At 45.0% G+C, this 122,107-nt stretch overlaps 3 protein-coding genes and 2 pseudogenes across 4 annotated transcripts; 2 read left to right on the top strand and 3 right to left on the bottom strand.

Annotated features, from left to right (window-relative positions):
• Positions 1–985: 985 nt before the first annotated feature.
• LOC125988941 (mitochondrial glutamate carrier 1) lies at positions 986–4,811 on the top strand. The gene is made up of 9 exons (XM_049754812.2): positions 986–1,131; positions 1,433–1,558; positions 2,044–2,099; positions 3,310–3,400; positions 3,468–3,586; positions 3,694–3,889; positions 3,957–4,114; positions 4,181–4,256; positions 4,325–4,811. Exons 1-9 carry the CDS (start codon positions 1,109–1,111, stop codon positions 4,485–4,487), a joined length of 1,008 nt encoding a protein of 335 aa, XP_049610769.1. The 5' UTR covers positions 986–1,108; the 3' UTR covers positions 4,488–4,811.
• A 653-nt stretch (positions 4,812–5,464) lies between these two features.
• Positions 5,465–14,927, bottom strand: tspan2b (tetraspanin 2b). The gene is made up of 8 exons (XM_049754864.2): positions 14,685–14,927; positions 10,035–10,137; positions 7,982–8,079; positions 7,819–7,893; positions 7,659–7,742; positions 7,145–7,201; positions 6,976–7,068; positions 5,465–6,903 (listed from the first exon to the last, which is right to left on the bottom strand). Exons 1-8 carry the CDS (start codon positions 14,751–14,753, stop codon positions 6,838–6,840), a joined length of 645 nt encoding a protein of 214 aa, XP_049610821.1. The 5' UTR covers positions 14,754–14,927; the 3' UTR covers positions 5,465–6,837.
• Positions 14,928–16,904: 1,977 nt separating this feature from the next.
• ngfa (nerve growth factor a (beta polypeptide)) lies at positions 16,905–59,119 on the bottom strand. 2 transcript variants are annotated; one of them, XM_049754856.2, is made up of 3 exons: positions 58,785–59,119; positions 18,283–18,409; positions 16,905–18,208 (listed from the first exon to the last, which is right to left on the bottom strand). In XM_049754856.2, exon 3 carries the CDS (start codon positions 18,195–18,197, stop codon positions 17,406–17,408), a length of 792 nt encoding a protein of 263 aa, XP_049610813.1. In that variant the 5' UTR covers positions 18,198–18,208; positions 18,283–18,409; positions 58,785–59,119; the 3' UTR covers positions 16,905–17,405. The 2 variants fall into 2 exon arrangements, with proteins under 2 accessions (XP_049610813.1, XP_049610814.1); XM_049754857.2 differs by lacking the exon at positions 58,785–59,119 and adding an exon at positions 35,613–35,964.
• Positions 59,120–83,133: 24,014 nt separating this feature from the next.
• Positions 83,134–83,251, top strand: LOC125989519 (5S ribosomal RNA; annotated as a pseudogene).
• A 30,637-nt stretch (positions 83,252–113,888) lies between these two features.
• Positions 113,889–114,007, bottom strand: LOC125989534 (5S ribosomal RNA; annotated as a pseudogene).
• Between the last annotated feature and the right edge of the window lie 8,100 nt (positions 114,008–122,107).

The raw sequence follows: 122,107 nt of genomic DNA, 5'->3' as shown, positions 1-122,107 counted from the left end.
GGGGTGCACAACAACAACCTAACTTTCTGTCACAAGTTTCACACACATTAGGGTTAAGACGGTTTCTTAAGCACTCAACCGATAGCCATACACTCAAATACAACATCATAAACAGAGGTATTTGCACTTTGTATACCATTTACTGACCTGTATGAACAGGTGGAAAGGAGAAAGAGATGGGAAGATGGGCACTGAATTTTGCCCAGATTGCACCTAAGGAACTAATGTGATCTCTACCTCAGGGGTGTCACAAACGTATAGGCAAATATATATTTATATGACTGGTAAACAGTAAGCTGATAAAATCTCTGTTATGGGGTCGTTTGGAAAAGAGCTTGTGTGCCGTAAAGATTTAATGTGCTCACAGTAATCTTTTATTGTAGAATCAATTTATAACTATTGAAAAACCTAGATGGTAGGTAATGAGCTAAGCTACATATGAAATGAAGGTAATCTAGCAAGATAAGTTAATTGCTCAACTACATCAAAGTATTAATAAGGAACCAACTTTTGAAATAGAACTTTTTGAGTATAAATGAACAACCAGAATCATAACTGAATTGGATGCAGAAACTCTTTGTATCCTTTCCCAGGGATGAAATGTCTTTTCAATATTGCATCATGTTGGCCTTTCTTTCTTTCTTTCTTTCTTTCTTTCTTTCTTTCTTTCTTTCTTTCTTTCTTTCTTTCTTTCTTTCTTTCTTTCTTTCTTTCTTTCTTTCTTTCTTTCTTTCTGCACCTACGGGTCATCTAACACTTATGGGCCTGCTATTCACTAATGACTGCTTTCACTTCTTAGAATAGAACTGTTGACAAGTCATTTTATTATTGCTGTAAAATAGAAGACTCTGATTTAGAAAGTATTTCCGCCTGACAACCTTTCTGATTGTGGTTTGCTTTTGGCAGGCCAGTGAGGACCCAGGCTCCATTTCTTGGCTCGCATAGCAGGGGGTGTGAGTGGAATTCATCCCTGGAAGCGCCGTGTTAAACTTGTCTATATATACAAGACAGAGCCACTCTTTGCTCTTGCCTTGCGCGGAGCCTTACTGAGACGCTTAGCTGCTCATCTTATGCCGTTGTGCTTTTGCACACACAACAACCCAAAATCATGACCCACCAGCAACAGATGAGGTAGGAGGAAGATGCCGTCCATGTGTAATTTCTTTTTATTTTTAGTTAGTAAATTAGGTGACCCAATGTTGCAATTCTGCAGTTACTAATAATGCATTTGCACTCAAACCACAAATGATCACAGTTGTTTCCCAAGTGGTTGTACTCACTTGTGGTGCCAACACTGCTACTCATCACCACATCCTACTTGTTAGAGTGTGCACACAAAACCAGGGTGTGTAGAGTTTTGCTGTTTACAAATAATAAGAGCAGCAATGATTGGTATATGTACATATTTGTGTTTGACTTTTCCTGATTTCAGCTTGCCAGCAAAACTGATTAACGGAGGAATTGCAGGCATGGTTGGTGTCACCTGTGTATTCCCAGTCGACCTGGCCAAGACGCGCCTGCAAAACCAACGAAGCGGGCAGCAACTCTACAAGAATATGTAAGAACACCACCCCCATTTACATGCATGAATACCAAACCCCTTCCAAACACATTTATTAACAAATTTTTCATATATAAGCAGAGATTCTCACAATTATGGGTAAAAAGTAAAGGTATTTCACTCTGTGCGTAATTAAATCATACCATTTATGAGTTTCTCTTTTTGAGTTGAATTACTGGAGTAAATTTGGGTTTTTTCTTGCAGCATTTTAATTAGTATTTTATTTATTATTATTATTATTTTTTTTACATATGCCTGGAATGTAGTATATTGGCATCATATCCCTCAGTGGTCTGGATAATCTTTTCATTTCTGCTATAATTTTCCATTCAAGTCAAGTCAAGGAAGCATGAAATGAAAATAATTAAATCAAATGTAATTAAAAGCAATCACTTTAAGAGCATTACCCAAATATATATATATATATATATATATATATATATATATATATATGTTTTTTTTTGTTGGTTTTTTTTTGTCAGGATGGACTGTCTTATGAAGACGGTAAAATCCGAAGGTTACTTTGGAATGTATAGAGGTAAGTAAGCTTCATTTGATTGTTGTTGGTGAAAATAATAATGCAACATCACTAGCATAATGTGTCACATGCTGGCGCCACCTGCCACACGACCACGCCCCCCTGTCAGCGGAATCGCCCCCACCTGCCACGGGCTCATTGACAGCGCTATATCAGCGCCGCCAGCGCAGACCCGAGTGTCAGTCTGTCCCGTGATGCTGCTTCGCTCATCAGTCCCTGTGAAATTGACTTGCTTAACAATTCGGAAATCCCACAGAATTGCCTGTCCACCCCAGCCAGATCGCCGCTCCAGCGCCAGCTATTCCCATCTTCCCCCCACAATAAAGTCTCTGTCGCTGCGCATTTGGCTGTACTGTCTGATCCCTTACATCAGGGGTAGGCAATTCCGGTCCTCGAGGGCCGGTGTCCTGCATGTTTTCTATGTCACCCTGTTGCAACACACCTGATTCGAATGATCAGGATTGTTATCCAGCTTCTGCAGACCTTGCCAATTATCTGACCATTTGAATCAGCTGTGTTGCAACAGGGTGACATAGAAAACATGCAGGACACCGGCCCTCGAGGACCGGAATTGCCTACCCCTGCCTTACATAATGAAGACAAGGAGAAATGTTTTCCTCACAAATCATCTACAGCAGTGGTTCTTAACCTGGGTTTGATCGAACCCTAGGGGTTTGGTGAGTCGGTCTTAAGGGTTCGACAGAGCCTCCACTGTGGAGGTCTGAACAAACCTAATTTATTGTGTAAATTCTGATATGCCAGTATGTAATTTGTTGTGAGGTCATGTATAGTGTTGGTTTTGTTCTTTGAGCAAGGTGATGTTCATGCACGGCTCATTTTGTGCACTAGTAAAAATCATCTATGTCTTGAATTCCCCAAAAAATTGTTTTCACTAACAAGGGGTTCGGTGAATGCGCATATGAAACTGGTGGGGTTCGGTACATCCAACAAGGTTAAGAACCACTGATCTACAGTCTGCTGTACACTTTAAACATTTTAAGTTTACAGCGCAACTGTCAAAAAATTCAATGTAAGGGTTTAAATAATGGTTCATAATAATGGTATTAGGTATTGCCAATGCATCACAGAGCGTTTTTAATTTTCCATTACTTTGCAACTATATTCATTCAGTGCCAGCCCAGTTAAAATAGATGCTTGATGTCTATAGTCGTCAATGGCAGTGAATGAGTTAATAAAATCCGCCTTGTAGGCGCTGCCGTCAATCTCACCCTAGTGACTCCTGAAAAGGCCATTAAACTTGCCGCCAATGACTTCTTTCGCCACCAGCTCAGCAAAGATGGGTGAGTTGTCCAACAAACAAAAAGTGGATCTTGCTTTCTTTGTTTGAACTCACGCATGTGTCGTCAGTGGTAAGCTGACGGTGTTTAAGGAGATGTTGGCAGGATGCTGTGCGGGAATGTGCCAAGTGGTTGTTACCACGCCTATGGAGATGCTCAAGATACAGCTCCAAGATGCCGGCAGGCTAGGTGAGCTTGGCAATTATTTATACAAACATGCGCATATACGCATACAGATTTTTAAAAAGCATTTGAGCAGTAAGAAGAAACTACATTTATCTCCCTCCACCGTGCAGCGGCACAGCAGCGGGTGATGCCCAGTGTGGCGTCATCTCTAAAGATGGGCGGGACCAGCACAGTCCTTAGTCGTTCTTACAACGCGAGCCCTGCGCCTCAGGTCAGGACGGTGTCAGCCACGCAGATCACACGAGACCTGTTGAAGACCAAAGGTGTCACGGGCTTGTACAGAGGCCTCGGGGCCACATTAATGCGGTGAGACCATTTTGCAACCTGGCTCGCCTTCTCCGGTGCCTAACATGTTTGTTTGTTTTCTCTTTAGGGACATTCCCTTCTCGGTCGTTTACTTCCCTCTTTTCGCACACTTGCACCAACTCGGTCAGCACTCATCAGAAAACCCATCGGTGCCTTTCTATTGGTCCTTTGTTTCTGGATGCTTGGCTGGATCCGTTGCAGCTGTGGCTGTCAGCCCTTGCGATGGTTAGCGTTTGTTTAAGAAATCTGGCCACACAGCAAGGCCAACTCTGATTGCGTTTGTCTTCATAGTGGTCAAAACAAGACTACAATCTCTGAAAAAGGGGACAAATGAGGAAACGTATAATGGAGTGGTCGACTGCGTCAGGTAAATTTACTTTCAGGAGGAGCTGAATCCTAACTCGAGATGATATGAAATATTTGCTTTCATTGCAGAAAAATCATGAGGAAAGAGGGTCCCTCTGCTTTTCTTAAGGGGGCCAGTTGCCGGGCCCTTGTCATCGCACCTCTCTTTGGCATCGCCCAGGTCGTGTACTTTGTAGGAGTCGGGGAGTTACTGCTTGGTTACACACCATATAGTATCTACTATTCGGCATAGACAGGTTTCGGGGATCCTGTTAAGAATGGGGAACGAGGTTACGAGACGTTTTTGCCCAAATGGCGCGTGACTCTGCCTTCATTTTCATGAGCCAACCCTAGTGCATTCACATAGTAATGAAAATTAGGATTTATACAACTGTAAATATATCTTGTAGATTTGATATTTTCTCAAAATTGAAGGAGAAAATGTAACAAATTTTGAAAAAAAAACTCAAATTGAGGGACTGAAAAATTTTGCAACCACCATGTCGTCGTTATGTTCAAATTCATTTTAGAATTACACATGTAAATACAGGAAAAATAAATTCTGATTCACTCTGGACTCACGCACTGCGTGTGTTTTGTTTCGCACGAGTCAAACATTCAGATGCAAAGTGTCGCCTTACCTCAAAGTGCACGCAGCACTCGCGTGGGCACATTTGTGGCTGTAGAAAGCGCTCATGCTGCAATGTTGGAGTAACTCTAGCCTGAGTGAGGCCTCTGCAAGATCACTCACATAAGTCAAGTGTTCAGCTGTCTTTACTACTCTGCTTAGTACAGTACCTTTTTCAACTGAGGGGGGATATCCAATACCGTCATATAGGAAATTAGTCCGACTGTGGAAATCACAAACTTCCCCGTCTCAAAGCAAGAATCAAAATGCACAAGACAAACAACAATAATAATAAAATAAATTCACTGATTTTCAAATTATGTATTACTTGTGCCCTCTCTGCATCCCTTACAACCTGGTGATCCTGAAAGGGGGATCCTTCCATCTGTGGTCCCTTCTCAAGTTTTCTCATTTTCCCCTGGCAGGGTTTTTTAAAGTTTTTCCTTGCCCTTTTGGGAGCTTAAGATCAGGGGATGCTTTGAGAATAATTGTCAATTTTTGGCTATGTGAAGCCCTTTAAGACTGTTTGTGATTTAGGGCTATACAAATAAACTTGACTTGACTTGAAAAATACATTACAGTTTAAAATAAAATGAAGGAAACAGGTTCAAAACGCTTTATTTAACTTCAAACTACTGTGTTGACCTGAGAAGCCCAAAATGGTACCAAAATAAATAAACACAAACTACAAGACGGCTTGACGTGTGCAATTATTATTTTTTGTTTAACCTTCATTCATCACAGCTCATGGTTGTGTTGCTATTAACTAAAAATTAATGTTCAGGTATGTCCAAAATTGCTCAATTACTTCTATAATAAAAAAAATACATTTAGGGCTAGGAAACACAGTTGAATGACACAAGTAAAACAACAACAATAATAAAAAAAAAGTTGAATGACTATGTGCTACTTGTTGAAAACATGTGCTAATTAAATGCAGTCCAACGTCACAATCGTGCGTGCTGTACATCTAGCCGCTACATCCGGACAGCACATTGTCGCTAAAACAGCTTGTCACTGAGAAAAGGCACATTGAAAGGCTGGTTTTCGGCCATGTGGATTAGTTCTTGACAGAAATGCTGACTGTACAACAACTATTACAAAACGTTATCTACACACAGTGCGATTGAATTAGCCACAAAAATGTACAGCTACAACCCCCCTCCCCTGGTGGATATTTACATAATGGAGCGCAAAGTGGCAGAAGAAGAAGAACCAACAATGACAAAGTTTGAAAAGCACAAAGGGAAAGCAAATGAATGGGCAAATTTGCTGATAGTCTTCAAAGAGTGGATTTCTCACCCGTGATGCTAAGAAAAAAGAAGCAGGTCTGTATTTTTGTTTAGCCTGGTCACAGGTTTTTTGGACTTGCATGAGGGTCCAGATTTACAGATTATAAAATAAAAGGGTGGCAATAATTAGATATTTATGGCACTGGGTTATATCCAACTAAATGACTTCACTGTGAAAGTGTTGATTATTATTATTTTTTTTTTAGTTCCCACAAATTCTAAAATTGCACTGCAGGCATTGTTTGGTCTCTATTTCAAAATAACAAAAATAAAATACGATGTTAAAATAAAAAATAGAAATAGAAAATAAAAAGGAATTAATGATAAAACAAAATCATACCGTAACCTAAACAAAAATACCTAAAATTAACATCAAACATTGAGCTGGATATGAAATAACCTACCATGTATCCCTCATAGCAAATTGTCTTCAGTTTTGCATTACCGTGACTCAAACAGGTATTTTACGTCAATGTCTGTGAAAGTATGTCGGTTTGAATTTGTTTGCGGTTGACCATCTGAAAGCTAAGAAGGGGCATCCCATGCTATGACGTTGTGAAATAAAAGACTACAAAAATAAAAGGGAGATCCATTGAGAGCAGCTGGGAACTTGTACTGATCCCCGGATCGCTTGGCAGATGACGGATGCATAATGAGGTTTGAATGAGGACTGCTGGGCTCGTTCATATGACCTCCCGACTGTTACGTACTGCGCAGCAGAGTACCATGCTGAAGATCATCCCGATGATCTGATTGAGAAAAAGGCAGCTTTCTAAAAAGAACATCAAATGGAACACATCACATGACTTTTGTCAACTCACCATGACGCCAGCGATGCCGATGCCAACGTACCCAATGATGTAGAGTTTACTGTTGAAGAAATCCTTGATAGCTGTCTCGCAGTCCTGCATAATCTACATGATGTCATGTGCATAGCAAGTAAGAAAATATCGCTCAGTTCAGTATAAAAGAAAAAGAACAGAATCTTACCTTTGTTTGCAGTTCTTGAGCAGGGCAGTTGTCAGCTAGCGTGCCACAACAATTCAGCTAAAAACGCAATGCAAAATGTTTACAATCATGCAGTACTGTTATCATTATTATTATTATTATTAAAACAAAATACTCTTTGCTAATTCAAGCACATTTATCACTATTAGCAAGTGGTTAAAAAAAATTAAATAAATTTAACTACCTATATATTGATTGATTGATATATCTTTATTTTGAACATATTTAAAACATGAAAATAGGGGAAAAAATTAATAAAACAAATAACACTTTTAAAACGTGAAAATAGGGAAAAAAAATAATAAAACAAATAACACTTTGATGTGCCATATCGTAGTCCATGAAACAAACCAACAAACAATAAACCAACAAACTGAAATAACAACAACATAAAATGCTTGAAAAGGAGTAGGAGGAAGCATAACTTTTTATATGAAAATCTTTTTGTGTGGATATTGACAGACAAGAAAGATTATTTTAGTCTCCCCCAACTTACTACTTTCTGGTACGAGATCATCAATGTGCTGTTGTTATTTTCATTGAAGGTTGTGGCATAGAAATTTTGAACGTCTTTGATTATCTAAAAGTGAGAAAAATATGTTAACAGGCACACATACTACAAAAAGAGTAACCAAGCTATTATGCTTTTTATGTACCTTGTCTTTGTTCAAGAATCCAAACACGCCTGCTGCCACCTCAGCGCCAAAGATGATCAATAAACAGGCAAAGAACTGGAAGAGATCCACACAGAAGAGCGATAATTAAAAAACTATACTGTATATCTGTTGATACAAGATCAGAGGTTCTGTATGGACTCACTGAACCCAGTAGACATTGAGATTCCCGAACAGCTCCACAGCAGCCAAAGAAACCCACTAACATCACCAGACTGCCAGCTCCTATCAGGATATATACACCTGCAAGAAGAAGGAATTTTTTCTTTAACTCTATATCACTCAAGTCACTATGAAATTGTGTGAGGAATTACTAATGATCAGTCCCAGAAAAAAAAAAAAAAAAAAAAAAGCGAAGCTTCATGACCCAAATAGGGAAAACTGTGGGGGACGGGTGATCATGTTTTAGCCATACATTGCTTTTCGTCTTCGTTTTACTGGATTTTTTTGTTTTTGCATTAAGTGTGGGGGACAGATCGCGTTTCTAATGAAACTGCGGGGATAATTCTACCCCATGCCCAGTGCTATCTGCGCCTATGAGGAAAACATTTGAATGCTTTTATTTCCTGTTGTTTCGGCTATATCTGTTTTTCACCAACATGGGGCAGCATAAATAAGACTAATGGATGAAATCGTCAAGATCTTCCTTGTGCCATCACATTTTGAGAATGTAACGAACAAAAGGCAAGATTGACGATTATCCAAAATTTCAGATTTGATTTGCAAGTAAACAGAGTGAAATCCAATAAATGCCTCACAGAAAAATTCATTTGGGGAATCGTCAAGTGAGATGACGACACCCATATATCCCATTAAAGGTACTCGTTTGGAAAAGTACAATGCGGGTCTGCAGGGACGAAGCAAGCGGACAATGGTTTGGTTCTCTTGTGTTGCTAGGCTACACCCCAGGTGATGTGGGCTCAGGTGTCAACGAAAGAACTTTACACAAGCACAATAACCCAGTTGAATGCAGTGTTGTTCTTCGTTGCAACTGGGAGACTTAAGTTATTTTTTGTGTCCATTTGAAACTGTTTGGAACACTTACAAGACTGTCTGACATAAACTATGTGGAAAACAAGAACAATTATTAAATATTAAATTGTATTATCATATTATATAGCATATTTATTGATTTATTTGTTCATTTATACCTCTGGTTATGAGGTGTCTGTGATCATATGTGGGCCTCCAATAGCAAAACAAAAAAAAAATCCGTTGGTCACATGATTTACAAGTGGCTTTGGACTCTCTGTGCGCTGTTGTGTCGTCCTTGTTTATACAGTCAGCGATCTGTTTAAATAAATGCTATTCTCACTTCTGTGGGCGTTACTGGCTTGTCCAAGTTGAACATCTCTCTTCCATAGCCCTGACCACACTTGTCACATCTGCTTTAACAGCTCACTCTGCGGTTTGCTGTTTTGAAACGATCTGCTCTGAAGGCCAGACAAGTCGTGCTCGGCGAAAGCAAAATCACCCGAATGTGGGGATGATTCAGACTGCGATTGTTGAGACTACTTCGCCTCAGACGCTACAATCACAAATTTATAAGCTAAAAACTGATGATGAATGTCTGAGAGATCAAATATAATACACACACACACACGTTTCCTGAAATACATTATTGGCTACAAAAAGGTTATTTCTAAATGCTCCTTTTTGCCAGTGAGTTATGTTATTTGACATTATCGTTTAGCACACTTCCCTTACAGGAGACTACAGGGGAAAAATCAGGAGGTCTCATGTGAATGTTTTTCCGTTGTACCCAAGATTAGAGCACATGTGGCTTTTGTGTGTGTGGTCACTGAGCGTTTGACCACAAGACGGTGGTAGGAATATCCCGAGTGATCTTGGCCTTTAGCCGAGAATAGCACAGAAACATGTCAATGGCAACAATTTAAGCCCCTTTCCAGACGGAAAATAAGGAAAAAGCCATGTGGCTTCTTTTTGTCACCAGTATTAAGACTGAACAGGAATGTGACAGCAAAGTAGCAACTCTTGCTCCATTCTCAGGACTGATTAATTGAATAAAATGGATTAATGACATTTTCATTTATCATTTTGAGTTACACTCCTGGTTATGGATTGAATTCAACTCGTATTGCAAGGCACCACTGCAATCATAACAATTAATTAGTTTGGCTTTTGGGTCACCCAGCCAGACATTAGATGTGAGAGACATGGAAAGTAAAGCTACTTACCAATGAAGTATGTGTCTGGAGCCTTATCGCCGTTGAGCAGGGACACAGTTTCCGGGTCAAAACGTAACCACAGCCCCACTGCTAGAACAAAGGAGCCCATCAGCTGTGGGTGGATGTAGCAGAAAGATTAGGATACACATTAAATGCAATTCCAACTATAAAGTACAAATGCACTCAGTAGAGGCAAACAAACATGCTGTATGGCCAAACCATATTTATTCTTTTATCAGGAATGATTCTTAAATACCTGTAAATACACTGACAAAGTGAGGAGAACAACAACTGCAAATGTGACATTAAAGAGGAAGTCAAGCACTGTTAAGATGAAGCCTAGTTTGTGTTTGTGTACTCAGATGCAGTGATCTGTATGACACTGCATACAAGTGTGTAAGTGTGCCTAATGTGAGTTGAAAGAAACCCTCAGCGAGTGTACATAGTTCCAAATAAAGCGGCTATGAAGAGCCTAAAAAGGGAAGTTTTCTTGTCTCCAACGCACTCTTTCATCGAGTCACACAGTACAACGGCAGCTCAACAAGCCCTAAAATGTCTTTGTATGTGCATCCACTAGTCTAAATACGGCATTCTGATTAATATTGAATTTGTGGAATATGAGTTAAGCAGCAAAAATCACTCATTTCTATCCATCTCAAGTGGCGGCCATTCTGCCACTTGCTGTCACATGCAAATGACCACAGTTGGCAGCTTGCGAGTCACAACCAATCACGGCTCAGCTTCAGACAACTGGTGAGCAGTGATTGGTTGTGATCTGAGATCTGGCAACTGATATCATTTTTAGTCAATAGCAAGTGGCAAAATGGCCGCCCCCGAGATAGATAAAAACAGCTGGAATTTGCCTGTTTAATTCATATTCCACAAACAAAACAATCAGAACACTGTTTTAACTAGTTTGGCTGCACAGAATATATTATTACAAAAAATTGTGGTCGACTTCCCTTAAATGAAATCTGTAGACAAATGAAACTTAATGGTTAGAATAACATAGTGAAAAAACATATAACTCATCTTGTGAACATGATTTCTTGTATACTATTGAGGAAGGATACTGTTGCTTTGTTTCAGCAACAGTATTAAAAAAGAAAGAAACACAGTAAATGTTTTCTGCTTAACAGACAACATATTCTCTTGCTCTGCCTAATTGTGGTTTTCCACCAAAATAAAACGAATGATGACAGGAAGTTTCCAGACGGGCCCTCCACCCTTTGCACTTAAGCAGTTGTATATACAGTACAAGTGTAATTTTGGTGCAGTCAAAATAAAATCATGACCTAAGACGGAGTATTTGTCAGATATACGACCTGCCGTGTTGACCACCGGATTGCATTAAGAAGAGCGTTTACGACACTCCTAACCATCTCTGGCTGTGCAACTGCAGCAGTGTGCCACCTTGAGCTAAACCAGGTCCTCCTGTTCGTTTGGAAAATTGGTTTCATGCTGCTCACATTTTCCTTCATTCATTGAATAAAAGTCTTCTCTGCACAAACATTATTGGACGCGCCTGACGTCAAAGTACTCCTGTGAGATTTTTGAAGGCATAAATTTGGTGGTTGCTACTCTGACACATCAATACAAGCAGCCAACGAAGACCCTTGCTCTTTGAGGATTTTCAACTCTTTGAAATTTTGAAATTATTGCTAGCACTGAAGCCCTAATGAACTCCAATGCCACCCACTACGATATGCTTACGTAAGCTGCCTAGGGATCCAAAGTTCTTGGTTACCCCTCGACTGCTTGCAACAGTCAACATGATATTTAAAATATGTGCTCTGGGGAAGAAGCTCTGTGGTAATAAATACCAGCTCAAGGCACCAAAACGTCATCAACCCCCCTCCCAATACTTTTTGTCTTGAATCATTACCCTTCCGAACAGTAGACACACCCAATCCCCGCCTCCGTCTCTCATCCCAAAGGGCCCCACCCAGGGCCCCACCCACCCCCTGACTTTCCCCCATGTTACCACCCAACTCCACCCCACCTTGTTCCACGCCCTCCCACGCAATACACCCGAGAGGACAAAGACCCAGTGTCTTCCTTTGGCACACAAAAGGAGGGAACGTGACAACCACAATGAATGAGATAAAAGGGTGGGTGTTTGTTATCACCTTTACTTCGCTGTGCGTAATCAAACTACATACTACTTGACATACGAGCTAGTTGTCCGCCGGGCCAGTTCTGGAAGTTGAAATAAACCTATATTTAAGTTGAAATACTTGTTTGATGGTGTTAAGGCAACTTTTAAAAGAGCAGTTGAATTGTGTCTTTATAAGCGGAATTTCCATGAGAGCAGAATGGACACACTCAGGGACAGTCTGTGGAATTATTTTATTTATTTATTTATAATTGAGTGTAAAATAAAGTAGGCGGCTCGGTGGCGCACTGGGTAGCACGTCCGCCTCACAGTTAGGAGGGTGCGGGTTCGATTCCACCTCCGGCCCTCCCTGTGTGGAGTTTGCATGTTCTCCCCGGGCCCGCGTGGGTTTTCTCCGGGCACTCCGGTTTCCTCCCACATTCCAAAAACATGCTTGGTAGGCCGATTGAAGACTCCAAATTGTCCCTAGGTGTGAGTGTGAGTGCGATTGGTTGTCTGTCTCTGTGTGCCCTGCGATTGGCTGGCAACCAGTTCAGGGTGTCCCCCGCCTACTGCCCGATGACGGCTGGGATAGGCTCCAGCACGCCCGCGACCCCCGTGGGGACTAAGCGGTTTGGAAATTGATGGATGGATGGATGTAAAATAAAGTGACAGTGCTATTTTGAAATGAAATAGATGGGTGAATGAAAACAGATCAAGATAGTGTTCCTTTATTAGTGAATGCTTGGGATAAAGACACGTCTCTGTATTATTAATACGATTTTTTTTTTTTTTACAGTAAAAACGTTTTCTGCTTTAGAGCACCTCGTTGTCAGCCATGAGTGTGTAGATTCTGTACGAAACAACTAGATGGGATATATTCCCGCCATCGGAGGCTTTCAATGGATCTATTTTAATTACTAAGACTTGTATAGGCATAAGAAAGATGCTAGACAAAGACGCGCTCATTTATATTTGCGATTGAAAGTTGAGTGGGGGTGTGGTTTAAGTCCATTCTTGGTGGACACGCCCACTGCGTTTAAAATTGGAGAGAAAGGCGTGGTTTTTTTCATGCTTTTGTTGTCTCATTTTTTATTCTACACAAACTTGGCAGGGTTTATAACAACACTTTAAAATTTGTTTAAAATTTAAAGAACCATCATTACATAGAATTAAAAGATGAAGATCTAATTATTGGGAAAGCTATATACGTATATAGTATATATATATTTTATTGTTTTACTTGGAAAACAGACATGTTAAAAATAATATTTTTCACCGTTGAGGCATGTTTCTATTGAGCAATGTTTATCTTGCACTGTTTATCTCTGGATATACTGTTGCTAAAAACAGCAGCTGTTGAACTACGCAACCAGACATACCAGCAAGATTTTCTGCTGTTAGTCTTTACATGGAACACACACAAAATAAACATCTTAATAGCAAGAGAATCTCTGCAGGAACTGAAAATCAAGATCAAGCGAGCTTTAGCCCTTCTGCTCCGACGGATTACTGTTCTGAGGCGAGCAAAATAATAGCTTGCGGTGCTGTGACATCAACACAGCAGCCACATGACATTCTGTTATCCCCACACTGATTTTTTGACGTTATCTAGGTCAAGTTCATGCCAGCTGACCCTCTTTTGCCATGTGAGCCGGTGCAACACGCCAACATCCCTCACAATCCCCCGATGACCTCTGTCACCCTCATCTTCTGTCACATTTGTCTACTAGCCTCCATTATTTGTGTGCCTTTTTTTATTTTTATTTACATCAGCCGCACTCCATCAAGATACAAGATTAATTATTCTATGTGGGGTATTCTCAACTGGAGGGGGCTGTTGCTGCTTTTTGGAGCCGAGCCGCTTATCCGGGCTGAAGCAGCAGGCTGAAGTGATGCTATTGTCCCGTTGTCACAATGGATCTATTCACACTGAGCCTCCGCCAAAGACACTCGCTGGAAAAGCTCTCTCTCACGTATACAAAGAAAAGTTCCATTGGAGAACATTGCTCGGGTTTGAAAAGTGTGTGTGTCACACACGCATGCACGCACGCACGCGCGCACGCGCACACACACACACACACACACACACACACACTTCATGTCCACCTGACTGCCGAGCGTCATTTAGAAGTGTTTTGTGCTAAAAATGTCCCAGTAGCTTAGAGGTGATTCATGTACGCTGACTTTATCAAATAACTCCACATTTTGTGTTAACGAGGTCATGTGGCGCCAACTAATGACTTGGCTTCCCTAGCTGGCCCATAATTTCCCATTCTTCATTCATTCTTTCCTTAAGAAAAAAAAAACTTGCGTGAATGAATGCTACTTTTTTTTCCTTCTATGGAAAATTTGATTTGCGCAGTTAAATAACAACAAAAAGCTCTTTCTGTCTCTCAAACCGCACTGACCGACTGCAAAATCACACTTTAGGCCCCACCGCACACCAAGCAACGGACGGAGTCAACTTGTATGTAAACAATCTCATGCACGAGTCACGGTTGCACTTGCTGCACCTGCGTGCACGCGCAGCTCGCGCCAGTGCTATCTTCACGGCCACTTACCCAAAAGATGAAGTTGAACACGAACAGAAGATATTTCACACATTTCATCCCTCCTTCCACTTTCCCCATGTTAACTGGCTGTGCTCTTATCCGCACAATACGGCCTAAAGGGAAGGCTGATGGGAGTCGGTTCCGTTACAAGGATCGTCCCAGCGAGTCACAACACTTGTGCATCAAGTAGCGATGTCATGGGAGCTCTCTCTCGCTCTCTCCCTCTGGTACACGCGCACGCGCACACACACTTAACACACACTTCTTTCCAGACCGCCCCCTTCTATAATGCAGAGGGAGGGAGGGAGTGCCGGGCTGCAGGGGGGCCTACAATGAGGATTTGGCAAATGTTTACAAACGAGGAGAGAGAGAGAGAAAAACGCTCCCACTCATTTCTCCAATACGCCATTAAAGATTGTAGCTACAGCTGCAAACATTTTCAGATATCTAAAAACAAAAGTCTGACTGGGGCAAGTAAAAAAACAAAAATGTCACAGTTTATTTTTTCCAAATAAAATTATTTTGGGGACATTGTTGTGTGGCACAACTTGTGTCCTGTGCTCATGAATATATTAATATAAATATGCAAAACAGTCTTCTTAATGGTAAAGCTGCTTCAATTTATTTCTAAAGCGCATGAATAAAACATTAAGTACATGATAACACTCCCAAAAGAATGGAGCGTAAATAGCAGCTGTTTCAACCGCACTAATAAAGCTTTTATTTGACTGTACAAAAAAGACAAAAAGCTGCGCTAGTTCTAGCTAACACAAAAGCTAAATTAAAACCCTGACAGCAACTCAAAGCTTATGATGAAATTGATTTGCTCCCTTTGTGTTGCTGCAAATAATCAGCACCACCAGGTCCAACATAAAAGTCACCCCGAGGGAATAAATAGTAGTTTATCTTATCTCTTCGAGAAATGTGGCCATGCTCTGAAAATGTCCTCGCCGAGGAACAAAGCCAAGCTGAACCCTGTAGGAGAGGAGCAGTCAGACAAAAATAGGTGATGGGTGTACACCAATTAATAACATGTCAATATCTAAATGGCTGTATTTTACTGTTGTACAGTAGGGAAAAAAAAAAAAAAAAAAGGTTGAGATCCCATTTGTGGTAGTACAGTGTCATCTTGTGGTAGGACTGCTGCATGTCCGTGGCCTTGTTTCCGGTAACAGTATTTACAGTCGAGTCAATCTAGTCCTTCCTCCATTAATGATTTTTGGGCTGCGTATTCTCAAAAAGGTCACAAGTGAGCTGAAGCTGACTTAAGGCAAGAAAATTGATGGAGGATTAGAACCATACAAACATACAGGACTAGTGTATTGGTCAACTGTACTGTCATCCTGGTCACAGATTAGAATCTTGGGACGGGTTTGTGCAACTTCTCTGCTGATGAAAAATTCTACAAATGCAGATGATCTTTTTAGCTAGATTAAAATATTTACCAGAGTAGTGATTCTCAACTAGTGTACTGTGTGAGTGCATGTTTCATATTTCGCTGATGTTTTCGCTGCATTTTCCTCCAAGCGGGAGCATGGAAAAAACAATTTGCGTTTTCACCTACCTTTTCACTTCTATTGTCTGTATAATTTTTGGGCGCAAATAGAAAGGGGTGTTTGCGACGTTGTGGAAGGGAACTGAGCCGACCTGTTTGCCCGTTTGGAACTGATGCACACTTTTGACATATTTATAATTGAAATAGGATGATATCCACCAAAGACATTCGCAGAGCTTTGAGCAGAGTCTGCCAGCACCACAATCAAATCTGCCAAAACTGCGTTACACCACAATTTGGTCCTGCTTTTTGATAGTCCAAATTCTAGTCTACTTTCCGTCAACAAATTTTAAAGTGCGCCGGAGGCAGCTAACAAGGAAATCCTCTTGGTGATCCTGAGGCTCCCAGCATCGCACAATGCAACCTGCCGAATTCCCAATTTTGGTAATCGAGACTTGGCCTGGCATGAAGATGTGCCTGTTTTGATGCTGAGCACATGTGCGCCTGTCTATGAGCCACTTTCTAACACCTGACTAGAAGTAAAAAATGGCCTATTAACGAACGTTATATGATAACTGTTGGTGGCCCTATTTCTAGAATTGAGCAATGTGTAATAAACATGTGTAATAAATATTCAGCATGTATTTTAGATGAGCTGAGTTTGGATACGTTGCATCTAGAAACCTGAATCCAAGAACAACCTGGTTAGTAGAATAGAAAATCAGCACAGGAAGTCAATATACCAACTGTAGAGTTGGTCATTTCCTTTTATCCATCATGTAGAAATTCTGAATGTGCATATTTAAAATTGACAAAACAAACCAGGCAAGTACAGATGTGTTGAATAAATAACAATAAGAACAACAACAAAACAACGACAACAATAAAAGCTCATTTTGTGTGTATACAAACACAGACACACACACACACAAACACACATTTACACGCGTACTATATAATTTCATATTTCACTGTAGAAGTCATAAATATAACATGCAGTCCAGACCAGGACTTCTCGGGCTGAGGTAGGGTGAGGGGCAGGGGTGCCATGGGGCTGGAACGATGAAGCCATGTATGTGAATGTGTGTGTGTGTGTGCGTGTGTGTGTGTGTGCGTGTGTGTGTGTGTGTGAGACGGGGACAAGGTTTACAGTATTGGCAATAAAGCTGTAGGTCGTCTGGGGGAAATGTGTGTGCTAGTTTCATAGCTGGCCGGGCGGGGGCCGTCCTTCCTAGTCAGTGTCCGAGTCGCCCCGCCCAAGACTTTCTGCTGAGCACGCACACACACGCGGCGTTGATGCGGATGAAGCGCCAGGCTGTCCGTTCCTTGAAGATAGTGAGGGCGCTTACAAAGATGTGCGTGTTTGTGCAATAGGAGTTCCAGTGGCGACTGTCGATGCCGAGACAGCCCGAGTTGCCCGATTTGGAGCCCTGCTTGCCGCCTCGGCCCCCCGCCCTTGCTCTGTGCGTTGGGGTTCGGCAGGTGGTCTCATAGAAGAACTGCTTCTTCACCACGTTGTTGATGGTGACATTGGGCAGCACCGTCACCTCGTTGCCAGCAATGTCCGTGGCCCGGGTCATGTTGCCCACCCAGGTGTTAATGCTGTCGCATACCGAGTACTCTCCTCTGTGCATGGTGTGTGAGCCGGCCTTGCGCCTCACCCGTAGGCCCCTACCCCCCTCAGTGTCATAGCCCTCGGCCTCCAGGGCGTCATGCAAGGGTGGCACCTCGCTGAAGACGACGCGGGGTGAGGAACGGTATCGTCGCTTGGCGAAGAGCTTGGGGTCCACCGCCGGGATGGAAGGGTCGGGCGTGTGGGAGGCTACCCGATGACGCCTCTTGGTCCTGTGGTTGCTGGTCCTGTGAAGTTCCCCGTGCTGGTCCTCTGCCACCGCCAGAGTCTGGCGTCGATTGGCTTTGGTCTGCTCTTCCACTTTGTGGTTGGCACTCTGGGCCAGTCCACCTCCCATGTTCAGTACAGCCTGGACGCCGATCAGGAGGACCAGGACCAGTGGTGTCGACCTCATGGGCACACGTCCTGAGGATCAACACAGAGTTCAAATGACGGCGCGATACAGCGGCCAACATTAATTTCCACCCCAAAAGACACACCTGTGGAATGTGTCCAGTTAAAGAGGGGAGCCCTCGGTGGACTCTAGAGCCAGACTCCAGTGCAGGCCGCCCCCCTTATGCCTGCCATCTGGACCCCCCTGAACCACAGCTCTGCAACACGCACGTACTGTACAGAAGGAACACAATATACACATTTAGCATTCCTTCTTTAAATCTACATATTAAAACACTTGAAATATATCTACTGCACACTTATGAGAATTTGAGTCTGAAAAGCACAATTGCATGTCATTGAGAAAAAGAAATGAACAGGTGATATACTGACTTAAGTTATAAATGAATGAGTATATCATCCAAAAGAATGACAAATGAGAAAAAAATATTTCTATAATTGCACAGTGACATCACAGAATAAATATGGTTGCGTTCAGTGTTCCCTCTAAGGCTTAGAGCACATATGTCAGAGTCAAGGCCCGCGGGCCACTCCGGCCCGCGAGAAGGTTTTTTACGGCCCCTGGGATGATCTTGATTTATTATTTGAACCGGCCGGCAGACCGCAGCAAGCCGGAAGCCCGCAGATCTTTTACACGCACCAATACTACATTTCCCACAATGCAACGGTGACGCACCGAGCAGTACGCTGCTTCATTTCAGTGTTTATTATTAGCACAGCAGTCGTCAGCATAACTGTAAAATTAACTTTCAGATACCCATTAAAAATGGCAAAAAGGAAGGTGGACACTGAGAACCGGGGGGTTTCAAACAAGGTGGGAGTTGGAGTATATGTTCACGGAGGTAGCTGGAAAACCTGTGTGTCTTCTGTGTGGAGAAAGTGTGGCGGTACTGAAAGAGTATAATCTGAGATGACATTATGAAACGAAAGACGCAGATTTTTTTTTCTTTGAAGTAAATTTAGCCCACTTTTGCTAAAATAGAAAGTTTAAAAGTTAAAGTTTAATATTTGTTTTCACTGCATGTTACTTCTCCTTGAGGAAAGTGTTGTTTTTGATTAATAGATTTTTGCACTTTATTTTATTGTATTTCAATCCAATTATATTTTAAAAATATTTCAGTTGAGTGGATGATAGAAAATTGCTATTATTTTTTTCTTTGAAGTAAATTTAGCCCACTTTTGCTAAAATATAAAATATAGGTTACTGATGGTGCCTTAAACAATACAGGTTTCTTTCATTTAATGTTCATGTTATGGGGATTTTTTATATAAAGGAAATTTGTCTTTTGTGTCTGTTGAAAATGAAAGATTACTGACAGAGCCATAAGAAAATATTGCTTTATTTATCTGATCATATTGGAATATATTTGTTAGGTTTTCAGTAGGTTCAATTAGGTTCACTAGACTATATGCGTCATTTAAAAACATTTCAATGAACATTCGATCAATCCGGCCCTCGGCTTGTAGCTAAATTTTTTATTTGGCCCTCCGTCCATTTGACTTTGACACTCCTGGTGTACAGGGAGCTAGTGTGTTTGCACAGACACTTGAAAAATTAGAGGTAACATTGGTTGCAATCGTTTCCTGATGTAAATACCGTAATTTCCGGACTATAAGTCGCGTTTTTTTTCATAGTTTGGGTGGGGGGGCGACTTATACGACTTATATTTGTGTTTTTTTTTCACAAATTTTTACTTGATCATTAAGACATCACTTACAAGTATAGTTGACCACTTCCCATGTTATTTTTAGTATAGTTGATCACTTCACATGCTTTTATTTCTTTATCTTGAACATATTCAAAACATAAAAAATAGAGAAAACATCAAATAAAGCAAATAACACTTTAAAGCACCATATCCAAGTCCACTGTCTGCTGTATGTACACTTGCTCCATTTTTGCTCCTCTTATATTTATTATTATTATTTATTATTATTTGTTTATTTATCATTTATTCAATACTCTTTTTTATTCATTGTTAGTGTCTTCTTGTTTTTTTTTGCGTTGCTTGTATGCATATGTGTACTATCTCACCGAGGGATAGTGGAAATGTAATTTCAATCTCTTTGTGTTTCTTAGTATATAAAAAAAATATCGACGATAAAGCAGACTTTGACTTTGATAAAACAACCAAAAAAAATTATATTTTCAGACGAAACTGGATGAGGGCGCTCTAAATTTTACCGTTGGCCGTGACTCATCAACTGGGTGGGCTTAAGAAAAATGGCACCAAAAAGAAACTCATATTTTGCAGGTTACAAACTTCCAAGTTGTAAAATATGCAGCTGAAAACAGTAATCGAGCAGCAGAAAGAAAGTTTGGAGAACCGTGATGTACCAATGGATTACTATTTCAAGTGACGTCAGTAGCGCGGCGCGCCGGTTGTTTACATACAAACGTGCCCACACAAGGACTACCGGCATCATTAGCGGTGATCATTTCTAAGTGACACGGAGGACAAAGAGTTTGAAGGAATTAAGGATTTGGAGTGACATAGAAGGTTTGAAAAACTATTATGGCTTTTACGCACGCCCGGTCTCTACTGAGTCGGGGGCCGACGCTCGGCCGAGTGGCTGTCCGCGAACGGTGCGCGGGGCTCGGACATGGCCATTACGCACGCCCGGTCTGTCTGGAAGTCCACGCCGCCACACGCTTGGAAGTTTGTTTTGTTTAATAAAGAGCCGTTTACCAAACCTACGTCTATCCTTGTACTTTGTTAACGCTACAATATAGTTATATAGTAGATCTGTGGAATAAAGACGAGGCTGACGTCAGGGCGCACGCGCGGCGATGTTGACAAAGGACGAGGAATTTGATCGATGGATTTAATGGAATTAAAGTGCACGGATGGTTTGATAATATTATTGGCTTGTATTATAGTTATTTAAAATATAGTTTATCTATCGTTATATGAGCCTGTGGAATATTTTGAAGCGCAAGCGCCCTCAGCCGTGCGCACCCATTGTTGACAAAGAACGATCGATGGATTTAATGAATTGGAGTGACACCGATGGTTTTATAAACATGTTATTCATGTAATAGTTGTCCTTAATCACTCTATATGTTACGTCAGGCCCGTTCTCAGCTCTTTGTTTGTGTTTGTCACGTTAGCATACCTATCGTTTAGCCTGTTGTTGCTATTTAATGAATTGGAGTGACACCGATGGTTTTATAAACATGTTATTCATGTAATAGTTGTCCTTAATCACTCTATATGTTACGTCAGGCCCGTTCTCAGCTCTTTGTTTGAGTTTGTCACGTTAGCATACCTATCGTTTAGCCTGTTGTTGCTATTTAATGAATTGGAGTGACACTGATGGTTTTAGAAACATGTTATTCATGTAATAGTTGTCCTTAATCACTCTATATGTTACGTCAGGCCCGTTCTCAGCTCTTTGTTCGTGTTTGTCACGTTAGCATACCTATCGTTTAGCCTGTTGTTGCTATCGTTTAGCCTGTTGTTGCTCGTTCATGACTGTTTTTGGTGTGGGATTTTGTCGAATAAATTGCCCCCAAAATGCGACTTATACTCCGGAGCGACTTATATATCTTTTTTTTTCACTTTTTGGGGCATTTTATGGCTGGTGCGACTTATACTCCGGAGCGACTTATAGTCCGGAAAATACGGTAATTTCTCAAAAAAACAGCACTGATTACTTTTACACGCTCTGTTAGCATCCTCTATTGGTGAAATTTTCACACTGCAGTCAGTGGGATTTTTTTTTTTTTCCCTTGTGGCAATACAATAAAAATAGCAGGCCAGCGTGACGTCAGCTCATTCATGGCGCCGAGATCAGTCAACATACTCGATTACATTTACTTGTTTGTGAGAGAATGCCGTGACAGAGAAAATCCAAATCGTTTTGCATTTTTTCTAAGTTGCTGCCATAGACAATAATACTTCGATATTTTCAACACTGAATAATCTTATTAAGGGATGAATTGTGTGAGGAACCACTGTTTTGGCTTGAACAAGCCTGCGCGCGCACACACGCACGCGCACGCACGCAGATGGAGCAGGTCCAATCAGGCATTGATTTGATTGATCCAGGCTGACGTGTAAAAGGTCTCTCTGTAAAAAGTCCGGCGTGAGCCAGGAGACTCCTAATGTTAAAAATATGTGACTAGTGTTTAATGCCGGTGGAGCCAGCACAAATGCTGCTGTGGGAGCAAACAGCTCGATGCGGTTTACTGACTACTCCCCATCCTTGTGGACTGTCTGTGATCCTGTTATGTTTGTGTTATTGTTAACGTGTTCTCGAAAGTGTTGGGTTTCAGTGCCATATGAGTGAACCTGAGTTGAATTGAAGCTACAAAAATAATATTTCTGCTAGAACACATCTGTTAGACAACCTTGTGAGATACTCCTGAGAACTTTGAATATTTCTGGAATTAGAGTCTGAATGTGCCCCAGGTGCCAATTACTTGTTTTATTGTTTGATGAAAATAGAAACAATTTCACTCCAGAGAGAGTCTGCTTCTTACAATATGAAAAGTGTAACGTTTCAACCACAATTTCAGAATCTTGCATTCATCTGAAGAAAAAAAAACAACAACAACCCAAAACCCCCAAAAAGGGTCCAGGGAGTTTCTCTTATATTCAATATCACAATATAATCATATGGAAGTGATAAAGCTGCGACAGGGTGGTGTGCAAGCATCCAGACCCTCAAGAAAAACAAAAGGTTTTGCTCTCATGTGCAATTCTAATTATACCAAAAGGGTCTCCAGGTTCATATGTGAAAACATTTCACAAGTGACAAACACACGATGCTTCACATTACATTAATACAGTCCGGCATAAACAACGCAGTTATTCAATCTGGTTTTTGTGGTATGAGTCATACCTTGTAAGGTTCCTAAATTAGCACCATACCTTGTAAGGTTCCTAAATTAGCACCATAGGGGGATGACTTGCATTCACTGTAAATCAAGACCATTCCCTGTGAGTCACGTATTACTTTCTACCATCAATGGATAGTTTTGTCTATCGTGATTCTATGACGTTGAAGAGAAGACCATCTAAGTCAGGGGGGTCAAACTAATTTTTGTCGACGGCCGCATCGTAGTCTTAGTTTCCTTCGGCAAGCCATTATGACTGTCAACCCAAATAAATGTATGAACGTCTCATATTATATCATCATCATCATCATCATCATCATCATCATCATCATCATCATCATCATCATCATCGGCGGTCACTCGGGACGAGTATGACTGTCTTTTTCTCAGGGTCGTCTACTTGTGGGTCCGCAGGTGGGCGTAGAGGCCGATCCGAGATCCACATATTTTTGTGCAGTGTGGGCAGGGGAAAGTGGTGGTGGGTTGTGGTCGTGCCGGAGCCTGTTTTTGTCTTTCCTTACGGAGTTGTCGTTTGGTTTCTGCGACACGGCGGAGTTCCTTTTCGTGACGTGCTGCACCTTCTTGCACCGCTGCCCTCCAGCAGTTCCTGTTCAAGGCGATGCGCTCCCAGTCCTGAGATGTTATTTGGAATTTCTTGAGATTGGTCTTGAGGTTGTCCTTAAAACGTTTCTTTTGCCTGCCCGGGGCTCGGGGACTTCTCTCCAGCTGGGAGTATAACATCTGTTTGGGGAGATTTTTCAAGATGGCGGCGCGTGCACACTCTCTGTCCCGTCAGTACGGTGATTTGTTCGTCTAATGAGTGTTCGTCCGACAGTCTTATGTGTTCGTCTCGTCGTGCTTTATCGTGCTACAAGTACAGCAGGCGGGTTCTGCTCGACGTCGGCAGAAGTGGGTTTTGTGGCGTTCTGGACTTTGAAGCGGCGACATTAAAGGCGCTCGGACTGCTACGTCCTGAAACGTCGCCGACCTCGCCCGCTATTCCTCCCCCGGTTGGGAGCCGTCGGAAACGGTGTGCGAGGAGGCAGAAGAGGGGCAAGCGCGGAGGCGTCCGGGCCAGGCTGGCGGCCAACCCAGCGCGCCCGGCGGTGCCCTCCATTCTTCTGGCGAATGTTCGATCGCTGGACAACAAAATGGATTACGTTCGCCTGCTGAGGTCTACGAACCGGACGGTGCGGAACTGCTGTGTGCTCGTGTTCACCGAGACCTGGTTGACTGACAACATTCCGGTCTCTGCCGTGCATCTGGAGCAGCTAGCGTGCTATCGGGCGGACCGTGCCATTGTACGAGGGGGAAAGTCGCGAGGAGGTGGAATATGCGTCTACGTCTGAGAAGAATGGTGCCGGGACTCTGTGGTGGTATGTAAGCACTGCTCGCCACTTGCGGAGTTTGTGATCATCAAGTGCCGTCCTTTTTACCTGCCGAGGGAATTTACCGCGATTCTGCTAGTCGCGGTATACATCCCGCCTTCCAACATCGAAGGCGACAGGATCGCGGCGCTTGGTGAACTGTACCAGGCTGTCAGTGAACAGCAGACAGCGCACCCTGACGGTTTCACCATCTTCGCTGGAGACTTCAATCATGCCAACCTGAAGTCTGTTTTCCCGAGGCTTCACCAGCATGTTACTTTTCCAACACGTGGAGACAGCTTCCTGGACCTAGTCTACTCTGCGCAAAAGGGAGCTTTCAAAGCCACCCCCCTCCCCCATCTTGGGCTTTCTGACCATCTCACCGTTTTGCTTTTGCCCACATACAGACAATTGGTGAAGGCATCCAGGCCGGTTCAGAGGCGGGTTCGGGTGTGGCCTGAGGGTGCCTCCGATGCACTTCGTGACTGCTTCGACACCACTGACTGGGACTTGTTTAAGCAGGCAGCCACCTACAACGATCGGACGGACATAGAGGAGTATACTGACTCTGTAACCTCTTACATCACGAAGTGCATCGATGATGTGACTTGCTCGAAATCCGTCGTCACTCGCGCGAACTGGAAGCCGTGGCTGACAGGGGCTGTCCTCAGACTGCTGAGGGCCAGGGACAAGGCTTTCAGAGGACCTGTCCCGAGGCATCAAAGAAGCGAAGAAGGCGTTCTCGTGCAAGGTCTCCACCCACTTCAAGGACAGCAAGGACGCACGTAGCCTTTGGCGGGGCATTCAGACCATCACGGACTACAAGCCCGCGCCGAGGAGCTGTGAGGGCGACGTCCGTCTGCTGAACGATCTGAACCACTTCTTTGCTCGCTTCGACGCCCAGAACAGCAATTGCCCGCTGAAGACCACTCCCCCCCCCACACGAGCAGCCCCTGCGCCTCTCTGCCGACGGTGTGAGGAGGGCGCTTGCCGCTATTGACACCCGTAAGGCGGCGGGCCCTGACAACATCCCGGGTCGAGCGCTGAAGGACTGCGCTGGGGAGCTGTCGGGTGTCTTCACGGACATCTTTAACGTTTCGCCGCAGCAGGCCATCGTCCCCTTGTGTTTCAAGGCTGCCACCATCGTTCCTGTGCCAAAGAAACCTGCACCGTCCTGCTTCAATGACTACCGCCCCGTGGCACTGATGCCCATCATCATGAAGTGCTTTGAGCGGCTTGTCATGGAGCACATCAAATCCGTTCTCCCCCCCACCATTGACCCTTTCCAGTTCGCGTACCGTGCCAAGCGGTCCTCTGAGGATGCCATCTGCTCTGCCCTCCACTCGGCCCTCACCCATCTGGAGAGAAATGAATCATATGTGAGGTTGCTGTTTGTGGACTTAAGCTCTGCCTTCAACACCATTGTGCCGCAGCGACTCATCTGCAAACTCGACGAGCTGGGCCTCAGTACCTCCCTCTGCAACTGGATACTGGACTTCCTCTGTCAGAGGCCTCAGGTGGTGCGTGTTGGCGATAAAATCTCGGCCAGCATCACGCTAAGCACGGGGGCCCCCCAGGGCTGCGTGCTCAGTCCATTGCTCTTCACCCTGCTAATGCATGATTGCACTGCGACCTACAGCGACAACCGCATAGTGAAGTTTGCTGACGACACGACTCTGGTGGGTCTCATCACGAAGGGCGACGAGACTCGGTACAGGTCGGAAGTTGATCTTCTGACCACGTGGTGCAGGGACAACAACCTCCTGCTGAACGTCAACAAGACCAAGGAAATCGTTGTTGACTTCCGGAAGGCTCACACAAAACACCTGCCGCTGATCATCGACGGTGCTGTGGTGGAGAGGGTGAGCTGCACCAAGTTCCTCGGGGTGCACATCACTGAGGACCTCTCCTGGTCCGCAAACACCTCGTCACTGGCAAAGAAAGCTCAGCGCCGCCTGTACTTCCTGCGGAAGCTCAGGCGTGCATGTGCTCCTCAGGCAGTCCTGTCTACATTCTACCGTGGCACCGTTGAGAGCGTCCTCACCAGTTGCATTGCTGTCTGGGGTGGTAACTGCACTGAACAGAACTTGAAGGCCCTGCAGCGCATAGTGAATACGGCTAGTAAGATTATTGGTGCTTCGCTCCCCTCCCTGAAGGACATTTACACCTCCCATCTCGCCCGCAAGGCAACCTCGATTGCGAGAGATGTGAGTCACCCGGCTCACTCTTTGTTTGACCTTCTGCCCTCTGGGAAGAGGTACAGGAGCCTGCGCTCCCGCACCACCAGACTCGCCAACAGCTTCTTTCTCCAGGCTGTTAGGACCCTGAACTCGCTACCCCCTTCTGCGTAGCGTGCGGCACTGTTTCGCTTTTTCTGGAATGTCTGCTGTACGCACACTTGCTCCTTTTTTTGCTCCTCTTATATATTTATTTATTTATTGTGTTATTTATTCATTATTTATTCAGCAAGCTGTTGTTATACTTGTTTAATTGTTTGTCTGTTGTGGGCCATGTCTTGTCACCGTGGGATAGGAGGGAACGAATTTTCGGTTTCTTTGTGTGTCTTTGGCATGTAGAGAAATTGACAATAAAGCTGACTTTGACTTTGACTTTTTGAGATGTCCTGTCCATCGGAGTTGGTGCTGCATTATTAAAGCGGTGATGCTCTGTACCCTGGCTTCCTCCAGAACGCTGATGTTTGTGTGTCTGTACACCCATTTGATCCTGAGTATTTTCCTCAAGGTTCTCTGGTGGTGTTGTTCAAGAGCTCTTAGGTGCCTGCTGTAGGTTGTCCATGATTCTGCCCCATAAAGTAAGGTGGGGAGAACCACAGCTTTGTAAACCAGGAGCTTGGTGTCAGCCCGGAGGTCTCAGTCTTCAAAGACTCTTTTCCGGAGTCTGGCATACGCTGATGTAGCACCTGGGTCTTCTTGATGTTCACGGTCAGACCCAGGGCTCTGTATGCCTTAGCGAAGGAGTTCAGGATGCCCTGGAGGTCTTCTGCAGAGTGTGCTGCAATGGCATTATCGTCTGGAGCTCCACAACCGTGGTGGTTCTGATCTTGGTTTTGGCTTTGAACCTGTTAAGGTTGAAGAGCCTGCCTTTAGTTCTGTACCAAATTGGGATTCCGTGTGGTAGTTTTTCGTTGATGAGGTGGAGTATGGCGGCACTGAAGACAGAGAACAGGGTGGGTGCAATGATGCATCCCTGTTTGACCCCTGTCTCTACAGTGAAAGGCTCAGTCAAGGAGCTGTTGTTGAGCACTGTGGCTGTCATTCCGTCATGTAATAAACGCAGTATTCTGACGTATTTATCCGGGCAACCATACCTCAGAAGGATGCTCCATAGGGCCTGGCGATCCACCGAGTCAAAGGCCTTTGTCAGGTCTATGAAAGCCATGAACAAAGGCTGTTTATGCTCACGGCATTTCTTCTGGAGTTGGCGTGCTGTAAAAATCATGTCTGCAGTGCCTCTAGCTGGGCGAAAACCGCACTGCAATTCTGGGAGAACTTCCTCAGACAGTGGCAGTAGGCGGTTGGCAAGAACACGAGCAAGTACTTTGCCAACTGTTGAAAGGAGCGAGATGCCCCTATAGTTTCCACATTCCGCTTTGTCCCCTTTCTTGAAAATGGTCACTATCAGAGCATCCCTGTGCTCCGAGGGGACTACTTCTTTTTCCCAGACCTTCAGAAAGAGGGAATGGAGGTGGCGCTGGAGCTCTAGTCCACCTTCCTTTAGGACCTCAGCTGGGATCCCATCTGGCCCAGAGGCCTTGTTTTTCTTCAGGCTCCTGATGGCATCTTGAACCTCTGCTAAAGTGGGAGGTTCACCCATGTCTTCCCTGATGGGACTCTGAGGGATGTGACTGGGGAAATCTGACTGAGTTGTGCTGTCACGGTTGAGGAGTTCCTGAAAGTGCTCTCTCCACCGGTTGTTTATGGACTCATTGTCCTTCAACAGTTCCTGCCCGTCTTTAGAACGCAGGGGGTTTTGGCCGTGATGGCTTGGGCCGTAGACAGCCTTGGTAGCACTGAAAAAGCCTCTGGTGTCACCAGAGTCTGCCAAACTCTGGATTTCCAGTGCCCTTTCTGTCCACCAGGAGTTTTTAATCTGTCTCACCCGGCTCTGGACGTCAGCCTTAGCTCTGGAGTGAGCCTGTCTTTGAAGTCTCCTCTTCCTCTTGAGTCTGATGGACATCGTGGATCGTATCAGGCGCTGATCTGTCTAGCAGGCCTCTGAATCCTTCATGGCTTTTGTGATGCTTACGTCGCGCTGATCCCTGGCTCTGACTATGACATAGTCAATAAGATGCCATTGTTTAGAGCGAGGGTGTCTCCATGAGCCCTTGAGTTTGTTCTTCTGGCGAAAGATGGTATTGGTGATGATAAGGTCATATTGAGCACATTTGCTAAGAAGCAAAACCCCGTTTGAGTTGATGTTTCCAATGCCTTCCTTTCCAATGGTACCCTTCCAGAGGTGGTGGTCACGGCCCACTCTGGCATTGAAATCTCCCAATATAATAATCTTGTCCTCCTTGGGGATTTTTGACAATACCTCATCCAGACAGGCATAGAAGGCCTCTTTTTTGTCCTCATCGGAAATGAGGGTAGGTGTATAAGCACTAAGAACTGTTGCCGTCTGGTTGTTGGCCAGCACCAGACGGAGTGTCATCAGGTGCTCACTGATTCCCACAGGGAGTTCAGAGAGCTGACTGATCAGTTGGTTCTTGATGGCAAAACCAACCCCATGGATCCTAGGCTCATCTGTGGCCTTTCCTTTCCAGAAGAAAGTGTATCACCCTTTTCGTCCTTCAGATGACCTTCCTCTGCCCGTCGGGTTTCTGAAAGAGCAGCTATGTCAATCCGGCATCTTCTCAGTTCCCTGGCAATGATGGCGGTTCTCCTCTCCGGCCTATCACTGGTTACACTGTCCATTAGTGTGCGCACATTCCATGCTCCAAAATTCATGTTTCTGTGTTTTCGACCGCATATTGGTGATCCCTCTGAACGCGGTAATCCAGTCGGGAGGTTTGAGGCAGGCTATGTTTAGGGCACCTTTTCTAGCCCCTTCCCCCACAGGGGTGAGCAGAGTGGATCCTAAAAAGGGCTGCTCAGTCGTGGATGCAGCTACCGAAGAGCTCTTCTGGCTCGGTCCAAGAGCCCAACGATCATCTAACATCCACCGCCTGATGTGCCAACTTGTGACTAGGGGCTTCCAGACTTCACAATCCTGCCCCCGTTGCCACTTACCGGTCGCCACAGGACTTTAATCCGGGATGTAAGGTGGATTCCCTGAAAAAGACGCCTGTGTGTGACTTTGTTTAGAGTGGGGAGACTGGTGCACAGACAGTCACCACACTGTTCTTGACAGATCAGGGTCAGAGTCCAGTGGCAAGGAGACCAAGACAACTGGTGACCCTTTTCTGCTGCAGCCTTCATCCACCTTCCCAGCCATTGTGACGCCACCCCTTAGGTCAGCCATCATCCTCCGCCTGGTCCACCGTTGAGGTCTTTACTATTTACCCATAGCTGGAGCTGTTTACCCACAGCCGGAACAGTGGTTGATGGGCAGTAGGGCATGTCCACACACCGGTGGGCCTACATGCCACACCCCCGGAAACAGACGGCTAGCCGGTGGCGGTAGCTGAAAGCAGAAAAGTGGCAAGCAGAGGCAGCATGCAGCATGCACAAACTACAGGCCAACTACTCCAACACTACTGCACTGACGCATCACACGCCCTGTGTCATAAACACACACACACTCATATTATATACAGTGTAGGTTACACAATAAACTGATGAATAACTAGTTTGTAAACTAGAGTCTAGTAAGAACTGTTCCAAATTTTAAAAAGATGAAGGGTAATAAAAATTGCTAGAAACATCTCTATTTTTGAAAAGTGAGGAATTTGTCATTTTAGTATTGACACAAAGTCGATGCACAATTTGTCTTCACAGTGTGTCTGACTTCATAGTGTGTCTGACTTCATAAGGCCAAGTCGGGTCGTTGTGATGCGTCTAGTGTGTTGGTGGAGTGCCCAGTGCATGTCACTTCTCACTGTCAACCCTCACCGCTGGCTAGAAGTATGCGAATGGGAGAGCCGAGTGCGTAAGTCTCTCCCTGCCAGTACATAGCCTCTCTAACAGCAAGCCCTATGTAGTGCCTCCACGCGGCGACACATGGTAACTGGGTACAACACGGACCCAGGCAAAACTACAAGGGACTCGGAGGAGGTCTGGGCCCTAGACGTGCGGCACACAGGCCCACCAGTGTGTGGACATGCCCTGGTGCCCACGAACCAGCCCCCAACTATGGGTTAAATAGTACCACTGCCCAGTGGGCTCCTCTGGAGAGGAATGGGCTAAGGGAGTCAACCCCTACAGAAAATCAATTTCCCCTTGGGTTGGTATCAGGAAGGGCATCCGACTGTAAAAACCTTTGCTCCAAAAATATTCTCAGTATGGCTAGACAAACACAAAAGAGGCGGGGTACAGCCTTAAGTACCCCGTGGGCATTTTCATCAGCCTACGACAAAAAGAATGATGGAAAAGGAGGCCAAACCGCAGGTTGATATGACGGCTCTCAGCCCGATGGACTGCGGGGAGGCCTGAACCGGAATAGAGAGGGGCAGGAGGCACGTGTTAGGGTGGCTACATGGAACATCGGCAGCATGTCGCACCGATCCGGGGAGGTGGTTGAGGCTCTACACAGGAAAAGGGTGGATGTCTGCTGTGTCCAGGAGTCGAGATGGAAGGGTGGAAGTGCAAGGATACTGGGTGCAATCGGCAGAAGGTACAAGTTCTTCTGGCAAGGCTGCAATGAAGGGACTGGTGGTGTTGGAGTACTTATCGCTGAAAAGTGGATAGATCAAGTGCTAAGCATTAGCAGGGTAACTGAGCGGATCATCTTTGTGAAGTTGATCGTTGGGAAGTGCCTGACAAACGTAATTTCAATCTATGCCCCTCAAATTGGCAGAAGTCAGGACGAGAAGGATGCGTTCTGGGACAAGGCCATCATGGTGCTGTCAGGGATCCCCCAGAATGAGGTCATAATTCTGGGAGGTGATCTGAATGGACACGTAGGGAGGGAGTCAGATGGCTTTGAGGGGGTACATGGGGGACAGGGGTACGGCATGCGGAACGCAGAAGGAGAGAGGATCCTAGAGTTCGGCGACGCACTGGAGCTGGTGCTGTGCAACACGCTTTTCAAGAAGGAAGAAGCCAAATTAGTAACATACAGTTCGGGTGGCTACAAGAGCACATTAGATTACATCATGGTCAGAAAGGAGGACCGCGTCCTGGTCAGGGATGCCAAGGCAATCGCCGGAGAAGAGTGTGTGTCTCAGCATCGCTTAGTCATCGGAGACCTAACTCTGCGAATCAAGAAGGTGGGGGCTAAGAAGCATCCTCCCAAGTTGAAGGTGTGGAAGCTACATAGCGCAGGGAGTAAAAACGAGTTTAGGGAGAAGATTGAGCATATAGCAGAAGAAATGGAGGAGATGATGGAGTCGGGTGGTGTGGATGGCAAGTGGCAGGCAATGAAGAAGGCTACAGAGGAGGTGTGCGGATGGTCAAAGGGTAAAGCAAGACAAAGAGAGACATGGTGGTGGAATGACAGCGTTGAAAGAGCGGTGAATGAGAAGAGGAGGTGCCATAAAGTATGGAAGAAATCTAAAAGAGAGGCAGACCGATCGCGGTATGTAGAGGCAAGGAGGGCGTCACGGACAGCAGTGTGGGAGGCCCAAGAGACCAAGAGGAAATAATTTGCAAGTGAATTGGAGAGTGAGAGAGGACGAAAGAGCTTCTTCAAGATAGCAAAGCAAATGGTTAAGGAGAGGCGTGATGTGACCGCTGCAAACAGTGTAAAGGATGAGGATGGCAACATCATGACAGACAACAGAGGACTGAAGGAAGTATGGCGAAGGTGCATGGAGAAGCTGCTAAATGTGAAGAATGACTGGGATGGAGAGGTGGGATGCGACGAAGTGGAGGGTGAATGTGGCCTGATCACGCGAACAGAAGTGGGGAAAGCCATGAGGGCCATGAAGGATGGAAAGGCAGATGGACCATCTGGAGTGGTGGCAGAGATGCTAAAGGCAGCGGGAGACGTCGGTGTGCAGTGGATGACTGACCTGTGTAACAGTGTCATCGCTCAGGGACACATTCCGGAGGACTGGACAAGAAGCGTCCTGGTGCCGCTATTCAAAGGGAAAGGGACCCACTTGCATGCGGGTCATACAGGGCCATAAAGCTGCTGGAGCATGGAATGAAGCTGTTAGAGAGGGTGTTGGAAAGGAGGGTGAGGTCACGGGTAGAGGTGGACAAGATGCAGTATGGCTTCATGCCTGGTAAAGGTACAACAGACGCAATTTTTGTCATCCGACAGATGCAGGAGAAACACCAGGAGAAGAAGAAGAGGTTGTACTTCGCTTTTGTTGACCTGGAAAAAGCATTCGACAGGGTGCCAAGGGAGGTGGTGAGATGGGCCCTAAGGAAGTCGGGCGTGGAAGAGGGACTGGTTAAGGCTGTGATGACTCTCTACTGCAGAGCATGCACAGCTGTTAGTACAGTAGTTGGCGACAGTAATGGGTTTGAAGTAAGGGTAGGGGTGCACCAGGGATCGGTGCTCACCCCATTATTGTTTGCTATCGTGATGGATGTGGTATCGAGGGAAGTGAGGGGTGGACTACAATGGGAGCTGCTCTACGCGGATGACCTGGTATTGATGGCTCACAGTCGAGAAGACCTAGCTAGGAAGCTAGCAGGCTGGAAGACCTGCCTGGAAGTGAAAGGAATGAAGGTGAATGCGGCAAAATCAAAGGTCATGGTCGGTGGTGCTGGCCTGGGAGTGGTACCACAGTCAGGAGCATGGCCATGTGGAGTTTGCGGGAAGGGGGTGCAAGCCAACTCTATCCTGTGCAAGGGTTGTCAGAGATGGGTACACCGGAGATGCAGCGGAGTAAAAGGCAGCCTACTAGCTGCAAGTGAGACCTTCAAATGCAAGCGGTGCAGGGGAGAAGTCGCCCAAGCAGACCCAGCTGAGCAAGAGGGGCTCATAGTAGATGGGGAGGTGTACGAGGTGGTGGACAGCTTCTGTTACCTTGGAGACATAATCCTGATGGGGGGGGTGGGGTGGGGGGGGGGGTGTGGACCTAGCAGTGACCACAAGGGTGAGAAGCGGGTGGAAGAAATTCAGGGAACTCATGCTCTTCTTAACATCTAAGGCCCCATCCCTGAAGATGAGAGGCCAAGTGTACTCAGCCTGCTTCAGAAGTAGTATGACGTACGGAAGTGAGGCATGGGCCCTGAAAACAGACTACAAAGAAAAACTAAACAGAGCAGAAATGAGGATGATCAGATGTATGTGTGGTGTGTCAATGAGGGAGAAAAAAACCAGTGCAGAGCTGAGAAAGAAGATGGGAGTGGAGGCCATAGTGGATGTGGTGAGGAGAGGCAGACTGCGATGGTACGGACATGTAGTGAGGAAGGACGAGAACGACTAGGTGAAGAAAGTTATGACGTATAACGTAGAGGGAACAAGACCCAGTGGCCGACCTAAAAAGACCTGGCAGACGACCGTGTCAGCCGACATGAAGGCGCTCGGCATCAACCACGAGATGGCCATGGACCGTTCCCGGTGAAAGAAAGCCATATCAAGAACCCAGTCCAACCCAGCGGTGCCTGGAAAACGGACTTTAAACCGATGATGATGATGATGATGATGGGACAAATATAATTACACTGCGGGCAAAATTTGGCCCCTGACACCTCCGATCTAAGTCTGCTAAGTGCTTGTTTATGACCTGAAAAAGGAATTGTTAGGGAGACAAGAGAGGAAGGTAATTACTTGGCCCCAAGGCAGGGGAAGGCAGCCTCAATTTGACAAATACTAGCTAGCCGATGACACAATTTCATGTTTGGTGCTTGTTTGGCTTTTGCTACCATGAAATGTTGTGTCAAAAGCGTGATGAAACCCGTTGTCCATTGAGTATCCCTTAACATGTGATACTGCAATTATAAAAAAAAAAAGGCTTCCTCCAGCAAACATAGCTCACGTTGGCAGGTGATGACAGCAGCTTCAGATAATCGGAAGGTGTGAAAGTCAGCATGACAGCTGTGGCGAAAGAACGAGCAAATAGAGTGGAAGCTAAACGTTTTCACTCAATGTATCGCTCATCCAATGAGGCCAACGCATTTCCTTTTTCTGTCCTCAAGTGGAAATTATTATTGTGAGGGATGAAAGGTCAGCACACCCGCTTTGAAATCTGTGACAATAAATCCGTTTGTACTGCACCAGAATTTCAAAGCCAACAAGTAAAAAGTTCATTTTAGGGGTAAATGACATAGTAATTGAAAATTAAAGGAATTCACCTCATAGGGGTAAGGAATTCACCTCATAGGGGTAAACCGAACTAATGAATGGTATTAAAACAAGTTTCGTTCTACTCCTACTGACAAAATCGTCAGGCCGGATTTTACAATAATAAACCAGACAAACAAGTCTGTCAAATGTAATATAAAAAACACCACCCTCCTGATCCAACAAAGCTGTTGTTAACATTTTAATAAAATGACATGTCATACAAACATTTATTTTACTGCCAACTGGTGCCTTCATAAAAAAAAAAAAAAAAAAAAAAGCCCGGGGATCAATTGCACATTACATTATTGTATTATGGTATTATCTAAGAATTTCACAAAATTAAATAGGCCAGCGGCATGGTGAACGAGTGGTTAGACTCTCTGCCTCAAAATTCTGAGCTTGGGGTTTCAAATCTGGCCATGTCTTGCCTCTCTCCGGGTACTCTGGCTTCTTCCTATCTTCCAAAATCAAAATTGGAAAAAAAAAAACAGTATTAATTTTTTCCTGAAGCTTAAGATATAATGCTATAATTCTCGACAGCTTCAAATATTCTAAGTCAACAAAGTTGTGGCAAGCCATTTACATTTTACAGTCCCCAGTAAAAGGAATCTGTCTTGAATCAGAAATCCTTGAAGTAGTTAGACCTTTGTCTTTCTGCATCTGGCTTGACTTTCATGTCAATAACTTTAAGAAACCATGGACATGAGAATCTGAAAATCAGTCAGTCAGTAGTACACAGCGAGTAAACTCAGTTGTGCGGTCTGAGAACCTCTCAAATTTTATAAAAACTCAAGCTGACTGTTGACACCCCCCTCCCCCATCTGGGGCTTTCTGACCATCTCACCGTTTTGCTTTTGCCCGCATACAGACAATTGGTAAAGGCATCCAGGCCGGTTCGGAGGCAGGTTCGAGTGTGGCCTGAGGGTGCCTCCGATGCACTTTGTGACTGCTTCGACACCACTGACTGGGACTTGTCAAGTCAAGTCAAGTTTATTTGTATAGCCCTGAATCACAAACAGTCTCAAAGGGGTTCACATAGCCAAAATTGACAATTATTCTCAAAGCATCCCCTGATCATAAGCTCCCAAAAGGGCAAGGAAAAACTCAAAAAACCCCTGCCAGGGGAAAATGAGAAACCTTGAGAAGGGACCACAGATGGAAGGATCCCCCTTTCAGGATCACCAGGTTGTAATGGAATCAGAATCAGAATCAGAAAACCTTTATTGTCATTCTACATAGTACAATGAAATTGGAGACCTCCATCCAGTGCATGAGGTAGACACAAGTAACAGTCAAGTAATCGACTAGTAGAAAAGTAGATGAAATAATCAGAAACAGTAGTGCGGACAAAGTGCAGTAATAGTGCAGGAGGAAAGTGTCATCAGTGTCGGCTGGAGTTGAGGGCGGCTATGGCTTGGGGAAAGAAACTGTTTCTGAGTCTGTTTGTCCTGGTCTTCATTTGCCTGTAGCGTCTTCCAGAGGGCAACAGGTCAAACAGGGCGGAGCCAGGGTGGGAGCTGTCCGCTGAGATGGCCTTAGCCCTGCTGAGGCAGCGGGTAGTGTAGATGTCCGTAAGGGAGGGGAGAGGGCGGCCGATGAAGGATGCAGAGAGTGCACAAGTAATACATAATATGAAAATCAATGAAAAAAAATGGATGTCGGAGGTGCCCTCGATTGTCCTGGCAGTGTCCTCAAGGGGGCCGAGCCGCAGCTCCCCCATCCCGAACTGGTCCCCGAGAATCCAGCCAGCCGTTATCAGCTTTTGAGCCACCTAACCCCCTCCCCGGCCGGGGAGGAGGTGGGCAGAGAGAACAGAACAAACTCCGGCCAAATCGGCCATCACAAGTTAGTTAAAGGCCATCTCATAGAAATGTGTCTTTAAACGTGTCTTAAATGTTTCTACTGAGGTAGTAGTTCTAATATCCATTGGTAGGGCATTCCAAAGCTCTGGAGCCCGAATAGAGAATGCTCTAGACCCTGCAGACATTTTCTTGGCCCTCGGTATAACTAAAAGACTAGCGTTTTGCGAACGAAGGTTACGAGACGGAACGTAAGGAACGACTAGGTCGATGAGATATGAAGGCGCTAAGCCATGCAGTGCTTTATAGGTTAGTAGAAGAACCTTGAAGTCACATCTTAAATGGACCGGGAGCCAATGTAATTCGGCTAATATTGGGGTAATGTGATCAAATTTTCTTGACCGTGAGAGCAGCCTCGCAGCGGCATTTTGCACTAACTGTAGACTTTTAATACTGGATTTAGGAAGACCAGAGAATAATACATTACAGTAGTCCAAGCGCGACGTGACGAACGCATGTATAATAGTTTCCGCATCCCCGGTCGAGAGGATAGGACGAATCTTAGCAATATTACGAAGGTGAAAAAATGCAATCCTGGTTATATTCTTAATGTGTTTTTGAAAGGAGAGCGTTTGGTCAAATATTACCCCGAGATTAGTTACCGTATCACTCTGAGTGATAGTACGGTTATCTATAGTTATAGTGGTTTCCTTAAATAAATGTTGATAACGAGTAGGACCAATTATCAACATCTCAGTTTTATCCGGGTTAAGACGAAGGAAGTTGAGAGACATCCATTGCTTAATCTCCGCAAGGCACGCCTCGAGATTACAGCAGTCCTGTGGATCTGTCATCGATAACGGCATATATAATTGGGTGTCATCCGCGTAGCATTGAAAACTAATATTATATTTACGTATTATGTCCCCAAGCGGAATCATATAAATATTAAATAAAATCGGTCCGAGTACCGATCCCTGTGGGACACCACACGTAACATTATAAAGCTCAGAGGACGTATTACCATGGACCACTCGGTGCTTGTTTAAGCAGGCAGCCACCTACAACGATCGGAGGGACATAGAGGAGTATACTGACTCTGTTACCTCTTACATCACGAAGTGCATCGATGATGTGACTTGCTCGAAATCCGTCGTCACTCGCGCGAACTGGAAGCCGTGGCTGACAGGGGCTGTCCTCAGACTGCTGAGGGCCAGGGACAAGGCTTTCAGAGGACCTGTCCCGAGGCATCAAAGAAGCGAAGAAGGCGTTCTCGTGCAAGGTCTCCACCCACTTCAAGGACAGCAAGGACGCACGTAGCCTTTGGCGGGGCATTCAGACCATCACGGACTACAAGCCCGCGCCGAGGAGCTGTGAGGGCGACGTCCGTCTGCTGAACGATCTGAACCGCTTCTTTGCTCGCTTCGACGCCCAGAACAGCACTTGCCCGCTGAAGACCACTCCCCCCCCACACGAGCAGCCCCTGCGCCTCTCTGCCGACGGTGTGAGGAGGGCGCTTGCCGCTATTGACACCCGTAAGGCGGCGGGCCCTGACATCATCCCGGGTCGAGCGCTGAAGGACTGCGCTGGGAAGCTGTCGGGTGTCTTCACGGACATCTTTAACGTTTCCCTGCAGCAGGCCATCGTCCCCTCGTGTTTCAAGGCTGCCACCATCGTTCCTGTGCCAAAGAAACCTGCACCGTCCTGCTTCAATGACTACCGCCCCGTGGCACTGATGCCCATCATCATGAAGTGCTTTGAGCGGCTTGTCATGGAGCACATCAAATCCGTTCTCCCCCCCACCATTGACCCTTTCCAGTTCGCGTACCGTGCCAAGCGGTCCTCTGAGGATGCCATCTGCTCTGCCCTCCACTCGGCCCTCACCCATCTGGAGAGAAATGACTCATATGTGAGGTTGCTGTTTGTGGACTTAAGCTCTGCCTTCAACACCATTGTGCCGCAGCGACTCATCTGCAAACTCGACGAGCTGGGCCTCAGTACCTCCCTCTGCAACTGGATACTGGACTTCCTCTGTCAGAGGCCTCAGGTAGTGCGTGTTGGTGACAAAATCTCCGCCAGCATCACGCTGAGCACGGGGGCCCCCCAGGGCTGCGTGCTCAGTCCATTGCTCTTCACCCTGCTGACGCATGACTGCACTGCGACCTACAGCGACAACCGCATAGTGAAGTTTGCTGACGACACGACTCTGGTGGGTCTCATCACGAAGGGCGACGAGACTCGGTACAGGTCGGAAGTTGACCTTCTGACCACGTGGTGCAGGGACAACAACCTCCTGCTGAACGTCAATAAGACCAAGGAAATCATTGTTGACTTCCGGAAGGGTCACACAACACACTTGCCGCTGATCATCGACGGTGCTGTGGTGGAGAGGGTGAGCTGCACCAAGTTCCTGGGGGTGCACATCAGTGAGGACCTCTCCTGGTCCGCAAACACCTCGTCACTGGCAAAGAAAGCTCAGCGCCGCCTGTACTTCCTGCGGAAGCTCAGGCGTGCATGTGCTCCTCAGGCAGTCCTGTCTACATTCTACCGTGGCAATATTGAGAGCGTCCTCACCAGTTGCATCGCTGTCTGGGGTGGTAACTGCACTGAACAGAACTTGAAGGCCCTGCAGCGCATAGTGAATACGGCTGTTAAGATTATTGGTGCTTCGCTCCCCTCCCTGAAGGACATTTACACCTCCCATCTCGCCCGCAAGGCAACCTCGATTGCCAGAGATGTGAGTCACCCGGCTCACTCTTTGTTTGACCTTCTGCCCTCTGGGAAGAGGTACAGGAGCCTGTGCTCCCGCACCACCAGACTCGCCAACAGCTTCTTTCTCCAGGCTGTTAGGGCCCTGAACTCGCTACCCCCTTCTGCGTAGCGTGCGGCACTGTTGCGCTATTTTCGTGAATGTCTGCTGTACGCGCACTTGCTCCTTTTTTTTCTGCTCCTCTTATTTATTTATTTATTTATTTATTTATTGTTGTGTTATTTATTCATTATTTATTCAGCACACTTTTGTTATACTTGTTTACTTGTTTGTCTGTTGTGAGCCATGTCTTGTCACCGTGGGATAGGGGGGAACGAAATTTCGGTTTCTTTGTGTGTCTTTGGCATGTGGAGAAATTGACAATAAAGCTGACTTTGACTTTGACTTTGACATACCCTTTAAGTGCCGTGGTAATATTCAAACTGCGCATAATGATACAGTATCAAACAATCATACTTGGTGGGAATTAAATCCACAGGCGGAAGTAGAGGAAGGGGGCCACAGGGGCACTGCCCCCCTCTGAAATATGCATGGACCCTATAGGTATCAGGCCAGATAATTGACTTTGAGGTGTTTTCCGATTTTTTTACAGGATGTTAAAATTTGTTTTCAACATTTCTACACACCCCTTTCAGGAAACACCTAATGAATCCTCATCAGCAGTGTCTGAAGAATTATCTGGGTTTGAAAAAAAAAATTCAATGATGGTACTTTGAGAGCAAAGGTTGTACAAAATTTTTAAGAAGCACCGCTGAACAAAGTCCCACCAGTGCTTCATTTGACACTGTCTTGTTTTTCAATTTGTAATTTCATGTACACAACTCACATTTACCTTCAGCTGCTTTTCCTAATGCTCAATCTTCCCCAGGTGTGTGTCGGAGAAATAAAACCCCAAAGCACATATTTTTAGTTGCTAAATTAATGACCATACCATAATGTCTCATGGACTATTCCTTACTCTGGAAAAGAAATGATCATCTTTTAAAATCAAGTGGAATAGCAGTCATTCTTCCATAACCCACAAAATTCTCACTTTGGATTTATCACACTTTGAGAGCAATGAGACATTAATGAAAGTGATCCCTGACATGTTGGCTTACGATGTTGTTACAGGCAACTCAATTTATATCCCCCATAATAAACTTGACTTCTGTTTTGGAACACTCCGGCCATGAGAGGTTCTTCTGGCAAGAGAAGCAAAACCACATTAAAAGCACCGTGACCACACTAATAAGGCCTTCTATGATCCATCTTCACTAGCCAGAGCCAAGCCCACTCCACTTCCTGATGACCCTCCCAGTACTTACCCGGCAGATGTGGGAGGCCTCGTAGCTGGGACGAATACTATGACTCAACATGTTTTCCAGACTTTCTTATGACCTTGACGCTGAACAATCCGCACAAGACAAGTGTTAAATCTTTTGGCAAGGCTCTACTTATGACTCCCCTTTGCTGTTGAGAATCCAAAATCTCCGGCATGTCTGTGGGACCCAGAAAAGGATGAAGGAGGGAGAGGAAGAAGTCGGGAATATCAAGGGATGGGGAGAGGCAACGAGCTATAGAGGGTGGCCGATTAACAAATGAAGGAACTTTTGAGAACAAAGACAGGGGGAAGTTGGAGCACTAAGGGAGTTGTGTAGTTTCATCTAGTTGAACAAAAAAATCTTTGTTCCACCTGTCAGCAAAGCCCACTGCAGCAAAGCTGTTGCAGCACATGTTGCGTATTTACTGTAAGGCACATATGTCAGAGTCAAGGCCCGCGGGCCACATCCGGCCCGCGAGAAGGTTTTTTACGGCCCCTGGGATGATCTTGATTTATTATTAGAACCGGCCGGCAGACCGCAGCAAGCCGGAAGCCCGCAGATCTTTTACACGCACCAATACTACATTTCCCACAATGCAACGGTGACGCACCGAGCAGTACGCTGCTTCATTTCAGTGTTTATTATTAGCACAGCAGTCGTCAGCATAACTGTAAAATTAACTTTCAGATACCCATCAAAAATGGCAAAAAGGAAGGTGGACACTGAGAACCGGGGGGTTTCAAACAAGGTGGGAGTTGGAGTATATGTTCACGGAGGTAGCTGGAAAACCTGTGTGTCTTCTGTGTGGAGAAAGTGTGGCGGTACTGAAAGAGTATAATCTGAGATGACATTATGAAACGAAAGACGCAGATTTTTTTTTCTTTGAAGTAAATTTAGCCCACTTTTGCTAAAATAGAAAGTTTAAAAGTTAAAGTTTAATATTTGTTTTCACTGCATGTTACTTCTCCTTGAGGAAAGTGTTGTTTTTGATTAATAGATTTTTGCACTTTATTTTATTGTATTTCAATCCAATTATATTTTAAAAATATTTCAGTTGAGTGGATGATAGAAAATTGCTATTATTTTTTTCTTTGAAGTAAATTTAGCCCACTTTTGCTAAAATATAAAATATAGGTTACTGATGGTGCCTTAAACAATACAGGTTTCTTTCATTTAATGTTCATGTTATGGGGATTTTTTATATAAAGGAAATTTGTCTTTTGTGTCTGTTGAAAATGAAAGATTACTGACAGAGCCATAAGAAAATATTGCTTTATTTATCTGATCATATTGGAATATATTTGTTAGGTTTTCAGTAGGTTCAATTAGGTTCACTAGACTATATGCGTCATTTAAAAACATTTCAATGAACATTCGATCAATCCGGCCCTCGGCTTGTAGCTAAATTTTTTATTTGGCCCTCCGTCCATTTGACTTTGACACTCCTGCTGTAAGGGAATCCGACAAATGGTGCGTGTAAAAGATCTGCGGGCTTCCGGCTTGCTGCGGTCTGCCGGCCGGTTCTAATAATAAATCAAGATCATCCCAGGGGCCGTAAAAAACCTTCTCGCGGGCCGGATGTGGCCCGCGGGCCTTGACTCTGACATATGTGATTTAGCTGAATGATAACAAACAATGAAAAATGCCATAGCCAGGTTGACAAATAGCATCAGTCTGGCAGTGTTATAACCCTTTCCATGGATATCTAAGCAAACTCTGCAGTCACACATGTAGATAATCCAGCAATACTCACAGGCATATATTATTTATCCTCTGCGAAGACTTACTCAGCAAGTGTGAGAGTATGTCCTTCATTTAACTCCATGTCTGTAATATACTGCATCCAGCTGGCTAAGTTACACAAATGTGAAGGAGCAGCACCATGTCCACTGAACTGAAGCAAAAAAATGTGGCAATAATGGGTTGTTTTACAACCCCCCCCCCACATTTTAAAGTTTGTTACACATATTTGCTGTCATTCATTTGGATTATTTCTTTTTGCTTGATTGACTGATTCTAGAAAAGCAACAAGCGCAGACCTTACAATCCAGGGTCTCATTTATTTAAAGTTGACTCTACATGACATTTTTGAAAGGGACACAAAATAAACTAAGCACCGAGGAAGACTACTGAACCCAAGCTGTCTTCTTTCACCTTTGGGCCAAATCTCAATCTTGGGGACACGTCATTTTTCCATGACGCATGACTTACGCTGTGCTCAGAATTAGGTGTGCTATGCGTCAGACCTCAGGTTACGCATGCACGCGTGCATGGCTTCCTTTGAATATTCTCAACTGTATTGAAGAGGTAAATGCACTAAGCAGTTACCGTGAATTATTCCCACTGTGCAGAGCCACTGAGGAGATAAAACATAAGATATTAACGTTTTGAAGAAATTAAGTGTACACAGACTTGAAAGTCTTTTATTGTAACAAATCAAGTTTAGTGCTCAGCAATGCTTCTTTAATGCAATTTAAAGCTCTGCGAAATATGTTATATACAATAAATAGATACAGTTTAACCGAAGGGAGAAAAACTAAGCATAAGAATAAGAATAAGCCTTTGCTTGCATGTCTACCATATCAAATAGTAAAAGAAAAAATCTGTTTAAAAAAAAAAAGATTTAAAATAAATAAATTAAATTAATAAATGAATGTTTGTTTTCTTTTCAATTGATTCTCTTGAAAAAATGAAGTATGCATGAGATTGATGGATAGTTATTAAATTTTCCCGGGATGTGAAATTCATCTTTTACTGGCAGAGACAAAAGGAAAAAAAAACTGTCGCTATTGTTTCCAAAGTAATACATGTGATGTTTTGTTAGCGCTGGGGTTACTGTTCTGAGTTGTGTACACAAACTTTACTGCACAGTAAATTGATCTGTCAATGTTTAATATTGTTTATGACACTGATGTTTTGTGTTAGTGTTCTTTGGTTCTCCTTCGTGAGTTTCATAAACTGATGCGGATACCAGTATCAGGTATCGGTACCTTAGCAATGCCCCTTGAAATGAAGTCAGTCATCATAATGATTGTTACATTTGAGCAAAACATATTCTGTGTTCTATAAAGGTTTGTGTCTATGAACAATATTTGATAAAAGTAAAACACATTTTCGTCACAATTACAAGATGTACTATATCAGAAATTGTCAAGTATCTGTACTGAGTATCGCACTCGGTCTCAAACTAGTTGTACCGGATGCATCGTTACTTCAGCGTCTTTCAATGACAGTTAACAAATGCTAGTTTCTTGTTGTCAGATTGTATTTTCCACATTTTCATGTAAATTAAAACATTAATTTTGGCTTTCTAGCATGCAATATTGAGTACTTTCCACAATGACCAACATTACTTTACACACATTCAAAAAAATCAATCTACACTTTTTTTTTTTTTTACTTCGGTCTCACTCCGGCTTCTGAAGACATAAGCAGACCATTTTCAATTCTGTGTGGTCCCCACATCGTTCTGTCATCTCTTCCCGCCTGCGTCCACACCGCTGCCTCACAATCTCTCTCACCCCCACAACCGTCTGTCGATCTAATGCCAACCACCTGTCCGTGTGAGACCTCACAGGCCCGCACTCCGTCTGTTAGCGGCATGCGAGCGAATCTACACTCAAAAGTTCCCAGTATGACCTGCTGCTAAAGCGCAGATGGTTTTATATTTACTGATGCGAGCGCAGGCGTCACCTAGGAAACATCCGACAACTACTGCTTCCTCTACAAAACTCACAAAACTGGGGAGAAGCCGAAAAATTGCTTCCTTCCGTCAGTAAAAGTCTATGCTTAAACTAATTTGCAGTTGTGTCCAATGACTCATCATCTTACGTAGTGTGCATTCCAGATTGACATAATTCGAATAAGTGCATCATAAGCGGCTTGGATTGTCGACTTGGGGCTAAGGCGTGTGCGTGTGTTTGATGCGTATCCAACACAAACATACATAATTGTAGTCACGTTGACATTTGACACACTTGAACAGACAAAGAATCAGTTGCCTCATCCATCCGTCCGTCCGTCCGTCCGTCCGTCCGTCCGTCCGTCCGTCCGTCCGTCCGTCCGTCCGTCCGTCCGTCCGTCCATCCATCCATCCATCCATCCATCCATCCATCCATCCATCCATCCATTTTCTATACCGCTTGTCCCCACGGGGTCGCAGGCGTGCTGGAGCCTATCATCAGCCTGTCATCGGGCAGTAGGCGTGGGACACCCTGAACCGGTTGCCAGCCAATCGCAGGGCACACAGAGACAAACAACCATTCGCACTAGGGACAATTTGGAGTGCTCAATCAGCCTACCAAGCATGTTTTTGGGATGTGGGAGGAAACTGGAGTGGCTGGAGCAAACTCACGCAGGCACAGGGAGAACATGCAAACTATACATATATATATATATATATATATATATATATATATATATATATATATATATATATATATATATATATATGTACACGTATGTACACAGAGTGGAGCCTCGGTTTTCGAACGTCCTGGTTCTCGAACAAATTGGTATTCAAACAAAAAATTTGAGATTTTTTTGCATCGGATGTTGGACGAAATTCGGTTGTCGAACCTCGCGAGATGAGCCGAGAGGACCCGCATGCCAACTGACTCCGTTCGTTTTTACATTCTCATTACTCTGAGGATTGCATCAACTCTAATCATGCCTCCAAAGGAAGCAAGTGGGAGCAGTAAAGCCTGTCACGGTCGGGTGTAGCATGGAGCAGGACGACCAAGTGCAGCTTGGACCAGGGTTTATTGAAGCAACTCAAAAGGCAAACTGACATGACTTAACAAACAATAACTTGACTGACTGACCGGGACGTGAAACAAGAAGACAGCAGGACATGACGGCATCAAGACAGGACGACAACACCGAACGACAGCAACCAACATGACAGCAACCAAAACCAAAGACCAAAACCAATACCAAAACCAATGATCCGACAGGGAGAGAGGGGCAGACAGGACTTTTATACACGACAGGTAACGAGAGGCAGGTGGGAACAATCACACTGATCATGGGCACACAGGAGGGGAGGGGCGAGCACACAGACAGAAACCAAGACAGACACATAGTGGAGCAGTTGGGGGCGAGACGTGACAGAACCCCCCCGACTAGGGACGTCTCCCGACGTCCCCAAAAAAAAAACTAGGGGAACCGAACCGCGCCGCACTCGGGCGGCGACTTGGGGAACCGAACCGCACCGCACTCGGGCGGCGACTTGGGGAACCGAACCGCACCGCACTCGGGCGGCGACCTGGGGAACCGAACCGCACCGCACTCGGGCGGCGACTTGGGGAACCGAACCGCACCGCACTCGGGCGGCGACTTGGGGAACCGAACCGCACCGCACTCGGGCGGCGACTTGGGGGAACCGAACCGCACTCTGGCGGCGACTTCGGGGAACAGATCCGCACTCTGGCGGCGACTGCGGGGACAGATCCGCACTCTGGCGGCGACTGCGGGGACAGATCCGCACTCTGGCGGCGACTGCGGGGACAGAACCGCACTCTGGCGGCGACTGCGGGGACAGATCCGCACTCTGGCGGCGACTGCGGGGACAGATCCGCACTCTGGCGGCGACTGCGGGGACAGATCCGCACTCTGGCGGCGACTGCGGGGACAGATCCGCACTCTGGCGGCGACTGCGGGGACAGATCCGCACTCTGGCGGTGACTTCGGGGACAGAACCACACTCGGGCGGTGACTGCGGGGACAGAACCGCACTCGGGCGGTGACTGCGGGGACAGATCCGCACTCTGGCGGTGACCTAGGGGACAGAGCCGCACTCTGGCGGTGACCTAGGGGACAGAGCCGCACTCTGGCGGCGACTGAGGGGACAGATCCGCACTCGGGCGGTGACTGCGGGGACAGATCCGCACTCGGGCGGTGACTGCGGGGACAGATCCGCACTCGGGCGGTGCACTAGGGGACAGAGCCGCACTCTGGCGGTGACCTAGGGGATAGAGCCGCACTCTGGCGGTGACTTCGGGAACAGAACCGCGCTCGGGCGGCGACTTGGGGAACACAACAGCACACGGGCGGCGACTTGGGGAAACAGAACCGCACTCCGCGGAAACTCGGGGAAACACAACCGCTCTGGGGCGGCGACTTGGGAAGTCTGTACCGCGATCGGCGGCCACTCACAAAGTCCGTACAGTGATCGGCGACATTCGGAAGGCGGGGCTCTGCGCGGCGGCAAGAGCCATCACGCGCCGCAGCAGTGGGAGTGGAGCCAGGGACGATCGCTGGTCCGACGCAGCTGGCTTGGATGTCTGGCGACGTTCGCGGGTCCTGCGACGCTGGGGTGGAGCCCGATGGCGGCCGTGAGTCTGATGACGCCGGGAGGCACTCCAACGGCGGCCGTGGGTCCGGCGTCGCGGCACCAGAGTCCGATCGCGGCCGCAAAGCCGCTGGCGCCAGAAGCACTCCGATGGCGGCCGCGGGTTCGGAGTCGCGGGAGCAAGTTCGACGGCAGCTGTGGAGCCCGGTGGTGGCCGCGAGTCCGACGTCGCGGGAGCAAGATCCGATGGCGGCTGCAAGCCCATGGCGCTGGAACATGCTCGGATGTGGATCGGGCGTCGCAGCGGGAGCTGGTGGTGAAGGGTGGTCCAAGCGCTGGCCGCTGTGATGGTCGGATCATTCTGTCACGGTCGGGTGTAGCATGGAGCAGGACGACCAAGTGCAGCTTGGACCAGGGTTTATTGAAGCAACTCAAAAGGCAAACTGACATGACTTAACAAACAATAACTTGACTGACTGACCGGGACGTGAAACAAGAAGACAGCAGGACATGACGGCATCAAGACAGGACGACAACACCGAACGACAGCAACCAACACGACAGCAACCAAAACCAAAGACCAAAACCAATACCCAAACCAATGATCCGACAGGGAGAGAGGGGCAGACAGGACTTTTATACACGACAGGTAACGAGAGGCAGGTGGGAACAATCACACTGATCATGGGCACACAGGAGGGGAGGGGCGAGCACACAGACAGAAACCAAGACAGACACATAGTGGAGCAGTTGGGGGCGAGACGTGACAAAGCCATCCTAAAACACAAAGACGCACTTAAACCATGCGACAGTGAACGCCCGGCGCGCTGCGGTTGTGCGATCGGACCAAATTAAGCTCCTTGCGCACTGAGGTCCACTTAAATTTTGGAAAATACATCAGGACATTAAAAATCGTTTCTAAATTTCAGCGACGGCTCTGTCACAATAATGCGACCAGCCCGGTGTAGTTGCGCGGTCGGTGACGCGCTACGGTTGCGCGTTCGGCGGTGTGCTGCAGTTGCGCGATCGGACAATAATGCACAAATGAAAAAATGCTTAAAAAAGGCGGGATTTTCTTTTTTTTTTTTTTGCTTGGAACGGATTACATTTTATTCCATTATTTGTAATGGGAAAACATGAATAGAAATTTGAACGATTCACTTCTCGAAAAGCCTTCTGGAATGGATTATGGTCGAAAACCGAGGCTCCATTATGTATATATATATATATATATATATATACATATATATATATATATATATATATAGACGGCTGACTAGCTCAATCAGTAAGTGACATGACTTACAAACGGAAGACCCGGGTTCGATTCCCGGCAGGGGCACAATATGAGCAATGAGCGATTACCTTACCAGCAGTCAGTGTGGGTCCTTAGGCAAGACCCTTAATGATACCGCCTACCTCAGAGATAATGAGAGTGCAAGAAACGAAACACATGCCGGCTCAGACGTCGCCCGGACAAACAAGGTCTGCGTCAGGTGCTGGGGAACCAGAGCACCCTGATGAAAAATGGGCTACTGGAACAAGACACAAATGGGCGAGATGCGAGAATAAGGATCTGTTGGAATGCTACTACTTCAGCAACCCGGGCGAGAGGGGTTACATGCGGAGAATGCGGGAACAGTGGCAACTTCAATACCCACAGTCAACACTATCGGCCAAGCAACTAGTAGCTCAATGTTCCAATATCCATAAACGGCACCTGCTATCACACCTCGAGATTGATGAGATACAACACAAATGCCATAGCGAAGGCCAACCAGAGCACCAGGTCAGAGACGAGTTAAATCCATGTAAAAGCCCAGAGGTTGGGTACGAAACCCCAATAAGCACAATCAAGCTGAACGAGGCAGCAACTGACCTGAAGAACAAGATCACGGTGAGAATGAATGCTCGGGAACCTAGATACACACTGCAGAGGCTAACTGAAGTACCCTCAGAAAGTCTCCTAGAAGATGTGAATGCAGCATTGACAACAATTCCTACGGCTACCATCACTGAAACCAATGAGCTGATATACACCTCAGCAGCAGTGATCCTAGAAATGCTTGGCTACAAGAAGAATGACCATATGCGACCACAACAGTGCCCACCATGGAAGAGAAGGCTGGAGGCCAAAATCAAGATAGCACGGAGAGAAGTGAGCCAAATGACAGAGGCCCAGAAAGGTGCAATGAAAAAGCAAGTTCCCAAGAAATACAGCCATATGCCCATATCTGAAGCACTCGAAACTGCCAAACAAAGACTCCAAGCCTTGGCCAGCCGCCTAAAGAGGTACACAAGAGAGAATGAAGCCAGACGAATAAACAGGTTGTTCACAACACAACCAGCGAAAGTGTACGCTCAGTGGCAGGGGAATAATAGCAGAGCAGACCCACCAAGGCTGGAAACTGAACAGTACTGGAAGGATATATGGGAGCGGGAGGCATCACATAAGAAGGATGCACAGTGGCTGGTGGCTCTGAGAAAGGACCACAGCAAGCTCCCCGAACAGAACCCAGTAACCATCACAGTGGCAGACATCCAGAGAAGAGTCTCAGGAATGAAAAACTGGACAGCACCAGGCCCTGACATGATCCACAGCTACTGGCTCAAGAAACTTACAACTCTCCATGAGCGCCTGGCAGCACAAATGAACCAGCTGCTAAGGGATGGGACTCACCCTGAATGGCTAACCCAAGGGCGTACGATCCTGATCCAGAAGGATCCATCAAAGGGTACAGTCCCATCCAACTACCGGCCAATCACCTGCCTCTCCACAACATGGAAGCTGATGTCGGGCATACTATCAGATAAGATCAGCAGGCACATGGATCAATACATGAGCACTGCTCAGAAAGGGATTGGTAAAAATACCAGAGGAGCAAAACATCAACTCCTGGTGGATAGAACAGTCACCCAAGACTGCAGAACTAGACGTACCAACCTGAGCACTGCCTGGATTGATTACAAGAAAGCATATGACTCAATGCCACATACTTGGATCACTGAATGCTTGAGGCTGTACAACATCAATGGGACTCTGAGAACCTTCATCGCCAACTCGATGAAACAGTGGAAAACCACACTTGAAGCCAATGGCAAGCCACTTGCACACGTGACCATCAAATGTGGTATATACCAAGGAGACGCTCTGTCCCCAATGCTGTTCTGTATAGGACTGAACCCCCTCAGCCAAATAATCAACAAGACGGGCTATGGATACCAACTCAGGAATGGGGCCACCATCAGCCACCTCCTCTACATGGATGACATAAAGCTGTACGCTAAGAACGAGCGGGACATTGACTCCCTGATCCACACTACCAGGATCTACAGCTCTGACATCGGAATGTCAATCGGACTTGAGAAATGTGGCCGCATGGTGACTAAAAGAGGAAAGGTAATCCACACAGAGGGGGTCTCACTCCCAGAAGGAACAATAGCAGACATTGAGGACAGCTACAAATACCTTGGAATTCCACAGGCAAATGGCAACCTTGACGAGGAAACAAGGAAAGCAGCCACAGCCAAATACCTCCATCGAGTAAGGCAAGTCCTAAGAAGTCAGCTCAATGGCAAGAACAAGTCCCTAGCCATTAACAGCTACGCCCTACCAGTAATCAGGTACCCTGCAGGAATCATACGGTGGCCAAAGGAAGATATACAGACCACAGATATCAAGACACGGAAGCTCCTAACCATGCATGGAGGGTTCCATCCCAAGTCCAGCACCCTGAGACTGTACACTAGCCGTAAAGAAGGAGGCCGAGGACTAGCGAGCGTGAGAGCCACGATCCAAGATGAAACATCCAAGATCCATAAGTACATCAGGGATAAGGCCCCAACGGATGACGTGCTCAGTGAATGTCTCAGACAATGGGCATCAAAGGAAGATGACGTGCTGGAGGGACCATCATGGGAGGACAAGCCCCTACATGGGATGTACCACCGAAACATAGCTGAAGTAGCTGATATCCAGAAATCCTACCAATGGCTAGAAAGAGCTGGTCTGAAGGACAGCACAGAGGCACTGATCCTGGCTGCACAAGAACAGGCCTTGAGCACCAGAGCAATAGAGGCCCAAATCTACCACACCAGACAAGACCCCAGGTGTAGATTGTGCAAAGAAGGTCCTGAGACAATCCAGCACATAACTGCAGGGTGTAAGATGCTGGCAGGTAAAGCATACATGGAGCGCCATAACCAAGTAGCTGGAATAGTGTACAGGAACATCTGTGCAGAGTATGGACTGGAAGTCCCAAGATCCAAGTGGGAAACACCTCTAAAGGTGGTAGAGAATGACCAAGCCAAGATCCTCTGGGACTTCCAGATCCAGACAGACAGAATGGTAATGGCGAACCAACCGGACATTGTGGTGGTGGACAAAGAGCAGAGGAAAGCCGTTGTGGTTGACATAGCCATCCCAAATGATGGTAACATTAGGAAAAAGGAACATGAGAAACTTGAGAAATATCAAGGGCTCAGAGAAGAGCTGGAGAAGACCTGGAGAGTTAAGACTTCAGTGGTACCTGTGGTCATTGGAGCACTAGGGGCAGTAACCCCCAAACTGGAGGAGTGGCTGAAACAGATCCCAGGAAAAACATCTGACATCTCAGTCCAGAAAAGTGCAGTACTAGGAACAGCAAAGATACTGCGTAGAACCCTCAAGCTCCCAGGCCTCTGGTAGAGGACCCGAGCTTGAAGGGAAAAAGAGACCACCCACGGGGGGTGAGGAAAAGTTTTTTTTTTTTATATATATATATATATATATATATATATATATATATCCATCCATCCATTTTCTGAACCGCTTAGTCCCCACGGGGGTCGCGGGCGTGCTGGAGCCTATCCCAGCCGTCATCGGGCAGTAGGCGGGGGACACCCTGAAGTGGTTGCCAGCCAATCGCAGGGCACACAGAGACAGACAACCAATCGCACTCACACCTAGGGACAATTTGGAGTCTTCAATCGGCCTACCAAGCATGTTTTTGGAATGTGGGAGGAAACCGGAGTGCCCGGAGAAAACCCACGCGGGCCCGGGGAGAACATGCAAACTCCACACAGGGAGGGCCGGAGGTGGAATCGAACCCGCACCCTCCTAACTGTGAGGCGGACGTGCTACCCAGTGCGCCACCGAGCCGCCCATATACATATATACATATATATATATATATATATATATATATATATATATATATATATATATATATATATATATATATATATATATATATATATATATATATATATATATATATGCATATGGCAAAGCCCATATGAGGTCATTTCAGCACTCTCAATAGCAGCAAATTAGTTTCATGTTCCAACAAGCCATAGATGATACGGTATGAAAGTGAGGCCACGGCGATGTCAACACAAATTCACAGAAACAATTTCGAACATAACTGCGGCACTAAACCGACACAGTAAGACCACAAGAGTATTATTTGATCTTGCTAATTTCTGCATCGACTCTGCACGTCTCCGCATGTGGACTCAGCAAGCCCGTCTGCACATTTAATTTGCACACATGGAAATGCAAGCATGCACAAACAGGCAAATGTATCTCTTTTGACGAAGCACCTGTCAAAGCTGTCAGGTGTGCTGAATGCAAAGACATGTGCTAACATTACTGCTTGGTTTTCTATAAATACGCTAGATTATTAATGTAGTTTCCAAACAGTGCAGGCTGAAAAGCAATATGGCGTCATTCTGTTGTATTGGCTTTCAAATGTGATCTGTAAACAGTCAGATTATCGCGCTTACATTGGGCTTTTCCATTCGTGGATTTGATTATTTACAATGTAGACTTTCAATATTTGCTCAGTTTGCATTGCTTGTTTTTGCATTGGTTGACTGTGTCATTTCTTTGCTTCTCTTGCCCAAACCAATCAGTTCCTCCCATCCTGTCGGCTTCTTCTCAGCTGTGCTTCGTTCCGTCAATTAATCTGAGCCTATTTAGCTCTCCTGCGTTTGCTTTTAGCTTGATCGGTTCATGGTGTGTGTCCAGTTTAGCCAGGTGCTTTTTTGTTGCTGCGCTAGCCCCAGCTTGTTCTGTTTTTGTTGTTTGCATGCTTTATTGGTTCCATCTGCGTCACCACAAATGTATTATAGTGCCATCAAAGTGAGTTTACAAATTAAGAATGCTGCTTAGATGTGGAAGGAGAATAGATTCTCCTCTATATCGGGTGATATGCTGGACATATCTTCCCTATTTTGTGCCCTCAATATACGTATCTCACAATGAATCTTGAAAAGTAGTGAATCATGGATGATCAAAGCTTTAGGATATGGATGAATAATAAAATAAATATAGAGTCGTTCCTTTTTAGAGTATTAAACATAACAAATGTTGGGTTACTAGTCCATAATTTAAAATTTCTATGTAATGATTAAGGAGTAGGCAATGAGTAATTTATTCCAAACATTATCTCAACATATTGAACAATGCATCGAGAATAATAGCGGACAACAACTAGTAAAGCAATAATTCCCATGATGCATTGTGCTAATACGGAAACAAGAGAAAAAATGGCACACATGCTTTTGAATTCTGAGTTCCAGTAACCTCCAGATTTTAGTTTTCCTCCACCAACAGCTATCGTAACCCAGAGGTCACACACCGACCTTTCACCTCTCTGCTGAGCCCACACCAAACAGCTCAGCTGGTTCACTTAACACCAGATGTGCTGCGTCCGTTCACATTTTTTTAAGACCATCAATGCATATTTTTTCAGGAGAATCAAACAAGCCAGGAGCAGCAAGGGTGACAAATCAACAATATGAGACAATACAAAAAGGACTGGAGTGGTGAAGTCAACCACTTGCCTTATAGCAGGGGTCACCAAGTTTGGTCCTCGTTGGTGCCAATCTAGCCTGTTTTAGATGCATCCCCACTGCAACACACCTGATTAAAATCATTAGGATCATCCATCCATTTTCTTATCCCCACGGGGTCACGGGCGCATTGGAGCCTATCCCAGCAGTCATCGGGCAGTAAGTGGGGGACACCCTGAACCGGCTGCCAGCCAATCACAGGGCACACAGAGACGAAACAACCATCTGCACTCGCACTCACACAGGGCAGTTTGAAGTGCTCAATCAGTCCACCAGGCATGTTTTTGGGATGTGGGAAGAAACTAGATTGCCCGAAAAAATCTACGCAGGCACGGGGAGAAAATACAAACTCCACACAGGGACTGTGACGTGGACGTGCTCACCAGTGCACCACCGTGCTACCTCACCAGGATTGTTATCAGGCTTAATAGAGCTTGCTGATGAGCTGATCATTTGAATCGAGTGTGCTGTAGTAGGGCTGCACCTAAAACAGGCTGGATTGGCGCCCTTGAGTTTGTGACCCCTGCCTTATGGTGGCCACCCATCACCACTCAGGTAACTGCAGGGCTCACACATAAAAATAAGGTTTCACACTAACATTCGGACCCAAGGACAAGCTAGAGTCTTTTTAAAGGATGAAAAAAAACAGGCACCAGCTCTGTGGATAAATTGCTTGAATGGGGACCAGGTGTGACCACATTGAAGGGTTCTCTGAGCAGGTTATATATATATATATATATATATATATATATATATATATATATATATATATATATATATATATATATATATATATATATATGTGCATAGCAGAGGGACTGGCCGGCAGGTGTTTATCGCTCACAGTCGCTACCAAAGCAATGACACAGAAATAACATGGAAGTTGTTATTACAAAACATTTCAACAGTATAGTAGCAGGGGTTTAGTTCACCAAATATACTTTGACACTCTCTAACTAACGTCCTCCTAGACAAGCTTTTCGGAGCCCTGTTAAGGAGACGTTTACAATTCAAAAAAGAGGGAAAATAAATCTCTCGACATTATAGTATCAGGGGTCTATCTACCAAATAAACTTTGACACTGTCTGACTAACGCCTTCCTAGACAGGCTTTTTGGAGCCCTGTTAAGGAGACGTTTACAATTGAAAAAATGAGGAAGTTGTCATTACAAAATCTCTCAATATTAGAGTCGCAGGACTTAGTCAAGCCAAGCTCGTTCTCCTTCGACATCTCGTCAGTCTTGTGTGTGTGTGTGTGCGCTGGACACGTGCATACAGCTATTGTTCGTGGCAATTGGACTGCCACCACAACTTTTTTAGCTAGTAAATCTTCTTTAGTCACTCTCCAATCATTTAAAGGATATTATTAGTACCGAACATTGGGCAGTGACAGCTGTGCAAATGATGCATTTATTAATTTGAACTGACCAGTAGTGCAATAATTATGAAACAAATCCTATTGACTTCATGTTGGTACTATGGTGGGACATGGAGAGCAAAATATATTTTGTTTTATTTAGTGTAAAAGGTGTATAAAGTTGGAAAACCCCGGCTTTAGTATATATTGTCGTTAGTTTCAGTTAAATATGAATGATCTAGTTGAATTACTGCACAGTTTTTATTGTCTTATCTAAATGCTCTTAAAACTCAGTTGGAATGCATTAACATGCCTCAGACGGAATCGTTTCCCCAAAAAGCTCGAGGCAATTACCCCACGTACGAGATGTTGTTTTGGTAGCCACCGCTGCTGTTAAGGAAACAGTGAGGCAGCTTCGTTGAAAGCCACATGGTGCAAAAAATAACAAGCAGTGCTGAAAATATGTCAGTGCTGACACTTTAGCAAGTTGGGATTTAAATTTCGAGTTTAACTGTAAGGATCAATTGTAACAGGCGATTCATAGTGGCAACATTATAAATCGTTAGATTCATTCACCACAGAGGCTGAATTAAATCATCAAGATGGATGTTTTTTTTTCTCTGTATGAAAGATGTTATCTCTTTAATTCAAAGTCGTTAAGTCATGAAAAGTAATCACACAACACTTCCCGAATTAAAATTCCGCTGCCAACTGGCACTGCCCCAGATGTCAAATTGTCTGGTGGCACCAGTTGATCAAAAGGCCCCGTGGCAACTGTTTATGGAGGCATTGCACAGCAGGGAACGTGTACCATTTTGCTCGACTGCGTCATGCATATAAAATTGCAGTTGGGCTCACTTGCTAAATTGGTACTGCAAGTTTTTATTTGGCTGTAAGTGTGGCCATCAAGTTATACATTCCAGACACTGTTAAAAAGTAATTACGACCTCAAACCGTAGTTACCAAAATACATTTATATGAAGGTGAGTTTTCATTATTTTAAGAACATTGTTTTTTGCAAGCAAGCAAAATGTTTTTTCCATTCAAGATGACACTACAGGGCAAATACAGCTACTTTTCTTATCTCATTTATTGGGTGGAATGTGCAATTGTAGCCGTGAGAGGTTGCTTAAAATTTGGCTATGAGCATGAGGTGAAACAGTCGCAGTTAAATCGACAGTCCAGGTGTGTTGTCACAGCGTGTCCCCTGCCCAGGTGTCCCGTACGTCAGTCGAGACGGCTCACACCTTTCTATCCTCATGTCTTGTTGTTGCTGTGCTAAATCTGACTTGGCAGGTTTGTGCGCGTGGACATGACCTCAATTCTCAATTCTTCTACTTTGATTGTGGCTCGGTAATAAAAAAGAACCGTGGAAACCTAAAAACATTGGACCCAGAGTGAAACTAAGCAAGCTACTTAATCAAACAAAGACATCCATCCATCCATCCATCCATCCATCCATCCATCCATCCATCCATCCATCCATCCATCCATCCATCCATCCATCCATCCATCCATCCATCCATCCATCCATCCATCCATCCATCCATCCATCCATCCATCCATCCATCCAACCCTAAACTTGCACATCAAGCCTATATATTTTGATTTAACTGCATATGAATGGAGCTTTGACTACTGTATTTATATAAATAATGAATGCATATTTTGTCCACTACTAGATAGATGTTGGAGCTCATTTTCTCTCTTTAGACTCCCCTCCCACCCCCCTCCCACGCAAGCATAGGGAAAACTGTAATTCAGCTTCAAAGGAAACCTGAGCTGGTCATGAATAATGATAGACATCTTTGTCTGCACTGGAAAACTGTCCATCTGCCTTCCATTCAAACACCAGTTTGTGTTTACTGTATTTGGGGTTTAAAAAAAAAAAAAAATCCGTGATCATAGAAACAGCTCAATAAACAAATATTGATGGAAAATTAAGCAATTCACCTTGCAATTTACTTTGAACACAAGTGCTGGAGCATTACATGTAGACAGATAACAGTACTCACAGGCATATATTCTTTATCCTGTATGATAAAATGACAAATATTACGGCATCTTTCTGAGTTACCTACGGTAGAAATAGAAGCATTTTTTGTGACGTGTAAGATTAAAAAAGTCTCCAATATGTATTGTGTCCTAAAGTAAAATACATTCCAAACGTCAGTTTGACCTTTCGTATGACCAAAATAAATGTTAAAAATCAACCCCGAAAGTTCATCTTAGAAATAAATTGACAAGGAATTTTACTAGTTTGTTTCAAAAAAGTAAAATGTCATTTTTACAATTGCCACTTTTTTTAACACTGTCACAAACAATTGAATTATTTACATTCTATTTAATTGTATTATTCCTTTATGTTTTTATAAAATACTTTAAAAAAGGGAGAGTGGTATTTGTTCCATATTAACACAAACAAACATGTTTGTTTTTAAGGTGGAAGCTGGAACAGATTAATGACATTTCCATAAATTTCAATGTGGAAAGATGGGTGATGAATAAAACTTGTATATAAGGTACAACTGTATGTACTTAAGAGGTCAGTAGTGGTTGGAGGAGGCCTTTGGTTTGTAATGACTGCTCGAAGATTTATAGTAAATTTGGGTCCTGGTTGACATTCCTCTCCTGTCAAAGCCAAAAAGGAATTCCCTGGTAGGAGTGGCAGGCATGAAGTCTCGCTACACACACACACACGCACACGCACACACGCACACCCGCACACACACACACACACGCACACCCACACGCACACACGCACACACGCACACACGCACCCACACATTCACACACACACACACACACACACACACACACACACACACACACACACACGCACACACGCACGCACGCACGCACGCACGCACGCACGCACGCGCGCACGCACGCACACACACACACGCATGCACGCACGCAAACACACGCACACACACACACACACACGCGCGCGCGCGCACGCTTGTATACACAGAAAGGAACGCATACATCCAGTATACCTGTCAAGGTATAAACAATGACAGTGCCATGGCCCCACCTAGACATGTGTGAGGGGGATCCTCAACGGCATATTTCAGACAGGACATTGGAGCTCATCCCAATCTACAAGCCCTTCGAGGATTGTGTAACATGAGCAGTCAGTCAGTCAGTCAGTCAGTCAGTCAGTCAGTCAGTCAGTCAGTCAGTCAGTCAGTCAGACAGACAGACAGACAGACAGACAGACAGACGGGGGAGAGACAGAAAAAAAAGGGGTGAGAGAGAAAGAAGGTAACCTGATGTCTCGGGGGGTTTTGGAACACTAAGCTGCTTCGAAGTTTGGAGAAGCTCCGTGTTCCTGCCAGTTCTCTCCTAACCAGTCTCTAGTTTGGCAATTTTCACCCTTCAGGTTGTCTTAGCTGTCTGTATATCCAAATTCCAGAAAACAATAACTTCCCCACCCCACCCACTTTTTATCAGTAAGAAATCATATGTTTGAGGTGGAAATTTTCTCTCATCAGCAGAAGGTTCTCGCTGGCCTCAGTGTCAATTCAAAGGCTCCACTTTTACTTAATAACAGGTGTTGAGAAGGTGTAAAGCCAACCTCTAGAAAAACTCACTCCTGCTTTTGACTATCCAAGATCCACACCACGCATGCTTATATTTAAAATGAAAAACTCACCACCCTCTTAGCGCTCCTTCTCTCCCCAGTGAGTGAAAACCTCCAGAAAAAAAGTTATTTTAATATTCCAGCACACTCTCTTGCCAAAATTATCCCAAAGTCCGGTCCTTGCTCCTGATATCACAGCTGTGCATCCAGAGCCAGGGCCATTCACTTCTGTGTGTGTGTGTGTCTCGCTCTCCTACACTCCTGGAAAATGGATTGTTCTAAAACTTTAGTAACAAGAGTCCCAACACCGCTCCCTCCCTGTTGGTGTTCCTCACTGCAGGTCCTAGTGCCGTCTGTTCCCATGTGCTGCCTTATCGAGGAGGTGTGGAGGTGAGAGGTCGTGCTGAGAGGTAGATTATTTTGTTTTACAGAAAAAGCACAAACGTTCAGATGATTTTAAACAATCTTCAGTGAAATGCCCATTTACAAAAGGTAAGCAGATTATAATGTGAAAACGCTGTGGCGAAATCAATGTATTCAATTTGGTGAGTGGCAATGTAAGATGGCCACCGGTGGCTTCACTAAGGCCAGTAAGCGGTATTAGCAGCCCATTCATATATTAACTCTGTGTTTTTTTCCATTAAATATTCTAATGTTTGTTAATTTCAAGTGTACTGCGCAAACAACAACACAAATCTATCTTGCTCCAAGTCTGAATTTACACATTGTTTATATCACCAGAATTACATATTGACTTATTCTCAAACTGCCATAAGAGTCAGTCAATGTATGAAATGCATGTTACTGAAATTTAAAAACAACAAAACCACAATGTCAGAGTTCCCTCTTTTTGCATCAAATGCTTCCCAAGATAATCGCTGGAATCTTAAATGCCTTTCCAGATGGGCAAAGGTAGTGCAGACTGCAACAACTATGCAAGAAATGCGATCCAATATTCATTCCCAACTTCTGCTTGATGGCAAAGCGAAATATGAAAAGTTAACCCACGCACCTCTAAGGGTAAGCTACACCGACCATTTGCACGGACCTCTAGACAACAGTGCCGCTTCTTTCTTACTCTGGCATCTTTATTTTGTCACTTTCCATTGTTTTGCTTCTAAAGTGCTGCTGTCTTGCGCGGCGTCACTTTGACCCGAACCGTATCGTTGTCAGACAGAGCAGGCAGTCATCCCGCCTCGCTTCTCTCTGACAGATAGAAAAATGAGAGAAAGGAAGGATTGTGTGTCAGTGTCATCCCTTTCTCCTCCCCCTTGAGAGAAAAGAATTGCTTCAGTTTCACTTGATATGTTGATGCTGCTTTGGTGTTAATGAAGAAACTTTATTAGGGTGCAAACCTGAAAAAAATAACACAGGTGCTAACTTGAGAGAGGTCTGTCGCTCTTTTTCTTTGAATCTGCTTAAGAATGTTGACCCCTGCATTTGAATTCTAACCCTGGAGAGCATTTACCGAATGCCCCAAGCGTGTCGCTGTCAGATTTGCCAAGGCCCTTGTTATCGGGGCAAGGGCTGAAAGGGACAACCCCCAGACGGTGGACTTTGCCCTCGCACTCGACTCTGAGGGTGTTTCAGGGTGAGGAATGATGAGGGGGGAGGCGGACCAGGCTGGTGGTGGTGCGTCGTACAGGTTTGGAGTGCGCTAAAATGCTCATATTTCAAACTTGGTGTCAGCAAGTCCGCTTCACACGTAGACCTGCACAGAGTTTATCTCCTGTTTTTAATCTCAACACATTTGGACGAGTTGGAAAGGTTGGAGGGCAAACATGTTTGTCAATGGTTTGACATCAAGACTAGGTGCATTAGTGCTTATTCCAGAATATGTTAACTTAATCGTTATCACAGTGCATGCGCATACATGAATTCCCAGCAATAATCAGGATGAGTCATAATCAATTTACTGCTCTATAAATTTGCTCTTGATGCGCTCTAACACTGCATAGCTGTCTTTGAATTTAAGGCCACATCGTATTTATATTCAGGACCTGAAACAATGTCTAATACCTCCATTTTACTTTTTAAGTTTGAGTAAGTTTAAGTTTATGTGATATAGTAAAAAATTCAAAGGCTGCTTAAAAACACTGATTTCACAAAGGGTGGTACTAGGGGGTGGCCATGGCCATCCCTGAAAGTTTATTGGCCACCCCACTGTCACGGTGGGGTGGAGCATGGACCAGGACGACCAAGTGCAGCTTGGACCAGGGTTTATTGGTGAACTCAAAAAAGGCAAACTAACAGACTCGGCAACTGACATGACTTAACAAAACCTAACAACGAGACTGACCAAAAAGACGTGAAACAAAAAGACAGGGTGACATTACCAACGACAGGAACAGGAACCAAGAAGGCATCATGACAGGAACACACAACATAAATACAACACCGAACAACCACAACCAATGATCCGACAGGGAGTGAGGGGCAGACAGGACTTATATACATGACAGGTAACGAGAGGCAGGTGGGAATAATCACACTGATCATGGGCACACAGGAGGGGAGGGGCGAGCACACAGACAGAAACCAAGACAACAGACACATACTGGAGCAGTTGGGGACGAGACATGACACCCACAGCCACAAGCCAGAATACATTGTGTTGAGTCTCTACTAAGTGAAGTGTGAAAAGGGTTTTAAAAAAGAACAATTTGTGCAAAAAGTACATCTACATTCAATAATTTGACTTCAAATTAAGTTCACCTATAAATGTTTTTTTGTTTATTTTTAGATGTTCTCACCCAAAAGACCAAACATGCTTGGTATACCCTTGATTGTTTGGATAGTGTATGTGTGACATCCTGCACATTGTTGGTTTGCCGGGCTTGTCCTCCTACACTCTCGCGGTGGCCAAGTGCTGACGTATCTGGAAGCCTCCTCACTCATTGACTCCACTGTCGCCTTCCTCCCACGGGCTCCCTTTGTAGAATCCCGCTATTGTCCCGTCAAGGACAGCCTGTGGCATGCACAAGCTACAGCCTAGCCCTGCACGCACTCTCACGCACCGTGTGGCATGCAATGGCTGCTGCAGTTTGAACTACTATTTTTACTATAATATGGCGAAAATAAACCCTGGCAAAATATCAACATTGCACATGACATTTTGGCAAATATCTTATGGAGCGCCATGGAAGTTGACAAACGCAATTTGCTTTTTTGGGCCACATAAAATGATGTGGTGGGCCAAATCTGGCCCCCGAGGCTTAAGTTTGAGGCCAGTGGCCTCTTGACCCTGCCAGCACCATTGTAATAAAAAAAGCACTTCACAAATCATGACATCATTCGGATCAGACAATATCCCATCCGATGCAACTACTCCACTAGGGAGCAGGAGTTCAGAAATGTGTCAGTCGAGAAATGTAGACCAAGTCCAGCCACAGATGAGCCATGACCAGGAATCAAGTGACTTTTACAGATTTTGCTGAAAGGGTGTAGCATGAGCCAAGGAAGAAGAGCTCATCAACTTTTGTGAGTGATCCATGAATATCCTACTTTTATAGGCTATGCGCGCTTTGCCTGAAATGTGGCTTTCTCGGATGTTAAACATTCCTGCTTGGCCTGAGTGAGGCGTGGGATTATTGGTGAAATATAACGGGTGAGCAAGGAGAGATGAGAGCAATGGAGAGTTAAAAGAGACACCTGGGGGTTGAACAAAGCAGCAGCTGGTGAGGCTTTACTTCTCCAAAACGTCTTTGCAAGTCTTTGTCAGGGGTTCAACGGTGTTAGTCGATGAACTCCTACATATACAATCACACCTGGGAATTCACATGGACGCTCTTGCTTCCTTATGCTGGAGTAAAAAGGGGAGTAAATGCCCCTGTCATCTTAAAACGGAGACACTTTGTCTTCAGTGTAAAGTGCTGAGTGGTAAACATAACTGACCACATATTCACTTTTTATTCCTTGTTCAACTCTGCAGTCCCATTTTTTGACACAAAGTATGACCAAAAACAACATTCTCAAACTATCCTAATATCTCCTTTTACAAAGCCAAACATCAGCTTCAGCCAGAGGTGATTATGTAATTTCAATCAACTGGAAGGTAAACGAGTTAGCCTTCGTTAGCCTGTTTACTTGCTAGCTTGTTTGTTTGATTAGAAGCACCATTGGCAAATTGTGGCAGGGTTTCTTCTTTCTTGACACCTCTGTCATCACGTTCTGTCACCCTTAAGATATCTAAATAACTTTACCTTAATTGTGATTGCAATAAATGCAATTTCTTTTTTTTAGTTAGCTCCTGCTAGTTTGTTTACTGGCTTGTTTGTTTGATTAAAAGCACCATTGGCAAACTGTGGCAGGGTTTCTTCTTTCTTGACTTGGAATTGACACCTCTGTTACGTCACCTTTTAGATATCGATATTTTTACATTTATTGCAATTCATTCTAATTTAGACCCAGAGTTGAAAATGTTTTGGGAAAACCTAATCTAATGACTCAAAGCAACAGCAAAAGTAACGAACTGAGCCCCACTCCGCTAAATATTTAGAGAGAAGAAAGCATTATCAAAAGCTTTTATTGGCTTTTAGGCTCGTTCTTTTGTCCAGAGCTGTCCTTTGGTGTGCTTAGACTAATGGAGATCAATGTTAGAGTGAGTGTGCACAAGGGATTAGATTAGAAAATAGCGTTGTCACATTCAACATGTCATGAAAATGAGCTCAGCCGGCTCGAGATTTCACGGCCCCGAGTGCATAAAAAAGGTTACACGTGGACTCTAACATGATCCACCTTGAGCGAACTCGTTTTTGTTGTTTATTTACCCGTAACCAAAACACACTGTTTCCTGGAAAAGGCGAAATGCAATGCAGTCATAAACAGAGACATGTAGAATATTCTGTAGAATTTTTCAGATGCTCATGTTGGGCCTGCTTTAGAAACATGCACTCGGAATTACTCTGGAGAGTCTCATAGCAACGTTTTTGGTTCAAATGGCTTTTGTTTGGTGCTGCACTGTATCATGAGCAAAAATCTTTATTTTGCTGCTTATCCTGGTCAGGGTGGCGTGTACGCTGGAGTCTAATGCTGTTGACTCTGGCCAAGAAACAGCATAAACATTGGACTGCTCGCCAGACAACTCGATGTAACGATTATGACTGGAGTTGTTTGTTTCAAAACGTTGCTTTTTTTCCCCAGCTAATCATCTCTAATTTTGACATGGAAAGGATTTGTTTGGACTGTGAGAGAAAACCAGAGCATTTAAACAAAAAGGCCTGAAATACAACTGCTCAATGGAACACCTTAGAGCAAAAAGTTGAGGAAATGCAGAAAGAAAGAAAATGCGTATCATATCGCCGGCTGACTGAGCTCATCACGTATATAAAGTCAAGAGATAACTTTAAGAGGGTTATTTATTTGGTCCATCCCGTGAGAGACATCTTCGTTGAATTTCACTGTATCTGGCACTTGACTTGACGCCACAGTAAGCTGTGGACAGATGTTCCCTTCACACATAGTACAGTTCAGCCGTCTGGTTTTCTTTGGGGCAATTTGCTGTAGCGGACAGCACCAGTGAGCTTTCTCAAATGGCTGGAGTGAAGGTGAGTGAAACAAGTAATTGGAAAAAAATATGGGTGATGAGTGGGGAAGACCTTTCCAATCCGTGGGATATTGAATAAAGACATTTATGGCTCTAGACTGATTACATTCTGTCAACACTGACCATGTGTCATCAGATGAGCTTCGCCTTATTAAAAACCAAATAAAGTGAAGGAAATATCCCTTGTCTGGCCTGCAAGTATATTCTCGTATTCTGGAATTGTATTGAAAGATTGGTTAAAAATCTTCACGATAAGAAATAGAAATGTACAGTATGTATAAAAAGTCTACACACCCCAGTTTGAATACAAGGGTTTGTAATATTAAAATATGAGACGAGATCATTTATTATTATAGTGGAAAAAGGTTTTTTCTTTTTTTTCTTTTGCTTCCTAACAGGTGGCTCGGTGTCGCACTGGGTAGCACGTCCGCCTCACAGTTAGGAGGGTGCGGGTTCGATTCCACCTCCGGCCCTCCCTGTGTGGAGTTTGCATGTTCTCCCCCGGCCCGCGTGGGTTTTCCCCGGGCACTACGGTTTCCTCCCCCATCCTAAAAACATGCTCGGTCGGCCGATTGAGCACTCCAAATTGTCCCTAGGTGTGAGTGTGAGTGCAAATGGTTGTTTGTCTCTGTGTGCCCTGCGATTGGCTGGCAACCGGTTCAGGGTGTCCCCCGCCTACTGCCTGTTGACGGCTGGAATAGGCTCCAGCACACCCGCGACCCCCGTGGGGACTAAGCGGTTCAGAAAATGGATGGATTGTTGCTTACTAACAAACTAATAAAATGCACAGTAGAGCTTTAGCAGTACATTTTACTACCTAACTGACCTGTGGTGTAAAACAAAACTGACCCTGACCCCATGAAGGAACGTTTTGAATAAATGTATAAACATGTGTTTTGGATATTTGCAATTTACAGCAAAAAAAAATTAAAAACAAACAAACTGTTAGATCAATTGAAATTTATTTTGGGGTTAATTAAAGGAACTTTAAAATCCGGGCAGTGTGTAGTGACATTCATTTAACATGCAATTGAATGTTACGAGTTAATAGCAAACAGAGTTGAATCTCAGTTATTAGAGGGTGTGCACACTTATGCAACCAGTCAGTTTTTTTCCCCCTTTGCCCTAAAAAGGTTTAGACAAAACTCGTCATTGTACAGCCGGGAAAGGTTTTTGAAATAGTTAAAAAAGAGCATGTTGGAAAACTGAAATCTGGAAGAACACAGAAACTATTATGTTTTCTCTTTATGGGGTGGAAGAAATGTATGGCCTTAAAATGTATGTGCGTACCTCTAAACAAAAACAATGACTGAATGTTTCGAGATGATTGAGGTGGAATTGTTGCTAAGTGTTTCAATTATGTCCTTGAAACTTTGTGGGAAAAGTTATGAGAAAGCCATTTTTGGCTCCAGCTAGACTGTACTTCACTGTAACAAATTAGGTCCATAAATGCACAGTAGAGCTTTAGCAGTACATTTTACTACCTAACTGACCTGTGGTGTAAAACAAAACTGACCCTGACCCCATGAAGGAACGTTTTGAATAAATGTATAAAAATTTCACCACAAATCAAAGTTCTAGTCAAAAGTCTTTCCAGACGAATGAAAGGTGTTATCGCAACAGTGTCAAATAATTTAATTAACTCTTTGTCTGATTTGTAATCGTTCCCTGAAATATCAAATTAATTATCAAAATAGGAAATGTCATTGTAAAATGTGAAAATGATGTGAACATTTTTGCATGATCCCAGTTGAGACTTTAGTCATGAATTCTTCAAACTAAGGGTGTAACTGTATATTATGGGCCAAAAATATATTTGTGTATTGGTGTGTGTGTCTGTGTGTGTGATTAGGACTGGGCAAACACACCCTTCCTCAGTGCCAAACATTTCTCCAATCAGTGAAGGTCGCTGGAGTTCAATAGCTGCTGTGTAAGCCTCTCTAAGTGAGAAAAGATGTGGTGGCTTCGTGCTCGGCACAGCACTTTGGTCTAAGATGGAGACAATTCACAGTCATTTTTCGGGGAACACTACTGGATTCCAATGTCTGACAGAGTCTGACTCCTCGCAGTGAAGATGATGCTTCTCAACTTACTCCGATGATGTTGGTTTATAGAACAGTTTGCGATTAAAGTAATTGCTGCTAAATTTTGTATTTGGCTTTTTTTCTACTATAAGGTGATATTCCTTGATACAACATAGAATCAACTTAGCGATGGCTTATTTTTTTTCTTATTCTTATCAGAGGAGTTAAAAATAGTGGATGCGCTCACACATTAAAGTGCATGTAAAGAACTGGGGGTGGGAGGTCCTGGTGGTCTGCTCGGCCAAGTTCTACTGGTGTTTAGTGTTGTGACGTGAGCGCTGGCCTCAGAGTAATAAAGATGTCTCCCCAACTTTAAACTTAAAGGTCTGACTAACATAGTCTGACTTCAGTCAAACCACACAGGAAAGCCACTGGGGGGGGGGGGGGGGGGGGGGGGGGAATCTCTAGCTCCGCCAATGACAACAAGATCACAATAGGATTGGACTGCAAGTGATTGGACTGCAAGCCTTTCTGCCTATGGACGAGGTGGATACTTGTTGAATGACATCACATTTAACCATATCTCATAAAACTGAGTCTGTTCCACATATTTTATTGACGTCATCTACGGCCTTAATTTTTTTCCAACCTACTTTATCAGCTGGTACTTGTGGGCTCTATTACGGAAAATAACTGAGAAGCACTGATTTACAGTAACACAATTAACGACAAACACAGAGCAGAAAGACCAGAGGCAGAAAATTGGTGTATTTGTCTTAGTCACAATTATACAGCAGCCTCGTTTTTTACATAGTAGTTTTTATTGGCGATGCCGAAATGAGTGGTTTATGTCAGTGAACGTTTTCGTCAAACACGATACACGACAACATTTTCCTCTTTGAGATGCCGAGACACTTTTGTGTACAAAGGAACATCTGGCTTGAAGTGGTTCACCCCTTTTGGAAATCTGGTGCATGCCGATGCCCCACTTTATAGGGAGCAATCGAGAGTCGGGCCCAGAAAGAAAATGTTGGAGGAAGTTCCGCAAATATTAACCGGACAAAACAGTGTCTGAATGATGGATGTCCTGTTTGCATTATGTCCAGCGACTCATTAATGATGTCACGTGTTGCCATTGCCACATCGCAGGTCTGCACAATGTTGGCCGATGCTGAGGCAGCGACAGCACGTAGCCTCGGTCTCGGAATCCGACAACAAACCAGGGAGCATCTTACATGACACCACAACAATGACCCCAGTCAGTCTTGCTGTTTAATCTCATCCACGTATTGCAGAGTCTCCGTCTGGCAGGTAAATGTTATGCAAAGACAGATCCGGTTGTTACTACTTCTCAACCTCATCCTGCTACTGACAGGAAATGGACAAACCAAACTCAAATAATGGTTCGAGCTGTCAAACTGTTTAGAAGACTCATTTTGGCTTTAACAGATTCTAAAGCCTGCTCTTACTTGAAAACTGAAACGGACACGTTTAACTGTGCGGCACGTGCGCTAAGCAAGTTGGGTGACAACTCTATATGTTTATCTTTTTAGACTTCCTGTTGGTGTAATTTACAGCTACCCCCATGCTTTTGTACAAATTGGGCATGATTTAAATTTGTGTTTGTCAAACTTTACGGACACATTTAACTGTGTGGCACGTGCGCTAAGCAAGTTGGGTGACAACTCTACATGTTTATCTTTTTGGACTTCCTGTTGGTGTCATTTCTAGCTACTCCCATGCTTTTGTCCAAATTGGGCATGATTTAAATGTGTGTTTGTCAAACTTTATTGAGCCAAGGGGCCCGTTTTTCACAAAGAAAATCTAACCTTACAAAACCAAAAATGAATAGCAATTAAAATTCTAACTGTTAATACAGAACAGAATAGTATAGATTTTTTGTCTAACACAAAATGTGAGAGGTAAAACCAGTCATTACCTTCCAAAACAAAACTAGGTCATCATTCCTTATGTAAACCGGCAGGTCCAAATCGCCTGGTAGTGATGGATGGAGTGACACAGGTCATGCTGCCAGGGTCTGAATGCCTTCACGTTATATTTGTGAAAGATGTGTGTTTATGTCTGTGTGTGTTTACAGGAATGTATAAATGGGACTTGCCTTTCAGCCAAAGGGCCGGCGGTTGTTTAGATTGACCTCCACAGTTGCCATCTTTGTTCCAGTGTCTGCTGCTGTCAGTGTCGGTCCGCTGGCTCGCTCTTCAAATTGTTTGATAGACAAAGAAAGTGAGAAGGAATTCCAAATGTTTGTGTTTTACTGTTAGCGGACAGCTGCTGATGATTATCCGGAGATCCGGAGATCGGTAGTGCAAAGATAATATGAGGTGTGTGTGGCTTTAGCATTACATTCCAAAGTTAAAGGTCAGCTATAAGATGTCTTGCCAAGAGGCTGGGCATAGGATCACTTGAATTGATTTTGTGGCATAAATCACCGTAGTGTTTGGAATCCGTCTGAAATTTCCATCCATTTAATGCCCACCTGCACAAGTTGTATCAAGAGTAGTTTAGACTTACACCGTTTGTCCAAGTGTTTGCCTACAAAGTGTACACAAAATTGTGTTAGAAAAAAAAATCACATCTGTGTGAGAAACTACATGTTTTAAAAGAAAAGCGAATTTGAGTCTATAATCAAAACCATAAATGCTGATGGTGATCTAATCTGAGCAATTTTTACTGGAAAGAGATTCAAGCTGTACTGGTATGACCACAAAATTTCCCAGATGATCAATTAGGCCTTAAATACTATTGACTTGGCACCATCTAACATTTGGACAAAAGGAAACGGTGATTCCATTCTTGTCTAAACATTCCAAACAAACTCATTTCCGACAAAAGGCATCGCGGCATTCCCAAAATTAGTCATGCCTAGACTGTATTTCCAATCAGTCTTGTGGTCATTCAAATATTTTCTTTTCTATATTAGTCTCATATTATCCTGACATTTTAGTCACAGTAGTCAGCATTAATTAAGGAAAACTGTTTTAGAAAGTTCCAACCTTTTTATAATCCAAGTCCAGCTTCCTTCCTGCTTCCCTAGGCCCTCCAAGCAACGGTTTTTCCCCCCACACTAAAGACAATCATTTTAACCCCTGGCCTTGACAGATTGCGACCAGGTGCTCCGCATCACCGTCTGACTGTAGCGGGCGTCGACTTTTCAGAGCGAGACCGCATGTGTGTGTGTATCTCACAGTGAAGTATTAACAGGTGTCCGCGGCTATTAGCAGGTGTTTATAGACGTGTCCCACACGGAGGTGGAAGTCTCCCAATGATCATGGAAAATTACTGAGACAAAATTTACGCTGGTGATCAACTAAATAAGACCTACTGTCCGTCTTCGCTGCCAAGAGCCCTGAAAGAGACGAATCATATGCTCTAATAATGTATGTGCATGTTTGTATACATGTGTGTATCTATAGATGTCAGTGCTTCAATTATTTACTGTTACGCAACCCCCCCCCCCCCCCCAAATCGCAGAAAGAAGAAAATATGTTATGCCTCATCCAACTCGACGCCATGGCTATAAATAAGATCATTTGTCTTTAAAAGCTGTTATAAATACACCTTGTCATTATATTTTTATTAACACTAAAGACAAATTGAAATATAAAACTGCTGAATAACTTTATTAACACTGTTCGTACTCCCTTCGCAAGTTCTGATGATGAGAGCACCACTGCCATCTACTGTTGTGGATGTGAAAGGACACTCTTCTAGTACAGGAAAAAAATAAAAATAAAAAAGATCATGTTCTCTGAGGGGCGGCTCGGTGGCGCACTGGGTAGCACGTCCGCCTCACAGTTAGGAGGGTGCGGGTTCGATTCCACCTCCGGCCCTCCCTGTGTGGAGTTTGCATGTTCTCCCCGGGCCCGCGTGGGTTTTCTCCGGGCACTCCGGTTTCCTCCCACATTCCAAAAACATGCTTGGTAGGCCGATTGAAGACTCCAAAATGTCCCTAGGTGTGAGTGTGAGTGCGATTGGTTGTCTGTCTCTGTGTGCCCTGCGATTGGCTGGCAACCAGTTCAGGGTGTCCCCCGCCTACTGCCCGATGACGGCTGGGATAGGCTCCAGCACGCCCGCGACCCCCGTGGGGACTAAGCGGTTCAGAAAATGGATGGATGGATGTTCTCTGAGGTTGCACCTCAACCTCACAACCCTTCGACGTTTGACAAAAAAAGAAATATTTATATTCCAAAGAAATAGTTCGGGCTACTCAGCTTTTGGCTGAAATATCTGAAGATGAACCCAAAATATGCAATAATTTAATTTTGACCTCTTAACGTTTGAATAAATTCCAACCTTTCAATGTTTTGCTTTGTTTTGTTTTGTTTTGTTTTGTTTTGTTTTGTTTTGTTTTGTTTTGTTTTGTTTTGGTTTGGTTTGGTTTGGTTTGGTTTGTTCAACTACCGTATTTGCCGGTGTATTGGTCGACCTTTTTCGATCCAAAATCGACCGAAAAAAATCGACCTCGACTTATACACCGAGTCATAAAATTTAACTTCGTATTCATCGCTTCAAATGTGATGGTAACCAAGGCCGTTTCTCATGCATCTCATTGTGCGTTGCACTTAGAAAATTTGAACCGTGCGCGAGTGCGCGGCCCGCTGGAAGTCCAATGAGGCGCCGCGATCTCCTGCGCGGTGCTTATAAAGTGCCGATCCGCTCGGCTTGGAGCTATTTCCGACCTCCCGTTGGTGCCGGGCGGCGTGCGCGAGCTCGCCGGCCGCGATCTCCTGCGCGGTGCTTATAAAGTGCTGATCCGCTCGGCTTGGAGCTATTTCCGACCTCCCGTTGGTGCCGGGGGGCGTGCGCGAGCTCGCCGGCCGCGATCTCCTGCGCGGTGCTTATAAAGTGCCGATCCGCTCGGCTTGGAGCTATTTCCGACCTCCCGTTGGTGCCGGGCGGCGTGCGCGAGCTCGCCGGCCGCGATCTCCTGCGCGGTGCTTATAAAGTGCCGATCCGCTCGGCTTGGAGCTATTTCCGACCTCCCGTTGGTGCCGGGCGGCGTGCGCGAGCTCGCCGGCCGCGATCTCCTGCGCGGTGCTTATAAAGTGCCGATCCGCTCGGCTTGGAGCTATTTCCGACCTCCCGTTGGTGCCGGGCGGCGTGCGCGAGCTCGCCTGCCGCGATCTCCTGCGCGGTGCTTATAAAGTGCCGATCCGCTCGGCTTGGAGCTATTTCCGACCTCCCGTTGGTGCCGGGCGGCGTGCGCGAGCTCGCCGGCCGCGATCTCCTGCGCGGTGCTTATAAAGTGCCGATCCGCTCGGCTTGGAGCTATTTCCGACCTCCCGTTGGTGCCGGGCGGCGTGCGCGAGCTCGCCGGCCGCGATCTCCTGCGCGGTGCTTATAAAGTGCCGATCCGCTCGGCTTGGAGCTATTTCCGACCTCCCGTTGGTGCCGGGCGGCGTGCGCAAACTCGCCGGCCGCGATCTCCTGCGCGGTGCTTATAAAGCGCCGATCCGCTCGGCTTGGAGCTATTTCCGACCTCCCGTTGGTGCCGGGCGGCGTGCGCGAGCTCGCCGGCCGCGATCTCCTGCGCGGTGCTTATAAAGTGCCGATCCGCTCGGCTTGGAGCTATTTCCGACCTCCCGTTGGTGCCGGGCGGCGTGCGCGAGCTCGCCGGCCGCGATCTCCTGCGCGGTGCTTATTAAGTGCCGATCCGCTCGGCTTGGAGCTATTTCCGACTTCCCGTTGGTGCCGGGCGGCGTGCACGAGCTCGCCGGCCGCGATCTCCTGCGCGGTGCTTATAAAGTGCCGATCCGCTCGGCTTGGAGCTATTTCCGACCTCCCGTTGGTGCCGGGCGGCGTGCGCGAGCTCGCAGGCCGCGATCTCCTGCGCGGTGCTTATAAACAGCCGCATGCGCACGGCCTCCCGGAATTTGAACACATTTCGTCAATAAATTTCGCATATTGAATTTTGAAGTTTAATATAATGCAACAATTGAGCTCGACTTATACAAAGGATATATCATAAAATCGTAAATTTCCGTCGAATTTTAGGGGGTCGACTTATACACCGAGTCGACCTGTACACCGGCAAATACGGTAGCTAAATTTACAGCATGTGTTTGATCCATGAACGGACCAATATATTCCAAAGTTTGATGCCTTTCTCTAACTTTTCTGGTTTCTCTATTGCAACCTGCTCATGGAACTGTGAGGCTAACAAGTCACAACTCCCCTCTCATTCAAAAGTTCAGAAAGGGTCAACTAAAGTTCACCTGGAAAGATGAACTTTCACCTGAATGCCAAATAGCCCTCCGTCTGTAAGTAGAGTACATATGTTCACCACGACTTCATAATGAGTGTTAAACATTTATCAGAGTTGTAAAGTGGATAGTGAAATAAACACAACATAGTTGACAATCCAGGGAGATAAACTTGGCCCGGGATACCACAGCACCGAGACCAAATGACTTCCTCCCTCTTCTCTATTGGTTTCCTGATTATTGATTGGGTTGCACAACATACACTGCTCAAAAAAATTAAAGGAACAGTTTTTCATCAGGGTATAGCATAAATTCAATTAGACTTTTCTGATAAGGTTTTGGTCATGTACGTGGCAGAGGGGGTTGTTAATCAGTTTCAGCTGCGTTGGTGTTGATGGAATTAACAACAGGTGCACTAGAAGGGCGAGATGGTCCCCAAAAGAGGACTGGTTTTGCAGGTGGAGACCATTTCAAGTTCCTCCCTCTTGATCTTTTTTAACTGGTTTTCCACAAGTGTTGGCTTTAGCTAGAGTCATTATCACGACTGGGAGCATGAGGCAATTTTTTAACCCCCCTGCAGTTGAGCAGATTGTCCAGCTCCTCCAGGATGGCACATTCATGCGTGCTGTTGCAGGAAGATTTGTTGTGTCTCCCAGTACAATCTCCAGAGCATGGAGGAGATTCCAGGAGACAGGCAGTTACTCTAGGAGAGCTGGACAGGGCCGTAGACGGTCCTCATCCCATCAGCAGGACCGATATCTGCTGCTTTGTGCAAGGAGGAACAGGTTGAGCACTGCCTGAGCCCTACTGAATGACCTCCAGCACGCTACTGGTGTGAATGTCTCTGCCCAAACAGTCAGAAACAGACTTCACGAGGGTGGCCTCAGGGCACGACGTCCTGTAGTGTGCCCTGAGCTCACTGCTGAGCACCATGGAGCTCGATTGGCATTTGCCATAGAACACCAGAATTGGCAAGTCCGCCACTGGCGCCCTGTGCTTTTCACAGATGAGAGCAGGTTTACCGTGAGCACCTGTAATAGACGTGAAAGGGTCTGGAAAAGCCAAGGAGAGCGCTATGCTGCCTGCCACATCATTCAGCATGACCGGTTCGGTGGTGGGTCGGTGATGGTCTGGGGAGGCATTTCCATGGAGCGACGAACATACCTCTACAGCACATATGTCAGAGTCAAGGCCCGCGGGCCACATCCGGCCCGCGAGAAGGTTTTTTACGGCCCCTGGGATGATCTTGATTTATTATTAGAACCGGCCGGCAGACCGCAGCAAGCCGGAAGCCCGCAGATCTTTTACACGCACCAATACTACATTTCCCACAATGCAACGGTGACGCACCGAGCAGTACGCTGCTTCATTTCAGTGTTTATTATTAGCACAGCAGTCGTCAGCATAACTGTAAAATTAACTTTCAGATACCCATCAAAAATGGCAAAAAGGAAGGTGGGGGTGAGAACCGGGGGGTTTCAAACAAGGTGGGAGTTGGAGTATATGTTCACGGAGGTAGCTGGAAAACCTGTGTGTCTTCTGTGTGGAGAAAGTGTGGCGGTACTGAAAGAGTATAATCTGAGATGACATTATGAAACGAAAGACGCAGATTTTTTTTTCTTTGAAGTAAATTTAGCCCACTTTTGCTAAAATAGAAAGTTTAAAAGTTAAAGTTTAATATTTGTTTTCACTGCATGTTACTTCTCCTTGAGGAAAGTGTTGTTTTTGATTAATAAATTTTTGCACTTTATTTTATTGTATTTCAATCCAATTATATTTTAAAAATATTTCAGTTGAGTGGATGATAGAAAATTGCTATTATTTTTTTCTTTGAAGTAAATTTAGCCCACTTTTGCTAAAATATAAAATATAGGTTACTGATGGTGCCTTAAACAATACAGGTTTCTTTCATTTAATGCTCATGTTATGGGGATTTTTTATATAAAGGAAATTTGTCTTTTGTGTCTGTTGAAAATGAAAGATTACTGACAGAGCCATAAGAAAATATTGCTTTATTTATCTGATCATATTGGAATATATTTGTTAGGTTTTCAGTAGGTTCAATTAGGTTCACTAGACTATATGCGTCATTTAAAAACATTTCAATGAACATTCGATCAATCCGGCCCTCGGCTTGTAGCTAAATTTTTTATTTGGCCCTCCGTCCATTTGACTTTGACACTCCTGCTCTACAGGCTATAGAACAACAGTCTGACTGCCATTAGATATTGGGATGAAATCCTTGCACCCATGGTCAGACCCTACGCTGGTGCAGTAGGTCCTGGGTTCCTCCTCATCCACAACAATGCCCGGCCTATTGTGACAAGAGTTTGCAGACAGTATCTGGAGGATGAAGGAATTGACACAATTGAATGGCCCTCACGATCACCTGATCTAAACCCGTTAGAACACCTCTGGGACTAAATGTTTCGGTCCATCATACGCCGCCAGGTTGCTCCTCAGACTTTACAGGAGCTCACTGATGCCCTTAGACAGATCTGGGAGGATATCTCACAAGACACCATCCGTCGTCTCATTAGGAGCATGCCGCGACGTTGTCAAGCATGCATACAAGCACGTGGGGGCCACACAAGATATTGAAAATAATTTTGAGTTGCAGAAATTGAATATAGGCAAAATGGATGAGCCTGCCACATCATTTTTTCACTTTGATTTTTGGGGTGTGTATACTGAGCCCTCTGTAGGCTGAAAACTTTTAGTTCCATCAAAAGATGTGGCGTCCTTTTGTTCCTGAGACATTAAACTGTCCATATCAGTATAGATATCCTAAAAAAAAAAAAAAATCACCACTGAAATCTGATGTGTTTTCAAAGTGTTACTTTAATTTTTTTGAGCAGTGTATTTACAACTTTACAACCAAATAAACATTTGTCCATATGTGTTTGCTTGTGACTGGATGTGCTCTGGCGGTTGACATGGATGCAAACACTCACAGCTCACTACATGTGACTGACGGACGCCGACTCTAATAAGTAGTAATTGCCATGTTGCCTTTTCATTTTTAATGATGTCAGGGTTATTACAAGAGAGCCATTCAATGCTTTGGTGTCATGTTGCATCCTTGTTCAGATGAGTGTGACCGAGGCGGTGACATCTATTGAATAAGAGATCATGCATATGCACACGCTGATGTGCTCCATATGTCATTATCAGATTTTGCCAAAACTTTCTCAGTGACGTTCAGAATATTGTACATTGTCGATCCCTCTGTGGTTCTTTATAGACAGGGGTCAGTGCGTTTGTGACACACCCACACCCGCCACACAAGCGCTTTGACACGTGCTAAATAAAACATTGCGCTCGTAAACTAATCCAGCCCACATATGCGGAGCACAGCATGGGTAGCGTGCTGCTTTGTATGGCTGTATGACATTAGTAGGGATTGAGTTTCAATTTGGAAAGGCTAACACACCATTTGTATTTCCCAAAACCTCTGTTGATCGAAATCATGTGGGTTCTTCACTTCCGCCAGCAGGTGTACCATCCATCCACAAAACAGTTTTGGGGGTCTAAGAGTGAGAATAATAGTCTAAAACCAGGTTCTTTGATATGCCAGATGATGGACTGAAGATGAAAAAACTTGGAGAGCAGATGGAAAACATCTGGAAGGATGTGGCTGGAAATCAGGAGATATAGCAGAATCGTTTTTCAAGAGTGACTAAATTGACGGACTGGATTGTAGTCACTGGCGGCGAAAGAGGGGAGGCGCGGGGGCACTGCAGCCCCCCCCCCCCCTCTTTGAAATATGCTTGGACTGTCTGGGTGCCAGGACAGATAATTGACTTAGGCATTTTCTAATTTTACCTGTGCCCTCTTAAACATGCTTGGGACTGTCTGGGTGGTTTGGTGGTGCACTGGGTAGCCCCTTCGCCTCACAGTTAGGAGGGTGCGGGTTCGATTCCTCTGTCTGGAGTTTGCATGTTCTCCCCGTGTCTGGTTAACCCCCTGGCCTGGTCACCAGCGCAGCAAAACCCAATTTCTGCCTTTTGCTGACTGTGCAGAATCTATTGGGCCTCAAGGTGCTATACAGTCATATACAGCAACTGTAATGAATGGGAGAGGATGTCATAAAGTCACAACTCTGACTGCTAGACCACAGAAATGCCAGGCTACAGCAAGAGTCAAACGAAAAAAGATGTGTGGGATGTGTACCATAGCCACAATCCGCTGTACAGTACGTGACTGATATGCTACTAGCATTTTTAAAATTCATTTGTGGTGTTTAAATTGAATTAATTCCTTCTTGATAAAATTTGGTTATGTGTAGATTTGATGTCTGCGACTGACCGTCTCACATATGTGCACAAAGATTCTTGCATCATATGTTTGATTCTCGGACGAAAGCATAAAATATTTACAAGTCAAGAGAATACAGTTTACGTACAGTCCACATAGCATCTGTGTTTGTGTGCGAGCAAACACAATCATCTGTTTACGGAAGGCGTCGGGCAAACCATACAAGCACTTGAGATTACTGCGGCGAGGCCACAATCAGAGCCGCGGTAGTTTTTGGGAATTCATGAAGCTGGAGTGCAAAAAAAAAAAAAAAAGCTGCATCTGGTGATTAGAATTCCATATGCTTGGAAGTTTGTGTTAAAACTGTAAAAATTCCTGCTGAACACATTTGGCCTCCGGGGTGCGTGACTATTACATGGACCAACCTGACCTCACAGTGACTCATTAAAATGCTTCGTACATACCAAAAGAATGTAACCAAAAAAGAGAGCAGAAGCAAAGAATAAAGCAAAGGGAACAACTTGAAACATATATCATTTATCATTTATACAACCCAAATCATCCAGTGTTGGCATTGATGATTTTTTCCTTTTGTTTTGCAATGCGCTCATCAATAAAATCTATTTTTTTATGAAAAAAATATTGATGATGCCAAAACAAGACATTTCTAAGAAGTGTTAAATTTCTAAAGTTGTGAAATGAAATATTTAAGAAGTTTGGCATGCTCAATCTTGGTAAGAAGCAAAAACGCTAACCATATCAAAGCTGCAGTTAATAGCTTGGCTTTGATTCATTAAACTTCCATTTTTTTCATTATTTTACAGCTTTGCTCACGGCTAACTTGACATATGAGAGGGCCACTAGCTCCACCTTGCCTTACCTGCATGAAGAAACAAGATCCTTGTGGTGGTGGTGGTGGTGGTGGTGGTGGTGGTGGTGGTGGTGGTGGGGAGGGGGGGAGGGACGCAAGAAAAAGAAAGGGGCCGCAAAAAAACTGCACTGCCCACTGTCCTTCACCTGCCTCACCCGAAATGAGGATACGGTGTCCCCCTTTTGAAAGGGACAATCAAACAACACGCAGGCGCCTTCTTAACCGCACTGACCCTTTCTGGGAGAGCAGACTGTCTTGGACATGGGCCAAGACAAAACCAAATTTGCAGATCAGTGCTGCGCAGTGGCACATGAATGGTGTGTCAGGGGTGTGTTTGTTTGTCATCTGATAAGGAGGCTGCCGCCTGCTCACTCACTACTCACACACACCAAGAAACTTAAGTTCTGGCAGAGCAAGGGTTCTTTATAGGGCGGGGGGGTGTTGATATGTCCGGTGATCCGCCAAACTTTTTTTTTTTTTTTTTTTTTTTTTTACCAACCCTTCAAATTCTTCAGAAATTTGAGACACGAGAAAACGAAAAAAAAAAAATCCAGAAAAATCTAAAAATACCCAAAAGTCAAGCATATTTTTGGGGGGAGAAGGGGGGTCAGAACACCTTGGCTTCCCCTCTAGCTCCGCCAGTGAAGTCAAACTATGTTGGCTTTCTACACTTCATGATGTTGTCCAGCAAAGTTAAAAGAAAAACTGGGTATTACCTTTCTTGTCTTTCTGCTGTCTTCTCGATTGTTTTCAGATTCCAAAATGTGAGAAAACATTTTTCAGTTTGTACAGTCAGTGCTTGAGTCTGCAAAAAATGCTGACACAGGCGAAATTAATTTTCTCTACTTTGAAGAATAACAGATTTGATGGATTCATTTTCTTCTTTTTTTCAAGCAGAAGAGAATGTGCAATGCATTTGAGTGCAAATAAAATAAGCCACTTGCTTACACACTACTGTACTATATGCCTGTTGTGATTTATACGCCCGCATGTTATTTGGCATTCTTCACTTGTATTGTTCCTTTCAAACAGATGCCTACATCATTTTTTTTTTTTTTTTATCCTCCAGCCTTGATTCTAAACCGCTAAAGTCGTGTTTATCTCCTTGCCAAGACACAATAGCATCGGACCGCACAGTGGCCAATTATATTCAAACTCTTTATTCGACATGGGAAAACATTTCACTCGAACACACTGGGGAGTTGTTAGCGTGTTTTTGTAGACAACCAGTATGATTTTGTTGATATGCAGTTTCGCTGATGAGAGACTCAGACATTGTGGATCCTTATTTTTATACCCGTTAGCATAAATAAGCAAAAACCACCACATGCATGAAAACGATTCTTAGAGAGTAAGCTAAGGAGCGGCAAATATAAATTGCCGCGTTGTGGTCAATTAAGGTCTTAAGCCTGACTGATCTGGCGGTGGTGGTGACCGAGACAACAGAAATCTTGTAAGCGGTTCAAAACAAGCACAGGCCAACTTCCCAAATGCTCACATTCCATTTCTGGTGTACACTGTGCTGGTGTCGGCCTGCACAGTTGACATATTCACACCGAGTTGGGATTACAAAGGAACATCCAAGATATACACTGGTTTGAATCAGATGCCCCCCTTCCCCTCCCACCCCTCTCAATTTTCTCACTTGGGTTCTGTTTCAGTTATTTCTTTACATGCCCTTAAATAACCTTGTGAAACCTGAATTGTCAACAGAACTGCACATGGCTGTTTTTTTTTTTTTTTTCAAGCATAAATTCGAAAAGCTCTGCATGAGATGAGTGCTTGCAAGGGAGCATTTCATCACTTCCCTGCTGGCAGAGTACCGCTGACATGTTTTTCTTTTATTTCACCGACAGCTTCCTAATTCATTATACAAAACACATAAGCGCACATGTTAGGGACAGTAAATCTCTCATCGCCATGCTATTACTGTTTTCAGTCTGTCAAAAACAACATGCATATGCTTTTTGTGTTATTGTTGCAAAGACGAATTCATGGAGAAGTAATTAGGCCTTCACACTTATGTTATTCTACACCATTCACTTTATTAGTGTGAAGGCGAAGGCCTTCACACTTGATATTCTACACCATTTACTTTCTTCTTCTTCTATTTTATTCTCCTCACTGTTTTGTCCTGCTACTACTTCCACATCCCGTAATATTCGGACTATAAGTCGCTCCGGAGTATAAATCGCACCAGCCATAAAATGCCCCAAAAAGTGGAAAAAAAACATATATAAGTCGCTCCGGAGTATAAGTCGCATTTTGGGGGGCAATTTATTCGACAAAATCCCACACCAAGAACAGTCATGAACGAGCAACAACAGGCTAAACGATAGCAACAACAGGCTAAACGATAGGTATGCTAACGTGACAAACACAAACAAAGAGCTGAGAACGGGCCTGATGTAACATATAGAGTTATTAAAGACTACTATTGCATAAATAACATGTTTATAAAACCATCTGTGTCACTCCAATTCATCAAATCCATCGATCGTTCGATACGATAGCAACAACAGGCTAAACGATAGGTATGCTAACGTGACAAACACAAACGAAGAGCTGAGAATGGGCCTGACGTAACATATAGAGTTATTAAAGAGAACTATTACATAAATAACACGTTTATAAAACCATCTGTGTCACTCCAATTCCTTAAATCCATCGATCGTTCTTTGTCAACAATGGGTGCACGCGGCTGACGGCACTTGCAATTCAAAATATTCCACAGGCCCTTATAACGATATATAAATTATATTTCAAATAACTATTATATAAGCAATATTATCAAAACATCTGTGTACTTTAAATCATTAAATCCATCGATCAAATTCCTCGTCCTTTGTCAACAACGCCGCGCGTGCGTCCTGACGTCAGCCTCGTCGTTATTCCACAGATCTACTATATAACTATATTGTAGCGTTAACAAAGTACAAAGAAAGATGTGGGTTTGGTAAACGGCTCTTTATTTAACAAAACAAACTTCCAAGCGTGTGGCGGCGTGGACTTCCAGCCACCGATGTGGAAGAGAGCTCCAAACAATAGGAACGGGCGTGCGTAAAAGCCATGTCCGAGCCCCATGTACCGTCCGCAGACAGCCACCCGGACGAGCGCCGGCCCCCGACTTCGATCCACCGAGGTGAACAAGAGCTCAGTGGAGTAGGACCGGGCGTCCGTAAAAGCCATAATAGTTTTTCAAACCTTCTATTGAAGGTGGCGCGCCGTGCCACTGACGTCACTTGAAATTCAAATTACAGTAATGCTTTGGTACATCACGGTTCTCCAAACTTTCTTTCTGCTGCTCGATTACTGTTTTCGGCTGCATATTTTACAACTTGAAGTTTGTTACCTGCAAAATATGAGTTTCTTTTTGGTGCCATTTTTCTTAAGCCCTTCCCATTTAGAGCGTCCTCATCCAGTTTCGTCTGAAAATATATTTTTTTCAGACGTAGTTTTTTTGTTTTGTTTATTTGGTTGTTTCATCAAAGTCAAAGTCTGTTTTATTGTCGATTTCTTCATATGCCAAGACACACAAAGAGATCGAAATTACGTTTCCACTATCCCACGGTGACAAGACATAGTACACAATATGCATACTAGTAAACAACACAAAAAACAAGAAGGCACAAACAATGAATAAATAAGAGTGATGAATAAATAATAAATAAACAAATAACATAATAAATATAAGAGGAGCAAAAATGGAGCAAGTGTGCATACAGCAGACAGTGGACTTGGATATGGCGCTTTAAAGTGTTAATTGCTTTATTTGATTTTTTCTCTATTTTTTGTTTTGAATATGTTCAAGATAGACATAAAAGCATGTGAAGTGATCAACTATACTAAAAATAACATGTGAAGTGGTCAACTATACTTGTAAGTGATGTGTTAATGATGAAGTAAAGATTTGTGAAAAAAAACATATATAAGTCGCTCCTGAGTATAAGTCGCCCCCCCACCCAAACTGCGAAAAAAAACGCGACTTATAGTCCGAAAATTACGGTACGATTCACTCCATTCCATTTTTGACGTATTTTAAATATTCACGAGATTTTTCTCATTCCGAAAATTTTCCGTTTTCGCAAAATTCGCAAATTTACGACAAATTTACAACAAATTTACAACAAATTTTTCCCCGTTCATTCTTAATGGCACATTCAACATTTCACATTTATGTCTTTCCAGCTGAAAATTCACATCATTCAGCACATTCAAATCACATTCGGGAAGATTTTTGACACGCCCAAAATTGGTAAATTCAAAAACCTAACCTTTTAAACCTGTAGTTTTCGTTTCGTTCCAAATTCCCAAAAATTTTGGCGCAATTTTTTTTTTAAATTCCCATTCATTCTCTATGGGGCATTCAACATTTGCTCTAATTTCTACATTTTTCAACCGATTCCACCCATTCCAACTTTAAACTTTTGCCTACCTATTCCACAACTTCCCACTTACCATAAATTCCAAATTTTCAATTTTGAAATTCGCACCAAATTCTCCAAAATTTGTTTTTTCCCTTCTAATTTCGAAATATTTTCACCAATTCAACCCTTTCAAACTTTCAACTGTTCATGTTTTGCCTACCTATTCCACAACTTCCCACTTACCAAAAATTCCAAAATTTCAATTTTGAAATTCACGCCAAATTCTCCAAAATTTGTTTTTTCCTTTCTAATTTCTACATTTTTTAACCAATTCAACCCGTTCCAACTTTGAACTGTTCACCTTATGCTTACCATATTCACCCCTTCACCCCCACTTCCACAGTGGGGCGGCCATCTTGGATTGACCCAGAAGTGCCCCAAAATGAACACAAACTGAACCGGAAGTGCCCCAAAACAAACAGGAAGGGCCCCAAAATGGACAGGAAGTGCCCCAATATGAACAGGAAGTGAACCGGAAGTGCTCCAATTTTAACAGAAAGTGAACCGGAAATGCCCCAAATCAAACCGGAAGTGACCTATATTGAACCAGAAGTGCCTCAAATCAAACCAGAAGTGATCTAAATTAAACCGAAAGTGACCCAATTAAACCGGAAATGACCTAAAATAAACCAGATGTGCCCCAAATAAACCGGAAGTGACCTAAATTAAACCGTAAGTGCCCCAAATCAAACCGGAAGTGACCTAAATTAAACCGGGAGTGACCCAATTAAACCAGAAATGACCTACAATAAACCGGATGTGCCCCAAATAAACCAGAAGTGACCTAGATTAAACCAGAAGTTCCCCAAATCAAACCGGAAGTGACATAAAGTAAACCGGAACTGCCCCAAATAAACCCGAAGTGACCCCAAAAAGAAACGGAAGTGACTCCTAACAAACTGAAAGTGCCCCAAATAAACCGGAAGTGACCTTTTTTAACCTGGACTGACCACAAACAAACCGGAAGTGAACTCAACTAAACCGGAAGTAACTCTAAAAAATGTAAGTGCCCCAAATAAACCGTTATAGGGGCGGTTTTATCTGCAAAATGCAAAATTTTGACATCAACCACCATTTATGGCATACTACCCTGAGAACACCCGATCTCGTCCGATCTTGGAAGCTAAGCAAGATTGGGCCTGGTTAGTGTTTGGACGGGAGACCGCCTCGGAATATCAGGTGCTGTAACCTTTTTTTTTTTTTTTTTTTTTTTTGCACCTCAATCGTTGCAGCAAATCTTTACAACACCCATCGTATGGCATTCGGAAACTGCAAGCCTAGTTTTAACTTCGACATTGAAACTATAACCCGAGTTTCAAAGCTATATTGTGTGGTGTCATCCATACCACTGTAGTTCCGTCTTTTACCGCTAGAGTGCTCACCATGTACAGTGAATAAAGAGGCTGGCTCCGTGTGAACTCAAAGCAGCAGTCATTATTTGTAAAAGAACCCAACACAACACATTGCGCTTCCATGTAGGGGTTTTCCCCCTTTTAACCCTGACATTTACTTTGATACAGCAAAATGCAGGTCGCAATGGCAAATTCAGGCTACCACATAAAAGCTGTCAAAAACTTTTTTTCTTTTTGTCACTTACACACACATTCACACCATCACTCACACACACTCACATGTGGGAATCAAACTCAATAACTTTTCATAATAGCCATGTTTCCATGAAACGCCAAAAGTCTTAGGAAAAAAAGCTTTTAAGTTAGTTTTTAGGGGCGATTTCATCTATAAAATGCAACATTTTCACATCAACCACTGTAGCTACTCCCGGTCGAAAGATCCACGCCTCGTATTGATGTTGAAACTATTTAATGTTCTCATACATGAACAGACTTTGACTTAGACTTTAGACACCGTGAAAACTAGAAAAATGAAATGAAACAAATTAATATTTGACATTACAGAACTTTCACATATACATCACCATGTACTTCACAAACACGTTACAAGCACACATTGCACAATAGACGTTACAATCAACAACTTGAGTCAACAACACAAAGTTATTCTTTAAAACACAGCTACCGTGTGCGCCGTTGACCAGGTATAGCCAAATTAACTTTCGTCGTTCAATCGCTCCGCTCGCTATTTCTCTCGTCACTCTCGCTCCTATCGCTCCTCAACTTCTTTGTTCCTTGTTCCGCGCCCGCTACGCAATCTCCCATATGTAACCGGTTATGAACAAAATACAAATTAGAGAAAAACAGCAGAATGAATAATGACAAATTAGAGGAAACAGCAAAATAAATTATATTTCTTCTGCAAATGTATGCAGTCATTTATACTCCCACCAAATTAGCCATTGATTTAACAACATACCAATGATGAGCAACGCACTTCTCGGTAACTAAATCAATGGTAATTTTAACGCTATATCTAAACGATTGTCTAATTTGACACGCAGGGAGTTGTGTTTTCCACTAAAACAACTAATTTCTGGATGGGACGTTCAACAACAGATGGCTTGTTAGGACGTTCACCTGCACAGTTGCTTTGCGAACAAGTCCATCTGCATCCTCACACACGTCTACCACCCTTGCAAGCTTCCATTCGTTGCGAGGAGCATCTTTTGATTTCAATATTTTCTATGCTCACTGACCCAGCACACCCACCTTGGCTTTATCTCATCTGGAAGTGGCTCATCCCAGCTGATGCCTTTCTGACACATTTTCTGAAGGACCTGTTGCCTGAGAGTAGAAATGGGGCTAAAAACCCCAAAGGGTCATACATGGAGGCTACAACTGAGAGAATTGCACGTCGTGTCCATGGTTTCTCTTCGAGTATGACCTTGAAAAAGAAAGTGTCCATTTCTACATTCCATCTCACTCCAAGAACTGGCTGAACTGGTAGCTCATCATGGCTAATCTGTACGTCTTTTACTCCCTTGGCTCTTTCACTCTCACAGATTGATTCTAGAACTGCTCGATCATTGGAGATGAATTTGTGGAGACGGAGTTGTCCTTTGCCACACAGAGCTTGGGATTCCTTCACCAGTTTAATGGCTGCGTGTTGGGTCTAAATACGATTGGACATTAAATCACTCGCTGGAATGAAGAGGAGAAGACAACCAGAACAGGTTTACTCGCGAGGAGAACGATAGAGAAAGCAATCTCAGTTACAACCTCCATCAGTTCTCAGTCCTTACTCCACGTGCCCCTCTTTTTAATGTTATGGTTGCCCTGGTTACAGAGGCGTTGCTACACTAAAGGGAGGGGGGATTGTGTCTGTAGCAACGCTGATTAGCAAAAGAATGTAGTGTGGTGTGAATTAGCACTTCGCTGTTGGCTCGTGACCCCCCGCAGAGGCTGTCCCCAGCTGTCTTCTCTCACAGTTGGCTGACTCGTCCTCGACTGCGGTCAAATACCCTGAAGCACGTTGATTGCCGCTTTGCTGTGGAACAAATGCAACTAGACCTTTGCTAACTTTATCTACTTGGTAATTAACACATAATAATAATAAGTAACTTGTCCTAAACATTTCAACACACATTAAGCAAACGTGAGGTAACCGGTATGCAGTTCCTTAAACAAACATTGAGTAAATATGGGATAACTTTTATGCAACTACTTCTAACTGTATGTAACCTTTAACAAAGAAAAACAGGTCTGATAAACTACAAGCTATGAACCAAACCTACCGCTAAATAAAAGGAATGAAGTTCCTGTGAATCAAACAAAGAACATGTCACCTATGCAAATAAGCCCTGCTCATTGTTAGTGAAGGCCTCTTATGGGAACCAAAACACACAGACAACATAAGGACAGGAAGGATACAAATGGCTGACAGGGATCAAAAGACATCCCTATCACATAAAAGGAAGAACCTAGATAAAAGGAAAAGATAAACTCGTAAAGGCGAGGCCTCCAGGTCTGGCAGGCCAAAGCTTCACTTAAAATTATTCCAACATTCCTCCCTGTTTATCACATATTAGCTCAATTTTTACATCACCAAGAACAACCACTTCACTCGATTTTCAGTTGTCGGATCACAGGTATGAGCACAAATATGTTTACACCCAAAAGGTTAATTGTTGCATCATCATCATTCGGAAACACACAGATCTGGGAAAAAGTCTGTAAACTCAAGTGCAAAAATTTCATCTTCATCGTTATCATCAACATGTTGGCGTTCAGACATTAGGCATACCCGGGCCATCTTGTCTTCCATGGGCGATATTGCTGTAGTGATGAGACGATTAAACAGAGCACGCAGACATGGAATACAACAACATCCACACAAGGTGAGTATAGCAGTAAATACTGCAACTGATATTATAATTGAGGACACAAGTGCTTTATACTTCCCAAAGGCATCCATCCAGTTGTCCCACATTGATGTGTCCACGCCAGAGTGCTCTTTCATCCTCGTGTTGAGGGATCGCAGGCCTGCAATGGCCTTTGTCAGGCTCCCATCAGGGGCGGTGTTGTTAGGGATAAAGGTACAGCACTGCTCTCCGAACATTGCACAGACCCCTCCTTTCTCAGACAACAACATATCAAGAGCAATGTGATTCTGGAAGGCCATTAGGGAAGTCGTGGCTAGCTGTTCATGCACTGCCTCAAGCCCCGCTTGTGTCCAATTGCCCAATTTTTGCACGTTGTAATGGATGTAATTTATCCTGTCTACGTTTTTGTTTATCGTACACCACCAACAAATGGAAGACTCCCATCCTGCTGCAATTTGGTCAATTAATTCTTATTAATCAGGAACTCCTCTAGGGACTCTAATTGCATCAATTAAAGTCAGATCATCGTCGCCTCTCAAATTTAAAGACATTTTGGTTTTTATCAGCTTTTCCCCAGATCTTGGCGTGTCGATACATATACAATTTTGGTTGACTACATTCTCTAGAAGCAGTGGTTTCTTTTCTTTTCCTCAACGGATATTATATAGAACGCTCTGTTGCACATTTCACAATCAGTAGACGTGACAGATTTCACACAATCTTTGGTCAATGGTAATGGTACAACATAAAGAATCGGTCACAAACCCATACACATGACATCTTCAATTTTTTTCTTTTTTCTTTTTTACTTCTTCTCTCTGGTTTGCAGCTTGTTTTGCCATTAGCAATCAATCGTTTCTTTTACCAGTTACTCTTATAGGTAGTTACCTGAAACCAATTATCAAACATTCATTTTAGAGATATTAATTTAATTCTTTAACTTCTACAGCTGTTGTTGCCAAAGTATTATTTCGTTACATAACATTTTTGCCACTGTTAAGGCAATCAGTGTTTATTTTGAAGCCAATTCAATCCATTTTGAGAATGCATCTATTATGACCAGTCATTATAACCCTGTGGATTGAGTTTAGCACATGGTAAACAAGCTCTACAATTTTTTTATTTTTTTTTTTATAAATGTTTTGAATATGAATCAAATCCATATGTTGTATAAAGCCGACTGAACTGCCCTTTCATCCCCGCTGTTGAGCCATGTGTCAAGTCAACATCACGTGACAACTTCATGGCTCAATATTGCTGCCCGTATGTATCGGTTCATTTGTACGGGCAGATAATATTACTGCCCATTTGCATCGGAAGTTTTTCTTTCTCAAAGTGACAAACCAATCCACCAATCGGAAAAAAATCAACAAAATAACTGCCAGTGAATTAATATAATAGTTAATTGTTGTTGTTTCTTAACTTTAACTAGCTCAATCGCTCTCTTATTCTCAAATTTTAAATTTAGCTTTGAAATGTCGTTATTACATAATTTTTCTTCATCCAATTCCAGAAAGCAAGTTCTTTCCATCTCTCAAATTTTGTTTCATCAAGGCTTGGCATTAATGCAGTGTGGACCAGTTTCTGCCCATAAACAAATTGCTTGCTTTTCTTTACTTCCTATTTTTTCAAAATTGATTTTGTTTTGCGGTGCAAATCAGTCTAATAGATTATTTTGTGCACCTACGTATATTAGCCAATTTCATCCTTTTAACACATAACACTGACAGCACACAGACAACACAAAAACAGCAGACACAGATCACAAACAATACCAACAAACAACGCTGCGCAAACGTCATCCTCTATTTTGACGTTTTGGTTATACCTTTTTTTTTTCTCATCAGTGCCTTTTATCCTTCATGCTAATGTTGTCACATCTTCCTTAAGCATCACCCTGCTTCAAACATTCTCTGAAAAACTCACACTTTCCCTGCCTCGCCCACAGCCATAGCACCCCCCGTGCGAGGGGGGGACGCGGCATCAATATTGATTGGTCACAGGCTGGCCATTTCCTGCAACAATCATGATGCCGGCCCACCGCCCACACGAGCATAGCACAGGCCTACGCGCACAGCCCCGACCCGCGACTACGCGCGAGCGCAGGCACGCTTATCAGTCTCACCCTCTCAAAGGGCAGGCCAACTTTGCTGTTGCCCCCTTTCATCATGTCCACATACAACATCTTTCACCGTCTTCTACACAACATTTGCTGTCTCTTATTTTCGTCCTATCAAGCCACCGTTCTCGTTACTTTCTGCCACACACGTCTTATTTTCTCTACTGCCACACACTGCTCATCTTAGGTTCTCCAACCAACTTAAGCACACCATCATCCACTTCTCAATTACCCTATTATTGATCAACAGCCTCCTGAACATTCTCCATTACTGATTTCTTCCATAGGACACACATCTCACTCACACACACATATACACAACATTCATGAGGATCCTCTGCGCGCACGCGCACACACACACCAGCACAAGAGGATGACGCACAACATATAAGAAGACCACATAGAACGTACTAAGAACACCCTTTTTGCTCATCTTACATGTCAGATTTATTCTCCATTTTAGTTTCAGGAGCTATTTGTAATTCAGGTCCATTTATTTTGCAAATTTTAACTTCAGTGTTTCTTTATCTTACTTTATCCTTTTAACACAAATATCTCCTGTATATTCAAGCTAATTTCTCTTTAATTTTGGCTGCCAGGTCCCCACTTCATTACATGAGAATCTGATTTATTTTGATCTTGTACTAGTCATTATTGTTTCGTTTATATGGACAATTGTGCACCATGTGGCCCTTTTCTCCACAATTCCAACATTCACGTTCACTATAAGGTACAAATCCTCTCCCGTGGCCCTTGGAGCCTCCTCTATTAGTGGCTCCTCGCCCCCTCTGACCTTTCCACCCTCTGCCTGTATCTTGGTAGAAAGTGTCACTGTCCTCATCTACCAAAAAAATGTCTTTTGTCGCTTTCACTTGTTTCTGTTTTTCTTTGACTACTTTTTCTGCATGGAGGGCGTGATTTATGTATTCCTCCAAAGTTCCGGTGTTCATGCCTATATAATATTTGATCACCCAGCCTTGTATTGCTAGCCTGGACCCTGCGTGGATGGCATTTTTTAATTGCTGTTGATAAGCACCTTGAGGCGCAATATCTTCCACCAGCCCACTGTGTGTTTTAAACACTTTTGTCATGCGCACTCGATACTCGTCAAAGGCTTCATTATCATTTTGTTTTGTTCTCCCTATCTCTGTATAATTTGCTCTCATTCTATATCTGTTGCGTACCCGGTTAATCAGCCCTCCCATTTGATTAATTAATTCTGGGCTATTATAGGGTAAGGGTTGACCCCGAGCATTTATGGGTGCCCACTCTCCTCTGACCAAATGCCACTCTGGGCCCAAAGCAGTCATCCAGACTTGTTGGACTTCAGTCCCATTCAAACCATAAGATCTCCTCAAGTCTTCCATTCCTGTACAGAACTGTTCCACATCCTCCCTATAAGAAACTACCCCTTCTAATGCTTTCCTTATATCATCCATTGTCCATGTTCTGTAAACCATTACCACCCTGGGGTGTACTTGTTCATTTCTTGGGTCATAATTTGGGTTGGCCACTTGTATCATTGGATACAGTGGCATATCTGGAGTCAATTCCAAATTTTCAACAGTTGCCTCTTCAGCAACTGGGGCTGAAGACCCAGGTTTGGTTCTAGGGATTAATGGATACTTTGCTCCCATTTCCTTTGACCAATCCATTTCTATTGGGTTTTTCTGTCTGGTGGCTCCGTCTGTTAACCCATAAGGGGGGGTGACCCCTCTTGTGCACCAGTGTCGGGTATTTGTGGATACAACTTCTCTATGACCTTATGTGTTGAAGTTGTAGCATGTGCTTTCCTTACGCGCTTCTCTACTTCCTCTACACCTCCCCCTTCTTCTCTAGTTCTCTGTAAATTTTGATTATCTCTTGCCTGCCTACCATTAGGCCCAGTCTCATCATCTTCCTTCCTACAATACAGTGCCTTTTCCACTTTCTCCTTTTCTCCCCTCTCTCTCTCTCCTGCAACTTTGAGCCAAAACACCACATCCTCATCTCCTTCTTTTTTCATCTTTCTAGGGTCTCTCTTTGTTTTCTCTTTCATGGCGCCTCTAAGTTCTATCAATTTGGTTGTTTTTAGTTGTCCCTCAAATTTACATTTCTTAACCCATTTATCGAGTTTTTTAAGTCGGTCGGGATCCTGCCTTTCAATTATTTTCCAATCTTTACGTTTAAGATTATCTCGGATATTATTTTTACTCTTCCCGTTCCCCATTTTAATCAATTTGGTCCCAACTGTAAAACCATAGAGGTTTCTAAAGTCGGGTGTTTCCAGTGGGATTGTCAGGCGCAGAGCAGCGAGAGGACTCGAATGCAGAGAGTTCAATGTCCAAAAAGGCTTTTATTGTCGCCACTGACAGTCGAACAAAAAACGCCTCACTGGGAGGGAAAAAAGGGAAAACAAAGGCGCCTCGAACCAAGGGAGAAAAAGGGGAAATCAAAGCGCCTCGAACCGAGGGAAATACAAAAACAAGGTAGCGATGTAACCAAGTTAACATCGGTGATCAAGGTTGCTCAAACAAGGCTTCTACGTGGAACTCGAGGGTTTCGTGATCGCTAGTGTTCTGACAAGGCAAGACGCACTGGCACTGGATACGGGAAAAGACGCGGGTTATATGGACACAGGAGGGGAACACAGGTGAAGACAGTTGGTCATTGGCGCAGGTGCACACACTTGGAATCAGGGGTTCACGTGACCGGACGCACAGGGGAAGGACACACCGACTGGAACGAGAGGAAAATCACACAATAAAACAGGAAGTGATCCGGACGACACATAACAGCATGACATAACCCCCCCCTCTAGGGCCGGATCCCAGACGGACCCGGAGCATTGGGGTGAGCCGCATAAAAGTCATCTAATAGCCCGGGATCCAGGATATAGCTACGCGGCACCCATTGCCGCTCCTCTGGCCCGTAACCCTCCCAGTCCACCAGGAATTGCCAGCCTCGGCCCTTCCGGCGCACGTCCAGCAACTTCTTAACTGTGTAGGCAGGCCCACCCCCCACCGTCCGCGGAGGCGGAGGTGCCGCGGGAGCCGGCACCATCCCACTCTCCCTAACCGGCTTGACCTTCCCGACGTGGAAGGTGGGATGCACCGCAAGGGACCGAGGCAGACGGAGCCGCACAGCCGCTGGACCGACGACCTTGGAAATCGGGAACGGCCCTACAAAACGGGGGGCCAGCTTCCTGGAGCCCACCTGGAGGGGAAGGTCCCGGGCGGACAGCCAGATCTGCTGGCCGGGCCGGTAGACAGGCGCCGGACGACGTCTCCGGTCAGCCATCCTCTTCACCCTGTCGCCCTGGCGGACCAGTATGGCCCTTGCCGCCGCCCAGATGCGCCGACAGCGTCTCACCACGGCGCGTGCCGAGGTAACTGACACCTCCGGCTCGCTGGCGGGGAAAAGCGGGGGCTGGTATCCAAATACGCACATGAAGGGGGACATCCCGGTTGCCGTGGTGGGAAGGGAGTTATGGGCGTACTCTACCCAGGTCAAGTTTTGACTCCACGACGAGGGGTTCTGGGTTACCAGACAGCGGAGGCCCGTTTCCAGCTGTTGGTTAATGCGTTCTGCTTGGCCGTTCGCTTCCGGGTGGTAGCCCGAAGTGAGGCTCACGGTGGCCCCTATAAGCTTGCAGAAGGCCCTCCAAAAGCGGGACACGAACTGGGGGCCCCTATCTGACACGACGTCCCGAGGAAATCCATGGATCCTGAAGACGTGGTCCATGAGAACTACTGCAGTCCGTTTGGCCGAAGGTAATTTGGGCAGGGCAATGAAGTGGGCCATCTTGGAGAACCTATCCACGACGGTGAGTATCGTCGTCTTACCGCTAGACACCGGCAGTCCCGTGACAAAATCCACAGAGATGTCGGCCCATGGTCGAGAGGGAATGGAGAGAGGCTGCAGCAACCCCACACGGCGGCCCGGAGTGTTCTTACTTCGCGCACAGATGGAACAGGCTGCAACATACTCCCGGACGTCCGCCCCCATGGAGGGCCACTAGAATCTTTGTTGGAGGACGTGCAGGGTTCTTCGCACGCCCGGGTGACACGTGAGCCGGGAGGTGTGCGCCCAGTGGATCACTTGGGATCGTAGTCGGGGCGGAACAAACAGTCTATTCTCGGGACTTCCCCTAGGGGGTGGATCATCGTGGTTTGCCCGCTTCACTAAGTCCTCTATGGGCCAGGTTACGGCTCCCACCACGCAGTGAGGGGGGAGAATGGGCTCTGGCTCTGTGGACACCGGGTCTGGGCTGTAGACGCGTGACAGCGCATCAGGTTTGGTGTTCTTGGCCCCCGGTCTGTAAGACAACGTGAAATGGAAACGGTTAAAGAAGAGGGACCAACGAGCCTGGCGGGAGTTCAATCGCTTGGCCTCCTTGATATATTGCAGGTTCTTGTGATCGGTCCAAACCAGAAAGGGGTGTTGGGCTCCCTCCAGCCAGTGTCTCCATTCTTCCAGAGCCTTTTTGACCGCTAACAATTCCGGATCTCCGACGTCATAGTTCTGCTCCGCGGGGGTCAGCCGTCGGGACAAAAAGGCGCAGGGATGGAGCTTGTTGTCGACCTGGGATCTCTGAGACAGGACGGCGCCGATTCCCTGGCTGGAGGCATCAACCTCCACCACGAACTGACGAGATGGGTCAGGCAAGGTAAGAATTGGAGCGGTGGTGAACCGCCTCTTCAGCTCCTGGAAGGCGGCTTCAGCCTCCGCCGTCCAGCGAAACGGAACTGTCGGGGAGGTGAGAGCGTGCAGGGGAGCCGCGGTGGCGCTGAAGCCTCGTATGAATCGTCTATAAAAGTTAGCAAATCCTAGAAATTGCTGCACTCTTTTGCGGCTATCCGTTACCGGCCATTGGGTCACCGCGCTGACTTTGGCTGGGTCCATCTGGACCTTTCCTGGGGCTATGATGAAGCCCAGGAACGATATCGTTTCGGCATGGAACTCGCTCTTTTCGGCCTTGACATAAAGTCGATGGTCCAGGAGCCGTTGCAGGACCGACTTAACATGACTCTCATGGGTCCTCAAATCTGGTGAATAAATTAAGATGTCATCCAAGTAAACGAAAACAACGTGGTCTAAGAAATCACTCAGAACGTCATTGATCATGGCTTGGAAGACCGCGGGTGAGGCCGAACAGCATTACCCGGTATTCAAAGTGTCCCCGGGGGGTGTTGAAGCCCGTCTTCCACTCATCACCTTCCCGAATGCGCACGAGGTGATACGCGTTACGTAAATCTAACTTGGTGAATACCCGAGCCTGCTGCAACTGATCAAACACGGCCGACATGAGTGGGAGGGGGTACCGATTCTTTATAGTGATTTGGTTGAGGGGACTGTAATCTATGCAGGGGCGCAGGGTTCCGTCTTTCTTCCCCACAAAGAAAAATCCGGCCCCTGCAGGCAATGATGACGGCCTGATCAGACCTGCTTTAAGTGACGCGTCAATATAGTCATTTAAGGCCTTCTTTTCGGGGCCCGAAAGGGAATAAAGTCTACCCTTGGGGATCGAAGCACCGGGCAATAGGTCTATGGCGCAGTCGTAGGGACGATGGGGTGGTAAGGAGCTCGCCTTGGCTTTGCTAAATACCTCCGCAAGTTGATGGTAGCATTTGGGTACTTGGTTTAGATCTGGAGCTCTAAAATCTGGTTCAGGAGACGCAAGGTCCGAGGGAGAATTGCAGGTGGACTCGATCGAAGGGTTCGGTTTGACACACGATACTTGGCACTGGGATGCCCACCCCTTTATCTCCCCTGACTCCCAGTTTATTGCAGGGTTGTGGTGTTTTAGCCACGGATAACCGAGGATAAGCGGATTCAGGGGGGAGGTGACTACATGCAGTCTTACTAGTTCATGATGAGTGCCAAACGACAATGAGAGGGGTTCGGTTATATAAGATATGTCAAAAAGGGCTTGTCCGTTAAGTGCCTTAGCCTTTATGGTTGTGTTCAAGGGTTCGGTCTTTACGCCTATGCTGCGAGCAAAAGCCCAGTCAATCAAATTCTCGTCGGCCCCTGAGTCAATCAACACCCCGAGCTCGAGTTCCTTGCCTTGGCAGGTTAGCGTCCCGACGGGTAGAACCCTATTCTTCTGCCGGACCACGGAGAAGGTGCTTACCCTCAGCGCACTCCGCTCCGGGCAGGAGAGGAGGAGATGACCAAGCGCCCCGCAGTAGTAGCATCTGCCCTCCTGGCGTCGACGCTGTCTTTCCTCTTCGCTCAATTTGGCCCGGCCGAGCTGCATGGGTTCCGTCCCCTCGAGTGGCCCGGCCGGGATCGATCTTTGGTGGTGCGTCTCGTGGGATGACCGCCCGCCCAATGATGCGGAAGGAGTAACGATCGCACCCCGGCTTGCGCGCTGCTTCCTCCACTCCTTTAGTCGGTTGTCAGTTCGGACGGCCAACGCGATGAGAGCGTCGAGCTCCACAGGAAGATCAAGGGAAATGAGTTGGTCCTGGATGGTCCCGGAAAGACCCTGGAGAAAAGCATCGTACAGAGCCGTCGAGTTCCATCCGCTTTCCGCGGCCAGAGTGCGGAAGCGGATCGCGTAGTCGCTGACTGTCTCTCGACCCTGGGTGATATGGGACAGCTCTCGTGCCTTCTCTCGGTCCATGGGAACTGGATCGAACACCATGCGCAGGGCCTCGATGAATCCGGAAAACGAGTGACAGGTAGCGGAATTCCTGGCCCATTCTGCGGTTGCCCACGTCCGGGCTCTTCCCGTCAAATAGGAGATCGTGTATGCCACCCGGGAGCGTTCCGTTGGGAAGTCGCCGGGAGCTCGCTCGAACTGCATCTCGCAATTCGTTATAAAGGCTCGACTCAGCCCGGGTTCCCCTGCATATCGTTCTGGGGAAGCCAGTCTGATCCCCCTCGCCAGAGGCGCGGGCGCCGGGTGGTCCACAGGGGGCGCCGCTGTGGAACAGGGCGTCGCAGCTCGCCCCGTGGTCAGCAGAGCGAGGACGTCTTGCATCTGACGACTCAGCGAATCCACCTGGGCGGCCACCGCCTCTCTGAAGCCTTCCTGGTTCTTTACCAGTTCCTGAACGCCAACACTCAGAGCGTCTACCTGCTTCTGCTGTTGGCCCAGTTGCGCAGTCTGGGAGCGTACTTGGGCGACCAGCTGCGCTGTCTCTGCCGAGTCCATGTCTGGCCAGTGCGTAATGTCAGGCGCAGAGCAGGGAGAGGACTCGAATGCAGAGAGTTCAATGTCCAAAAAGGCTTTTATTGTCGCCACTGACAGTCGAACAAAAAACGCCTCACTAGGAGGGAAAAAAGGGAAAACAAAGGCGCCTCGAACCGAGGGAGAAAAAGGGGAAATCAAAGCGCCTCGAACCGAGGGAAATACAAAAACAAGGTAGCGATGTAACCAAGTTAACATCGGTGATCAAGGTTGCTCAAACAAGGCTTCTACGTGGAACTCGAGGGTTTCGTGATCGCTAGTGTTCTGACAAGGCAAGACGCACTGGCACTGGATACGGGGAAAGACGCGGGTTATATGGACACAGGAGGGGAACACAGGTGAAGACAGTTGGTCATTGGCGCAGGTGCACACACTTGGAATCAGGGGTTCACGTGACCGGACGCACAGGGGAAGGACACACCGACTGGAACGAGAGGAAAATCACACAATAAAACAGGAAGTGATCCGGACGACACATGACAGCATGACAGGGATAACGAAAAGATCCTGTGGCGATTCTCACTTCTACCAGCGTTCTGGTGGAGAATCCTTGCCTATTGCGTCCACAGAACCACGTTATGTGTTCCCCAATGCTTTAATATGGAATACTGTATCTAGTGATACGTATTCCCATTCACACTCTCAATCACTCAGTATTACGGACTTTTAGACGGAAATTTCATTTTCAGCTTTTCTGCGGCTCCGCAACCTACTACTTGGACATCACTGTCCTACACGGAATTTCGGTTAGGCAGGGTCTGTGGACTTCCGTTGTCCTACTTACACACCTAGGGTTTTACAGGGCATGACGAGCCCTCGGCCGCACCACACTTTTATAAAAAAAGAAGTCACACTCTGGTTCTCTTCACCTCTGCACCTCGGACTGCCTTCAACCTTTAGATCCCAGCTGACGAGCAGACAGCCAGCCCTTGAAAAGGATTTAGGACCCCACCTAGGGAGGTCCTGCCGCGCGCGGTCTTTCTGGATCTCTGCTGCCGTCCGCTGGAATCCTCAGGTGTGTTGGCATCCGGCTCGAAGGACCAATTAAAAGTTGGGTCTAAATACGATTAGACATTAAATCACTCGCTGGAATGAAGAGGAGAAGACAACCAGAACAGGTTTACTCGCGAGGAGATCGATAGAGAAAGCAATCTCAGTTACAACCTCCATCAGTTCTCAGTCCTTACTCCACGTGCCCCTCTTTTTAATGTTATGGTTGCCCTGGTTACAGAGGCACTAAAGGGAGGGGGGATTGTGTCTGTAGCAACGCTGATTAGCAAAAGAATGTAGTGTGGTTGTTAGGTTCAGATTCAGCAAAAGGATCAGCAGACAAAACCAGTGAGACAGAATGTTGAGTCTTTTCTCGCGAGGAGTGCATCCAGACTTACAGCAATCCAAAATACACTAAAGGTCTTGTTTACACTCCTCTCTTTTTATTCAGGAATGCCCTACCTACAATGTGAGACTAGCCCCTGATAGGTGGGGGGGAAAGCGTGGGCTTTGTCTCATGAGAGAAGAAACGAGATTCTATGTGAAACTAGAAGTCGCAGACAGGATCCCATGAGAAACGAAAAGTGTGCAAGGATAAAATGTTATGGGAAACAAAGTAGTCATGTGAAAAGAGTGCATAGACAAAATGACATGTGCAGACATCAACAACTTTCTTGGATTCCCAGATGTGTAGAAGGTCAGGAAGCTCCAGACAGCATCGTTTGACTTGTTGTGGACTAGGTGATGTCTGCAAGAAGAAACAGCAAGCATTCTGCGCAATAACTTTATTAATAAGTACTCATTAGGGAACGCATGATAACATATATATACAATTTATCTAACAATTCCCCCCTGTTTTATCATAAGTTCCCGGAGAACAACCCATCACCCATATGGCTACTTCAAAAAGATTTTCAGCCAAGGGATCACATTTCGCAAGAACTAACTTACACTCAGGAGGAAACTGAGTCATAATCGGCAAAGCTAGGGTCAAGAAACAAACCGGACAGGTTTACCACAATAGAGTCGCCGACCGGGTCGTCACTAGAGAAGGAACCCGCGTCGATCGAAAGGTCATCCCTTTGGAGCAACGGGAAAGTCTCAGCTGGTGGAGAGATAGCAGTTGTAATTAGCCTGTTAATTAGGGATCGGAGACAAGGAATGCAACAACATCCACACAAGGTCAAAATGGCAGAGAAAACGGCAATGGAGACCAGGGCAGAGGAAACCAGGGTGCGGTACTTTCCGAACACGTTCAACCAGTCGGTCCAAACCTCTGTGTTCACCCCACTGTGCTCCTTCATCTTCCCATTCAAGGTCCGCAGGCCCTCAAGGGCCTGGGACAGGCTTCCGCCGGCTGCAGTATCATTCGGAATAAACGTGCAACATTGCTCACCGAACATGGCGCAGACACCGCCCTCTTTTGAGAGTAGCATGTCAAGGGCCATTCGATTCTGGAAAGCCATGAGGGAAGTAGCGGCCAGTTGGGAGTGGACCGCCTTGAAACCCGCCTCGGACCAGTTTCCAAGCCTCTGCACGTTGTAATGGACGTAGTTAATCCTGTCAACATTTTTGTTAATAGTACACCACCAACACAGGGCGGATTCAAAACCAGCTGCTATCTGATTCACCAGCTTATACTCATCCGGTACTCCTCTAGGAACACCAATGGCGTCAATGTAAGTTGGATTAGCCGCGCCCCACCATTCGGCGTTTCGTTTCGTTCTCGGCCAGAATACGGGAACCACGGACTTAGCAAAAGATGTTAGATCATAAGAGGACATCGGTATCAAATGAACAGGTAGCAATAGGGTTACCAAAGCGCAAATTCCGGAGCTGTCGAAAGGCAACCTATCATAAAGTTTGTTACTATTACACCAAAACCAAACATCACTACGAGCAATGGGCAAAAAAGGGGCAGTGACATTGGTCATGGACCCACACCATAGAGGAGGTAGGGCGCCGAGCTTCTCACCGGTACCAGGTAATCTAATACATGTAAAATTACCCTTAGCTACATCGGACGAAAAAAGGGGTTTATATTTTGTCATAGAGGCAACAGGGTAAACCTTATCCCATTTAAAACAATCATGAGTGGGTGAAATGGATAGGCTTAACATTAAAGTAACAGCACACTTAGGACCTATATTCGCAGGTATGATTTTCAAAAGAGGTCTTGGACCCATGCATGCAATGCAACTGGTGTCAGCCATCTTTGCGGCCTGCTCAGCCATAAGAAGCCAGTTGTTGGTATGACCGCTTATCTCTGTGGAGGCCACAAAATAGCTGTCTACATCAGTGAGGAGCGTACTTGTGATTTTTGCTCCCGCTGACAGGGTGTAATTATTTGTAACGGGACGGTCTGCGACCGACATTGTTCTATTAAGGCAAATAGTAATAGGAAAGCGAGGATCGATTCCAGAGGACCAAGCCCACAGTTGAAAACCCCAACAAGAAGTGTTAAACAAGGTGGCATTTGGAGGACGAATTTTACCATCAGGGAGTGTAAGAGTCAAAAGGAGGCTTGTGCCCTGATTTTTCAAAGTCACTCGTTTAGCAAAGAACACAGCCTCTTCACTGGAACCAGAGAGCGGGGTGACCATTTCGAAACCTTTCAAACTTTTCATAGGTAAAATAATAGAAGAAGATGTATTAGGAGCCACAGTAAACATTAATGACTTATTGTAAGTCCAAGACAAAAGCCATGGTACGCAAGTTGGAACGCAGACGGTTCCTGGAATACAAACAACCTGATCAAAAGGGGATTTAGTGTCGCGCTTATGTCTAGCAATTTTCCCCCATGAGCCATATCAATTAGAATTAGCGTTGGTAGCTGCCTGAGAGAAGAATGTTCAAGGCTCATGGTACTCTATCCATACAAATAAAATAACCCCCGAAAAAATATATAATGGTAACACAAACCAGCAAAAGCAACCAAAAGCACATGGTAGACTTTGCGCAGGCCACAGCCTGATTAAAGCACTCACCAAATGACTCTCTAATGCTCATGTTTTTGGATCTCCTCAGAGTCAACACCCTGAGCTTCGGGTTGGTGTCTTGGAAATTGGCTTCTGCTAGCTTTCGTGTCAACCCTGGATCTTGGCACCAGGATCAGGCACTATTACCAGACTTTGCTCACCTTCCGTACTTTAGGTTGGGTCTGCAGAGATCACCTTTTTACAATGAGATAAATGAATCCACGTGTTGCGTTCGGCTATTATCAAAGCATTAGGTGTCGTGAGTAGTACCAAAAAAGGACCTTCCCACTTGGGTGAATGCCAATTCTTCCTCTTGATACTCTTGATCAAGACCCAGTCTCCCGGTACCACTTTGGGGTCTTCCTGCGGAGAAATGGGTTCATCATCATTGTTATTGGTTAGATTCTTTTGATGTTCCAACATTTTTCTCATGTAATCAGCTAACGTGGCTTCCTCGGGGATCTCCCATGTGTTCTTGAACTGAGGAAGCCTGTAAGGCCTTCCAAACATTGTTTCATAGGGAGTTAGCCCTGTTGTACTTGTAATATTTATGTACATTTTGACTGACTCCATGGTCGTTTGGTTTCTTCCATACATTTCTTTAATCTGTTTTTTATAGTCGCGTTAGATCTCTCAACAACTGATTGTGAACGATAGGAACAATGGTTCTTTAGATTTATGTGGAACATTCTCCCAATGTTATGCACTATCTGATTTACAAAATGTGGACCATTGTCGCTGTAAATTTTTTCTGGAATACCGTATCTTGGAATGATGTCTTTGCATACCCTCTTTCGTGCACCAATTTAACGCAATTCCAACCTTTATAACGAACTGATACACAAAGACAAACATACACAGAAACAAACACACGGGCCCACAACATAGACGTGACAATCTTCCCAGCTGATAACAAGGGTGGGGGGAGCAACTGAAGTGCGGAGAGCCTCGCCACCGCCACGTCACATAATGCAATCCCCTCTGTCCAAAATATGCATTTGCCAAGATATTTTATATTTTCAGTGTCGACCGCTTGCATTTTAATTCATGTCGGGGTAGCGGCTTTTGTTTGCTATTTGATGTTTCATGGTTTATTTCTCTAAATTTTGGAGTTGGCAATTCGAATGGCACCTACAGTGCCCTAAAGCCAATTTAATTCACAGGACAGTGGTAAAATATTCAATAAGTGGTAAGTCTCCTTTCCTCTGCTTTTTCACAAAACCACTGTTTACATAAAGGAGAGCTCAAATGAGATCACTCTCAGTCAAACCATACACACACACACAATGCGCATCCTTATCGTCTCACAGGCAAGCAGGGGAGTCCGCCCTCCCGTGGATCTTTACAAAATCTAAACTCTTTAACCTTCCTATTGTGTAAGAAAAACTTATTTTTGCCTTTTTCTCAAAGTAGATATAAAACCTATCTTTTCATGGATAAAGAAGCCAAACCAGCTAAACAAGAGTTAAGAAAACACCACAGATGGCAGCAGAAAGCTAACACATTAGGAAGGTTAATTAGGAGGCCCACGACACCTCAGCGGAATTTAACTGCTCCAAATTACCTGTACTTCTTTAGAAAACAGATGGGTCCGCTCTCCCATGGAATTTAACTGACTCATCAGTCAGGGGACTCCATCATCCCAGCGGAATTTACTGTTTCTAATTGCACTTGATAGGGTCTAGAATTGTCAAGGTTTTAAGTGACCTCTTGTCACTGCACTTTCATTACTTCAACAGAATCAAGATTCGTACTCACAGTCTGCTGGGCCTTCTCCTCGGATGATCTCGTCAACCACTCCGGCGTCCAACCGACTGATCGAGACAGCCCCGTGAAAAGGGTTTCTCTATCTATATGCCTTGGCCAAGGACTTGTCCTGCGTCGAAAAGTCGTCCGGAACCAGAAATAGTCCTATTGAGATCCCGGAACGAGCCCCCAAAAATCTGTTAGGTTCAGATTCAGCAAAAGGATCAGCAGACAAAACCAGTGAGACAGAATGTTGAGTCTTTTCTCGCGAGGAGTGCATCCAGACTTACAGCAATCCAAAATACACTAAAGGTGAATTAGCACTTCGCTGTTGGCTCGTGACCCCCCGCAGAGGCCGTCCCCAGCTGTCTTCTCTCACAGTTGGCTGACTCGTCCTCGACTGCGGTCAAATACCCTGAAGCACGTTGATTGCCGCTTTGCTGTGGAACAAATGCAACTAGACCTTTGCTAACTTTATCTACTTGGTAATTAACACATAATAATAATAAGTAACTTGTCCTAAACATTTCAACACACATTAAGCAAACGTGAGGTAACCGGTATGCAGTTCCTTAAACAAACATTGAGTAAATATGGGATAACTTTTATGCAACTACTTCTAACTGTATGTAACCTTTAACAAAGAAAAACAGGTCTGATAAACTACAAGCTATGAACCAAACCTACCGCTAAATAAAAGGAATAAAGTTCCTGTGAATCAAACAAAGAACATGTCACCTATGCAAATAAGCCCTGCTCATTGTTAGTGAAGGCCTCTTACGGGAACCAAAACACACAGACAACATAAGGACAGGAAGGATACAAATGGCTGACAGGGATCAAAAGACATCCCTATCACATAAAAGGAAGAACCTAGATAAAAGGAAAAGATAAACTCGTAAAGGCGAGGCCTCCAGGTCTGGCAGGCCAAAGCTTCACTTAAAATTATTCCAACACTGCGTCAACAGATTCAACACTTGTAAAGCTATCATCAACATAAATCATCTTTATGATGAATTCAGCGGCTAGGGGGTATTTCACCTTATTCTGCTTCGCAAGATACTTCAAGCCAAAATTTGCACAGCCTGGAGATGACGATGCGCCGAACAGGTGAACCCTCATGCGATACTCTTTTGGCTCTGATTCTGTATCCCCACCTTTCCACCACAAAAAAGTCAAAGTCAAAGTCAGCTTTATTGTCAATTTCTTCACATGCCAAAGACACACAAAGAAACCGAAATTTCGTTCCCCCGCTATCCCACGGTGACAAGACATGGCACACAATAGACAATCAAGTAAAACAACAGCGTGCTGAATAAATAATGAATAAATAACACAACAAATAAATAAGAGGAGCAAAAAGGAGCAAGTGAGCGTACAGCAGACATTCCAGAAAATAGCGCAAAAGTGCAGCACGCTACGCAGAAGGGGGTAGCGAGTTCAGGGTCCTAATAGCCTGGAGAATGAAGCTGTTGGCGAGTCTGGTGGTGCGGGAGCGCAGGCTCCTGTACCTCTTCCCAGAGGGCAGAAGGTCAAACAAAGAGTGAGCTGGGTGACTCACATCACTCACAATCGCGGTTGCCTTGCGGGTGAGATGGGCGGTGTAAATGTCCTTCAGGGAGGAGAGCAAAGCACCAATAATCTTACCAGCCGTATTCACTATGCGCTGCAGGGCCTTCAAGTTCTGGTCAGTGCAGCTACCACCCCAGACGGCGATGCAACTGGAGAGGACGCTCTCAATAGTGCCACGGTAGAATGTAGAGAGGATTGCCTGAGGAGCACATGCGCGCCTGACTTTCCACAGGAAGTACAGGCGGCGCTGAGCTTTCTTTGCCAGTGATGCGGTGTTTGCCAACCAGGAGAGGTCCTCACTGATGTGCACCCCCAGGAACTTGGTGCTGCTCACCCTCTCCACCACAGCACCGTCGATGATCAGCGGCTGGTGTTTTGCTTGACCCTTCCGGAAGTCAACAACAATTTCCTTGGTCTTGTTGACGTTCAGCAGGAGGTTGTCCCTGCACCACGTGGTCAGAATGTCAACCTCCGACCTGTACCGAGTCTCGTCGCCCCCCGTGATGAGACCCACCAGAGTCGTGTCGTCAGCAAACTTCACTATGCGGTTGTCGCTGTAGGTCGCAGTGCAGTCATGCGTCAGCAGGGTGAAGAGCAGTGGACTGAGCACGCAGCCCTGGGGGGCCCCCGTGCTCAGCGTGATGCTGGCGGAGATTTTGTCGCCAACACGCACCACCTGAGGCCTCTGACAGAGGAAGTCCAGTAGCCAGTTGCAGAGGGAGGTACTGAGGCCCAGCACGTCGAGTTTGCAGATGAGTCGCTGTGGCACAATGGTGTTGTTGAAGGCAAAGCTGAAGTCCACAAACAGCAACCTCACATATGAGTCCTTTCTCTCCAGGTGGGTGAGGGCCGAGTGGAGGGCAGAGCAGATGGCATCCTCAGAGGACCGTTTGGCACGGTACGCAAACTGGAAAGGGTCAATGGTGGGGGGGGGAGAACGGATTTGATGTGCACCATGACAAGCCGCTCAAAGCACTTCATGATGATGGGCGTCAGGGCCACGGGGCGGTAGTCATTGAAGCAGGACGGTGCAGGTTTCTTTGGCACAGGAACAATGGTGGCAGCCTTGAAACACGAGGGGACGATGGCCTGCTGCAGGGAAACGTTAAAGATGGCCATGAAGACACCCGACAGCTCGCCAGCGCAGTCCTTCAGCGCACGACCCGGGATGTTGTCAGGGCCCACCGCCTTACGGGTGTCAATAGCGGCAAGTGCCCTCCTCACTCCGTCGGCAGAGAGGCACAGGGGCTGCTCGTGTGTGTGTGTGTGGGGGGGGGGGAGTGGTCTTCAGCGGGCAAGTGCTGTTCTGGGCATCGAAGCGAGCAAAGAAGCGGTTAAGATCGGTCAGCAGACGGACGTCGCCCTCACAGCTCCGCAACGCGGGCTTGTAGTCCGTGATGGTCTGAATGCCCTGCCAAAGGCTTCGTGCGTCCTTGCTGTCCTTGAAGTGGGTGGAGACCTTGCAAGAGAACGCCTTTTTCGCTTCTTTGATGCCCCGGGACAGGTCGGCCCTTGCTGTCCTAAAGCCAGCCTCATTCCCCGCTCTGAAAGCTTTGTCCCTGGCCCTCAGCAGTCTGAGGACAGCCCCTGTCAGCCACGGCTTCCAGTTCGCACGAGTGACGACGGATTTTGAGTGAGTCACATCATCGATGCACTTCGCGACATAAGAGGAAACAGAGTCAGCATACTCCTCTATGTCCGTCCGATCGTTGTAGGTGGCCGCCCGCTTAAACATGTCCCAGTCAGTAGTGCCAAAGCAGTCACGAAGGGCATCGGAGGCACCCTCAGGCCACACCCGAACCCGCTTCCGAACCGGCCTGGATGCCTTTACCAATTGTCTGTATGCGGGCAAAAGCAAAACGGTGAGATGGTCAGAAAGCCCAAGATGGGGGAGGGGGGTGGCTTTGAAAGCTCCTTTATGCGCAGAGTAGACCAGGTCCAGGAAGGTGTCTCCACGTGTCAAACACAGGTAGTGGCGGTCTTCCTTGCTGACGTGGAATCGGTGGAACATTTTTTCTATGTCACACATGACAGCTATAGGGTGCTTACGAAATCGACATAGCACACCACGCAAACAGTTGGTGAGATCAGGTCCGGTCAGAAGATGATCGTTTAACGCAGTTCCTTTATACTTAGCAGAGCAGTCAAAAACGACTTTGATCTTATCTGGTTTCCTTGGGTGATAGACCCCTTGATGCGGGATATACCACACATTTCCTAGCTTAGGGTTGCTATCTGCCTCTTCAGCCTCTCCATTTTTTAAAACACCTTCCATGAAATTCACGTAATCACATTTAAACTTGGTATTTCTTCCAAACTTGTTCTTCAAGTGCCTCAGTCGGACCATTGCAAGCTTCTTGTTGTCTGGGAGACACGGTTGTGCTTTGAAAGGTAAAGGCATCTCAATGTGATTACGTTCATTTCTCTGAATTCTTCCTTTCATAATTTGGAGAAATTGGATATCTTCATGACATGCGTTCTTTTCACCTCGGTCGGTGTCGGCAAAATCAGACTCAAGTGCCTTAATCACGGCAGTTGGTGTCTCTCTGATCGCTATGTGATTACATAGGCCTGTCACATCTTTGGAGTTTGCACTCTGACATTTGCTACCTACGATGCTCCAGCCCAAGTCAGTCCTTATAGCGAAAGGCTCGCTGTCATTTCCTGTAATAACTTGGCGTGGTGCTAGTGCTCTAGAGCAGTCATAGCCAATCAGTAATCCGACCCCACAATCCAACAATGGGGGCATTTCATGGCCGATGGCTGCAAGGTGATTCCACTTGTTTGCAGTTGTGCAGGTAGGAATGTGTGCTTGCTCAAGTGGAATGAAGTCCCTTGAATAGGCAGGGGGTAGGCTGATGATGGTCTCTGATGTATAGCCTCTGATTTTAAGTCCACTAATTTTTGCACTTTTAATTGTTGATTCCTTTCCCATCATGGTGAAAATGTTGAGTTTCACCGTTTCTCCTGCTGCTTGCAGCTTTCTGCACACCTCTTGGTCGACAAATGTTTTACTGCTCTGGGTGTCAAGCAAAGCATACGCCAGGATCTCTGGTCCAGTAGTGGTCAATGAGGAGATCCAGACTGGAACTATCATTGATGTGCTACTGTCAGCACCTCCACTCACAGTGCATGATTGCACAGCTGTATCCTTTTCTGCATTGTGCGCAACTTGTGAAGGTGATTTCTCCACAAATGGCCAGTCTTCATGTAACATAGTCGAATGGCTTGTTTTACATTTGCTGCACGTAGCTTTTGCTTTACAGTCTTTTGACAGATGACCTCTCCTCAGGCATGCGAAACACAACTTATTGTCTCTTACGAACTTTTACTTTTCTTCTACAGACTTTTCCATTAGATTATGGCATTTATGAATGGAATGATCTTCTTACAGAACATACATTTGAAAGGACCCACTTTCTGTGTGGTTGCAATCTTTTTTTTGGGTTTGGGTTCAACACTACTGTGGGTTTTGTCGTTGATGCTTGCAGCTTGTGAGGACTGCGCGTTCGTGACACACGTTTGCCTTTGACCCCTTTTTCTCTCTTGTCTGCTTTTTTTCGCTGGGTTTCAGGGCACAGAGTGAAGAAACTGGGTTGCACGCTATACGTGCTTCTTTTGAGATGAAGGCCGCAAACCCCTTAAAGCTGGGGTAGTCATTACCACGGTCCAGCTGTTCGGTAACATGACGATTCCACATTACCGTTATCCACTCAGGGACCTTGGCCGGCAACTTTTGATTCTCTTCACAATCATTAAGCACCCGCAGACCTTTGACATGAGGCATAGCCGAGTCACATGCTTCTAGGAAGTCACCAATTCTCTCAATTTTATGTACTTTCTTGTTCCAATCTTGGGCCATCCCTTCAGCTTCTCTCTGTATGCTCTCTGGACAACAAAGGAGTGCCCATATCTTGCGTTTAGCTTATCGCATGCTTGCTGATAGGCCTCTGTATCTGTTCTGTAAAAAAAACACCTTCTAGAACTGACCTTGCCTCTCCAGCTACATACCTTTGTAGGTAAAACAGCTTGCCGGCCGGATTGGGACAGCGCTGGTCTATAAGCGCTTTAAAACTAGTGCTCCATTGTATGAATGCCAATGGGTCACCAGAAAATACTCCAGGTTCTGGAACTGGGAGTCGATTGAGTATTATTAAATCATTCAATGCTTGCTGTAATGATGGTTCTATTTTGGGGGAATGCTGACTTTGCTGTCCATCACAAGCAGAGCTTTGCTCGCTCTGAAGAAGCCATCCGGATGCCTAGTGTAGCACTTCGGAAGCCACAAGTTCATCATTTCTTGATCCATCCACCCTTTCTCATTTACGGCGACAGTAACTGAGGGGGATTGGATTTTTGGCATAGTTTTTAGTTTAAAAAATGACCATTGGTGGCAATCACCGCAACATGCCAGCACCATTGTCAAGTGTGATTTTTCATGACCAGTTGTTAGTATATTAACACTCTTCTGCCCTTTTTCTGCTACACTTTGGCCCATGGGAATGTCAAACGTGAGGGGGATCTCGTCCATGTTAATAATATGATCCGGTGTCACGTTGTGCTCACTTACATGCTTCTTAATGAACTCACGAAAACGGTCAATCTTTACTTGGAAGTCTGCTGCGAGTGTTTCGGACATCGATGTTCTTGTTCTGATAGAGAGGCGATTGCGTTGCATGAAGCGATAACACCAAGAAGGTCCTCCTTGAAAATCTTTTAAATTCATCTCCTTGCCAAGCACCCGGGCATGGATTGAGAGGCGATTGCGTTGCATGAAGCGATAACAACAAGAAGATCCTCCCACTACAAAGTCATTTACTGCACTGTTGATAAGCCTCTCCCAGCAGCACGTTGTTCAAGCACCCATTTACGAACTCGTTCTTCGAGCTGTGGCCACCTAGCCTTTAGCCCGCGATTAGCTTTTTTTTGTTTTCTTCATTTCGCTAAGAGTAACCTCCGCTTTTTGCCAATTCCATACAAGTTTCTCACTAACTCCAAACTTTCTTTCTGCTGCTCGATTACTGTTTTCGGCTGCATGTTTTACTACTTGCAGTTTGTAACCTGCAGAGTATGTGTTTCCTTTTGGTGCCATTTTTGTTAAGCCCTTCCCAGTTGTTGAGTTACGGCCAATGGTGAAATTTAGCGCACCCTCATCCGGTTTCGTCTGAAAATAACTTTATGTATTTCTTTTTTCAGTTGTTGTTTTTTGTTTTGTTTTGTTTGTTTGTTTGTTTGTTTCATGGCGCTTTAAAGTGTTAGTTGCTTTATTTGTTTATTTCTCTATTTTTCATGTTTTGAATATGTCAAGATAAAGACAAAATAACATGTGAAGTGATCAACTATACTAAAAATAACGTGAAGTGATCAACTCTACTAGTAAGTAATGTGTTATGATCAAGTAAAAATGTTTGAATAATTTCACATATAAGTCACTCCTGAGTATAAGTAGCCCCCCACCCAAACTATGAAAAAAAAAAAAAACGTGATTTATAGTCCGAAAAATGCAGTAAATTTGCTGTTGGGGAGAATATTTCTCCATAATCTATCCCCATCTTTTGACTGTAACCTTTTGCCAAAAATCTTGCTTTGAATTTGTCTTTACCTTCCATGTCAGTCTTTACAGCATAGACCCATCCCCCCCCTCCCCCCCTCCCCCCCTCCACTGTTTTTGTGCCATTCGGCAGAGTACCGTATTTTCCGCACCAAAAGGCGCACTGGATTATAAAGCGCACCCTCATTGAATTTATTATTTTAGAAATTATTTCATATATAGGGTGCACCGGATTAAAAGGCGCATAAAATAGAAGCTATACTGCCACAAACTGAGGTTGACTAGGGTTGCGGTATGCATCCACTAGCCAATAACCAATGAGCTCTCTGTAAACAATCGCGTTTCTCAAACTATCTCCTATAAAATGATCGGAACTGACTAAAGTTCGATCTAACACATTGGTACTGCTTACCTATGTTTCCCTTCCATATCGATCCGTAAATTTACTCGAAACATTAACGGAGCAGCCTATTTTGAAATGAAATAGCCTCGTGCGTATAGCAGCTATCAGTATAGCATTAGCCACCCGCAAACTTCCATGAGCCTCAGCTCACAGACTCCCATGAGCCTCAGCAGTGTCGTGGCAGCCCCCTGTAAACAATCACGTTTCTCAAAATCTCTCCCATAAAAGTGATCGGAACCGACTAAAGACTGATTTAACACATTGGTGCTGCTTATTTATGATTCCGTTGGATATTGATCCGTAAACGTACTCGAAAACATTAACGGAACAGCCTATTTTTAAATGATATAGCCTCGTGGGTGCAACAGCTATTCAGTGACGCCCCCTTACCACGGTTGCCGTAATGCTGGGAAGTGATGCGACCTTGTAATTTACTAGTCGTACTAAAACAGGGGTGCCCAAACATTTTCAGCAAGTCACAAAGGTCTAGCCACTAAAAGAATAATTATATATATATATATATATATATATATATATATATATATATATATATATATATATATGTGTGTATACCAGCTGCTAAGGGATGGGACTCACCCTGAATGGCTAACCCAAGGGCATACGATCCTGATCCAGAAGGATCCTTCAAAGGGTACAGTCCCATCCAACTACCGGCCAATCACCTGCCTCTCCACAACATGGAAGCTGATGTCGGGCATAATATCAGATAAGATCAGCGGGCACATGGATCAATACATGAGCACTGCTCAGAAAGGGATTGGTAAAAATACCAGAGGAGCAAAACATCAGCTCCTGGTGGATAGAACAGTCACCCAAGACTGCAGAACCAGACGTACCAACCTGAGCACTGCCTGGATTGATTACAAGAAAGCATATGACTCAATGCCACATACTTGGATCACTGAATGCTTGATGCTGTACAACATCAATGGGACTCTGAGAACCTTCATTGCCAACTCGATGAAACAGTGGAAAACCACACTTGAAGCCAATGGCAAGCCACTTGCACACGTGACCATCAAATGTGGTATATACCAAGGAGACGCTCTGTCCCCAATGCTGTTCTGTATAAGACTGAACCCCCTCAGCCAAATAATCAACAAGACGGGCTATGGATACCAACTCAGGAATGGGGCCACCATCAGCCACCTCCTCTACATGGATGACATAAAGCTGTACGCTAAGAACGAGCGGGACATTGACTCCCTGATCCACACTACCAGGATCTACAGCTCTGACATCGGAATGTCATTCGGACTTGAGAAATGTGGCCGCATGGTGACTAAAAGAGGAAAGGTAATCCACACAGAGGGGGTCTCACTCCCAGAAGGAACAGTAGCAGACATTGAGGACAGCTACAAATACCTTGGAATTCCACAGGCAAATGGCAACCTTGACGAGGAAACAAGGAAAGCAGCCACAGCCAAATACCTCCATCGAGTAAGGCAAGTCCTAAGAAGTCAGCTCAACGGCAAGAACAAGTCCCTAGCCATTGACAGCTATGCCCTACCAGTAATCAGATACCCTGCAGGAATCATACGGTGGCCAAAGGAGGATATACAGACCATAGATATCAAGACACGGAAGCTCCTAACCATGCATGGAGGGTTCCATCCCAAGTCCAGCACCCTGAGACTGTACACTAGCCGTAAAGAAGGAGGCCGAGGACTAGCGAGCGTGAGAGCCACTATCCAAGATGAAACATCCAAGATCCATAAGTACATCAGGGATAAGGCCCCAACGGATCACGTGCTCAGTGAATGTCTCAGACAATGGGCATCAAAGGAAGATGAGGTGCTGGAGGGACCATCATGGGAGGACAAGCCCCTACATGGGATGTACCACCGAAACATAGCTGAAGTGGCTGATATCCAGAAATCCTACCAATGGCTAGAAAGAGCTGGTCTGAAGGACAGCACAGAGGCATTGATCTTGGCTGCACAAGAACAGGCCTTGAGCACCAGAGCAATAGAGGCCCAAATCTACCACACCAGACAAGACCCCAGGTGTAGATTGTGCAAAGAAGGTCCTGAGACAATCCAGCACATAACTGCAGGGTGTAAGATGCTGGCAGGTAAAGCATACATGGAGCGCCATAACCAAGTAGCTGGAATAGTGTACAGGAACATCTGTGCAAAGTATGGACTGGAGTCCCAAGATCCAAGTGGGAAACACCTCCAAAGGTGGTAGAGAATGACCAAGCCAAGATCCTCAGGAACTTCCAGATCCAGACAGACAGAATGGTAATGGCGAACCAACCGGACATTGTGGTGGTGGACAAAGAGCAGAGGAAAGCCGTTGTGGTTGACATAGCCATCCCAAATGATGGTAACATTAAAAAAAAGGAACATGAGAAACTTGAGAAATATCAAGGGCTCAAAGAAGAGCTGGAGAAGGCCTGGAGAGTGAAGACTTCAGTGGTACCTGTGGTCATTGGAGCACTAGGGGCAGTAACCCCCAAACTGGAGGAGTGGCTGAAACAGATCCCAGGAAAAACATCTGACATCTCAGTCCAGAAAAGTGCAGTACTAGGAACAGCAAAGATACTGCGTAGAACCCTCAAGCTCCCAGGCCTCTGGTAGAGGACCCGAGCTTGAAGGGAAAAAGAGACCACCCACGGGGGGTGAGGATTCTTTTTTATTTTTTATTTATTTATTTTTTTATTTTTATATATATATATATATATATATATATATATATATATATATATATATATATATATATATATATATATATATATATATATGTTATCGTGAAAAAAAGTCCTCCTCCCATTCCCTATGAAAGTGATACTTTTTTTAAAAAATCTTTTTACTATGTCCAGCTGCCCCACACATTTTTATACCCTTTCTTAAGTTTAGGAGAAAAAACAGGGTTCTGACAATTGGAGGGAACTCGCAAGCTAGCGTGTTAGTGTTGTGTTGTTAGCGCCGTTGTTAGCGTACGCGTCAAGTGCGAAACCCCCCCCCCCCAAAACATTTTAATGTCACGCGATCGACCAGTAGTGGCCAGGCGATCGACCGGTCGATCGCGATCGATGTATTGAGCACCCCTGTACTAAAACGTACTGAAACATTTTGGCAGAGCGCTGTGTACAACCAGTATGGATCAACAAATTCATCAATTGATCCATATATAAGGTGCTCTGCATTATAAGGCGCACTGTGTTTTATTCAGTAAATTTTAAGTGCGCCTAATAGTGCAGAAAATACAGTAGTAAATGTGTTGTTTTCTTTTAATGACTGTATTTTTTCATCCATAGCTTTAACCCAGTGTTTTGAGTTAGCTGATCTCATTCCTTCTGCGTATGTGTTTGGGATACCACACATTTCTCTGTAGCAGTAATCAATTGTGAGTTTAACCTCATCACTATCATTGTTGTCTGTTACGAAATCTTTTAAGAGACTGGGCTTTCTCCTCTCTCTTCCAGGATATCTCCCACTGACAGGTAACCCAGCGAGGGTTAGATGGAGGAGGGACTTTACGAATCAGTGACGTAATTTCCCGTTCACGACCGGGTGAGAGACTATTGCCAACGAGTCAGTGTGTAAGTGTTGTATTATAGAAAGAAATGTGTTAATTACCCGAGCCAATTATTATCATATATAATAATTTTGGGGTAGTTGTATTGTTTGATGTGTATGGGTTATTTCCACTGGATGTTATTAAAAAAATAAATAAAAATAAAAAAAGCCGTACCATTGTGTGTGTGTGTGTGGGGGGGGGGGGGGGGGGGGGGTCAACCTGTTTCTCACTATGGCTGCTGTTTGAACTGGATAGTTCCATAGACATTTAGGTACATTACGTTCAACTAGCACGCATCTGCCCATCTCAATAAGTGTATGCCAGCCCCTTTCAGCAGTCCCGATTTGGTGGGGTGAGTATGGCACTGATGTCTCATGTCTGATACAGTTCTTCCTCAACAGAGTTTGAAACTCTCTTCACATGAATTCTGTACCATTGTCTGACATCATACACTTTACTTTTCCATAAGGTGCTGCATCCGCTAAGAACTTTTCAGTTGCCTGCACAGTATGATGTTTGATTTAAGAAAGTATACAAACACTGCATTTGAATAGTCATCTGTGAATGACTGCACATATTTGTAACCATCAATAGAATTCATTAGCAATTGGACCTGCTAGGTCTGTATGCACCATTTGTAAAGGAGCCTCTGCTCTTGTAACAGGGTTTCTATTTCGCGTTTGTGCAAACTTTCCCTGGATACATACTTTACACTCTCGATTTGGCTTTACAGTATCTCGCTTAATTTTCATACCATTCACCACATTCTGTAGTCTGAGCACATCCTCGTAGTTGCAGTGGCCTAATATTTCATGCCATGTCTGCGTGTCATGACAAGTATTACATTGGTCAACATCATCACTCTGTGTGTAGATAATACAACTTGCCGTATACATAGATGTTGAATTTTGTACCGTCTTTATATATCAGCACGCTCTGTCCTTGCTTGAAAATGACTGTTCATGACTGAGGCTTCACAGGCAGCAGCTGACTTGACCGAAAATATGTCTTGCGGGTAGGAGGGTATGAACAACGCATCCCTCAGTGTTGCCCTGTGTTGTCCACCAGGATCACCTCTGCAATCCCCTTGCGCTGAGCAACACCTCTGCATAAGGTGCCATCTGCCAGCTCAACACAGTGCGTATCCGTCTTGAATGAGTCATCAAAACTTGCGCTGGGTGCTGGTCTCTCCCGATGTCCGCGTCCTTGATCCTAAAGGCATAGTCCGCCGCTGCTTCCGATCCTGATCCGTTGCCGCTCTCATCTGCGACTTTCCTTGCACCATCTTGCTTCTCCTTACGCCTACATGTGGCGTCGTTGTGGGTATCTTTCTTGCAATGGCAGGTAAAAGACGGAACTACAATTGATTGGATGACACCACACAATATAGCTTTGAAACTCAGGTTATAGTTTCAATGTCGAAGTTAAAACTAGGCTTGCAGTTTCCGAATGCCATACATGATGGGTATAAAATTTGCTTTAACGATTAAAGTGCAAACAAAAAAAAGCTTACAGCACCTGGTATTCCCAGGCAGCCTCCGTTCCAAGTACTAACCAGACACGACCCTGCTTAGATTCCAAGATCGGACGAGATCGGGCGTTTTCAGGGTAGTATGGCCCTAAGCGGTGGTCAATGTCAAAATTTTCATGGAAACATGGCCATGATGAAAAGTTCTTGAGGGAGTGGCTGATGGTGTAGGGGTACACTTGCTTGTCTTGTGTGTTAACATCGTGAGTTTGATTCCCACATGTGAATGCGTGTGAGTGGTGGTGTGAATGTGTGTGTGAGTGACAAAAAGAAAAGTATTTGACAGCTTTTCATGTGGTAGCCTGAATTTGCCATTGCGACCTGCATTTTGCTGTATCAAAGTAAATGTCAGGGTTAAAAGGGGGAAAACGCCTACATGGAAGTGCAATGTGTTGTGTTGGATTCTTTTACAAATAATGACTGCTGCTTTGAGTTCACAGGGAGCCAGCCTCTGTATTCACTGTACATAGTCTGTCCTCTAGCGGCAAAAGACAAAACTACAATGCTATGGATGACACCACGCAATATAGGTTTGCTTAATTGTAAAACTGTCCACAGTATACAAATGATAATTTTCCCACTTTGTCTCCTTGTCAGTGGGAAACTCAACTAATACTTTTTAGCTCCCCAGTATAGCCAGAAACTTTGATGCAGAACAGTTTCCTGCTGCCCTCTGGCCTCTAGTGGGTAATAACAATATTACATGTTCACGTGCAAAAACAACTAAACAATAAAGTCCATTTCTCAAAACCATATTTGAGTCATACAAATACACTGCTCAAAAAAATTTAAAGGAACACTTTGTAAACACATCTGATTTCAATGTTGAATTTTTTTGGGGGGGTGATATCTATACTGACATGGACAGTTTAATGTCTCAGGAACAAAAGGATGCCACATCTTTTGATGGAACTAAAAGTTTTCAGCCTACAGAGGGCCCAGTAAATAAACACCCCAAAAATCAAAGTGAAAAAATGATGTGGCAGGCTCATCCATTTTGCCTATATTCAATTTCTGCAACTCAAAATTCTTTTCAATATCTTGTGTGGCCCCCACGTGCTTGTATGCATGCTTAACAACGTCGTGGCATGCTCCTAATGAGACAACGGATGGTGTCTTGTGAGATATCCTCCCAGATCTGTCTAAGGCAGGGGTGGGCAAACTTTTTGACTTGCGGGCCGAATTGGGTTCTAAATTTTGACCGGGGGGCCGAACCAGGAGCAGATGGATGTAGTGTTTGTGTGAAGTAATATAAATGACCTGTAAAGGTCATTGCATAAAAGGTTTTGGCCTTTAGTAGGTAGTAAAGCATGGATATTCCAAAAAGGTTTTTTGAAAACAAATGCATTTATTAACAGCATTAAAAAAAAAAAAAATCCCTAAAAATCTCCATCACTTCAGTGCCTGCAGGTCAGATTAATGAAAGATGTTTATCTTATGAGATCACATCAAACGGCAAACATTCTGACCAAATATATCATCTTGAAGAATCGGTGAAAGCATACATCCAAATAAAGTAATCAAAACGGCAACACGGTGAGGGGTATCTGAAAATGAGAGCAGAGTTTTAACTCACAAACACCTGGTAACAGAGGTGAGGAAATGGGAAACACTTCCTTAAAGTAAGTGTTAGAGATTTGCTCACTCCAACTTATTTTGCAAGAACCAAACAGGAGACAAGCAAGTTCTTTTAGACACCTGCAGGTGGAGAGTCCATTCGTCGCTGTCTGAACAGCGATTATCGAATGAAGTCTAAAAGTCTCCTCCCTGCAAGGGCATATTTATTAGGAGGAACAGAGTGGGGGTGGGAGTGGACAGGTTTGGTGAACCCCCGGCCTCTGATAAGATCAGAGCAGGGGGTGTTTTACACTATTGTGGGAAACAGAACAACTTTGATTGCTTCCCCTGCAGCTGGTCAATCAAGCAGAGGAAGCAACCACTTCATCTTACTCTGCATTGTGAGGGCCAGACGTGATTGATTTAATCATTACATTGTGAGGGCAAGACATGATTGATTTAATCATTACAGTCTACATTCCAACATAATCATAGGATCAAACTAACCTGAAAACCCTAACAGTAAGCCTTAAGAACTTTACAGGTTAAGATTAGTCACAAACAGGTGGTGCATCAATGTCCTTGAGCATCCTGCATTGTTTGAAAATGAGAATGGTCGCTAGTTTCAATCCCTGCTATTTGTACAGATCATATTCAAAATGCATTTTTTTAGAACAAACTTGAAAGCCTCCCCTTCATTTTCAGTGGGAACAGTGTTGTTGATCTCCCATTTTTTGATAGTGTGTCATAGTCTCTAGTAAAATTTGTTGTGGCAATTCTTAGGAGAGATCCGAGGTGTTGGTCCGTTTACCTAGATCTGTGACGGGTTGATGTTGATGTTCATGTGGCTGAACGTCACGTCGCGTACGTCGAGCCAAATTGGCCACTCTTTTTAAACACTCGGCACTCAGTGTCCACCTTGCTTTTCCATGGGCGACTCATTTTAATGGAAGGATTGCAGGGGAAGGTTTGTGAGTGGCTTTAGCGTAAAACTGTATCCGAAAGCTCGGCGCGCAAATTACAAGAATGCTGTCGTCACAGCCCACGCTTTAAATTTGGCACTGATACAAATAGAGCGCGAGTGCGCCGTTTCCGTACTACTGAGTACGTACACGCACTTGTGAGTGTGCACCGAGCTTTCTGACACGGCTTCCGGTAGTAAATGCGCAGGCGAGTGGTTCCCCATCTACTGGGGAAACACAGTCGTTGCAGGCAAAATGACCGGGAAAAAAAAAAACCGTTTAATAATACAATTTATTTAGGGTTGGCGGGCCGGATTAAACGGTCCCGTGGGCCGGATGTGGCCCGCGGGCCGTAGTTTGCCCATACCTGGTCTAAGGGCATCAGTGAGCTCCTGTAAAGTCTGAGGAGCAACCTGGCGGCGTATGATGGACATTTTGTCCCAGAGGTGCTTGTATGCATGCTTGACAACGTTGCGGCATGCTCCTAATGAGACAACGGAGGGTGTCTTGTGGCATGTCCTCCCAGATATGTCCTGTAAAGTCTGAGGAGCAACCTGGCGGCGTCTGATGGACCGAAACATTATGTCCCAGAGGTGTTCTATCCGGTTTAGATCAGGTGATCGTGAGGGCCATTCAATTGTGTCAATTCCTTCATCCTACAGATACTGTCTGCATACTCTTGCCACATGAGGCCGGGCATTGTCGTGGATCAGGAGGAACCCAGGACCTACTGCACCAGCGTAGGGTCTGACCATGGGTGCAAGGATTTCATCCCAATACCTAATGGCAGTCAGACTGCCGTTCTATAGACTGTAGAGGTATGTTCGTCGCTCCATGGAAATGCCTCCCCAAACCATCACCGACCCACCACCGAACCGGTCATGCTGAATGATGTTGCAGGCGCTCTCCTTGGCTTCTCCAGACCCTTTCACGTCTATCACAGATGCTCAAGGTAAACCTGCTCTCATCTGCGAAAAGCACAGGGCGCCAGTGGCCGACTTGCCAATTGTGGTGTTCTATGGCAAATGCCAATCGAGCTCCACGGTGCTGAGCAGTGAGCATAGGGCACACTACAGGACGTCGTGCCCTGAGGCCACCCTCGTGAAGTCTGTTTCTGATTGTTTGGGCAGAGACATTCACACCAGTAGCCTGCTGGAGGTCATTCTGTAGGGCTCAGGCAGTGCTCAACCTGTTCCTCCTTGCACAAAGCAGAAGATATCGGTCCTGCTGATGGGATGAGGACCGTCTACGGCCCTGTCCAGCTCTCCTAGAGTAACTGCCTGTCTCCTGGAATCTCCTCCATGCTCTGGAGATTGTACTGGGAGACACAACAAATCTTCTTGCAACAGCACGCATGGATGTGCCACCCTGGAGGAGTTGGACAATCTGCGCAACTTCAGGAAGGTTAAGAAATCACCTCATGCTCCCAGTCGTGATAATGACTCTTGCTAAAGCCAACACTTGTGGAAAACCAGTTAAAAATGATCAAGAGGGAGGAACTTGAAATGGCCTCCACCTGCAAAACCAGTCCTGTTTTGGAGACCATCTCGTTATTGCCCCTCTCGTGCACCTGTTGTTAATTCCATCAACACCAAGGCAGCTGAAACTGATTAACAACCCCCTCTGCCACGTACCTGACCAAAACCTTAACAGAAAAGTTTAATTGAATTCATGCCATACCCTGATAAAAAAAACTGTTCCTTTAATTTTTTGGAGCAGTGTAGTATGGTTAGTGCGGAATCACTCAGCTCCCCTCCACCGGGCCACCGCGCACGCAACAGCTCTGGAAACCCAAAGCCTCATTACAGCCGTCATCCATAAAAGCTGCACAATAGGGACCTGCTCACCATTGCTCTCACGGTCCCCAGATAAAACGTGCAGACACACATGCACATGCACTTCATGCCCTCGTGGCTGTCTCTCTCTCTGGGCTGATCAGGTGTCTGAGGCTCTTTCTATTCTCTTTTGTAGAGTGATACAAAGAGCAGCTCTTTACCTCTCGCCTTTTATCTCTTTACATTATCCACTCGTCTTACCTGCATGCATCTCCTATTTAAATCTCCTTGCCCTCATATGAAGAGCAGAATGTGCTGAGTTCACTTTAAAGACCACCGGGGAGCAGCAGCGGCTGGCTGTCATTTGAATGGAAAATTGAAGAGGGAATGAAAAAAAGGGGGCGGGGGGCAACAGTTCGTCTGAATGCCTTGTTTAGCACCAGTGAAGCTCTGCCGTGCTGCTAAATGATTAATAATTGAGATTACTAGATTGACTCAAGTCGCATTTGGAGTATAGCTTTCAAATGATGGCTGCATGATTAGAAGCAGTACAAAAAGTAGAACATTCCTTTCTTCCTTCCTTCCTTCCTTCCTTCCTTCCTTCCTTCCTTCCTTCCTTATATTGCGCAATGATGTACAGAACATTGTTCTGGTATGTTAGCAATGAATAAACAATAGACAGTGAAGAGGAATTGAATTGTTAAGCTCTCACAGTGAGAGTCTCCATCTGGTTTCCTGAGGCGCAATTCCATCATGTGGCAAAAAAAACTCAACAAAGCGCAGCAACGTCTTGCCGTTCTAAACACACACACAAGCACCACACTCATTCGTGCACACTTACAGTCACATTCACAATTATTACTTTCCCTTGAAAAAGAACACTGCACAATCTGTGAAGACCCTGTTATGTTTCGGGGCTACTGTGCTGCATCTGGAGCAGATTGTCTTGAATCTGTGCAAGGTCCAATAAAATCCCAAGACTACAAAGGCATTTTGGAGCAAATTGTGTTGCCCAGGGTCACACAGCTACTATTATTATTGTTATCATTATTATTATTATTACTATTATTATTATTATTAGTGATTTGGGGTAAAAGTGCAAACTCGCCTTTTAACGGAAGGATGCCAAAGATTTTATCCTCAGGTGTTGATGATGCACATGTGCAGAGGATGTTTGATCACCCACAACGATGGGAAAAAAAAAAAAACAAGTGGGTCATGATGGAAAGACTGCAGAGTGTGTTTACAGTCCCAGCACATATCGACTGCTGCGTTTTCACACTCGCTACAGCGACCAACTGAAATATTTGCACTTTGAAAAATGTGTTAATGAAATTTTCATCACAGTTTTCTGACACATGCTATACAGCACATACAAAAAGAAACCAAAGGCCTGTTCCAACATTCCCCACTGATGATTGGAAAGAACATTCTTGACTTCTTACCGTGGAAAAGCCCCTTGTGCGCACAACCTGCATGTCAAGAGCCTGCACGTGCTGATGATGTGGCTTTCCATTGCTGCAGCGCATTTACAGACACAAAGCAGCCATATTGAGGCAACACTTTACTCAATGACTCCTAATGACTCGCACTTTCCCAGGAAATGAACAAACCACGTTTCTTTGCTAAATGAAATAACAGGAAATGGTAGCAAAGACAAGAACTGTGTCTCAGTAAGCAGTTGCAGTACACTTTTTACAGTGTATTTTATGTCTGTCAACACACAGACACACACACACGCACACAACCTTTCACTTGTATTTTGTCATGTCATGAGCTGTTTGCAACCTGCAGCTCGCTCCTTCCTCTTGTGCATTACATAACAAGCAAATACCTTTCTTTCCTCAACGCTTTTTTTCTGGCTCACTCGCATGCAGTGAGTGACATCAGCCTCAGCTTTGTCATGCTCTTTCCACACTTTTTTTGTCATTGGCTTTTTCCACCCTATCTTTCTTGTTCCAATCAGTGCCTGTGATGAATAATTCACCGGGAGTCGCGGCGACCGGAGCGCTATGATTGGCAGTTTTATTCTCTTGTCTGTTTTATTATTAATGCACTTCTAATAGGCCTTCGTTCTACGGTGGACGCCATTTCAGATAAGAGGACAGTGGGCTGTGAGGAGAGCAACCCCCACCATCTCTGATCACACACCTATTTTCTCCCCTACCTTCCGGCTTGCCATCCTTCACGTCGTTCCATATTTAGTTCTCCTGAAGGTCAGTGGCGTACAGAGAGTCCTGTGGCCTTTTTGTCTGTGCGGCCTAATCGACATGGAAGTCATGAATATTTGGGAGCCTCGATGAAGGAAGAGCGCTGACATTTCAAATGAACCAGTTAACCTGAAAAGTAATGCATGTTAATATTAGAAGTGGGCAGGAAACCGGTTATTGATTGTTGAAGCACACACACGCACATGCGCGCACACACACACACACACACACGCACACACACACACACACACACGCACACACACACAAACACGTGTACACTCCGAGTAGTGGCTTCATTTTTAGCTCCGTCTTCATCATGACACACACTGATACAGGGATCCACTATAAAATGAAAAAAAAATGAAAATGAAAAATAAAACAATAAAGAAATGCAGATTACAGAAAATGAAATAACTGGAGGAAGGAAAATACCTCTCAAGCAAAAAAATGAAGTCTACTTCACAGTACCTTGAACTAGCAAATTGCTCGTCAAGAGCAGTTGCACCCTCTTTGTGGCGATTTGTTGCTGCTGAGATTTCAAACCTCAAGCCTACGAACTATGAACCAGACGTGCTAACCGCTAGCCCACACACTCATGCCTCATAAAAGACCACAAAGGAGCTACAACTTCTGTTAGTCTGCTTGGTTACACAAGCTAAAAAATTTGGCTGCCGAACATCACGCAACATTTGGCAGCTAACGTGCTAAATATTTTCCTCAGCAGCTGTTCAAGACGTGTTATTTCTGCCACTGTGACAGAAAAGCACCCGACTTTAAAATAAATATTTTCCCTTCAAAAATGTGAAAAATAAACGAAGAGAATAATAACTTAAAATAAAATTTCCCAGATGTATTTCCACCTTAAAGTCACCACACACTGGCTGTCACTTTAGCTGCTATCTGATGTTATAAATAAGGTCAGGCATAGGCGGGACGCTGGGAATTGCATTTATTTCTGCTCCAAGGTTCATAAATAAATTCCCCAAGAACAATATTGCTCACATACCCTGTGCCACAGATTGCTATTTCAAATGCAGCTCTTTCCCGAAGACACATTATCACATGCGCGTAAAATACACGTACGCAAAAAAAATAGGCGAGGTGAAGGGCATACTGTAGCTTCAATATCTTCTGTATCTACATTTGCAGTCAAGGTGAGCCCACGCTGAATTGCATTCCGAGTCATCAGTCAAAGTTTGGAGCTACAGAGGGAGGTCTGCGGGATAGCGTGTGAGACTTGATATATTTATGTGCTTCAATTTCTTTGGTGGTTATCATTAATTTTATTCTGAAGCGATGACAGAATCCGCATGGTAGCACTATTTGATAGAAATATTGTGATATACTTGAAACAATCAGGTGATGAATGCTTCAGTAGCAATGGAGATGGCAGATTGTCAGAATGGAATTTTATGTAACTGCCTTATGTTACGGGCTACATTCAAGTATTGGTACCTGATATGGCTAAAAGAAAAAATGGTATCCCTGACATTAACGTTGGATGTACATGTTTCCCCTTCTGCTCTTCTGTCCTCCTTTCTCCAAGAATAGAATGAGCATGGGGTCCCAGCAGTGGGCAGCAGACGTGAGTGAAAAGCACAGATGTACTCACTTTGTAGTCTCAGACAGTGGACGGGGGAGGACTTGAGGACATTGTATATGAAGTTGTTTTAATTGGTTCCAATTCGGCGGC

Source organism: Syngnathus scovelli, chromosome 2 (genome assembly GCF_024217435.2).
Source record: "Syngnathus scovelli strain Florida chromosome 2, RoL_Ssco_1.2, whole genome shotgun sequence".
NCBI lineage: Eukaryota > Metazoa > Chordata > Actinopteri > Syngnathiformes > Syngnathidae > Syngnathus > Syngnathus scovelli.
Note: the sequence above shows the minus strand (reverse complement) of the source record. Positions and strands in the feature narration are given on the sequence as shown.

What these genes read in the sequence shown, in the direction of transcription:
- ngfa (XM_049754856.2), bottom strand. Translation starts at nt 18,197, where the DNA reads ATGAGGTCGACACCACTGGTCCTGGTCCTCCTGATCGGCGTCCAGGCT.
- tspan2b (XM_049754864.2), bottom strand. Translation starts at nt 14,753, where the DNA reads ATGGGGAAAGTGGAAGGAGGGATGAAATGTGTGAAATATCTTCTGTTC. An exon ending in GATTCTTGAACAAAGACAAG is followed by an intron (nt 7,743 to 7,818) that starts GTACATAAAAAG and finishes TCTCACTTTTAG; the next exon opens with ATAATCAAAGACGTTCAAAA. An exon ending in CTCAAGAACTGCAAACAAAG is followed by an intron (nt 7,069 to 7,144) that starts GTAAGATTCTGT and finishes GACATCATGTAG; the next exon opens with ATTATGCAGGACTGCGAGAC.
- LOC125988941 (XM_049754812.2), top strand. Translation starts at nt 1,109, where the DNA reads ATGACCCACCAGCAACAGATGAG. An exon ending in CCAAGATGCCGGCAGGCTAG is followed by an intron (nt 3,587 to 3,693) that starts GTGAGCTTGGCA and finishes TCCACCGTGCAG; the next exon opens with CGGCACAGCAGCGGGTGATG. An exon ending in GGCTGTCAGCCCTTGCGATG is followed by an intron (nt 4,115 to 4,180) that starts GTTAGCGTTTGT and finishes TTGTCTTCATAG; the next exon opens with TGGTCAAAACAAGACTACAA.